Source organism: Podarcis tiliguerta (assembly GCF_965153285.1).
Source record: "Podarcis tiliguerta genome assembly, chromosome: 13".
In the NCBI taxonomy this organism is placed as follows: Eukaryota; Metazoa; Chordata; class Lepidosauria; order Squamata; family Lacertidae; genus Podarcis; species Podarcis tiliguerta.
The window spans coordinates 33,010,704-33,133,949 of record NC_139546.1 but is presented as its reverse complement, the minus strand read 5'-3'; the positions used below and the strand labels follow the sequence as shown (position 1 = coordinate 33,133,949).

Here is a 123,246-nt window from a genome sequence, read left to right as displayed (position 1 = left end):
AAAGATGGATTTCACAATTGGAGATACCCACATAACATACCTCCCCCCCCCAATCAATAATGTGTGTTTTTTTAAAAGTAATATTTATTGAACTTTTAAGAATTACATAGAAAAGAGAAAAAAGAGGGAAAGAAAGAAAAGAGAAGAGATAAGAAAAAAAGAAAGAAAGATACAAAATTACATAATAAAGAGCAGAAACAAAATCACAATACATCAAATACATCAAAACACAAAAAACACAAAAAACACCAACACAATTAAAAAAAGAAAAACTCCGATCTTTAAGCTTATCTTTCATTGACTTATTTCCTCGACCTCCTCACACCTCCCATTTTTGTATTCCAGTTAATAATTTAATCAGCAAATCCTTCAATAATGTTTAAATCAGCCTCCCAGCATTTCCTCAAGTCACCAGTGGTGTAAGACAGAATCTTACATGGTTTAGAGCAGAGCTTGCCAAACTTCTCATGTAGGTGACACACTTTTTAGACATGTATCGCTTCGCAAAATGGTAATTCAGTTTTGCATCATTTCGAAACACAGTAATTTAGTTTTACTAGGAAACTGGGAATTAAACTAACCCCTTTCCAGCCCCAGGAGAAGCGTGGGAAACATTCGCGTGACACACAGTTTGGAAAGCTCTCATTGTTAAAAATTAAAATGAGAGTTTCAGTTGCGTGACTTGATCTCAGGATGATTTATTAAATAAAGAACCTGGTGTATAAAGAACCAATTAGGTGGAATAGGCAGAACGTTTCTCTGGATGGCATCTGATAAAGGAGTTGCTCCTCTATAAAAACATTTAATGGTAAAACCCAGCTTTCCCGCTGTCAAACATTTTGCGTAACTTGTGAAACAAATGATGGTCTACCAAAGGTGTCATCGGAGACACTGGAGGAGCAGGTGTCTTGGCCCAGTATCTCCAAAGAGACATACCCTGTTTCAGGAAAGAGTTGGATAAAGAATCCCATGAAATCACACTCCTCTATATCAATCTATTGCATCATCCACCCTGCACTAGATTAATATTCTCTCATGGTGGTTTAACCACCAAGTAAAAGCTAATCCAAAGAAGAAACACAGCACTTCTGGAAAAGGGGACTTTTTACAGCCTGCTGAGAGAAGTTTGTTCCGTGACTCCCGAGAATGCTATATTGTGCACTCATTCTCTCTTAATATGGCATGCTATTAAGAGGACGTTATCGGGGCTGGTGAACGCCCACTTCTTCCATACACTACTTTTGTGAATTCAAATGGGTCCTATTTACTGAGGCCCAGGAGCTCAGGTGAGAGATGGATGAGAAGCCCATAAACATGGAGGGGAGGGGGAAACAGAGACCAAAACATGTAGCTGATGCTTGAGGATGTTTACAAAAGCAGGCTTCCCTGTACCCAGAATCAATGGCCCCTCTTTAAGACTTGTGTGGAGGTTTCCCATTCTTTTAATGAATGCACATAGAGCAAAGCCTGCCCAACATGGGTGCCACCCACTCTACATATGTTAGCTTGAGGCATGGCAGCACTGGAGTCCAAAGCATCTCTCCCCACCGGCCTTCAGGCAGCCAGCCAAGATCATTCTGCTTCTTCCTCAGCTATCCCAAGCCTCACAACAAAGACCCAAAAATTATTTGTGGTACATAACTTCCAATTCCCTTGGCAACCTTATAAATCCCTGTCTCTGTTCACACCTCTGGGCAGGAATAAAGGACAATTCTCTTGGGCTGCCAATGGCCATCAAGGGCTCTCTATACAGTAACCTCGGGAAAGTCCTGGCAGTATGCCCACCTCCAGCACTCAAGCAAACACAGCCAGGAACTTTGCTCTCTCAGAAAAAATACACACTATCAGGTTCTTGGTCTGCGCAGAAAGCAAGAGAGAGGCAGAAGGAAGAAAGGATCAAGACGGGAGTGAAACTGACAGGCTTCTTTCAGGTAGATGGCACAGGAGAGCAGGAGGCACATGGCTGCTTGCCAAGGGACATGGCTGTATAGGGGTGGGGGACACAGTGGTCCTGTATAAGAAGTGCAGGCTCATTTACCAGTGGTACCATCCATGCAGAAATAAGTAGCTGTAGATTTTAGGGAACCTCCAAGTTAGCAAGTGTGGTGTAGTGATTAAGAGCGGTAGTCACGTAATCTGGGGAACCTGGTTCGCGTCTCCGCTCCTCCACATGCAGCTGCTGGGTGACCTTGGGCCAGTCACACTTCTTTGAAGTCTCTCAGCCCCACTCACCTCACAGAGTGTTTGTTGTGGGGGAGGAAGGGAAAGGAGATTGTTAGCCGCTTTGAGACTCCTGAAGGGGAGTGAAAGGCGGGATATCAAATCCAAACTCTTCTTCTTCTTCTTCTTCTTCTTCTTCTTCAAAAGTCCTTTCAGGGTGGGAGCGATACTAAGGAGGGGAACCTAAAACAGTGCAATAAGGTCTGAGTGTGCTCAGTTACTGACTTCAAGGTGGGGAGGGATAAAAAACTGGGAGGAGGAAAACTGGAACGGTGTGTCCTGGGAAAGGGATGGAAACCTGAAGAGGGGCAGGTCACTCCACAACATTTTGTTGCATGCTTGACTTACGGTATATTATTTCTTTTCATGCTCCACCAGGTGATGGATCACAAAACGGGGTGGGAAGGTATGGAGCCCATCAAGCGCACAGAGCTGGTGGACGTTGACGGCATCCCTTTTCTCAAAAACACAGCAGATAACTGGCAGCGCCTTTGGGCCTTCAAAGCTCGGCCCGATGACCTTCTCATTTGTACCTACCCCAAAGCAGGTAAATGGGGAAACGAGATCTCAACAAGGGGCTTTGTCCTGGTGGTGAGGATGCAACAACATGGGGGGGGGGGGAAGCTGTAGAGCATGGTGGAATGGGGGCCAATGGGTGAATGATTGGATCTCCATATTTCTCCTCCAACCCTTCCTGCCAGGGACTACCTGGATACAGGAAATTGTGAGCATGATCCAGCATAGAGGAGACCCTCAGAAATGTGACCAGGTCCCCATCCATCAACGGATTCCCCTCATAGAAATGTTCCCTCCAAAACATTTCCCCCGAGGTGAGTAATGGGTGCTGCTTCAGAGAGACAATGGATGAGAAGTGAAGGGTTTCTTTTTTTCTTTTTTCTTTTGATTTTTCATAAAGTTTATACATAACAAACATATCTGTTCAAATAAAAATAAAACCTTCGGACCTCTCCCTCCATGGGTTCTGTTTCTATATTTCTGTATCTTATTCCTGCATCTTTTCCTATAATCTATCTAATATGTATCCATAGTTTCCAAAGTTCACGTGAAGGGTTTCTTATTCTTACCTCTAGGCCAGTTGTCACCCTCTGGTGTTTCAGGCTTGGAACAAGCAGAGACAATACCTTCTCCGCGCACACTCAAATCTCACCTCCCAGTCCAGCTGCTGCCTCCTTCCTTCTGGGAACAGAATTGTAAGGTCAGAGCAAGTGGGGCGGGGTCAATGAATTTAATCTAAATCAAGGTCTAGTAAAATCGTTGGCTCAATTCCCCGCAATGTGAAACACAAATGAGAGGAGAAGGGGCCTATGAGCAGGTGAAGAGGCTCAATATTATGGACCAGCCAGGTTTCATTTGGGTGTTTTCAGGCGGGTTGGAGTCCTCTATTTCCTCAAAGGGCACCAGGTGGAACAAGGTGAGTGAGTGAAAAGCTTGATGTTCAGACTCCTGGGTTTCCTCCCTCTTTCCTGCAGATCATCTACGTTGCCAGGAACGCCAAGGACAACGCAGTCTCCTACTTCCATTTCTACCACATGAACAAGGGCTTGCCAGAGCCAGGAAACTGGGACGAGTTTCTGGAGAACTTCCTTGCAGGAAAACGTGAGTACAGGTAGCTACAGAAATACAAAATAGGAGGAAAGAAAGTCTGGGTCAGTCAGAGCACTCTCTGGGTTCAGGGCCAGGGTGTCAAGTTCTCACCCCCAGCAGTTTTGGAGGGGTTTGGAGCCTACCAGAGGAATGGGGTATCTTTTGTGAATCTGCAAAGCTCTGTACCATTTTTCTTCCAAGTCTGAAATGTTATGGGATATATTTAGGGGAGAAGAGTGCAAGGCAGATTAACATGCATAGGGTAGTCATGTGGCCAATTTTACAGAAGACAGCCCTCTGTTTGAAAGCATCCTCTATCTGAAGGGCTGTCCACTCCATCACTGTCCCTCAGCCCAACCTACCTCACAAACTTGCTGTGAGTATATAATGTTCAGGGGAGAGTCATGCACACCAGCTTGCACTCCTTGAAGGAAAAGGTAGTGACAATGTAATAAATAAGAAATAAGCTTGGTTTCAGTGCTATTTTTCTAGAAAAATAGGTGCCGGAACTCACCATGAACACCTCCCTCTTTCTCTTAGAATAGCAATGGCGCCCACCTGAGAGTTTCCGGAACCTACCTAAGAGGTGCCAGAACTGAGTTCCAGCAAGTTCCCCCTGAAAAAGCCCTGTTTTGTTTAAATATTCAGAGCCATCAAAAGAGAGAGTAGGAGGGGACTTTAGGTTGCTATTCAACAGCTGGCACCTGGAGGGCAGACTTTGCAGGCACATAGCAGGTCCCCTGGTCACTGCCTTCCCAAGTACAGTGAGATACTGCTGGTCTATCACAGGAATAAACTGATTGTACTTCTGTTTAAAGGAATTAGTTCTGATGCACATTAGTCACCATATCGAAATTTCATGCAGATCAGTGCCATATTTTCTGTTCTCCCTCTCTTTTGCATTTGTGATTCAGTCCCTCGTTTTGGGCAGTGTGATCATCCTTTCCTCCTGCTCTTCTCTTTCTTTGCAGTTGCCTGGGGCTCTTGGTTTGACCATGTTTGTGGCTGGTGGGAGGCCAAGGACCGACACCCAATTCTGTACCTCTTTGATGAAGACATGAAAGAGGTAAGCAGTTTACATGCATGCATGTATGCATCGAGTGGGAACCAAGCATGAGATGGGGCAGGAAAGACACCCATTCCTGGGGCCAAAGGAGATTTGACCCCTTGGTTGAAAGGTTATTGCAGGAGGAGAGAACTGCGTGTTGTACTCTAACACTGCAAGCAAGTGGACAGTGCATTCCATGTTGTTCATTCACAGTAAACCCCAATAAGCCAGGAACAAAGGTGCCCACTTTAATAAAATAGTTGGAGGGTGGGACAGTTAAGCATTGCCCCACACAATTGATCACAAGCACAAACACTATTTGAATGATAATGCCCATCAACTTTGGTGTGTGTGTGTGACTTCAAACATTTTATTGGGGTGGCCAAAGGGACCTCGTCACCAGGAGTTTGGTCCTATGGCCAGGAGGTCCGGTTTATCATCATGTGAGAATGTGGCCAATGAGTCTGGTGTTGTAAGCTTGCGACTTCAGGGCCCGAATCAATCAAGAAGCACAATCACAGCCCAAATCTTCCCTGACAACAGTTTCATTTCTTCCTTAGGATCCGGCCCGGGAAATCTGGAAAGTAGCCCAATTTCTGGGCCTACAACTCCCTGATCCAGTTGTGAACCAGATTGTGCAGCATACAATGTTTGAGAACATGAAACTAAACCCAATGACTAACTACAGCTCCGTACCTTCTTTGATCTTTGACCAAACTGTGTCACCCTTCATGCGAAAAGGTGTGTTGGGGTGAGGGACAGGAACGGTGCTGAGTTCCAGCTCATATCAGAGGGAATTTTTTAGAAGCACTGTAGAAGTACCCCTTCAGAATGGTAAAGTTAAAGGTCAGTTCATTAATGCAGCATGTCCATTGTGAAGAAAGCACTGGCATGGTGATGAAATCCAAAACTGTCATGCAGTGTGTGCTCTAGGCAGATCATAATATCTGTTTTAGGAAGACAGTGATGATGCCTGATAAAAATGAGAGTTTACCCTAGGAAACTTCCCAGAATCCTCTGCAATTGAGTTGGGATTCTGTGGGGATATGTTGAAGGAAATGATAGACAAATGATAGGAAGAGAGGGTCCCATGTAGACAGGAATACACTAGATTAGAGTAGGAGGAAAGGCAAATACGAAACTAATTTTTTTCTGGATCATGTCTCCTATTTATAGGCACAGTAGGAGACTGGAAGGAGCACTTCACAGTGGCACAAAGTGAGCAGTTTGATGATGCCTGTGAACGGTTATTGGGGGGCAGCAACCTGATCTTCCGCACACAGTTATAAGAACATCTCCCTGCTACCAGTTGAGACTTCCTCCCTAACATTCCTGGAGCAGACATTTTACCTATGTTCAATAAAATAAGGAAGGAACAAGCTGAAACTATGGGGTTCTACCCTTTGTTATTTCTACCCTCAGTACACCCTCTGAATTTCGTGCACACAACTAAGTTACCGTAGCTCCACTGACTTCAGTAAGCCTACTCTGAGTAGAAGCTGGATATAACCCGCTAGACTGAACCTTCTTTCATTTGATTCTGTTTTCTTTGCTTCCTTTAAAGTGGGGGGTTTGGGGGGGGGGAGGCTGCTTTGCCAAGCCCTGTAAGGTGGGATCAGCTGTCTTGGCTCCTTTCTTTCTCCCTTCCATGTCAATTGACCAGGAAGGGATAAAGAAAGGTGTGTTTTTCAGTCAATCATAAGTTTATTATTCTAGCCAAGTTCATAGCAATATTATACAGAACATACATCCATGTTATAAACCAACAACCATGGTGTAAAAAGGGGGGGAAAGAAGACTGGATAAATGCTAGGCATGAAATGACTGAAATGGCCTCATAGACCGAGCAGTGATATCAAAGAAATGCTGCATAGCAAATATATGACCACCCAGCTTTTTATGAGCAATGCCCCAAATCTTGTTGATGTCTTCCAGAAAATTGCCACGGAACCTAGATCCTACCTGATACATTTCTACAATTACTAACAACACACAATAACACCTTGGCTGGTTTGAGGTTGGTCAGGAAGCTACAATCTATCTTGGGGGATTATGGGATGCAGTCCTTGGATCTTCTATTCACTGAACTGTATTGTGTAACTGTGTAAATGTATATGTATGTGTTTTATATGTTAATAAAATTAAAATTAAAAAAAAGAACTGTATTAACTCCTAAAAAAATGTGTTTCTGTAGTAAAACAGGAACGAAGGATCTCTTGCCGTAATATGAATCGCTAAAGGGCCCTGCCCCCTAGAGGAAATGCCGGAGTATATTACCAGGGGGTCACCTGGCCTCTCCTGCAGGGATATTTGCTATAGAGGGTTAAAGAACATTGGGTGAAAAATCAGGCCCTGCGGCAGTAGATGCAACACGATATCCTCACATATGAAGAGCCGCACACACATTAGATCACCACACTATTACAAAATCTAAACTGTAACCTCAGAAAAGTACTGGCAGAGTGCCCGCAACTCGCACGCCAGGAAGTTCAGTCAGGGACTTTGCTCTCTCCGAAAAACAGCTTCTCCAGCTGCGCAGAGAACAAGAGAGAGGCAGAAAGGAGGAAGAAGCTGCTCACAAGAAGCTGCTTCACAGGAGTGAAACTGTCAGGTGGGGATCTCATTCGGCTTCCTTCAGATAGATGGCACAAGAGAGCAGTAGGCAAACATGTGGCTGCCTGCCAACGGGCACGGCTGTGTTGGGGTGGAAAGCACAAGGATCCTATACGCTAAGAGCAGTTTCGTTCACCAGTTGTACTGCCTGTACCCACGAGAGAGGTATCTGTAAGCTTCGGGGAACCTCCAACAGTCCTATAAGGTCTGAGCAGGCTCAGTGGCAGCAAAGCACTGGCTGAATTCAAGGTGGGAAGGATAAAAAAGGAGGAGGGGGGGAGGGAAACTGGGATGGTGTATCCAGGGAAAGGGGGGAGACCCGGAAGATGGGGAGACCACTCTGCAACATTTTGATGCAGGTTTGACTTATCTCATATTATTTCTTTTCATGCTCCACCAGGTGATGGATCACAAAACTGGGTGGGAAGATATGGAGCCCATCAAGCGCACAGAGCTCGTGGACGTTGACGGCATCCCTTGCCTCAAAGACACGGCAGATAACTGGCAGCGCCTTTGGGCCTTCAAAGCTCGGCCTGATGACCTTCTCATTTGCACTTACCCCAAAGCAGGTAAATGGAGAGATGAGAAACAAGGGGCTTTGTCCTGGTGGTGAAGAGATAACAATGTGGGGGGAGATGTAGAACTTGGACGACTGGAGGCCAATGGGTGAATGACTGGATCTCCATATTTCTCCTCCAACCCTTCCTGCCAGGGACTACCTGGATACAGGAAATTGTGAGCATGATCCAGCATAGAGGAGACCCTCAGAAATGTGACCAGGCTCCCATCCATCAACGGATTCCCTTCATAGACCTGTTCCCTCCAAAACCTTTCCCTCGTGGTGAGTAATGGGTGCCGCTTCAGAGAGATAGTGGACATGTGTGTGGGGGGGAAGGGTTTCATCCTCACGTCTAGGCTGAATGACACCCTCTCATGTTTCAGGCTTGGACGACGCAGAGGTAATGCCCTCTCCACGAACGCTCAAATCCCACCTCCCAGTCCCTCTGTTGCCACCTTCCTTCTGGGAACAGAACTGCAAGGTCTGTTGGGGTCAATGGGTTTAATATGACAAAGTTTAGTCCTGGAACCTCTCTCAGTTTCCGTGCTCAGCCCTTGGGCTGTGTGAAACGCAAAGGAGAGGAGAGGGGGCCTATGAGCAGGTGAAGAGGTTCAATATTATGGACAGTCAGGTTTCAAAAAGGTTGGGGGCCCCTTTTTCCTTGAACGGCACAGCTCCCCAAAAATTAAAAAGGAGGGGGCAGAAAGTTCACAAGGTGGAACAAGGGATGTGAGTGGAAGGCTTCGCATTCAGACTCCTGGCCCCCCCCCCCCTTTCTGCAGATCATCTATGTTGCCAGGAATGCCAAGGACAACGCAATCTCCTACTTCCATTTCCACCGCATGAACAAGGGGATGCCAGAGCCAGGAAGCTGGGATGAGTTTCTGGAGAACTTCCTCACGGGAAAGAGTGAGTGGAGGCAGTGGCATAGCATAGGGGGTGCAGGGGGGGCCGGCCGCACCGGGCGCAACATGGGGGGGGGCGCTTGCACTCGCAGCTCTCTGCCCCTACCTGGCTCACTCACTCTCTCTCACTGCAGTGCTGGCTGTGCGAATCTGATCCGAGCTGCCGGGTCGCCGCCCACTGTGGAGGGGAGGGTGCCAGGCGTGCGGTGCGGTGCGGAGAGAGAGCGAGGGACTATCTGGGGGAGGGACAGAGCAGCGGGGGGGGGGGCGCAAATTACTTGCCTTGCCCCGGGTTAGGGGGCGGAATTAATTGCCTTGCCCCGGGTGCTGACAACCCACGCTACGCCACTGAGTGGAGGATACATAAATACAAAACAGGGGAAAATAAAGTGTGCATCAGTCTGAGCAAGCTTTCAGTCCAGGCCAAGACCTTGTTTGATCTCCTCTGCTGTACTAGAGAGGGATGAAAGCTACTGTTCCCCACACGAGATACACATGAGCAGAAGGAGGGAATTACTCTTGTTCACCTGCAAAGCTCTGCACTGTTATAAGTTATATATAGGGAAGGTTATGTGAAAACCAGATTAAGAGGCCTGTCCTATGTTTCAAATAAACCTATGATTGAAGGGCTATCCGCTCATTGTGTGGTTTAAAAACAAAGAGCCATCAAAGGGAGAATCTTAGAATTGTAGAGTTGGAAGGGACCCCAAGGCTCCCGGTACGTTTCCGAGTACAATTCAAAGTGTTGGTGCTGACCTTTAACGCCTTAAACAGCCTCGGTCCTGTATACCTGAAGGAGTGTCTCCTACCCCGTCGTCCAGCCCAAACACTGAGGTCCAGCGCTGAGGGCCTTCTGGCGGTTCCCTCCCTGTGAGAAGTGAGGTTACAGGGAAACAGGCAGAGGGCCTTCTCAGTAGTGGCGCCTGCCCTGTGGAACGCCCTCCCAGCAGATGTCAATGCAATAAGCAACTATTTTACTTTTAAAAAACAACTGAAGGTGGCCCTGTTTAGGGAAATTTTTAATGTTTGATGCTGTATTGTTTTTAATATTTGGTTGTAAGCCGCCCAGAGTGGGTGGGGAAACCCAGCCAGATGGGCAGGGTATAAATAAAATAATAATAATATCTCATTCAATCCCCTGCAATGCAGGAATATGCAGTGGTCCCATACAGGGATCAAACCAGCAACCTTGGCATTATCAGCACCATACTCTAACCAGTTGAGCTATCCAGGCTCTAGGGTGGCTATATGCAGGAGGAGATTTCAAGGTAGTTCACCAACATTTAACACCTGGACAGTGACCGAGAAGACATGGAGCAGATCATGTGGGGACAGATTCCCCCACTACATTGGGGCTCTATTGCATTTCTGTTTCAATTAATTAGTTCTGAAAAGTAGAGGGCAAAAAGTGGTGCCAGTTTGCAGAACATTTTGATGTGCTGATTTATGTGTGTGTGTCAGCATTTCTTCTCCTTTTGCGTCTCCTTGCAGTTGCCTGGGGCTCATGGTTTGATCATGTCCGTGGATGGTGGGAGGCCAAAGAACGTTACCGAATCCTGTACCTCTTTTATGAAGACATGAAAGAGGTAAGTAGTTTACACACACACACACACACACACACACACACGGTCCAGATGGAGCCTAAGCATGAAGTTGGGCAGGAAAGATGCCCTTTCCTGGGGCCCGGGAGTCAAGGGACATCTAACTCAAATTGCAAGCTTATTGAAATGTGGGGTGGGAAAATGGAGGGTAAATTATGCCACCCCCAACATGGTGTCTTCCAAATTGGTTCAAGAAAAAAAAAAAGGTATATAGAAAGGAGACTTCCGGGATACCGGGATCCAGGATTGAGGCAAGTACTCTTTGGTAAAAGAATCCCAGCAGAGATTTAAAATCACAAAATACACAGCAAACTAAAGCATGGAAATAAAGGTTGCTAGACCTTTTGAAATATGCTCTTGAGAGTTCCAAAACTTCCCTCTTCCCCTAGCATAGGAAAAGACCACATGCTTGGTAGCTTTAAAACGGTTTTCTTACAAACTCTGCAAAGGTCAGATTCATCTGCTTTACTATACAGCATTCAGAAAAAGAGACTGGTCCCCTAGAGTTAGGCGGTGTCCAGAAGGAAGCATTATCTTGCAGCCAGGTCATGCTGACCTGATTTTCCTCTGTTTGCAATTGGCACCCACCCCTTTTTCTTATTCAACATATTTACTGCTGTCCTTCTACTTGCTGTCTCCACCACTGGGCAGAGTTTGGCAGAAAATACCCTGGGTATGCTTTTTTGGCTCTCCGCTTAATCACCCCCTTCCCTTAATTAGCTGGCACAGTATTAAATTACAGTTTGCTTTGTGGGAGGCTGTTTTTGTTCTTTTCATACAACCCTGATTTAACAGAACTGCGCAGGAGCTGTAACCATAAGAACAGACTGGGACATTGGCGTGCTCTCTGTGTGTCGGGGTGGGTGCATGTGCTTTGTGTAGATCAAGAAAATTACTTTCTCCCAGCTTTCTTCAACTGATGTCTAGCTGCAACGGGAACCAGCCTAGTTGCTGAGAAAAGAGAACTGAATCAAATTAGCCCCCTGAAGCTCTTCTTGCTGATTTTTTTTCTCCAAACCTCTTCAAGAGTCTCTTCCACTGCAGTATTGGAGAGATTTGAGGCGGGAGGCAAGAGGCAGCAAGGGTTGAGTAGAATCAAAACCTTTGTACGTTCTTTTTCCAAACTAAGAGTCTAATTTGGTATTTGGGAGATTGCCTGGGATGTGAGGGGGGGGGGCAGGAAGCAAGAGGCAACAAGGGCCTTTCCTGCCCCATGCCACTTCCGGCTGTTTCTCCCCACTCCAGTATCCCTGATAGCTCTAGCTAGCAGAACTTTCTTCTTCTGCAGAACTCTGTGAGGATAAAACAAGAAGTGACCCAGGGCTGATCTGATTCACTTCCCCCTCTCAGCAATGCAACCGAGCCGAGGACCTTGAAGAAGACTGGAGGAAATTAACTATCTGAATCTGCAGCCAGCTTGGCTTAAACTCACCACACATTCCTCCCCGCCCACAGAGAATTAAGCAGCCCCAGTTTCTTATTGTCATTTCAGAACTTTACACAATTCCATGAAATAGGATCCCAAAGTGCTTTAAAACGAGGCCTCTGGTCCCCCATGTGAAAAGAACAGCTGTTACTAGATCCCAGGCTCCGTCTAAAATGTAATTTCTGAGGGCCCCAATGTCTAATTAGCATGCATGTCTGGCTATAACGCAAACCAGGCAGTCACAAAGAGCTTCAGAAATAAACACAAAGCATTTCAATAAAGGAAATGAAGAGAAACTAAAAGATAAGAATCCATCCAATCAACGTAGAATTGAGAGTTGAAGGGTAAGGCAGGTGAGGAGAAGGATTAGTCAGCTGCTGGCCTTGAAAGACAATAATAACATTTCAGTGTTAGAAGGTACTTCATCTAGATTATAGAAGGCTGCTCATCTAGTTGGATATGCTCCCTGAGCATTCTCTCAAAGTATGTAGTGTTTTCAGCCATGAAAGCACTCTGTTGCTAAACTGCTCCAAGCAATTGCTGCATTTGCACAGCACACCTCCTGATTTATTGTGGTTTGGCATGCTTGAGCAGTCTGCTGGTACACACTGTTGGCTTTGGGAAAAGAATAGATAGATATAGGGTATAATTTTAAAGAAGAAGAATTCCTGGATGCCTAGATCCAGGTTTGGGACAAGTACTCTTTGGTGAGAGATCCCCAGCAAAGATTTAAAATCACAAAATATGCAGCAAAATAAAGCATGGAGATATAGGCTGTTAGACCTTAAAATATACCCTTCTAAATTACTTCCAAAGTTCACAACTTCCCTTAGTATAGAAAGAGAGCACATGTTTTGTAAGTTAAAAATGGTTTCATGTGCTTTTCCATTCAGCAGCAAGAAAAAGACAGGAAGTATAACTCAGGTTCCCAAATGGTAAATGTTTCCAAATCATTTGTATAGAAACACAAATATGGCTTGCTTAAACCACACAGTCTAAGCTTGGAGCATCCAGCTTAGACCTCCTTACTGGTAGGGTTCACATGGTGGAATGGAACAACAAAGAGTTTGGTGACCTAGCTAAGCCTGGCAGGACTGCTTACTCTATGGTCTTAACCCTTTCATGTATTAATTAGTTAAGCATGATGGTTATATGAGGCTGGGCATCCCACACATACTGCCCAGCTATTTCTGCTTTCCTAGCACAAGTGAGAAAACCAAAGCAGGAGGCCTACTGTGATCATGGTTCGTAGCTCCCTGCCAAGCCATGATCACTGGCCAACATTGGCTTGCTGGTCATGTGCCCAGTTATCGAGCAAAAAAATCACAGTGCCTCCTTTAGCCATAATGGGAAGCCAAGGCCTACACATTTATTTATCTCTGTCAAAGAATTACGGAATGGTGTGTTATTGGGCAGTGTATCTTATGCTGCTCAATTACAGTAATCCACAAAAAACTAGGAGATCTGTTTAATTTGCCTGTGAGAATGTGGCCAATGAGTCTGATATTGTAAGCTTGCAACTGTGGGCCCCAATCAATCAAGAAGCACAATTACAGCCCAAATCTTCAGTTTCATCTCTTCCTTAGGACCCGGCCCGGGAAATCCGGAAAGTAGCCCAATTTCTGGGCCTACAACTCCCTGATCCAGTTGTGAACCAGATTGTGCAGCATACAATGTTTGAGAACATGAAAGTAAACCCAATGACTAACTACAGCTCCATTCCGTCTTTGATCTTTGACCAAACTGTGTCACCCTTCATGCGAAAAGGTATGTTGTTGGTGGTGGTGGGGATTAGATGCTGGGTTCTAGTTCACATTGGAGAGAAGAGGGGAATTGTGGTACTGGGATGATGCTGAAAGCGTTCAGGGAGCAAACACTTTCAGTTTCAGAATTGCAGCAGTGTTATAGATGTACCATATAATAATAGAATAATTAAGGGTAAGTTCAATAAACTTGCATCTCCACTGTGAGGAAGCTTCTAATTAAAGGTGCAAGAGACTTTTCTGAATTGGACTTGCTTCCCATAGTATGATATCGGTCATGTGGATGGACACTGACGGACAATATAAGCAGTGGTGTGGGAAAACTGGTTTTTGTCAGCTTCCAGAGGACTGGAGGAAAGTAATGCTTCAGCAGCACTGACATGGAGATGAAACCCAAGACTGTCATGCAGTGTGTGCTCTAGACAGATCATAATATCTGTTTTAGGAAGACAGTGATGATGCCTGATAAAAAATGAGTGTTTACCCTAGGAAACTTCCCAGAATCCTCTGCAATCCAGTTGGGATTCTGTGGGGATACGTTGAAGGAAATGATAGACAAGCGAATATGGAAGAGAGGGTTCCATGAAAATAGGAACACACTAGATTAGAGTAGGAGGAAAGGTGACTAGTAAACTGGAAGTTTTTTCTGAATTGTGTCTCCTGTCTATAGGCACCGTAGGAGACTGGAAAGAGCACTTCACAGCGGCACAAAGTAAGCGGTTTGATGATGCCTGTCTACGGTTGTTAGGGGACAGCAGCCTGGTCTTCCGCACAGAGTTGTAAGAACATCCTTCTGCTACCCATTGATATTTTCTCCACAACATTCCTGGAGTGGACATTTTGGCTGATTTCAATAAAATAAGTAATGAAACCAAATGGAAGGACTAAAGTGAATTTTGTTTGTGTACATCTTAAACTATGAGGTTAGTTCTATGCAAAGTAGAGTCATTTAAATGGATAGCCGTGGCTAAATTAGGTCCAATGCTTTCAAACAGACTTATTCTGAAATGGTTTTAATTGGCCACAACCCATGATCATTTTATTTGTCTCCTTAATAGAGGGCTGATTCAAACACACTTTTGCCAAGCCCTATAGGACAGGATCTGTTGTCAATGCTCTTTTATTTTTCTCCTTTCAATGCCACTTGACCAGGAAGGGAGAAAGAAAGCTGAATTTTGCAAGCAAATTCAACAGCGAGTTTCTCTTGTATTCTCCCACCCCTATAAAAATCAGAATAGGATGGGGACTGCAAAGGGAAGAGCCCTGCAAAAGCCTTTGTGAGTCTCCCCTCTTTTAATTCCTCAATCTCAAACCAAGAGGCCTTGATGGGGTTATGAGCAACAGCTGCTAGCCACAATGGCTCTGCTCTGCTGCCAAATCAGAGGCAGCAGTGCTTCTGACTACCAGTTCTGGAAAGCGCAGGAAGGGAGAGAGCTCATGTGCTCAGATCCTGCTGGCTGGTTTCCCACAGGCATCTGGTTGGCCACTGTGAGAACAGGATGCAGGATTAGATGGGCCATTGGCCTGATCCAGCAGGCCCTTCTTACGCTCAGTAGCTGAAGTGGTATCTGGTGTACTTCTGTGGCTAGAAGAGGCTCTGGTAATCATTGCAACTTTCCCCAGCAGAACAGGGGTTGGAATCAGTGTTCTCTGTTTGCAGATGTCGTAGGGTATCACTACTCAAGCCCACATTAACCTCCACAAAATATATGGTCATGGTGAAATCTGCACAGCAAGGCCAGGAAGCAGCAGACGAAACCCAGTCCTGGAGCACAAGAAACTGGAGGCAAGAGAAAATACCTCACCAAAAAACACAGGCATTCTAGCCAGACCTGACTAGAACAAGCAGTACAGACAAACAGTACAGTACAGTGGTAACTTGGGTTACATACGCTTCAGGTTACATACGCTTCAGGTTACAGTCTCCGCTAACCCAGAAATAGTACCTCAGGTGAAGAACTTTGCTTCAGGATGAGAACAGAAATCATGTGGCGGCAGGGGGAGGCCCCATTAGCTAAAGTGGTGCTTCAGGTTAAGATCAATTTCTGGTTAAGAACGGACCTCCGGAACGAATTAAGTACTTAACCCGAGGTACCACCATACAGACAATCAAAAAGGCGCTTTCTGGTAACAGGAAAAGAGAGGGAAGTTGGTGGGCGATTGCACCATTTTTATTTCCTTGCCAGTAAGTAGTGCCAGAGGGACAGCAGAATTGAGCTCATAATTCCTTATTTTCAGCATTTATGCCAGGCCCTTTAGCCTCAAAAGGCTTAAAGAGCAATTTACAAAAATCATTTCTAAGACCAGAGGTGCCAACTTGAACAAAATATGAGGGGTGTGTGTGTTTAAGCCCTGCTTCACATAATCATTCACAAGATGTGTCATACACACACCATTTGAATGGCAACAGCTATCCATTGGGGTGGGGCGTGGAGCTGGCCTCCTCAAATGTTTTATTGGGGGGGGGGGTGAAGGGAACTTGGCTGCCAGGAGTTGGCTCCTATGTCTAAGACCACCCCTCTGCCCTCAGGCTCACAAAGACATGGTATAAGAGGAAAAATGAATGAGAGGAGGGAGGGGGGGAGCAAGCTCAAGTTTCAACCCATTTCAATGTTGGTTTTGGCTCTCTTTACCTGGGATCATGAGCAGTTCCTCCTCTGAAGCACTGTTCCCACCCGCAGGTCAGATCCAGGAGCAGAGCTGGTGTCAACACTCAGGTCTGGAGGGCAAAGCCATACTCCTGCCACACTCGCACACAGACAGCTGGCATATTGGCAGTTGGCAGTTGGGCTCCTCACAGGAGAGGGCTTGGTGGAATTCCCTCCTCCCACATCAGTATTAGTGGCAATCCTGGACATCTTGCCCTCCCCACAAGCACCGTTCCCCTCAGATCAGAGCCAAGGGCAGAACTGGGCACAATGGCCAGGCCAGGAGGAAGGCCAGCTTCTGCTACAGAGTTCTTCCCACAGGCCACAGGAGACCAAGTATTTTCTAAGTGGCCTCAAAGTGTCTTTTATCAGCTTTTGGGCCAATATGACAGCTGTGACCATACCTGGATAGAGGCAGCTGAGCTACAGTGTTCTGTGCTCAGGTAACCTCCTGCTTAGACAACAGCAAAGTGTTGCACCTGGGGCTGCTATTAAAAATGGTCTGGAAACTGCTGTTGAATCAAAACTAGAGCTGCAAGATTATTAGCTGGGAGTGGGGATTTTTAATCACATCCTGCCAGCACTTCCCAGTCTCAAGTCCTGGCCCAATTTAAAGTGCAGATTTTAACCTACAAAGCCCTACACAGCTTATTATTTTTTTTATTACATTCATATCACACTTTTCCTTTAAGGAGCTCAAGGCAGTATATACATGGTCCTCCCCATTTTATCCTTACCACAGCCCTGTGGAGATCAGTTAGACCGTGGTTTCCCAAACTTGGGTATCCAGCTGCTTTTGGACTACAACTCCCATCATGCCTAGCTGGCAGGACCAATGGTCAAGGATGATGGGAATTGTAGTCCAAAACAAATCTCTAGAAGGGCCAAAACTTTAAGGACTTAAATGATGCCGGGTGCATGTCAGAGTTGTCTGATTGTGCTTTTCACACGGGATATGCGGGGACATTTATCCCACATGCTGGTTGCCATATAGGTAAGGTTAACTTCGTCTTGAAGAGTCTTACCAGGAATGGGCAGCCTATCAGGAGGCATGCGTATACTTCCACATACTTCAAAACATGGTACGCCAACCCAGCTGCATCTGAAGAACCTGAAGCTGAGGGGTGGGGCTCATTCTGCTCAGTGCAGTTCTGGGTGTCTGCCCCAAAGTCCTGCTTTGATTCCCCCCCCCCCCGACTTTAATCCTCAAGGACACACTGCTATATTCAACACTCTCCTAAAGTCACGGCTCTTGGCTGGATGCCTGGGCCTAGCATGAGAAAAACAGCAGTCAGAAGCACCTCCCTCCTCGCCCCTCTGGACTCTGTCATATAAGCAGACACACCTCAGGCAGGTCCTGTACAGTGCAGTTTCTTTCGGAGGCAAGAGAAGAGAGACAGGCGAAAAAAAGTAAAGAACGACTAAGGTTCGTAACTGGAGTAATGAGTGAAGCAAGTTTTGTTCTTCCAGGGTCAGCAAGTGGTGCTGAAGGAGAGCAGGTGCTGAAGGAGAGTGGGGATAAACAGTGAAGCAAGATACTGTGATAGATTTGGGGGGTGGCTAAAACCTATACAATAATAATGATAGGATTTTTGACTATTTGAAGGGAAGTTTGCAGGCTAGTGGAAAAATACAGGCTAAGCTTCCTTTCCAAGCCAGGTCCTCGCCTGGGATATTAGACATGTCAAAAGGTGTTGATGGCCCACCTGAGAGGAATTCTTGGACCTGGGCAGACAGAGGTTGCCATGGTGATGGGGTTTGTGTTTGAGGTGTCAGGAAAAGAGAGTACAGTGGTACCTCTGGTTAAGAACTTAATTTGTTCTGGAGGTCCGTTCTTAACCTGAAACTGTTCTTAACCTGAGGTACCACTTTAGCTAATAGGGCCTCCCGCTGCTGCCGCGCGATTTCTGTTCCCATCCTGAAGCAAAGTTCTTAACCCGAGGTACTATTTCTGGGTTAGTGGAGTCTGTAACCTGAAGCGTCTGTAACCTGAAGCATCTGTAACCCAAGGTACCACTGTATTAAGAGCAAGGTGTCCTAGGAAGAAGAAGGGGGCAAAAATGGCTGGGATGCATCTCGGGCAGGCTGGCTGGAGTCTGGCTAGGAGAGATGCCTTTGATTCCAGGGCTGCACAGCTGTGGGGAACAAGCCCCTCTTGAAATGACCGCACTATATTATTCCTGTTGCTCCACTAGCAGGCGATGGGTCTCGAATCTGAGCTGGAAGGTCTTGACCTGAAGTCCGAGCGTCGTCCAATGCTGGTGGAAGTTGAGGGAGTCCCTTTGCACAGAGAAATGGAAGAGAACTGGGATCAACTGAAAGGCTTCCAAGCGCGCCCTGATGATCTTCTCATCTGCACTTACCCCAAAGCAGGTAAATGGAGAGAAATCACATGGGGATGGGAAAGGGGAGACCAAGGGCTACTGGCTTCAGCTTAAGCAGATTTTCTTTGTTGCTATCCACACCTCACTGGCAGGGACTACATGGATGCAGGAAATTGTGTACATGATCCAGCAAGGAGGAGACCCCCAGAAATACGCTCAGGTGCCAATCTACCTGCGGAACCCCTTCATAGACCTGTTTCCCCCAGAGCCCCTACCCTCAGGTGAGTAACAGGCACTGATTCAGGGAAGAGGATAGGAAGGGCAAAGACTCTCTCAGCACAAGGTTGTAAGTCACCCTCTGCTTTTGCAGGCTTGGAAGTGGCAGCGGGAATGCCCTCTCCGCGCACGATCAAATCCCACCTCCCAGTCCAGCTCCTGCCGCCTTCCTTCTGGAAACAAAACTGCAAGGTCAGAACAAGTTGGGAGATGTAGATGGCTTAATAGGAGCTGAGATTCCACCCTGGGTTCGATTTCAATTTCCGGGCTCAACCTTAGAAATGTAGTAAGCTGCCTTATTCAGACCATTGGTCTACCAAGTCCAGTTGCTGTCCACACTGACTTCGACAGACAATACAAAGGGTGGTGATATAATAGCACAAGGCAAAGTCGCAGAAAAATATATCACCAAGGACAAGTGCTCTACAAGAAGGAGTACAGTATAGACAAGCAGATAAATGCTGTTCCGGTAAACCCAGCATTTCTTTCCACAAAGGGGCTTAATCATTGAGCTGTACAACAGCATCCGGGTCTTGACGTATGAGTTGATGTTACTTCTGTCAAATATACAAGTGATTGTAAAGAAAAAGCCTATGTCTATATTTGTCTGCTTGCCTATACTCCTTATTGTGGAGCACTTGTCCATGGCGATATATTTTTTCTGTGACAATCCACACTGACTAGCAGCCTATATCCAGGGTTTCAAATAGTGGTCACTCCCAGACCTACCTGGAGACTCCAGGAATTGAAACTTGCACGCAAGGAAGATGCTCCACTGCTGAGCTACACCCCTTCTGCCTTGGGACCAGTGATGCAGCCTAGGGAGCAGCCAATCTGAAGGTTGGCAAGCTGTTTTTGTCTGCTAACGTTATCAGGAAAACAGTACAGAAAATGTGAAGCATGGAATGGTAGTTGTCATGGGGAGAAATGCTCAATTGTATGCATTGCAACTGAAGTGATACACATGAGCATCTTAAGGAGCTTCGTTAGACCATTATCTCTAGGGTCTAAATTACCTACCTGCACCACTGCCTGGAAAATGTAAAGCTAAAATAAAAAGAGGATGCCTCTAAACATGTTCAGACTGCAAGCTTAATCTGATCCTGCATTAAGCCTGTTTGCAGTGCTAGTTTCTGCTTCAGAATATGCGAGATACAAGTGAAGGAGTGCCTCTGAGCATTAGCAGAGTGCCATCAGTGCAACTCCTGCTCCTCACTCATAGTGGTGTAGCCAAGCTGAGTTTGCATCTTCAATTGTTGTAGATTTAAACATACTTATCTAGGTATAATTCTCATTCAGTTCACGGGGACTTATTTCTGAGTAGTCACGCCTAGAACTGTTTTGCGAAAGAACTGAGCACTACAAAAAGCGGGAAGGCAATGTGATTCATATGGACTGGAACAGCGCAGAGTAAAAGGCTTGTGACTAGGACTCCTGGGTTCTCTCTTGACCCACAGATCATTTATGTGGCCAGGAATGCCAAGGACAATGCAGTCTCCTACTTTCACTTTCACCGCATGAACAAATTCCTTCCAGAACCTGGAACGTGGGAAGAGTTTATTGAGAAATACATTGCAGGGGGAGGTAAGTGGAGACTAGAGGACAAGAATAGAAGAACAGACACTCCTTTTCAGGAGGCCTGCCTGTTCTAGCAGAGTTATATCTGTGTAAATACTACTGTTTACTCCAGCTCCAGCATGCTCTCAGTCAGGGCTGAATCTGGGCTTTCTGTCACCCGGGTCAAAGACCCAGTTTGCCACCCCTCCCCCTGGATGCATGCAGACACCCACCCACCCACACCCCTCAACACATTTAATCATAAAGGGCATAAAATGTCGGCAATATACCAGTATCATTTGAATACAAATGAATCCTAAGAAGTATTATGACTGTACAGTATGACCAAAGGGAAAAAGAGCATCCCTTCCAATAAAAGCAAATTGTTTGTCAAAAATAGAACTTCCAGGGTCACAGGATCATTGAAAGACTGCATTTCCATAAGATTAGCCAAGAGCCTCTGGTTTTCTTAAAAAAAATTTTTTGTCTCTTTGAGGCTTTGGTTCTGTGCAAACCCTTTCAAGGAGTTTTGACGTGTAAATTTACTCCCAAGTAAGCTTCAACAACAGTCCTTTCCATTCTATTTTTGTTTGATTACTCATTTCAGGAAATGATCATTTTGTAGTCATTTTAGGTTCCCTGTAAAGTGAAGAAATGCTTTTTGTGAGACTAAAGTAGAACGTGCCCTTCCATTACAACCCTAACACAGCCGAGCTGAACAGAACTTGCCAGGGAACTGCCTCTGGCAGGAAAAATGCTCACACACCCCTTACTTTCCTGTGTGTAGATCATGTATAGCCTGTAAAATGACTCAACCTTAGCTATATAAGCACAGTCCAGGTTCTGAAGGGATCATAGATTCACAGAATTGTAGAGTTGGAAGAGACCCCCAAGGATCATCAGTTGGATTCTCATCCTCAGTTTCCCACCCCTCCCTCAGTCACTCCAGAATTTCCTTCTCACACAGTAGCAAACCCACAGGGGATCCTATCTTATGCTTCACTGGGGAGAGCCACGCAACCTCTCCAGATCTTCCAACTCTCCCTCTCCCTGCATCTTGTTGTAAATCAGCCTTTTCATCTTTCTCTCTGGCTGAAGCCCAGACATGCTGGGAGCCTCAATGGCGACCCTCTGGAGGCTTCACCCAGGGCAGAAACCCTGGCTAGACCTCCCCCCCCCCCAGCTACGGCTTTGCTCTCAGTGTCTGCGGCGTCTGAAGCTGTATACACATGACATTAGCCACAATTCATATCTATCTTGGAGATTCTTGAGGAATACTACATTTTCACCTAATTTGAAAATGTAAGCCACCTTTAAGCTGAAGTGTGACCATTCGTGACACCTATTGCACATGTACGTACGGCAGCTTCATTGAATAGGATTTGGTGGAGGGTGAAGCCAAGGAGAGCCCAGATAGGTAATGCACATTGGACAAAGACATTCCTGCCCAGTCTCTGGTCTGTATAGCAAGGTAAGAAATGCACCTTGAAATGCAGCGGGGGGTAAAAGACTTTGCTGCATTTTAAGCTGCTAAAGTGTACATAGGTTAAGTCTTCTAATACAGGAAGAGAAATGAGATTATTGGTTAGTGCAAAGGACGGAGAGTCAGAAAAATCCTCTGAAGCAAGCGGGCAAGTCATGTGAACCTGCAAAGTTATTTGCTGTTGTTTTTCCAGCCATGGGGAAAGTTACACTATGGGGAAGAGGCGGACACAGGTCTGGGCACCATGCTTCACTCTCTAACCCAGGGGTAGGCAACCTAAGGCCCGTGGGCCAGATGCGGCCCAATCGCCTTCTCAATACAGCCCGCGGATGGTCCAGGAACCTGCGTGTTTTTACATGAGTGGAATGAGTGCTTTCATATATATATAGTCCAGCCCACCACATGGTCTGAGGGATGGTGGACTGGCCCATGGCTGAAAAAGGTTGCTGACCCCTGCTCTAACGCTTCGGTCTATTTTTAGTGACCTACGGCTCATGGGCCAACCATGTTCGTGGATGGTGGGAGGCCAAAGAACGTCACCCGATTCTGTACGTTTTTTACGAAGACGTGAAAGAGGTAAGAGGCAACATACACATAAGGCTGTAGGTTCCACTAAGGAGATTATTTGTACTAGAAATGCTTTGAAGAAATATTCTGACGCCGTGGGCTTCTGGCAGCAGGGCCCCAAAAGAGCCAGAAACAAATTCAGTGAGCATAACATAACAGACTCCAAGTCACAAGGAGCCAGATTCCATCATGTGGTAAAATGTATTTCATCTCGCAGGCAATCCCTGGGGGTGAGGAGAATTCACAGAATCATAGAGAAGTAAATAATAGGATTAGGAATAGGATGTCCCTATTTTCATCAGGGAAATGTTGTGCTGGTGGTGCTGCTGCTAGAGACCGTCAAGGAAGGGGTCACTTTCCCAAGTCCTCCCTCCAAGCTTCTAATCAATCACACGCAGGGACTGAATGGGTTACCAGGCTTTATTGGCTTCTTCTCTGGTAGTACCAGCTACAGAACATCAAACAACAAGTCTAAAACACAGCGTGTTCTCTCCCTCCCCCAGCAGGTTAACTCAAAGGTTTATAGGGGCTAGGAATGCTGTCAACCAGCCATCCCCATCGCATGCTCCCACTTTGGGGACTAATTGTTACCACCTGCCTGAGGGGCCCCACCCAGCGGTCCCTACTCACAGGATCACAACTTCATAACAGAGACTGCCCGGTTGACGTTGACCCACGACAGGGTCTTTTCAGTGGTAGCTCTCTGTGGAATGCCCTCCATAGTGAGGTAGATCTGTTTCCATCATTACTGACTTTCAGGAGGAATTTAAAAACAATTCTGTTTACGCATTTGATGGCTGAAAGATACTGTTCTGGGCAATCCTGAAATCACTGCTTTGAGAATATTTTTAATTGTTTGGATAATGCTTTTTTAAATGTTTTTTAAAAAATAAATTGATGTATTTGCCACCCTGGGCTCCTTTGGGGTGAAGTGGGATATAAATTGAATTATTATTAGTAGTAGTCACTAATATTTAATAATGCTGCTGCTGTTGATGATGATTTAGGAATACTAGATTTCTAGGTGAACACAACCTGATTTGCCACACTATCCATCACAACTCTTGTCTTTCTTTCTTTCTTTCTTTCTTTCTTTCTTTCTTTCTTTCTTTCTTTTCCAACTGCTCTTGCTTCTTCTTTTTTCATGATGATGACAAAGTAATAATCATAAATATATAAGAATAAAAATGTGCACCACACCACCAAGACTATTACATTGTAACTATCCAACCTCCCAAAATTTCAACACCTCTTGCGATAGTTTTCCTGTCGCATATTCCCTGTCTTACCTTAATGACACATGCTAATTTATCATTAATAGCCATATTCCACACCTCTTTATACCATTCTCCCATTTTATATTCTGCTTGCCCCTTTCATTTCATAGCTATCATAATTTGTGCAGCTGTCAATAAATTTGTGAGCAAGTCCTTCATAGGCAGCAAACCTTCCACCCCATCGTAAATTGATAATAATGCTACCTCTGGACTTTTGGTCAGCTTTAACCCAGTGATTTGTGTTAGCTCCTTAAACACCCTTTGCCAGAAATTTTTTCATATTTCATGTGAACATAATTCCCAGTTGCCTTTCTTTTTCTATAGGATCCGGCCCGGGAAATCCAGAAGGTAGCCCAGTTCCTGGGAATAGAGCTCCCAGAATTTGTTCTCAACCAGATTGTGCAGCACACAGATTTTGAGAACATGAAAACAAACCCAATGACAAATTATACCACCTTCTCTTCTGACTTCCTGGACCAAAGCATCTCGCCCTTCATGAGAAAAGGTGGGAACCAAAGACCCATCTGACAGGAGGGGGGGGGGGGACTGATAGGGGCAACAGTGAAAGCAAGCAGTGCACAATCACTTTCAGTCAGGGGTGTGTTATAAGAATTTTAAGGTCTTATATATAAAAAATAGATGTTCGTAAATGTACCAAGCAAACACATACAAATATGTATACCACATGTCTGAAACCCACAGAAAAGCCCCGAAACCATTTTCTCTCTTCCAAATTGACATCAAATATTTCTCTGCAAGGTCAAAGGAAATGGGGAGCCTCCCCTTTGTCTCTTTGCTCACAAATCCTGTCTCAAGGGCACATTTAAGATGTGAATAGGGTGAGCCTGTGACCTGGATTCAGGAGCTGAGTAGTTATCATAACAAAAGAGTGGCCAGGATGCCCAGGTAATACAATCAAGTAACCTAGCAGACAGGAGAAAAAAAAACGCACTCAGATTTCTGTTGTAGTCCGCCCCTTCTCTGATGTATTAAGGGGTTGGTCTTGGGCTACACTCCTTCTGTGCTGTAGGTATGATATATCTGGGGGGTGGGTGGTCTTGAGCTACAGGGTGGGCAATTTCAAAGTCTATATATGGGCTTGCACACCTTTGTCTGGGGTCATCCTCCTCCCTCCTGCATGTGGGGTGAGCACCCTGTTGCAACAGCTTTAATAAAGATCAGGCTTATAGCTGCTTTGCTTTCGTATATCCTGGTCTGGTCTGGTCTTGAATTTCCTAACCGGTTTGAGCCTTAAAAGGTACGCTCTCTCCAAAGGTCCAGTCTTCCTTAAGAATTTGAACCCCTTTAAGGGACCCCTCAATATTCTTATTTCAGGTGCCAACTTGAATAAAATATTTGGGGGGTAGGTAAGTCCTGCCCCACATAATTGATCGCACGGCATAGCATGACACACACACACTATTTGAATGGGAGTACCCATCAACTTTGGGGAGGTGGCCCTTTCATTGGCTGATATCCCCGGGGGGGGGGGCCCTACTTGGCGCCCTGCATTCAGGGTAGCTCAGCAATATTATGAAATAGTTATTGGAAGTGACTACCTTCAGAGATTTTGGGAGTCATTTTGAACTCAGGAATGTTGAAAAAGGAGATGAGGATTGTGCTTCATTTGGGGGGGGGGATGCTGATCCTGTCCCTTAGCCGGTCAGCTGGTAGAAGCTAATGGTTGGGAGATAATTGTAGCCCTCCCATCACTCACCACTGTTCTGTCCCATGATGCACAATCCACCTGAAAAAGTAATACCCAGGAATTTGCTTTCAGGTATAAGTCGGTAAAAAGGACCATACACTTAAGATTGTAAAATCTTCAACATGTTTGCCTCCACATAACAACCCTGTAAGTTGGGTCTGTATTTATCACTCCTAATTTCCAGTTGGAGTATCGGAGCTGAGAGATGGTGAAAGGCTCAAGGCCAAACGGTGAATTCATAACCGAAGTAGGAATGACACACCGGCTCCAAAATGAAATGTACAGCTTGCAGGAGGGAGATTTTTACTTCAGGCAGAGATACTATTGGGCCAGTAGTCCCTCACATCAGCCAAAGGTTTGCCCTAGACTACCGTACTTCCCAGAATCCTGTGCAAGAGTTCCTGAGTAGATTTACTAAGTTGAGGCAGGGCTCCCTAAACGGAGAAAGTTTGAAATGTGCTGAGTTAAAAGAAAAAGAAAAGAAGATAGGAAAACAGATGGTTGAAGGGATGTTAAACAGCTTAATTTTTTCTGGATTGTCTTCCCCACCTGCAGGAACCGTAGGAAACTGGAAGGAACACTTCACAGTGGCTCAAAGTGAACAGCTAGATCATGTCTGCGCCCAGTTATTAAAGGGCAGCGACCTGACCTTCCGCACACAGCTGTAAGCATCTCTCCATGCCTCATAGTGAGACTTCCAGTCTTTTGACTGAAGAGGAGCCGGATAAAAGATCCATATTGATAAAGGGGAAATCTCTTTGTTATACAATGCTACTGATTGAGGTGTTGTTTCTCAGACAGCTTTTAGGTTGTTGTTGTTTTACAATCAAGCAGTGTATAAATTTAATGAAATAAATAATTAAACCAGCTCCACACCGACTGGAGTCCTGAAGCCATTCCTAATTCATGTCCAGCAAATGTGTGAACAGGGGTGGACCTTGGTAATATGCCACCCTGTGCGAGGCCATTTGACACCCTCGCCACAGCCCTCAAGGTGCCTGCTAGGACTTTGGGAAGGGGCCTTGAGGCTCTGATGGGGTCCTAGAGCCTTCCTACCCACTTCCCAACCCCCGTTAGTGTGTACACAAACAGAAACTAATCTGAAACTAACGAAACAGTGCTGATGTGGACAGCTTGGGGGTGGGGGAAGGATCTGTGAAAAGCACTGATGAAGACAAGCACTGAGTTCTAAGGCAGCAATATGAACACAGGCTTAAAAATAGCAGGGGCTTTTCCTCATCAGATCTAAACTGAATGGGTCAAACGCCAGAGGATCACAAGGAAAGGGTTTGTTGGCGCCTGTCCTCTATCATTCGCCATATCTACACGGTCCTATAAAGTCTTTTCCTCACCAGCTGATGCTGGAAGTGAGTCTGCCTGGGGGAAGGCAGTGCTGCGGCAGGAGAGATTGACCACCACCTCACCGCGTGACATTTGGGTGTTTTAAATTGCACCCCGCCTTGTTTTAGGTCTTAAATGGGGCGGTTGCAAATGGGTTGTGATAGGAATTTTATGGTATTAGATATATGGTAATGTTCATAACTGCACATACATAGATCAACACAGGAAGACCAACCTGGAACCATTTTGATTCCTAAACTGACCAAATCTTTCCTCACAAGATATGTCTTAAAGCCTCCCCATTGTCTTCTTTCCTCACAAGATATGTCTGTTTGAATAAGGTGTGAACCTGTGACCTGGCCCAGGAAATAAGTATTTTAGCACTACAAAAGAATGGTCAGGCACCCCAGACAATCCAATCAAGTAACTTGTCAGACAGGAGATAGTAGAGGTGAGAGGAGAAAAACAACATTTAAATTCCTGTGATGTATGCATTTACCTGAGGGGTGGTCTTAGGTTACACCCCTTCTGTGATGTATGCATAATGTTTCTGGGGGTGGTCCTGATCTAGAGAATGGGATTTTCAAAAGTCTTTATAAGCTCTGGCACAGCAATTTTGGGGGTCCTCTTCCTCTCCTGCGTGGGAGGGGAGTACCCTGTTGCAACAGATCAATAAAGATCAAGCTTACTAGCTGCTTTGCTTCTCAATATGCTCTGGTTGGCCTCTGTTATTTTCTCCTACCAATAGGGAACCTATGTAAGGACTCTATATGGGCTCTTGGATACCCCATAAGGGAAAAGGGCATATTTTTATTTACAACAGATGGCAACCACGAAGGGACTTTTGGTTACCCGGATTCTGGGAGCGAGGAAGGAATGGTTATCCAGCGCGCACCAGGCAGTTTGCCAGGAGGAATAACCAGTCCTCCATCAATCCCAGGGTCTGGAAATAACTGGAGGTTCAGCGGGGCTAACCAGAGGAAGCAACGCCTGATCAGGCCGGCCTTAAACAACCAGTCAAGAGATCCCAGGATCACCAGGACAGCGCTTGCGAAGTGAGTATGAGTAGGAAAAATGGGTAGTAGGGTGGGATTCTGCAAACCACAGCAAACCTATAATTCTCAAATCCTTACTTCTTTCCTCACTTTTAACTCTTGAAAAAAATTGCCTTCTCCTTTCTGTCCTCTTTCTGTTCTCAACACCAGCCCTAGCCCTTCGGAGTTTGCCCAGGCACAAGGTTGTGTGTGATTTCTTCCACTTAATTCTACATGCCAACCTATTCCTTCGGAGTTTTGCCCAGAAAGGTTGTGCAATTTATTCTGCACTGAAAAACTATAATTCCCAGCGCAGCCGCACCTCTGCCATGGCGATCTTTGTTAGAGATGACCTGTGAACAGAGAACGCAAGGGCGCTGAATTCCTTTCCATCTTTTCATATTCCAGAGTCTCAATCTGGCATTGCAAGTGTGCAAGCGTTCAGTAGGGACTCTGAGTTAGATTGTAAGAGGCAGGGAGGTTGCTGTGGGTTGTAGAATAGAGATTAAGTGAGGTATCCCCAGGTTTTTTTTTTCCTTTCGGAGATTTGTCCAGCCCCAGGTTTTTTTCCTTTCGGAGATTTGTCCAGCCCCAGGTTTTTTTTCCTTTCGGAGATTTGTCCAGCCCCAGGTTTTTTTCCTTTCGGAGATTTGTCCAGCCCCAAGTTTTTTTTCCTTTCGGAGATTTGTCCAGCCCCAGGTTTTTTTCCTTTTGGAGATTTGTCCAGCCCCAAGTTTTTTTTCCTTTCGGAGATTTGTCCAGCCCCAGGTTTTTTTCCTTTCGGAGATTTGTCCAGCCCCAGGTTTTTTTCCCCTCGGCCCCAGGTTTTTATCCCCAGGATCCCCAGGTTTTTCACCCTCGGAGCCTTGACCAGTTTTCCCCTTTTCTGGACCCTTCGGAGTTTTGCCCAGGTCCAAACCCCTTTTAATTGAAAATGGGTGCACCCTTGTCAAAAGGAAATAGTCCCCAGACCCCTGGCGTGAAAGAAGCCCAATTGGTGCTTACTTCCCGCCTGGACTCTGACAGTCCCCTTCAATTTGTGTTTAAACGTTTTTCCTGTGTTTAAATTGTACTTAAGTAACATCCAGCAGCTGCTTATCTTAAATGTGCCATCTAAAATAAAAATGCAAGCTTGCTCCAAAATTTTAAATCTAAGAAAGCCATGTTGGGCCTTATCAATCTTAAACAAGACAAAATGGAGAGTGAAGTGTGCAAATGTATGTTATTTGAGAGAGGCTCTAAAAGAGAGTTTTCCTCCAAGTGGTAAAATCCTGTATAAGTGCTACTTGTGTTCTGAAAGGAGGATTACCCCATCTCCTTCCTCTAGTTTAAGTGAGGAGGGTGATTTTAAGTCTAATGGTAAATGGTGTTTTGTTGTAACTTTTGAGTTTGTGAGTACACCTGTGTTCCAGTTTATATTGGAATGTGAAGTTAACCTAACGTTTCTGCTGCAAAAGCCTAGTTGAGCACAATTGCTCTCATGCTAAAATGCAGTATATGAAAGTATTAAGCATATGCCTATGAAAGTATGGTGTTCCTTCTAAGAAAAATATCTGAGTCCAGTTTTAACTTTGATTTGGTTGGACAGAAGAGTTATAGTAAGGCTCCTGATATCAGTCTCTATAAGGCTTCTTGGCCTCTTTTCTTAGAAAATGCCCCCCCTTGTCTCATTCTGTCTCTTTCAGGTTTTTTTTCCCCTTTCCGTCTTACTTCTTACTTCTGTGCCAGGTAAATTTACTCCCGAGTAAGCTTCCTTTAAAGGAAACTGCAGGGGGGGGGGCATAGATTAGGCTTACTATTCCTCTGCAAGTTTAGGAAAAATTGTTCACTTTTGTATTCCTTTTAAATCAAATCTATGGCTGTTTTAACTATCCTCTCCCTATCTTAGGAAAAAAATGTTCACTTCAATCTTCCTTTAAAGATAATAACAGTCTAGGAACTTGCACTCTTTAGTCTAAGGAAGTAAACTCTCACTCAAACTATCTCAAGATCTGCTAAAAGGGTTCTGTATAAAGTTGGGTACTTTTATTTTCCTCTTCCTTAGTACATGACAGGCGCATGGCTTGTGGTCTCTTCAAACAGTTGTGTCTATGTACATAAGTATGTGTGTGTCTCTTTGGTAGTACAAATCTTGCTATGAACCCTGTATTTTGGGGTTGGACTAGATGACCCCAGGGTCCCTTTCAAGTTTCCCAATTTGTGGCTGTGTGGAGGGCCATGTATTTTGGGGTTGGACTAGATGACCCCAGGGTCCCTTTCAACTTTTCCAATTTGTGGCTGTGTGGAGGGCCATGTGTCTGCAAGCATGTGATGAGTTGAAATTCAGCCCAACTTTGCTCTTTGTTTTTTTAAAAAAGGTGAGAGGTGAAAGCCGTGATGTTTTGAAGCAGAACTGGTGATATCAGGCATTTAAGTGATTACAGTGTTAATCATTTTGTCTATTATTTAAAAATCAGACTTAAAGGTTTATTCAAAGTTTAAGCACATAAAAAATTCATATAGTATAAAGTTGAGTAGCCTTCACCATCCTGTAAATAAAGGGCAGGAAAAATTTTGTCTGCAAATGGTAAGGCTGAAAATGACTGAGAATGTTAAAAATCTTATGAATTCTGACTCTCTGGCCATTTTTTCCCATATATAAGGGCGTGGCATTGTTCTGCGAATGGCCAGAGGGGTATTAGCCCTTTCCTGTACATAAAGGAAGCAGTCGTTTTGCTTGGGCTCCAATTGCTAGCTTTGGTGAATACTTGAATTGCTCAGTTTCTTTTTTTTTGTTTTAAAATCTAACCCTATTTTTAAAAATCTACTCCTTACCCTTCCCTTCCTTTGTTCAAATGATAATTTAGCCAAAAGATGCAACAATTTCAATAGTAGAAAAGGTTTGCTGAGACATGAACTCTGCACATGCACAGAGGCTAGATCAGCTTAAAAAAGAGAGAGAGAAAGGAGGGGGGAGAGGAGGTTTGGAGAGCGTGTGCTGCAAGGAGAAACCTATCCAAATTTCCTTATGTAAAACTTGGAACCATTGAGGGAAATCACCCTTAATGTGTCTTTTGCTCCAAGGGCTACTTAAGACAAAAGGGTTAAGTACTGGACCATCAAAAGTCAAGAGGTTGCCAAGTTTCAAATCTTAACATGCCAATTTCTTTTCACAGGTAAATATCAAAGCACTCCTACTGTGAGTTCCTCTCTTGAGTAGTTCGCCTCCCCAATGGAATTTAAATTTTATAACTGTTGTTGTTTTTTGGTGTGTGTGTATATACCTATACATTTTAGGAACAGCATTTCCTGACAGACCTCTCACATGGAATAATTTTCCTTTTTAACAGAGTGTCCTTCCTTTTCTCCCACAGCACAAATGATAATGAGGGGATGCAAACAGTGATTTAAATACTGTATAAAAAAGTAATTGCATTTGTATTTCTTTTGTCTTTCTTCCCTTAAAGCCAAACAGCAACTTTCTTTCTGTTGTGAAACAAGTCTGAATCCCTGCTGTATTAGTGACTTCCATCTCTTTGTGGCTTTGACACTTTTTAAAGTTACAAATAATCTGTTTTCATTTATTTAATCAGTTTCTCCATGATGTCTATGAAATTAATCGAAGCACAACCAAACATTGTTTGTGGAATGGTATTTGTTTACCTTTTTGCCTCAGTATTATTATTTTTGGTTCCTCATAGGTCAGTGTGTGTGTGTGTGTGTGTGTGCGCGCGCGCGTGCGCGTGTGTGTGTGTGTTTTACTTTGGGGACGTGTCCATCACATACTGAAAATCATTTTAAGCCTTTTTCCATTGTTTTCCCATTTTTATCAGTCCAGTAGTAATCTGTGTGGTTTTGATAATATCTTTGTATTATTTAATAATAATTCTTTTCTAAATCTGATGTTTTTGTGTCAAGTCTGTTTAGATCTGACTGGTAATCTAATTTTTTTGCTTTCTTTTTTATTTTTTAACCTTTATTGTATTTTTTACAGTTCTCTTTCTATACATGTGGAGTAATTTTTTATTTAATATGAAAAAAAACCAAAAAAAAAAAAAACCTAAGTGAAGGAAAGCAAACAAACTTAACAGATAATAACAGTAATTATATGGAAATGTGATAATAATATTAAAATGAGTAAAATGCTTAACATGCTAAGATTTTAAGATTTTATTATTTGCAGCTAATAACTCAAGGAGATTTTCTTGGGGAGGGGCTTTTGCCCCTTCTTTTTCTAACTCTGTCTTTTAAGTCCCCCAAAAAAACCCCTGCCCCCTTCCAGGATATCACTTCTACAGATGTGCAATGATGAAAAAGCAGCAACAACCCCTCAACTCAGTTCTTCACCATCACAAGACCTGCAACAACAGACACCAGAGTTTCAAAATGCCCACAGCTATCTCTTTAAAAGGATATAGACTGAGGGGGGTGGAGTTGAATTCCAAGGACATTTTCTCACTTTTGAACCTTAAGACTGTGCTCTAGGATTGAGAAGATCACAATTGTCTCAAGATATGCAACTGATATTTAATTAGTTTGTTTTGTACTATGTGTTATTATGTAGGAAAGTTGAAATGTGTCTTGACAGTGTGATTTCCACAAAGGGGGCCAAATTTTTGTCTGTAATTGTTTTTATGTTTAATGTCTTATTGCTTACACACCAATGGAGAATTCTCATGCATTTTATACTTTCTAATAGCTCACGCTATTGTGTAGTCAAATGTTTAGATCAATTTATAACCACGTTTCATAGTGCCACCTGGCACTCTGCCAACTTTCCCTACCCATTTAAAAAATGTGCTAAAACTCACTTTACCAAGGAGAAGCTTCTAAGATACATGAAGGTGGATATGCTTTGGTTTAGCAGGAATGATCCCTTATAGAGTTAAATTGACTTATTTGGACAAGTGCCCTTTTAAGAATGGTTTTCTTTTAACAGATTGGTTTGAAAAGTTGAGAACCATGGGGCAAGATAAATTATAATTGGACTCAGTTTGAATTGGGCAAGTGTATCCAGGCGGCAATTAGCCTTTTGGTCCTTTAAGTGCAAGTGAGCAACTTCCCATGAGTGCAAGACCAGAGCCTGCAATAATAAAATCCCATAGGAAGGCAAGGCAAAGACAGTCTCTCTCATGGGATGTCCAAGCTGTGCCAGCTATGATGGATGCCAGGCGACATGGTTAAATGAAAGCCCCGAGGGGATTCAACAGGATGTGTTGCTGTAGCACTATGCCAGTGTGAGACCACAGAAGAGCTAGCTTGACACCTGAGAAACACACGAAAATGGCGAAGGACAAATACCAACTGCATTTTTCAGTCAGTAGTAGACCTTCCTGCTAAATGTAAAGCATAGCCACTATTGAGAAAATGTTTCTTCCAAGAGCTAGAATGCCACAAGTAATTTAGTAACAAAATGCAGCATATGTTATTTTTATATGATATATTTACACAAAGGCATCCATTTACAATAGTATGATGTTATTATTTGTGGGGCAAAAATTTTTAAGAAAAATTCTAGCCCCAGAGGGGAGAATGTGATAGGAATTTTATGGTATTAGATATATGGTAATGTTCATAACTGCACATACATAGATCAACACAGGAAGACCAACCTGGAACCATTTTGATTCCTAAACTGACCAAATCTTTCCTCACAAGATATGTCTTAAAGCCTCCCCATTGTCTTCTTTCCTCACAAGATATGTCTGTTTGAATAAGGTGTGAACCTGTGACCTGGCCCAGGAAATAAGTATTTTAGCACTACAAAAGAATGGTCAGGCACCCCAGACAATCCAATCAAGTAACTTGTCAGACAGGAGATAGTAGAGGTGAGAGGAGAAAAACAACATTTAAATTCCTGTGATGTATGCATTTACCTGAGGGGTGGTCTTAGGTTACACCCCTTCTGTGATGTATGCATAATGTTTCTGGGGGTGGTCCTGATCTAGAGAATGGGATTTTCAAAAGTCTTTATAAGCTCTGGCACAGCAATTTTGGGGGTCCTCTTCCTCTCCTGCGTGGGAGGGGAGTACCCTGTTGCAACAGATCAATAAAGATCAAGCTTACTAGCTGCTTTGCTTCTCAATATGCTCTGGTTGGCCTCTGTTATTTTCTCCTACCAATAGGGAACCTATGTAAGGACTCTATATGGGCTCTTGGATACCCCATAAGGGAAAAGGGCATATTTTTATTTACAACAGGGTGCTACAATTTCCCGCATAGTTTGTGCTTGAAAGGGTCTTTGTTTATGAAAAACAAACACATTTCTGTTGCATGCTCCTCTCTTCTCTGAGCAACGAAACATTTCCAGGGCAGTGCTGTGGGGTTTTTGCAGCGTCAACCGACTAACAATGGGTGACCTGTCCTATTTCTCCCTCGTTGCCACCACCTGCCTATAAGTCACCCCTCCAGACAGCAATAATGTGGTATCGCCAGGAAAGCATCACAGAACAACTCACAAAGCAGAATAAAACCACCAGGAATGCACAATTGTTGTGTCAAGAACATGTTGCAGAATATGTCCACAATAAAATACCACGGTGTGGGCAGTAGCAAACAATATTTAAGTGTTGCTCTAAATTGAACAAAGAAAGGTTGAGCCTTTTCTATCGTGGCGTGTAGTGGGGCAAAGCAGTGGCATTGCATGGTTTGCTGGTGCCCAGGGTGCCTGCCACTGGGGGGGGGGCAGGTGGCAGAGGGTGAACAGAACCTGCTGCACCAGCCCAGCTCTCACCACCAGAGCCAAATGGGTCTGTGCTGCACCACTGGCCCACCCATGCAGGGGGGAGCCCAGCTAGCCGACACAACCCTTGGTGTGTGAAACCACCCCCCCGGTCACTGGCCAGGTAGCCATTCCGTGAGGGGGAAGGGTATGTGGTAGTGAGGCCAGGCCGGGCTTTGGGGTCCAGAGACCCCAGGCGGAAGGCAGGGTGGGACAGGGACCCCTGCATGGGGGTGCCTGGTTCATGCCCCCTCAAAATTGTATGCCAGGGCTACGGCCCCCCCACCCCCTCACGCTGCGCCCCTGGGGCAAAGGTCAAACTATCAGGCAGGACACCTGGATTCTCTGTTAAGAAAATATGGTTTACAGGCAGTATTAGAAACTGAGATATGAAAGCTAGGAGCTAAATGGCACCTTAAACCTAGATTATGGGCACAACAATGGAATGTCTAGGCACACTTTTTAAATAACAAGAATACAAAGCTGAAAATGAATGGACTGCAGCTAAAATATTATGTTCATTTTTCACATGGTCTAGTCCTTCCCTCTGGGAGAGACAGCAGTTGGAGGGGGATACTGAGATGAGGTCACTGGCTGACTATTACACACTCTCTATGCTTCTTCTGACCACCCCCATGCCAGGGACTACTTGATTTCAGGAAATGGTAGACTTGATAGGACAAGGAAGAGATCTACATAAATGTGCTCAGATGCCCTCACAGAGACGTGCCTTCCAAAATCCATCCCTCGGGTGAATAATAGGTATCGATTCAATGAGATGATGGGTGAGAGTGTGAGTGTGTGAAAGGCTTCTCAGCACCAGGTTGGATGTTCACCCTCTGGAGTTGCAGTTGTGGAACAAGTGGAGGCGATGTCCTTTTCCTGCATGCTCAAATATCACCTCCAGGTCCATCTCCTGCCCCATTCCTTCCAGGGAGCCACGACTTGAGTCAGGGAAGTACTAATTTGTGAACGTTTGTTATCTAGACCTGCAGGATTCCTTGCCCTGAACTGAGTACAGTAACTGCAGATCAAAGGTTGAAGGCCCTTCCCTTGGTATGAAGGAATATGGTAGGACAAAGCTTATCCTGGGCTGTTCAGGAAACACCTGGGTTTGCTACCTGTGTACACACGCTAAGGGGTTAAATTAGCTAGGGTGGAGACTGAGGTTCCATACCAGTGCCTTTGATAAAGTAGCATGGGACAGAGAGAGAGAGAGAGAGGGAGGGAGGGAGTTATCTCACACAATTTTAGCCAACGAGGCGAATTACTGCCAATTTAGGGGAAGGTCCTGGCTGGATGCCTAGCCAAAGCTTCAACTGAGGAAGGACACACCCTGCTCTCTCAATTTGCAATTCTTGGGTGAGGAACTAACTTCATGAAACAAGAGGAAGACAGAAGAAAGGAGAGAAGTGCAGCTGTCCGAAAGGAGAGGAGAGCTGGTAGGTGACCATGAAGTTTTACTCCCCTACTAGGATTTGGCCCAAAAGGAAGTAAAGGAAGCAGCACCACCTCTTGGGGGGGGGGGGGCAAGGAGTGGGTCATATTTGACTACAATGTCTTTTGCTTCCAGGTGATGGATCTTGAATCAGGGCCGGGAGATGTTGACCCCACGCACCCCAAGCGATCAACCCTGGAGGAGATTGAAGGGGTCCTTTTCCCCAATACATTACGCGAGCACTGGGGTACCATACAGGGCTTTAAAGCCCGACCTGACGATCTTCTCATCTGCACTTACCCCAAAGCAGGTAAAGGGAGAAATAAGGAAAACTGAGCACGGCAGAGGGGAGATACTAAGGGAACATAAGGGATGGTGGGACACTGGATGAATGGTGGTGGTGCTTAATTTGAGCAGCAGCATAAAAGACAGTTCAAAACAAATTTCAATCACAAGACTATCATGGGTCCTATAACATACCTACCTGCAAATATACTAGGGGCTGTGCCCCTGCTTGCTTGCTCGCCAACCCCCTGCCATCCCCCCATTAACCCCCTAGAGCTTCCTCTTCCCACTCCACTACTAACTACTAAGTTTTCCCACTTTCCTCTGGCAGGGACCACCTGGATCCAGCAAATTGTGAGCATGGTTCAGCATAGAGGTGACCTGGAGAAATGTAATCAGAAACCCATCTATGAGCGGATGCCCTTCATAGACATGCCTCCTATTAAACTTTTTGCTTCTGGTGAGTAGTGGGTACTGTTTAACTTTTGGGAAGAGAGCGGTGAGGGTAGAGTGAAGGGCTTATCATCATGAGGCTGGATTGTACCCTCTGTTCTTTCAGGTGTTGAACAGGCAGACCTAATGCCCTCTCCACGTATACTCAAAAGTCACCTCCCGGTTCAGCTCCTTCCTGCTTCTTTTTGGGAACAGAAATGCAAGGTCAGGATAATTCACCAGGGTGAGGTTGATGAAAGGGCAAGGTTTAATCTAAACCAATGTTAATCTCTCAGTTCTGTTGTTTTGATATTCTGGCACGAAGCCATGATCATGTGGAATGTTTCAAGAGCACGGGTCTCTTCTTTTTGCCCTCATCATTGTCTTGCTTTTGCTTTTATCACGGAATAATTTCAGCTTCTAGACTTCGATATTTTGAGTAGTGGGCTGGCCTTGGGTGAATTTGTCCTTCCAGACCAGCTTTGAGCCTTCATAACCTCTTTCCACTAAAAGGAATTAAACACCAGCACAATCCACATGAGGTGGTTGGTGGGTTGGTGGTATGGCTGCTTTTTGTTTCATTCCACTGAGCAATGAACGAACGAACTAACTAACACACACACACACACACACACACACACACACCAACCCAACCCAAATAATATTCTTAATAAAAATCGCATCACATGGGCTTCCATTTAAGAACCATCACTTCATTTAATGTTTAAAAGCAAGGCATAGGTAACTGCTGGCAAAATGAGAGGAGTACAGATTGGAGCTGAGAGGGTGAGCGAGAGGCCTGGCGCTCGGACTTCCCTGTCATCTTTTCTTTCGGATGTATTTCTGCAGGTCATTTATGTGGCCAGAAATGCCAAGGACAATGTGGTTTCCTATTTCTATTTCCACCACATGAGCAAGATAATGCCAGAGACTGGAACCTGGAATGAGTTTCTGGAGAATTTCGTTGCTGGGAAGGGTGAGTGGAGGAGGCGAAGAGATGGGAGGAAAGAAGACATTACCCTCAAGAACCTTCCTTAGGCCAGGGAAAGAGGCCAGAATCCCTGGGCTCAGTTTTCAGTGATGTGATGAGAACGGGCCTATTGAGATACCTGTGCAGTGGTGGTTATTGCACTCTATGCTACAATCCTTTCGGATGAAGATCAGTTTTTAAATTTAAAAATAAACAGAAACATAAATGTACTGCAGAAGGAGAAAATTACATGAATCCACAAAGCCCCTCACTATATCCTTTCCTAACTTGTGAGATGAATCTGAGATGCCTTGTTCACTTTCTATTGGTCCATTTATTTATTTTTTGCAGTTGCCTGGGGCTCTTGGTCTGACCATGTTCGTGGTTGGTGGGAGGCCAAGGACCGTCACCCAGTCCTCTACCTCTTTTATGAAGATATGAAAGAGGTAAGAAGGTCTCTCTCTCTCTCACTCACTCACACACACACACACACACACACACACACACACATCTCAAAGACGGTACTTTCTGACGGCAGTGCCGCAGTCTAGCGAGAAACAAATCTGAGGGGAGCACTTAGGCGTTTCCAAAAAACAACATGCATCACAAAAAAGTGGACATTGATTTGCATACAATGTGGGCCTGCTGGTGTATATGCATAGTTGCAAATATTTAAACAATTGCTGTAATTTAAATAGCAACACAGTTATAACTCACCATTGCGAGGAAGACTGTAATCGGGCGGCCTGTGTCTTTGCTCAGTCTCCTGTTCTGATGCTGTTGATGGGCATCTTCAAGGCCCCCGCTCTCCTTTCTTGTGCTTCTCCATCTTCCACCTGGACTTGGGCCAGACAGCCTTTCAGCTAGAGGACTGCCCTCTGTTAAGTAGGAGACACAGCCTCCCTAAAGCCAGGGAGGTGCCTTAAGGTAAACTCTCAATCACTAACAGGCCAAATCCTCCTTCCCATGATGTCTTTCTCTCCTTAGGACCCAGCCCGGGAAATCCGAAAAGTGATCCAATTTATGGGCCTAGAACTCCCAGAATCAGTTCTGAACCAGATTGTGGAGCACACAAAGTTTGAGAGCATGAAAGCAAACCCGATGGCTAATTACAGCACCCTGCCCTCCTCTCTCGTGGACCACAGTGTGTCACCCTTCATGAGAAAAGGTGAGAGAAAACAGGTCTTAGGGGACCGTTTGGAGAATCTGCAGACTGCAGGAGGGGGAGGGAGTGTTGTCACATTCTAAATGGGGCAAAAGCAAAGTCCGGAAGTTATTTCTTTTTATTGGGGTTAGGAACTGGTTTTTGGCTTCTTGTTCGACAATATCAGAAGTGTAGAAGCAATTGCCAAGCATGGAACAGGGGGCTGGGGAGATGAGAAATGTTATTTGCTAGGTGAGGTCAAACATAAAAGGCCACCCTGTAAGACAATTAAATTACCAGGATCTGAAATTACCTAGTGGTTCTGCTCTTGCTAGGGGGGTAACAGCAAGACTCAGCAGGCTGTGTTTGCTTTGGAACATTTCCCAGGTGTTCTGCAGTGAACTGCAATTGTGGCAGAAGTTCAGGGTTCCATAAAGACAGAGTATGAAACGCAAGACTGCTAGGAAAGGTGCCTGGCAAAACCAGGCTGTCAATGTTTTTCTTTTCTGACCTGGTTTCCCACCTGCAGGCACTGTTGGAAACTGGAAGAAACACTTCACAGTGGCTCAGAGTGAATGGCTAGATGACACCTGCGCTCAGTTACTGAAGGGCAGCGGCCTGAACTTTCGCACAGAGATATAAATGCCCCACATCAGGATTTTCACAACAACAGGCCTGGAGTGCTGACTTGACCTGCATTCAGTACAACACAGGACTGAAGCCACAAGCAAGGCCTACCTAAAATGAATTTTGTGGGAATGGTTCCTGTTATGTACTGAAGTTCTCACCCTGGGCCAGCAGGGGGATACTGTAGATAGTTATGCAAATAAGGGATCGAAAGTGACGTTCAGTGATTGGATAGTTTTAGAAAATTGTTACAGTTACATTGTACTGGAGCTCTATATAAGCAGGCTGACTGAACCCTTCAGTTCAGTTCTGTCCTGGCCTGTGAATAAACAAGAGCTGTTTGAAGAATCGCTGTGTCGTCTGATATGTTCACCCACAGTTGCTGTTCCATTTTAGAATTTGTGGCTGTCCTTTGTTTGCTTTTGCAAAGTAAATAAACAAACAGGTTTGCTCTGTTGCCATCCTTGCTTTTCTCCATGTTCAGAGAATAAGCCCTTACAGAACACAAATAACCCCTCCTCTGAAAGTGGTTGGAAATTGCATTGGTCGGAAATCCTCATTTCCAAAAGAGAGACCATAGGCTGGAGTTCTGGCTGTTCTGCTTGCTTTAGGGCAGGGATGGGGAACCTGTGCCCCCGCCCTGATGTTGCTGGACTACAACTCCCATCATCCTTCACCATTGGCAATGCTGTCTAGGGTTCATAGGAATTGGGAGTCCAACAACATATGGAGGCCCAGAGTCTGTTTCTCTGCACTTTAACCCTCTAAATGGCAAGACAGTCTGTTTCTGAAGGATAAGGCAATGATGGAGAAAGGTGGGCAACGATTCCTACTTCCTTGCGTTTTTTTTGACAAGGATTGCCTCCTGTTTTCTCTGGCAGTCTTCAAGCAGAAAATTCACATTTCTCAACAGGCAGAGCCCACTTGGCTCCCTTCCATGTATGTAATATGTAACCAGACTTACATAAAATTTAGAAGTACCTGTTAAGAGTTGGTGATACGACTCCACCTGTGAACTTTGGATTGCTTAGGAAATGGCCCCACTCATCTTTTTGAGCGCCTGGCAGACAACAGTCATGTTGGGGGCAAAAAAGGGTGGGGCGCGCCGGACTTGAAGGGTGCACTCAGATGGGGCAGTATTGTGTGAGTTTTCCTGATTACAGTATAATGCTAGAACTTCTGCCCCATTTTCTGACAGTCTGAACTGTGGCATTTGACCAATATATTGGCACGCTACACTAAATTTTACTCAATCCAGTAGGTGTGGCACAACAGCAAACACCCATAAAAAATATTGGAGCAGTTTACAACAATTGCACGTAAAACCATGTGCTAAAAACCATATAAAAAGTTAAAATCTGACTTGCCAACACCTGAAGATTTCCCTACAATGCCTCTCTCTATATATAAAATGACGGTTCAACAGCACACCTAGTAGTATGTTTCTACAGCAAAGGTTCCTTGTTGAGGGTTTTAGTTACATAATCCTATGTTGAGGGGAGGTAAAGGTAAAGGGACCCCAGACCGTTAGGTCCAGTTGTGGACGGCTCTGGGGTTACAGCGCTCATCTCGCTTTATTGGCCGAGGGATTCAGCGTACAGCTTCCGGGTCATGTAGCCAGCATGACTAAGCCACTTTTGGCGAACCAGAGCAGCGCATGGAAACGCCATTTACCTTCCCGCCGGAGCGGTACCTATTTATCTACTTGCACTTGACGTGCTTTCGAACTCCTAGGTTGGCTGGAATGTTGAGGGGAGGTAAACCCATGAAAATCAATGGACTTTTAGCATTGCTTAAATCTGCATAGGATTGGAATGTGAAAGGCGGTTCAACAGGTGTAGCGCTCCCTACATCTGTATGTCGGGGAGAGCTGCACCACACGAATCTATGCTATTCCTTCATCCTTTAAAAAGTAGCCCCACTACGCTAAATATGTTTTGGGGATGGAGGACATCATTTTAAGCAAGCGAAAGGAACACCTGTCCCTGCCTGGTTTGAGCTTCCCACGTTCGCGTCTATTTCCACCGCTATTGCCTCTTACACAGAGGTTCTGGCCACCCACAATCGGGAACCAGAAGTTTATGCAAACAACCATCACGACTAAACCCCCTTTGGGTTTCGCTCCTCGTTTGATTGGCGCCTCAGATCGCGTTGCCCCATGGGAACTGTAATGCCGCTGCATTACACCTGAGTCTACTTAAGAGAGCGGCAACGTCTACGCGGTTTGACTACCTGCTGGGCGCGATGCCTTATGGGAAAGACAAACCCCCTCCCTCACGCGCACGCGCGCGCAGTGCCTTTCGGGAGCTGTAGTTTCCTCGCTTCCGCCCCGCTTCCCAGGCTTCCTTGCCGTTTCCGTTGGCTCCTCGCTCTCCGGTAGCCATGCCTGGGGGCAAGGGTGGGAAGCCTCGCGAGGCCGCGAACCCGGCGGCCGCGAGTGTGTCTGAATCCGTGACCGAGCGGGTCCTGCGGGAGGCGCACTCGCTTTATGTGCATCCGGGTCATGGTGAGAGTTGGGGATGGGGCAAAAAGATGGGGGGGGTCTTCCTGGGGTGGGGGGCCTCTGAAGGGTTGCGTGGGGTGTGTGTGCAGGAGCTAACCTTTCCCCTCCCCCTCCCAGGGCTGGTGTCCATTGGGGGGCGCCTGGGCCTGACTCTGCTCCCACCACGCCGCAAAGTGACTGTCATGGTGATGGGGAACCACAGTGCTGGCAAGAGCAGCTTCATCAACTGGTGAGCTGAAGAGGGCTATACAAAGGAGGGCAAAGGGACTCATAGAAATGGTAGGGTTGGAAGGGACCCCAAGGGTCATCCAGACCAACCCCTGCAGTGCACGGATCTTTTGCCCAACGTGGGACTCGAACCCACAACCCTGACATTAAGAGACTCATTTTTGGCAAACCCAAGTGAGCTGAAAGCAGAGTATCGTGCCAAGGGGTGTGCTGGCATGGGTGCATGCAGCGCCGAATTTATGTATAAGCTAAACAAGCTATAGCTTAGGGCCCCACTCTCTTGGGCTCCCAAAAAAATTTTAAAGGAAAAAAACTACTGGATGTATATTTCCAAAATATAAGATAAAAAAACCAAATAAAATAAAACCTACATACAGCAACAGTGACAAATGGCTTTAGATACCTGTTAGGTCCATAAATTACCATATAGCATATATTCAACATGAAAAACAGTGACAATTTGTTGTTGACAAAGGACAGCTGGACATATAAATGGCCCCATTAGGTAGCTTAGGGCCTCATCAAACCTAAATCTGGCCTTGGGTGCATGGCGCTCTGGGGTAGTCCTATAGGGTTTGGTGGTGGTGCATTTCAGGTCTCTGCCAAACTTCCAGTTCACCCCCCAAGTATTTGATGACTTGAGGAAGGTGTTGCTGCTGAATAGGAGGCATTGGTGTGTCTGCAGGGCTGTTAGGGTGGTTTCTTAACACTGATACATAGTAACAAAAGAGACAGGTGTCATTTCGTGGAACTCCTTGATATTTATGCAAGATACAGTTTGCTATGAATTATTGCTAGTTGATGGGTTGGACAGGATATTCTGAGTACCAGAGGGCTCGCATTCATACTGGCTGGTTTTAGTATGCAAAGAGGGGGCTATAATCTACAAGATACCCAGGGTAGTTTTGTGGTGGGAATGGGTCAAATGACATTTCCATCATTCAAAAGCATCTTGCTCCCTTCAATGTTTTCCTGCAGGTATGTTGAGGAGCACATTCAACGAACCGGTGTAGCTATTGAGACTCAGGGTTTCACCTTCATCACTAGTGGAAGGAAGCGAGAATCTCTCACGGTGAGAATTTCTTTTCTGATTCACAATGCTCCAAGAGAAAATGACTGGCTTCCTGCAATGTTCTGGACTGAGGATGTAGAAATTACTGATATCAGTAGGCAAGGAGTTCCGAAGTATAGCTGGTGCCACACTCACAAAGATTGATTTCTTGTAAATGTGTAACACTATCAGTTCCACTTATATAAGCAGCTGAGTGGATAAGACAATCTGGAATAACTGAAGAACTTAAATAATGAATTCATGATTAACATATAGGATGGACCTATGGCCAAGATTTTGTCTGATCTTTTCAATGCCATCTGTACTGTAGTACAGTATCCTGTGTTCTAACCTCTTCTGTTTCCCCCCCTATTACAGGGTAATGCCACACTCCATCTGTACCCCCATTTCCAGGCCTTGCAGAGTTTCAAAGGTTAGTTGCAAACAATTAAGAGCAAGGAGTGGACCTCTGCATTAAACGGTGACATGAATTGGATCAGTTGTTCCTTAAGGCAGGCAACTGGCATCTACAGGATTTGTGGGTGGCTGTTGAAATCATGCCATCAAGTCATTGAGATATGTGGGGTTGTGGAACTCCACCACCTTGAGTTACATCACCACAGTGGGTAGAATGATTTGGAGTATGGTGTTTGTTTTCAGGAGAGGTAGAGAACAGACACAGTGCTTAGCATCTGTCAGTGGTAAGAGCCTACTTCAGAGTCTTAATTTTGCCTCCCCTCTTTCTTTTAGGTGTGCCAGAGTACCTGAGCACTGAGATCTGTACCTCTAAGCAGAAGCAGTTCCCCCTGGTCACTTTCCTTGACACGCCAGGCTTGGTGGACGGAGACATGAAATATCCTTTTGATGTGGAAGGGGCACTTATCTGGTTTGGTGAGTGTAGCAGTATGGATAAACGGAATGGAGTTGTCTCTTAATGAATTCCTCTTTTGGAGGCATTATGCCTCTGAATACCAATTGCTGGGAATTGTGCTCGGGTTCAGCTTGCACGCTTCCTACAGTGATCTTGATTGATCATTGTGAGGACTGAATGTTGGACTAGATGGGGCTTTGGCCTGATCCGGCAGGCTTTCTTATTCTTCTTAATCCAGAGCAGAGATGAGGAACCTGTAAGCCTCCAGGTGTCATTGAACATCAACTCCCATTATCCCTTACCATTGGCTGTGCCAGCTGGGGCTGAAGGGAATTGGAGTCCAGTGACACCTGGAGGGCCACATTTTCACCATTCTGATCTAGAAAAAGCATTGGGAAGAACTGTTATTCTGGATCAAGCTAGTATCTAAATGAAAATGGACCTGTGTGGGGACAACTGGAATGGAGGTATAAAGAAAGGAAACTCTGCGGTACAAAGATGCGGTGGTGGTTGGAATCTGAAGGGAAAATTGATGTTTTTGCTGTTTTCTTTCCTAATTAGGTTTTTGCTGCTTTTTTCATAATTAGTAATAAGTGTCTTTGGGAGAATTTGTGAAAATATCTTTGCAAGTGATGATAAAACTTTGTGGCAATAATTCATAGAGAAATGCTGCATTGCCACAGTGGCAGTAGGGAGAATATTTTAGCATGAGGCATCTTTTACTGTAGATTAACTCCCTTCTTCTGCCATTGTCTTGCTTCCAGGCCAGCTCTGCGACCTCATCCTGGTCTTTTTTGACCCCATGGGACAGGCCCTTTGCAAACGCACTCTCAACATTGTGGAGAACCTCAATGAGGGGCACGGAGACAAGCTGCATTTTTACCTCAGCAAGGCTGATGAGGCGGGTGCAGAAGGTGACAGACAGGTACTCACAGGGTGAGGTTGTCTTGAGGATAATGATCAAGAAACGGGAGACAGAATGTCTGTTTCAGTAAGGGAAGCAGCCTAGAGCAGCACAAGGTCTTTCCCTTTTTTCTTGATTCTGATCTGTTCTCTTTCCTGACAGAGGGTGTTGATGCAAATTGTCCAGGAACTCTGCAAGCGCCCAGGCCTCAATAAGTGCGGGTTTGATATGCCCACAATCTACATCCCCAACTCCAATAAGGTGAGTGGCAACCCTTTGCCATTTCAGAGGTGATGGGGAAGCCTCCATGAAGTAAAGTTAACGAAAAGGTGGGAAGCCTTGGGAAGGGGGAAGAAAATACGCAAAACAGTTGCACCTTGGTGTGTTTGAGAAAAGTGAGATTTGCTAGGAGGATGTTGATGGGCTATGAATGGTGGTGTGTGTAACCAGCCTAACACTGTCCCTCAGCCAAGCCGGTGCGTTAATCAGATTGAGGAGATCTGCCGAACCATCGAGAAGACAATCAGCCAAACTGTGCAGCACACACTCAACGCTTTGGAGCGGGACTGCCACCTCATCGAGGAGGCCACGCAGCGTTTGCTAGAAGAGGACAAGTAAGAGCGCGGCATTGTGGGAAGCGAATGATGAATGTCTTGAACGTTGCCATATTCCTCATAAGAGCTGAAGCTGCTTGTCAGTCTGTGAAGGGGTGGGCTGTGAGGAGCAGTTGGCAGGGAGCAGGATAGCACATCAAATCACAGATGGAAGAATGGAGTGTGAAGTTTTTATGGGATGAAAAGGCGGGTTAGCAAGCCCACCTGGCTGCCCTGAAGTGAAATGCATGTGGGAGGGACATTGAGCAGTTAATTAACATGTGTTTGGGGCCGGAGAGATCTTCTCTAGAAATTGTGAAAGAGATTGGAGAGGAAATCAGGAAATAGACATCTATGAGTGCATTAGGGGTAGCAGAATTTGAGTGCCTGGGACATTGTAGTGGTCTTCCTCGTTCCCAAGTGTGTGTATTTTGCTCTTTTTCTCTCCTCTCTATGTGCCCAGCGAGGCCAGAAACAGCAACTTCCGTGCTCGTTTCCGGGGAGCGCTGCTTGGGCTAGCAGGCTGCCTCCTGCCCATCTTTCTCCTCGTGACCTTGCTCTTTGGTACAGCCTTTGCTCGCCAACTCTGGACTTTGGTGTTGGGAGAAGAGCAAAGCCAGGCCTTAGAGCTGTCCATGGTGAGTGCTTTTTTTTGCTTACCTTCCCTCAATTCAGCTTCCCATTGCTCCTCATTGCCTCATAATCACTATTTCCCCCTGTGCTTTCTCAGGATGCTCCTCAGTTAAGCTCCATTACACTTTTTATGACTGGAGCCATGTATTATCCACAATTCTGTGCTAGTGTAAAAGTAATAGTGTAACAGAATCTTTGCTTTCATTTGAAGGGGCAGGGGAGAGGAGAAGCCATGTTTTAGCTTTCATGTATAAGAGTTTGAAAGCAAGCTTTTAAAAGGAGCAATTAGAAAATTGCCATTCTTTCCTCACTTGTGCATCTCTAGAGGGTGGAAGAAATAAGTCAGAAGGTTGTATCCAAGCTTTACCCAGACTAGACCCACTGAAAAGAATGAAAGAAAGAAAAAATAAAAGAATGGACCTAAGTTAATAGGGCACATTATTTTTAATGGGCATCCTCGGAGTGTGACTAACTGGATATACCCTGTGGTCACAAATGCTAGATAAATTAACTTTGATAGCGAAAACTATGGCTGTGTGCTGTCTATAATTCTTCCCCTATGCAACATGGTTGCAGAATTCAGTGCAGTAAGAATCCCAGTTTTCTTTCTTTTTTCTTAAATAAGAAAACTGTTTTTTTGGGGGAAAGCAACTGTGGTTCTTTAAAAAGCAAACAATAAATTTGGGTAGTGCCTAGATAGTACAACAGTTGATGATAAACATAATTAAAACATGCATGCTTATATTGCTTATTTTTTGCAGGACACAGAATTTCAATTTTGTCAGTAGGAAATTTGGATTGTCTTGCCATAAAATGTTTGGATTTTTAGTAAAAAAATATTTAAAGCAAATAGTATGTGAGCTCTTATGATTTCCTCTGTGAATACAAACTCTTGTGTCTTACACCCACTATCTTATTTTTCAGCGTCCAATTGCTTCCATGTGGAGCCTTATCCCTGAAGAGCAAACCTTAACAGTATTCTTTGGTCTTCTTGGCCTCTCAATTCTCCTCCTGCTCTTGGCCAGTTACACTTTCAGGTAAGAAGCTCTCTCGGCTTAACGCTAAGAGAGCCTTGTGCAGAGGAGACATGCACCACACTAACATATCCCTCCTCCTTTCTTGTTTAGGACAAAGCCCACTCTCTCAAAGAAACAGAAGCGGCAGCTGGAGGACAGGCGAGACTATGTAGTGGACGTGGTGCTAGAAAAAAAGGTTGACAGCTTTGGGAATTTGGTTTGGAATTATGACAAGGGGCTTGGCATCTGTGCCAAAGGATCATGGTTAGGAGAGGCAGGGTTCATGACTCCTGTGTGGGATTCTGGGTAATGGTAGGTTGGGGATATCCTTCCTAGGAGAAGGGGCTGGCCAGTGTATCAGCTTACAACTAATTCTGTTTTTTCTGCAGAGACAGCTCTATGAGGAATACCTTCGCCAAAGCATCGGCGAGCAGGACCTGAGCTGAAACCCCTCCCTAATGGATTCAAAGAGACTGCCAATCCCCTGCCACGTTAAAATCTCTCCCCTCTGAGTCACTCCAGAGAACAGAGATTTGTACAGCAACTGTGAACCGTCCTAAGGGGCCAGGTTTTTTTTTAAAAACGCCATTTCAAGGGCTTTAAATTGACTTGGCATCTGTTCTATATAGGTCAACTCCTTGTATTTGATTGGATAGGAGTGGGCGCCCTGTGTTCTTCTGAACTGGGATCAGTCACACCAGTGGTGCCCTGCGTCCGCACTTGTTATGAGTCCTGCTAAGGCTGCTACACTTAGCTTTTAATGGGATGGTGCCTCTGGCCTTTTCTGTGGCCTCATGAGGGAGCAACAGCAGCATTGCCCAGCTGCTTTTTGCACCTGATTGAACTATGTCACTCCTAAATAACCAAGTTTTTAATTGGCAACACTATCAAGCTGATAATGCTCTTTTACTGGCTACTAACATCATTTTCATTAAGATGGGGACCACCTGTCTTCATGACCCTAATTGGTACTCCCCTCCTTTGGCAATGCATCATCTCTGCATCACTTCCACCTGTAACTAGCCTTGGCCCATCCACTGTCCCTTAGGATGACTTTTGTCTCTGTTAAATGTCAAGTTCAGTGTCTTCTTCTTATCCTTTGGCAAGCAATACCTCAGAACATCTCTGGATGTTGCATTAGGACTGGAGATGCCCATGTCATCCTCCGTCTCACACTACGAAGTGCCTTCAACTGATACCAGCTCTTGAGGGGAAGTCAGGACATTTTTGCCGATAACCACTGCCCTCTCGTTCGTTCTGCAGTCCTACCTATGCTGATACTTAATGCTGTGAATTCTCGCCATAACTGCATTTTTAATATAAGCTATAACTGTCTCCAGCACTCATTGTAGCATACTGGGAGTCTCATCCCACACATCTAGTGGCACCTGTCTGGAAAAAAGGGCTGTCTCAGCTAATTTCCCTCATATGGGTCCCTCAGCTGCATTCATTGATTCTCAGACATCTCCGATGTAATTGCTGTATCTGTGCCTCATGAAATGGCTCTCCATGAGAGACTGATCTTTCCATCTGTTTTGAGATACTCCACATATTGAGGCAAGTGGCAGTAGCAGTAACCAATCATGTTGTGAGGATTAGAAACTTTTCAATGTAGAGGGAGCTATTTTTCTCTAATCCCTTGCTTTAAGAGACTTGGATTTAAACCGTGATCCAAGAGAAATGGCATAATTTGAGTTTCTAAATTGCCCTCACAGCTGCACAAAAATGTTACAATCGGGGTTATAACTTCTCAAGCCCTATCCCCAAATGGGATAGTGGTGGTGCTATAGTCAATGGAACAGGGGCGCAAGAGTTCAATTTCAATCGTCTTTCTCTCCCTACAAACAGAAAATAGCCCATGGTCTGTATGCCAACTACCAACTTCCAAGTTTGTCAAGTTTGTCAAGGAAAGGAGAGGAGCCAGAATTTATGGCTGTGTCACTGCTAATCGGCTCACCATTTTGGTTCTTCCCCACCATTTTCTGAAGCTTTGTGTCTTTTGTTGGTACGAACTGATATTAAGGTGGTGATGGGGAAGAGTAGGGGTGTAGCCTGAAATTCGTAAAATATACTCATTAGAAGCTTTTTAAAAAATTGCTGGTATGAACCCCTTGCCTAGGGCTTCAGTAAAACAAGTTTCTCTTTCTGCAATGTGCTCCAGCAAACATTACCACTAAGGGTGGGTGTGGGGAGGGTGGTGAATTTAATAAAGCTCACTGTAGAATTTGCCTTGGCTTCTTTTTTTCATCCAGAAGCTTTTAGTCCTCACATGTAGCTCCTTCCCCTCCTGGTTTTAATTTCTGCTTTTTCCTCATGTTTCCTGGCCCAGCTCCATTCAAATGAATGTCACAAGAAAACAGTCATGCATCTTTATTTAATCTAGAAAGTACATTGGGTTTGGGGTGTGCAATTTGAATATATTGCCTTCCCTTCTGCCCTTTCTGGTGCTCTGCGGATGCAGCTTTTCTATGAATTCATGCTGTCCGTGATGATTTTCCCAGTTTCACTACTTGTAGATCAGCAGCTACCACCCCAAAATTGGGAAAAGGGCAAAGACTTTTACATAGGCAATTAAATATAAGTAAGTAAATGGGTGAAGAGTTTCCACCCCCAGGCAAGTAATTAAAATCTGTATATTGTTTATTTGATACATTTGTATATCAACTGTATATAACCCTTTGTAAATTTACCTCAGGGCAGTTTGCAATACAATTTTAAAAACCCAAACCCAAATGGAAAGGCTTGGAAGGTTTTATTTTCTATTCTGAGCTTAAATATGCATCCTTCCATTGGCCTTTATGAGGTGTGAGGGATGGCTGCTGTGGCCGTCTCTTCCTCAGTCTCATCCTCGTTGGTTGTTGGGCTGGGCTGCGGTCATCTTGACCTTCTTCAGCGTCACTCTCACTTGCTGCGAGCAGTAGACCTTGTTCCTCCTCAAAAGAAACCACCATTGCGTGGCGTTCATCTATCTCCATATCGACGTTGCCATTGTGTCCAGAACCTGAGTGTTGTGATCAGACTCAGAGCTGTGGGGGGGGGGGGGGAGTGAGGGAAAGATTTGTAAGCAGTGCACACCACAACTTCCTGTGGCCCATGTGTGAGTATTGGCTTGACACCTGATCCACACCCAGTAGTGAAAAGTGAAGGGATTTTAAATATGTATTACCCTAAATTTGTACCGTTCCCATTGTTTTCTGATTATGTCTCTTGCCTTTAAAAAAGGGGCAGCCCCTTTTTTATATAGTGGACATCTTGTTCCTTTCATTGGCAGAAGGGCGGCCATTTTGTTGAGCAGCACAGAGGAGGCCTCTCACCTGCGTTTTTCATTTGTTGGATGCTGTCCCTTTCCGTTTTTGCTCCGTGCGTTGCAGCTTCAATACTATCTTACGTTCATGGCCCCCAGGATTTGGGCGGTTTGTATGATCCTCCGCCTCTTTCTTGGAACGACCTTTGCGGGAGGAGCCACCTAGTGGAACCAAACACAACTTAATAGTATTCTACATCACAGGCAGTTGGACTATAATTTCCCCAAACAGCTAATTATTTTGAGGGTGAGGGGTGGCCATGCACTAGCGTGCATCTGCTTCTCTAGTGTTACTAGGGGTAGGGATTCTGCAGCTTTTAGCTAATGCTAATTTCACCACACACCCCTAGCCTAAGAAGCAGAGGTGAGCTGCTGTGGCTTGTCCTTTGCATATGCAGTTTTCCTGAATGAAGCAAAGCAGCCTAGGGAGCTGTGACTTAAGCCCTTTAACCTTTTCCCCTGGGGTCATTTTTTGCTACTCAAAATCATACCCTCTAGCTGCTTTTCCACCCATGGAGGAAAAGACTTGAACAGCTAGAGGTGATTCATGCAGGACAGTAGATCTTTGCTAGTCATCTTGTGAATCGGGCACTACCAGAGTAATTCACATTTATGCATCACTCTGTTTGTGAAGAGCATTCCAATGGTAACTTGGGGCTGTTTGTTTATAAGGAAAAACGCACCACATAACTGACCCACAACATCCAGGGATGCCTTCGCTTAGTACTGATTTGTTAACCCTTTGACATCCTTTTTCCTCCTTGCTGTAGGCAAGCCACAAAATCACTACAGTATAATGCTATTACAGACCAGTAACCTGTTTTAACCAACTTTATGGCAGCACACAGCTGGATTGGTTAAAGATGCACAAAAACTTGGCTTGCAAGGCATGTATGTGGGTGAAGCTGGAATTCAAATTTTACGGTGGGAGATTTGTGAGAAGGGAATCAGGGGTGTTAGAATTTAATGCAGCAAACAGAGGTGCAATCTTGTGCACGGGATCACTCACAGCTTGCTGTTCAGCATTACGGTTTTACACTGCCCCTAGTTCCCTGCCATCCTTCTATACATTTCTTCTTTATCTATGCCAGTGTTTTTCAAACGACCCAGAGCATAGTTTCTACTGCAACCCTAAGAATCCCTTCACAATATGGGATTTTCCCGTCTTTGGGTTCTCCCCCATTTCTGCAGTGCACTTACTGCTGTATCTGTCCGTCAGGCTGTAGAAATCATACTGGTCAAAGTATTCCACCTCGAAAGGCGTTGGGTGTAGCTTCTCGACTTGGACGAAAGAAGTCGACATGCTGGGACCGATCTTTCGTTGACAGCTAGCGGAGAAAAAGGAAGGAAGGAATGACAACAACCAGGAGTTCAAAGTGCTATCTGTCTTCTCTGTGAGCCTGTTTTTCTCTCTCAGTGTGTTTGGGAGACAACATATATATATATACACCCCCAGCAACACCCACAATTGCATCATCCTCTTCCACCCCTTAAAGCTACAGGCAACAGATCTCAGAATCTGATGCAACTGGTAAAATATCTGATCGTGCCAATCCCCTTCACATGACAATACAATCTCCTTTTCCGTATACTCAAGGACTTCCCACTCCCACCCCTCACCTGATCTTATAACCAAAACTTTCCATCAGGAACATGCTGAGTAACTTGTAAATTTCTCTGCAAAGTGGTTACCCGGGAGTGCTGAGGGCTGGGCATCATTCTGCTCACAGGACGACCTGATCCACTTTGTGTATATTTGAGAGGGTCTATGTGTTGATCATGATATTGAGCATGACTGTCTGACGGAAAGCTGAAATAACCAACTTTAAACCACATTCCTTAGTTCAAGTGTAGAATCTACTGCTTACTTTTTATTAATCACATACTCAAAATTACAGTGTGAACTACTTGTTAGATTAGTGGACTAGTAACTAGGACTATTACTTCCAGATAAATTAGTCCTGTTAGTCCGTTGCAAGGGGAAATTTTTTTTTGCAGCACCATCAAGACTAGTAGATTATGGCATAAACTTTCAACTCCATTGCATCATATCTGTCTATGAATGAATATGCCACAGATCTGATGAAGTATGCTTCATAAAAGCTTATGCCAAAATAATCTGTTTTTAAAGTGCCACAAGATTTTTTATAATGTGGACTAGTAACATCTTTAAATTACCCTTTTGGGCATACAGAGTTGTAGTGTTTATTTCAGTGCAATCTTGCCTATGGAATGATGACTCTATGCTGTGTTATACTTGCTTACATATTGTAAAAGCCACTTTAAATTGTCCACACAGTGCAGTGAGTGGTTTGTATAATACCCTGTAGCACCAAGTAAGCAGTGTTTACCTCCATCACTGCACCTGAGAAACTAGGTTTGTGATGCCACGGAGCACAGGATTGTTCTTTAATGGGCTGAAGCTACAGGAGGGTAAATTTGGTAGAATATTAGGAGAAACTCATTGACAGTAAGCACTGTTTGAAAATGGAGCCCCCTGCCAAGAGCTCTCCTTCGGTGGAGATCTTCAGGCAGAGGATGGATAGGTGGACATCTTTTGTGGGTGCTCTAGCTTAGGATTTCCTGTGTGGAGCCAGGGGTGGGGTAGGCCAGAAGTCCTCATGCCCCCTCCAACTCTGTGATTGTGATGGATAGCAATCGCCACCGGAAGTGGTCTAAAGTGGCTTTCATATATTCCAGTCCCTTATCCTATGCTGAGATATGTCTTCTTGCATTTCCTGCTCCGTTCTTTTGTGTGTCTCTTGCAGCTTCTGGTGTCCACCTGCAAGGTGAGATTCCCCACATCTGCTGAACAGATAGACAGGGGATCCCTTTGTGCTGAACATGGATGCCATAGACTGGCCATCCATTGCAGAGGGCAGTCCTCTGTTGGAAGGAATCCTCTGTTTTATATGCAACTGCCAGGGATTGGGAGTCCCTGTGTGATTAAAGGACTTATAATATTTCTCTAGTGTCTGTTAAGATGCTAATCTACACATGCTCTGAGAAATTATGCATATAGAACCAAGAAATGCAATCCAGTTTATCAGCTTTTTATCCCACTGTTCCTCAAAGGAGCTGAAGCTGGCACACACCTCTCCTCCAGCTCCCCTTCATTTTATCCTCACAGCAACCCTTTGAGGTAGTTTAGGCTGAGGGTTGTGACTGGCCCAAGGTGGACTTCATTGCTGAGCGGGAATTTGAACCCAGGATCCCTGGTCCTAGTCTAACCCTATGTACTGCGCCACACCAGTTTGTGGAATCAACTCTAGACCCAAATTTTGATCTGTTATTTCTTTGCGCTGGTGTGCTGCCCTGCATTTTCTACCTGGTGTTGTGTCTCACGTTCCCCCTAGGCAGGGCCCTTTTGCTCTTTTTCTAAATGTGTGTATTTTTATCTGACTGAGTCCTTGTGGTTTGGATACTGCCCAAGACACACAAACAGATCAAGTCACAAGGAGAGGCTGAGTCAATGTTATTGTTATGTTCCAAGGTGACTCTACTGCTGTTCCTGTTTTTCCTTGAAGCAATTCTTTTTTCCCAAAACACCCATACCAAATCCCAGCTACTGCTCTTATGTTGTTAATTGGATCACAGTGGAAGCTAGAGTTGTTTTAAGAGTAAGAGATGAAGAGGCAAAGTGTCGTATGTGTGTGTGGTTCTGTGTTCAACAGAAATCTAGAGACGGGAGTCACATTAACCATTTTTGCCAAAACAGACATAATGTGAGAGATCTGTGATGGTATTGCCTGAACTTATTTTTTTTTAAAATCCTTAAATTAGCCGTGAGTGGGTGGGGGTGAAATTTTTAGCAGAGCAGCTGACCTGGAGGAGGAGATTTAACTGCTAACCCACACCTCTCACCCCATTTTATTGCTCTAAATCTAGGGCTGGACCTACCATTTAGGGGAGACCACCTCAAGCAACAGGGATGCGGGTGGTGCTGTGGTCTAAACCACAGAGCCTAGGGCTTGCCGATCAGAAGGTCGGCGGTTCGAATCCCCGCGACAGGGTGAGCTCCTGTTGTTCGGTCCTAGCTCCTACCCATCTAGCAGTTTGAAAGCACATCAAGTGCAAGTAGATAAATAGGTACCACTCTGGCAGGAAGGTAAACGGCGTTTCCATGTGCTGCTCTGGTTCACCAGAAGCGGCTTATTCATGCTGGCCACATGACCTGGAAGCTGTCTGCGGACATACGCAGGCTCCCTCGGCCTATATAGCCAGATGAGCGTGCAACCCCAGAGTTGTCCGCAACTGGACCCAACGGCCAGGGGTACCTTTACCTTTTACCTCAAGCAACAGGTGTTATGGTGGGACGTGGCCTTTCCTGTGCTCTTCTAATCTAGCCTGATGCCCTCAGCTGTGGTGGAGGATCATTTTCCATTTCTGTTAATGTACCTTTCAGACTTTCCAAGGATCAAAAATCCCCACATTTAAAAAGGGAAAGGTCCACACCAACACTGGGATAGGGAGGCCTTCATGCAAATACCCCCACATTAATGGGGACATAGGCAGGTGCAAATCCACATTTTGCTCTGGTGTGGACAAACCCTAAGAGCCAATGGGAGAGGAAAGGGGGGAGGCGTGCCATCTTGGCTTTGGCCTCCTCAGACAGTAAAATGCCTTGGGCCAGTCCTGTCTAAATCTCCACAGCTCAAATTGTTATTGCTCCTTGCTGCGGGGTGGAAGTGGAGAATGCTATCTTGATATATTTTCCTGTTTGTTCCCTCGACATGCCCTGCCAGTCTTATTAACAGTTGGGAAGGCTAAACCCGCCTCTCCAGCACTGCTGCCCCAATAAAAATGGAATATACTCACCCAAGACTCTTTTAAAGCTGAATTTAAAAACTTGGTCGATCTGATTACTGGTATTGTTAGTTGCACACACAGTAGGAATTGCATTATTTAGGGGCATGAAGGGAGATTTGTTGAAAGAATTGTTCTTAGAATGCTTGAACCTGACTATGACAGGGAGCTGGATAAACTATATGTCTCCCTGATCCAGCCTATCAGAGGGAGGGGTGTTGAGTGTACTTTTGGCCAGCTAGTGTACTCACCCTGGTTTTCATACCCCTGCATATGCATGTCTGCATAGAGTATCTGAATATAGCATAAAATCCAGTGTGTGGGAGCCAGGAAAAGAAGAGATTTTGGCTCACATGCTTTGGATTTTACTCTCATAGGCTTTTTGCCAGACATTATACTTCTACGTGGGCATGCAGGAATGTTGGGAGAAAAGTCAAGAATGCATGCTCTCCCCCACTCACTGCAATGGGCTGGACCAGAAGAGAGGTATCCTTCAATCTGGTCTAAAGTATGTGGACTTTCTAGTTCATCGTCATCTCCTCAGGAGATGGTATGGAAAGAAAAAGGTTGGTCCAAATAACTCAAATACTGAGCAAGCCAACAAAACCACGGGGCTGTTTAGCAAGAAATTAGCTGGTGTGTCCTTTTCCCAGACCAGTGGCAAGCTCCACGAAGCAGTCTTTGACCAGAGAGTATCATGACATTTTGTAATATCTTGTTTACTTACAAATGTACAAACAGAGGATGTACCCGGTGATGGAGCAACAATTTTGAAACCAGGATCACTTCTCCAAAATCAACAACATGCCATCACAACTCCCCAAAACTGCTTCTTGCCAGTCAAACTTCAAAAACCAGCCTGCAATCTTGTCCACACTTACCTGTGGACATAATTAATGAGACTTATTTCTAAAGTTGCTTGGTCCCTGCTCCTGCTAACCTAGCAGTTCGAAAGCACGTCAAAGTGCAAGTAGATAAATAGGTACCGCTCTGGCGGGAAGGTAAACGGTGTTTCCGTGCACTGCTCTGGTTTGCCAGAAGCAGCTTAGTCATGCTGGCCACATGACCCGGAAGCTGTATGCTGGCTCCCTCGGCCAGTAAAGCGAGGTGAACACTACAACCCCAGAGTCATCCGCGACTGGATCTAACGGTCAGGGGTCCCTTTACCTTTACCTTATTTCTAAAGTCACTGGACTCAATGGGACATATTTCCAAGTACATGTGCATTAGATTTGTGCTTCCAGATAGCCTACACTCCAAAATATCCCTCTCTAACCTTTCACCCAAGTGGCTGGTGTTTATCTAATGAGCATCTTCCAAACCATCAAAGCCTAGAAAAAGAGTGGCCTCGCTTGTAGCACCATAACAACATTAAGGGGATGATTGTGGGCGGGCACAAGAAACAACACCCATCTCAGAATCAGCAGACTCAGCAGTATTTTTGAGAACAGAAGTGATTTGATTCTGTTTCAGATAAACAGTGGCCTAATCAGAAAACATGTATCACCTTCCTTGATACCACACCTACCACCCTCCCCTGGCTTGCAGGGTTTTTTTCATGGGAGCTCTGGTGTGGGTATTGAGAGTTCCAGTAAGCAGTCTGTATTTTAACCGCCCCCATGCAAAATGACACAGCAATTGCTTCATTTTGTTTTTATTTCCCCTTTTTCTTCTTCCTAGCAGTAACCGTTTATTTTTCTGTGGGTGGGAAGAGAGACTCCAGAAGCTGCAGGGAGGGACCAATGTTTGTGTGTGCCATAAAACCGCATTTTTGGGACACGGCCACACGTATTTCCATATGGTTGCAGTTTTCAGTTTTCTTCATGAAGGTCTAGCCTGACAATGCTTGCAGTCAGCATAACTATGAATGCCACTTGCTGACTGCATTGCAAGAGTGGCTCACCTGTGGCTCTCCATGACATTGGACTGCCAGATCTTATTGGTCCTAGCCAGCATGGCCAATGGGCAGAGGTGATGGGAGCTGTAGTTCAGCAACATCTGGAGGGCACCAGATTCTCTATCCCTGCACTGAAGCTTCACATAGAATTTCCAGATTGTACCTATCATAGAATCATAGAATTGTGCAGTTGGAAGAATTTCAGCTAAAGCATCCATGACAGATGACCATCCAACCTCTGCTTAAAAACCTCCAAGGAGGAGAGCCCACAACCTCCTAAGGGAGTCCATTCCACTGTCAAACAGCTCATACTCTCATAAAGTTCTACCCTGTTCAGTCAGAATCTCCTTGAAATTTGAATACATCATTCGAATCCTACTTTCTAGAGTAGGAAAAAACAAGCCTGCTTCATCTTCCTTATGACAGCCCTTTAGATATTTGAAGATGGCAATTAGATCTCCTCGCAGACCCCTTTTTTCCAGGCTAAACATACCCAGCCCCCTCAACCATTCCTCATAAAGCTTGGCTTCCAGACCCTTGATCATCTTGTCTATACATGTTCCAGCTTGTCAATATCCTTCTTAAATTGTGGCACCCAGAACTGGACACAGTACTCCAGGTGTGGTACAATAGAGCAGTACGGTGGTACCTCGAGTTACAAACACCTCAGGCTACAAACGCTTCAGGTTACAAACTCTGCTAACCTGGAAGAGTTACCTCGAGTTGAGAACTTTGCCCCAGGATGAGAACAGAAATCATGTGCCGGCAGCACAGCGGCAGCATGAGGCCCCATTAGCAAAAGCACAACTCTAGTTAAGAACAGTTTCAGGTTAAGAACGGATCTCCAGAACGAATTAAGTTAATAACTAGAGGTACCACTGTACTCTTACTTCCCTTGATCGGGACACTATACTTCTATTGATGCAGAATATCACTAGCTTTCTTTGGCGCTGCATCACACTGTTGACTCAAGTTACGCATGTGGTCTGCTAAGACCCCTAGATCCTATTCACATGTACTACTGGCAGGTCAGGTGTCCCCCATCTTATATTTGTGCAGTTGGTATAAAATACCTCTTGCATTTCACGACAACGTGACCTCACTGTTTAATTTTTTACTCTAAACCCCAGTTGCTGCAGCCCCTATAACAGTATCTGTACAAAACTGATAACAATGTACTCCACAATAAAATCGTTGGTCTTCAAAGGAAACTTTATGTTGTTTTTCCTGAAACAGCTGGTCCAATGGCTACCTGTAGATATCACTGAAGCTAGGGGCATAGTTATCTTTTGAATCCCCTCCCCTGCAACGGACAGTCCTGCTTTGCCAGTGCTGTACAATCTTATCTAGGATCAGCAGTCCTGGTTCAGTTTGTTCTCATTTGCTAGAAGGAAGCAGAAGAATTATTAACTAGAGTCAGAAGACAACACAGGGATCTTTCAGGGGGGGATCCTTGGTTGTAGCTGTCCTAGAAGAAAAAAATTGATCGGTTATCGTTTTCCATTAAACCTTTTTGGGTGCCTTTTTTATGGTTTCTTGCCAGGATTTCCTTTTTCCTAAGACACTAGGCATTCTAACCATACATGCTCACCACATCTTCATAATTTGCTTGTGATTCAGATCAGGTATGGAAGTCTTTAAAACATTTCCCTACAATGTACTTCTTTCGCTTTTTATTTGATGGGCTATGCTTCCTTTTTATACTTAGTTTAGTTTTCCTTTTGTCCTGATGATCGTATGTTGATTTCCTAATTGTTCACAGCTTTTGAGAAAGCGGGGTACAACTGCTTAAAACAAACGAGATTCCCCCTCCAAAGAAAGGGGGAATTTTGCATTTAGTTTCCACCACAACCCCTTTTAAAGCAGATATCAGAAATTTTTAGATTATTGAGTAATCTTGTCCATTTAGTTGGATTTGCTGCGACACTATCCTCTAAAATTCCAACGCAGCTTCATTCTGTTTTATTAATATTGCAATCCCGTACATACTTGACAGTAAGTCCGACTGATAGCCAGCGGGGCTTACTTAGGAAGAAGCTTGCATAGGAGCAACAACTTCTCTGTCCCCAAAAAGAGCTTTCCCCCACTCCTCTTGAAAGAAAGAACAGCTTTAGTGGCTCTGCTATGCGCATGCGCTGCACCACCCTCGAAAAGCAGGATTTAAACAGCCCCAGCTCCACCATGCTTTGCATTAAATGCCGACGGTAGAGTAGACCCGGAGCCTGACGCCCCATGGTAATTACTACAACTCCCAGGAGGCCCTCGTGCAGAAGGTTTATCATTGGCCGCAGCCCTCGTTCAAGAGAATAGGCAGAGGCTGATTTTCAAAGAGCTGCAGCAGCAAATTACAAAAAAACACTATCGACAGTGCTGTGGGCGGGGGGGGGGAATAATCACATGTAAGGGCAAAATGTGATACAAGATGAAAGGTGAAGTTTGCAGAAAGGGAAGGCTGGCAGTTGTATAGATATAAAACATTTTTATTAAATTTTCTGTTTTACAATTTAGAATACTCATTTAAACAGCCTTAAAATATCAATGACTTCCATTCTTCTCTTTCTATGGTTCATTTTGCATATCATATATATGCATATTTTACAAAAGCTAAACCATTTAGTATTCCATTATTACATCCATCAAAAGGGAAGGGTGGCAGTTTGAAAGGGCAGTTCGCTTCTCGCCATCGGAAGATTAGTGGGCTAACACGGAGAGAGTTTAACCCCGCATAAGTAGGACAGTCAGCAGCAGCTCGCTCAAGCGAAATGAGCCGTGGCAGATAAAATAGGCAATATCCCAGTTCCCTCTTTTTTGCTGGAACCCATAGGGAAAGCATACGCGAACTTCCACTTAGCGCCGCAGTAATGACGGACGCACTCATGAAACGTCACTGAAGCTATTCCCTGCCACTGGCAACGGGGCAAGGCTTGCCGGGCTTTAGCATCCGGGAACTCGAGCAGGCAGTTCCCATTATGCCAGCAACAGTATGCGGGGATGTGCGGTAGAGCTTTCCTCGACGCGCAAACAGCAGAACGTATGTATGGCTTGACGCGTGTTCAGGATATGTTTAGTGCGTGTACCCGGGCCACGTGTGCACGCCGCTTATTCTGGCGCGCCTGCAGCAAATGTGATTCAAGGCTACAGTAAGATCGCGCACTGTCAGGCCGCATGGCATGTTGGGATTTTGGCCTCTGCTCAATGGTGCCTGGCCGTGGTGCATGCTGGGAGTGTGGTTCTACGCGGGATTGTTATATTTAATTCTGGTGCAGCATGAGTGTCTGAAGCCTAGATAAACGAAGCCTAGATAAACGAAAAACCAAAAGAAGCCCATTGAGGGATGTGATAGTAAATGGCCCATTAGTCTCAGACTTAACAAATGATTTATGCTGTTTCTTCAAAACAACAGATTTCTGCCAGCAAGGATACAAATAGTATTGAAAGTGGGATTGTGTATGACAGTCCACCAAAATCATCATGAATGAAGGACAGTTGAAGGGCTTCTGAGTTAACATGGAATAATTCCCAGCACATTATTCGGCATTCTACTGTAGAATGGAATCCATTCATCAATAAATGTGTTTAGGGGGAAAACCCTATTTTTTTTATCACACTGCTTTGCATAATTGCATGTATTAAGAGCTATCATTATCTTGATAGGTGCTGTTCATTGAGGTCACCCCAAGCACATTTGTTCTGTATCCTATGTGTAAGTCCCTCCCAACTCTACAATTCTATGGTTCTAGGGATAAACCTCTTCTGCAGTCTTGAAAAAACAGGTCCACATTTGTGACAGTAAACAAGCCCTCAATCCCATTCACCCCTCCTCCCAACTCTTAGGAAAATCTGTTAGCTTTGCTGTATGTTGAAGAGCAGAATTTCCACAGAATGAAATAGTACAGTCAAGATAAAGCACAACATAAGAAATCAATTTTTGAGTTAAATTTTATTTTCTTTTTTTATCCCTTTCAGTAACATGGCTCTGGTATCAGCCGATTCCCGCATTGCTGAGCTCCTGGGGGAGTTGCACCAGCTTATCAAACAGACACAGGTAACATGGTAGCTTTCCTGGAATCTGAAGCAATAGGAAGTGAGTTGGGTCAGATAAAGAGAGTCTTCTTTGCTTGTGGATGTCCAGCACAGGAGAAGAAAGGGCCTCTCCAGCAGTTTCTTGGGATGGAAGGAACATGGTAATTTGTGGCTGCCATTTTGTTTTGATGCTGTGTCAAGCGTCTGTATCCTGAGGGATGGACAGAATATTGGTTTGAGTGAGGCAGGTTGGGTGAATATGGTCTGTGTATTAAAGTAGATACTCTGTATGGCTGGTAAAGTAACCCATAAGCTCTTTCCTTCCTAGGAGGAACGATCGAGAAGTGAACACAACCTAGTCAACATCCAGAAAACGCACGAGAGAATGCAAACAGAAAACAAGAGTGAGTTGCGACTCCACTCCACTTTAAAACATCTGCTTTATACTCTCCAAGACCTCAGTTCTTTCCTGGTTTTTCTATTTTAGATACCACGAGACCAAAGGGCTAGGGGTGAGGGAAGAATTGTGGGGAGACTGAAACCTTGGCCTCCTGTTTACTGTCTCATCTCCCTGTCTGTCTCCCGCTCAGTTTCTCCATATTATCGGACCAAATTACGTGGCCTCTACACAACAGCCAAGGCTGATGCAGAAGCAGAATGCAAGTGAGTGCAGCTCAGTGTTATGTGCCAGTGGGGATACTTCGACTCCCTTAAGAAATTCCCATTGACTCTTACTTGGAGTTTATGCCTCCTTTTCTAGCATCCTGCGCAAGGACTTGGACAAGATTGCAGAAATTAAGTCTCTTCTGGAAGAACGCCGTATAGGTGAGTGCTGCAAGGTCCCAAGAAGGCAAAATCAGTTGTGTTGGGTGGATAGCTTTAGAGCTTTGGAGCAAACAGCTTCAAACCATCCCAGCATAAGCCAATAACATTTAACTAACCAAGGGAGCAGGAGAAACAGAGGGCCGGCAGTGTATGGCTTTCCAAGCTATGTCGTGGGCAATCTTTGGGTGAGTTTGATTTCCCTGAGCAGTGGTGTGGTTGAAATAAGTCAGCTGAGGATCCTCTCCTCTCTCCAGGAAGGAAATGGGGAATGGCTAAAACAGAAGCATCTTGTCAGCCATTGTGATAAAAAGATGCTGGACTAGATGGGCCATCTTATGTTCTTAAGAGCTTCCTGGACACTAACCAAGCCCTCCTTGTCGTTTCCTCTCCTCTTAACAGCTGCCAAGATTGCCGGCCTCTACAACGACTCGGAGCCGCCACGCAAAACCATGCGCCGCGGTGTGCTGATGACGCTCCTTCAGCAGTCAGCCATGACTCTTCCCTTGTGGATTGGGAAACCTGGAGAGAAGTGATTATTCAGGGGGCGCATGGCGGGTGCTGGGGACCTCTCCTGTGCGTTTATGCTTCAGGCCTGCTTACAGCCGCTTCTCTCTCCCTCTCCACCGCAGACCTCCCCCTCTCTGTGGTGCCATCCCTGCCTCTAGCGACTACGTGGCCAAGCCAGGCGACAAAGTGGCTGCTCGTGTCAAGACGGTCGACGGAGACGAGCAGTGGATCTTGGCTGAGGCCGTGAGCTACAACCACGCCACCAACAAGTGAGTGTGTCTGGTAGATCTGGGGCTACAGGACTGCACTAGAAGGCAGTCTGGGGTTCCACGTCCTTCAGTCACAGGTAGCATTCGGCTTGGGGAGCCCTGTGTTTGAACAGGTATCTGGGCCCAGGAATGGGTGTTTCAGTCACCAGAAATTTGATTTTGAAGTCAAAATGGATGCTTGGCCTTCCCTGTCTAAAGCCCTCAGGGAGAAATGTATTGTCAGAAAGGATTCTTCAAGAGGTCTGGTGGTGGTTTGGGCATGTCTGTGTGCCAATGACTGAGCCCAAATTGATGTATGAATGAATGCAATGGTCACCTGGAGCCTGTTCTCTAGGAGGTGCTGAAAAGTGAGCAGCTACATCTTCAGAGAAAGTGGCTTCGTGGTGGCCTAATGCAGGCATGGGAACCTTTGGCCCTCCAGCTGTTTCTGAGCTGCAACTCCCATCAGCACCAGCAAACGACCAGTGGCTGGAATTGATGGGAGTTGTATTTCAACATCTGGAGAGCCAAGTGGGAGAGGAATATTGCGGAAAAGCCTGGTTGGTTCCTGCTGTCCTTTTTGGAGGTCAGCGCTGGGTTTTTGTTTTCTCTGGTGTCTGCTTTGACACAGAAGTAAAAGTTCTGTAATGAGCAGCTCTGAAGTAGGGCAAGGTAATTTGCATTCCCAGAATTGTCTTCATCAGATGGTACTCTTGGAGGTCCTGAGCTGAGGTTCTGGCCTGTGTTTTGCTGGGTGACCCAGTTTCTCTTGGCTCACCCTGGCTTTGGACATGCCGTCTTCTGGCTTCATAGCCCAGAGCCTCATTTTCAGAAGCTTTGAGCTATTGTGCATCAAATGTCCTAGACAATGCCAGGCCATGCTGCAGGCCAGACCTACTTCAGGAAAGGTCCTCTACCATCTTGGTGGAAATTGCTTGTTAGCTTTGTTGTTTGAAGTATAAAGATTGGCACACCTGTTACTATTATTTTTCTTAATTTTGATTTATTGGCTGCCTTTCACCCTAGGGTCCCGGGGTGGGCCACAGTAATTTAAAATAGTGGGTCCTAAAATATACATCTCAGTAGAGGTATATCCTGACAAGTTGCTGTGACCATTTTTTTTTCTTATTGCCTCTTCGGTTCTGATGATGACTTTCTAACAGAGAAGATTCTGACCAGCAGCTAAATGATATAAAATAAATTATCTAGGCGTTCTACATAGGTGACCATACCACAAAACCTGTGTTGCATTTGTGTTAGGTGCAGAAATGTTTTCTAAAGAAGATGGATCCTAATTTTCCCATGCACACCGCTTGGTGTCCATGGAAAAGTTGGAATCCACCTTCCTTTTTCTTGTACAGTCATATGGTTTTGCTTACATTGAATTCTCACCTGCCGTGTTCTCTTCCCCAGGTATGAGGTGGATGACATTGACGAAGAAGGGAAAGAGTAAGTGAAGAAGAGACTCTTGAAGGGGATGAGGGAAAGTCAGATTTGCCCCCCGCCCTTAATCTCTGCTTCTTCTCTCCAGGCGCCACACCTTGAGCCGCCGCCGCATCATCCCCCTGCCCCAGTGGAAGGCCAACCCTGAAACAGACCCTGAGGCCTTGTTCCAGAAAGATCAGCTGGTCCTGGCCTTGTACCCACAAACTACCTGTTTCTACCGAGCACTTATCCACACTCCTCCACAGCGGGTAAGGAAGAGGCCACAGGGCAGGGCAGCTGAGACTCCGACGCTTTCTCTCCCGTTGGTCTTGCACTGTCTCCTATAGGCCACCATAAAAACCGCCTTGCCCGAACGAGACCAAAAAGTCCATTTAGCCTGGCATTCTGCTTCTGACAGAATCCTGCCAGATAACTCTGAAAAACCCCAGTCTGTCCCTTGATAGCCATCTCCAGCGGTTTGTTGTCAACATCTGGCTCTGAACATAAAAGTTTTGCTTCTTCTTGCTCTGACTAATAGCCACGGAGGCCTACTGCCCATGAATTTTGTCTAAACTATTTTGGAAGCCATCTAACCTGCTTCCCACATATAAAGCTGCCTTATATGGCGTCAGTTCATTGGTCCATCTAAGCCACCCTTTCTCAACCTGTAGGTCCCCAGATGTTGTTGAACTACAACTCCCATCACCCATAGCTAGCAAGGCCAGAGCTCAGGGATGATGGGAGTTGTAGTCCAACAACATCTGGGGACCCACAGGTTGAGAACCGCTAAGCCGAGCAACGCCTGCCCTGGCTGACGGCCACTTTCTGCCAGAGGTCTTTTCATTCTCCTTCTATCCAAGCATTTGAAATGGAGATACTGGGAGACTGAGCTTGGGTTCTTTGTGCAAACCGTGAGCACTGCTGCAGCTATAATGGTCTCGTTTGGATGCGGGGCTAAACTATGGTTTGGCATTGTGTCCTAACCTTGTTACACTGTGGTTAGTCTTACTGAAACGAGCCCTCTTCAAACCACGGTTGATTCCCACAGCCATTGCAGGAGGAGAAAAAAGGGGAGCTTGTTCGTGAAACGCTGAACTGAAGTTCTAGTTGCATCCAAATGAAGCGAATGCATGTGTTGCTGTCATCTAGCACTTCCCCAATGTGGGGCTTTATCCTGTGTCCCCCCCCCCCCCTGCTTCCCACCCTGGGTCTTTGTGCCTGTGATTCTGTGAATTGCAAGTGTTGGAAGGTAGCAGGGGTCTGGGGCAGGGACAGCCTGCTTTGACCAAGTCATCCTACAAAGTAGTTGATTAACATTGCTCTTAGGCTGAATTTCCTCTGGGGTTATCTCTTGAGGTCATGGGACCTAGGGCCTTTCCCCTCTGTGAGATAATGCATAACTTTCTCCTCTGCCCCCCCCTCTCTCTCAGCCGCAGGACGATTACTCCGTGCTGTTTGAAGACACCAGCTATGCAGACGGCTACTCTCCACCCCTCAATGTAGCTCAGCGCTATGTAGTGGCTTGCAAAGAAACCAAGAAGAAGTGACAGCACCCTCTAGTGGATGCTGGTGGCGTGGCGAGGAACCAGATCTCTCAAATGGACTGTTACAATTGCAGAGTTAATAAAACAGAAACTGATAGGTGCAGGAGACAGGTTTTTTAATAATAGATCCCATGTCCCCTAACCACAACAGCACACTGCAAAGCGATAGAAATGTTTTACATGAATTCTGTACTTGTGGGAGTTAAGGCAGAGCTTTTGACTTGTGGGCAAGCTTGGGCTTCAGACCAAATGGATTCAAGGCATTGGATATTGAGCAGCCATTAAATCTCATTTGGTGGCCTTGGGCAACTGAGCATCTCAGCCTGGCCTATAATAATTTTTATAATTATAATTATAATTTTATTATTTATACCCCACCCAACTGGCTGCGTTTCCCCAGCCACTCTGGGCGGCTATATGGGTGTTGGGAAACACAAAAAGAGAGGGTGAGGAAAGAGCCATGTGTGCTGCCCCAAATAAAAATGCCATTCACAAAATGGTGGTCTTGCAAGCCCAACAACATCAGTGTGGCTGGCTCTGGATTCAGAGTTTAGAATTGTGAGGGTTTTCTCTTCACGGGGAATGGGATATTAACATTTTCAGGCCTGGTGTCTTTACCAGCTTAAAATGCACGTTTCCAGCTTAAAATGCACCTAAGTCATTCTTGATTTGGATCAAAACTGGTTTGGTGGGAAGTTCATCAAAATTTAGCAATTAATAAAGAACAGCAGGATATTTGTGAACTGTGGTTGACGTCCTGTGTAGATGATTTCCAGACCAGCGGTGGGGGTTCACAGGATACCAGTGGTGTAGCGTGGGGGGTGCAGGGGGGGCCGGCCGCACCAGGCGCAACATCTGGGGGGGGGGGCGGCGCGCTCGCACTCGCAGCTCTCTGCCCCTACCTGGCTCACTCACTCTCTCTCACTGCAGTGCTGGCTGTGCGAATCCGATCCGAGCCGCCGGGTCGCCGCCCACTGTGGAGGGGAGGGTGCCAGGCGTGCGGTGCGGTGCGGAGAGAGAGCGAGGGACTATCTGGGGGAGGGACAGTGCAGCGGGGGGGGGGCGCAAATTACTTGCCTTGCCCCGGGTGCTGACAACCCACGCTACGCCACTGCAGGATACAGACTAAGTCTCTCTCCATCACCCGATTCCTTTCAGCCATAAAAGGCCCTTGTTCATCTCATTTTTGGCCTCTCTCCTGTGTGGCTGTGAACTTATCAGTCAGTTTTAAGCTTGTTAAAAATTCATTTAATCTTTACAGGGTTTGCAGATTAACACTATTAAACAGATCCGCCCAGCCACTGAAAGAAACGCTGCCAAGACTTGAGCAGGGTTTGATACCTTTGCCTCAAGTTTGGTTCTTTGGCATTTTGTTGAATAAACAAGGTATTGTTACGAGTTTGTGCGTGCCGGACCCCTTTGATCCCTGGAATTAGGCAAGTGTTAAAAACTAATCCAGCCAGACTAGTCTGCAAAGGAAGGGGCTGTGGGAGATGCAGTTGGGTGGAGCCCCCCCCCTCAACTTGTGAGAAGGAATAAAAGTCAGAGTTGAGAGTTAGGAGTTATGTGAGCCAGAAGTTGTATGCAAAAGCTACATCCTGGAACAGCAGAGAGCACCATCCAAGATCTCTGCTTGAATCCAAGGCTATGGCAATAGGAGAAACAAGACCCTTTTGGGATGTTGATGCTTTGAACCCCTCCATTGTAGGCTCAGGCTGTAAATGTGTGTAAATAAGTCATATAACACAAAGACACCGCAGTCTTCTCTGAGCCTGATTTCAAAAGGAAACACGAACCCGGGGTAAGTGCCTGGAATCTTGCACCACTCAAGAGATTGGGGTGGCACAAACACACTTCCGGGCTGAAGTACTTTCAAGATCCCACCACCTCCCCAGTGACCATGAGATGATCCTCTAGGCTCCACCCCTCCTCAAGTAAAAAACTCAGAAGCCCCACGGATCAAGCACTTTTAAAAATCGTGTTAGCCAATCCATTTGCTGGCGGAGGCCTCTGGCTATCCACATTCTGGATTTCTCTGTGTTCTGCTGCTGGATGATTCAAGCTTCTTTTAGAGAGAGTCTGTCGTACCCAAAGATGCGTATGTGTGACAATTCCAGAAGACAGTGGTGCAAATCCTATGTTTGCTAGTTGGGTCAGCTTTTGAGAAATGTGAATGCTTTCTTTTTTTAAAAAAAAAAAAAAGGAAAGCAAAGCAGCTTTCTTGCCCTTAAGGCTTAAAAAGTATTGTTGTGCACAGCCTCAGTCTTCAGGCTGTGCAAGATTCCAGACCAACCCTCTCCTCTCAACAAGGTTCTTCCAGGCGGCTGAAAAATCTCCCGTGAGAAATTTGGGCTCGGCTCGATTTTGCAACATCAAATTGTTTTCGAAATTGCGCACAGCCTTGGGCAGGCCTGCCAAACCAAAGCCAGCCCAGGGGAGGTTATGTTGCTATTGTCTCCCTCTGGGTTCTTGAACTGATGTGTGTGTGTCGAGATAAAAAAAAATAAATCGTCCAGTAGCACCTTAGAGACCAACTAAGTTTGTTCTGGGTTGTGTGTGTGTGTGTGTGTCTCATCCCCACCTTGATTTTCTGCCAGGATCTGCCTCAGTCTGTCAACACATAACGGGAGCCAAGAAAAGACAGCAGGCAAGAAACGCAAACAACCGCACCCCAAACTGCGAGTAGCTCTGCAGCAGGAGAGGGACAAAATAGGCTTGTGGAACCATCTTGTCTCTAGGGTGGCTGAGGGTCAGAGAACTCAGGATAGGGGAAGAAAGTCACATTATTGGTTCACATTATCGGATGAATCCACCTTATTTGCCCTTTCCAAAGCAATGGGCAAACAGAAAGGCAGCTATCCTTCACACTTCTTTGAATTTTAGTATGCAGTTCTCCAGCCAAGTCATGTGTACAAAAATGCACATATGTCAGAATAACACTAAAATCCATTTTATCTGGGAAAGTAGAAATATTGGGGGAAGTACGTGTTGCAAAAATATTGGGCAAAATTAATGTTCAAAGAGGTGAAATTCACACTAAAATACCATGCTGATTAATCTTCCTTTTTTAAAATTGTAAGCTAATCAGGAGGACCGAATTCAAGAATGAGAAAAATAAGAAACTGAGCGGAGCTGAAATTGAGGGATTTGCCCATCCCTATAGAGGATGTCCTTCTCCCTCCTTGAAGGGTGGTCTGGTCCAAGTTGGATTCAAAAGATAAATAACCTTCAGAAGGGAAAGCAGTGCAGCATCAGAAGCCTTGAAGTGTCCCATCAACATTTAGCACCTGAAGAGTAAACAAAGGAGGCCCATAGCAGGTCACCTGATCAAAAGCCACTTCCAAGCTGTTGCCATTTTTCAGGTGGGCGTCAACTGCAGATTGGTAAATTCAGGCTGTGCAATTCAAGTGGATTTGGCCCTCTTATGTAACAGCCTCCCTCAGTAAACAAATTAAGAAACTCAAGAGCAAAGTCAGCAAAGTGACAGGAAACTGCACCGGATAACAATTGCCTGATCCAATGTCCTATTAATCTCCCTGCCAACAAGTCAAAACCAATGCTCAATACTCTTTATAACCACCCTGCAAATTTGTGCAAAATAATTAGGACGGATACTCAACAGGTCACCTGGAAATGGCCACAGTGTGGTGGTGAGATGTGTTTCGTTTATATCTAAAATTACAGTGGTACCTCAGTTTACAAACTTAATCCTTTCTGGAAATCCGTTCTTAAACCGAAACCGTTCTTAAACCGAGATGCGCTTTCCCTAATGAGGCCTCCCGCCGCCGGTTCCCTTCCACTGTTCAGCTTCCGTTCTTAGACCGAGGTAAAGTTCGCAAACTGGGACACTACTTCCGGTTTTGTGGAGTTTGTAAGCGGAATCGTTCGTAAACAGGTCTGTTATTAAACCGAAGTACCACTGTATCCTTCTTAAGATTGCATCAATGCCTATAAATTAACATGTGCAAATTTTTCCCATGCCTGTGTCCTCTCCTGAAATGATGTGTTCCCTCTTTTCTGGCAATTCATAAGCAGCCACCTATTTGTTGCTCAGTTCCAATCATGGACTGTTTTGCTGAAAGGAGGTGGCTGACAGCCAGACTGAAGCGGAAATTGAGGCTTCTTTCTGAGACGTCTCAATTTATTCAATACTTTTTTTTTATAATGTCTTTTCTGGGTCTGTTTTCATGCTTCTGATATGTTTGATTGCTGTCCTGAGAAATACATTGCAGTGTTTTTTGTTAGTTTTAATTATTTGGATTGCAATCCTATAGCCAGCAACTTGGCATTAAGTTCCCACTGAACTCAATGGGATTTAAAACTTCTGAACAGAAGCAAAAGGTTGTGTTGTTAACCATTCATTATAAACTGTCCTGAGACGTGTTGAAACAGAAGGGTGGGGTGGCGTTCAGTGCTTTCCACCAAATAAATATATGATGAAATACGGTGTATTGCAAAAGCACAGTATATTTCAATGTCACCGCCTCTGTACTTGCAACAAGTTTATAACATTAAAAAACCCGTCACATGTTGAAGCACATCGCTGTAATCCTCAAAGGGGAAAATCCAGTAATCCTCTGGCGAATTCTTTGCATCATCTGAGGGGAAGGGTGAAGTATTAAGGTAGTTCCAACAAAAGGCAAATCCTCTCAGATCATGTGCTGGGAACTGCAGCTCTAAAACTTAGCAGAGGGCCAAAACAGGGTGTGAGATCAGTTGTTTCCTCACACATACACTTTAAAACAGCCTATTCCCCCCCCCCCCCCCAGTTTTGACTGAAGCTAAAGTATTATTTAAAAAACTAAAAAGTTTGGCAATGCTTAGTGCTCCAAGGCTGTTTCACTGCGAGGTGGTTGGTGCCTGGGTTTGTTTCTTGTTACAGTCCGTCCCCAAATGACAGTAGGAAGAGCAGAAGGCAGGGAAATTCAGCTCATCCGACTCCTTTGCCCCTTGGGATGCTCAGCAGTCCAATTTACAGAGCACCACCTACTTGGAGGAAACATAGGTTCTGGCTGGAAGGCTGCAGTCCTCTCAGGTTACGCCGATGATTATTTCCAGATGAAACTGCACATTCCACATGTCATGTGCTTTTCCTTGAATATAGCCATCAGCTCAAAGATATACTTACCCTTGAAACTTTGCTTACAGCAGGAAGGTACCCAAAGCTCATTCGGCCTAAGCCCCCGCTGATGCAGGAAATCATTTGCTGACACTCAATACTAATGTTGTTAAATTAATAAAGGACGAGAACGAGAAAGCTTTTCAATAAAAGTATTTATTAATGGTGGGGATACGAGATATGAGCAGAGTATAAATCTGACGATTTGGGATGTTTTTTTAAGTGCACATCATGCACTCTGCTTAAGTAATGCAAAATATATGTCTTTGCTAAAATTCTATAAAAAGTGGGCTTCTTTGAGACCAGATTGTTCTATTTTTAAAAAGCCTCTCCAGGGTCAAAGCAGGATAGAGAGAGAAGAGAGAAGAAAAATAAAAGAAAAAAGAGAGAGGCAAAAAAAGAGACGTTCCTTTTGGAATGTAACAACCAGATTTTCTTGAACTCCTTCCCGTATCTGCTGTCTAGGAAGGGAAGTCAAGGATTCACAGCTTAGTGAGCTATAAATTGAGCTGAACATTAGTTTGCGGTTGTTCTAGACACAGCCTGATAAGAAGTGACAGCTCCAAAGCTACACAGTGGCTGGAAAAACTACATAGCAGCACTTTGGGGAACTGGCTGTTTCTTGAAGGGGTCATGAAGGCATCTTGGCTTGATCTTCATCTTTACACCATCAAGGCACATGGTGGCATCTTCCAGAGACAACATGGGGTGTTCTCCTGGCGCCAAACAGTTTACAATCTAAAACAAACAATGGGGAGAGCAAGAGAGGGAATGATGTGGGCAGATGCCATCGCACTCATATCCACACCATTTAAAAGGACACTTGTTGCCCCAAAGAACTCTGGGAACTGTAGTTTAATCCTCACAGAGCACTCTTGGTAAACTACAGTTCCCAGGACTCTTGGGGCGGAGGAGTCATATGCTTTAAATGTTGGTGGGGATGTGGCTGTATTTGAAGCTTTGTTACCTTAGGGAAGGAAGATTATGAGATTATAGGCCCCAAAGGAAATATGGGTTTTGAAGGAAGGGGAAATAGTGCCAGCTCCAGATTCCACGCCCCCCCCCCCTGCTCATTTTCACTGCTGTTGCTGTTCCCCATTCACTAGTCCTCTTTCTCTGGGCGCTGCTCAAGCCACACAACTGCCCAGAGGGAGCAGGTAAGGGAGTGGAGCCTGCTGTTTCTCCTTGTTGGGGTGGCGGGTGGCGCTGTGGTCTAAACCACTGAGCCTCTTGGGCTTGCCAATTGGAAGGTCGGCAGTTCGAATCCGTGCAACCGGGTGAGTTTCCATTGCTGTGTCCCAGCTCCTGCCAACCTAGCAGTTTGAAAGCACACCAGTACAAGTAGATAAATAGGTACTGCTGTGATGGGAAGGTAAACAGCATTTCTGTGCATTCTGGCACTTGTCCCGTTGGCGCCAGAAGCAGTTTAGTCATGCTGGCCACGTGACCCAGAAAGCTGTGAACAAACGCCGGCTCCCTCGGCCGGAAGCGAGTTGAGTGCCACACCCCATAGTCACCTTTGACTGGACTTAACTGTCCAGGGGCCCTTTACCTTTTTACCTTCTCCTTGTTCCTGACACTACTCACTTGCTAAGAGGGGACAACTGAATGGGCAGCAATGGCAAGGAGAAGCAGCACCAAAGCAAGGGGCTCCAGGAGTGGCAGTGAGCCTTTTGCTGGGGTATGACTCTCAGCAAGTGCCCAACTATGTTGACCTCTGACACCAGGACTGAAATTTGGGGAATGGGTGAACTGATGAATCCTGTGTTCTCTCTCTCTCTCTCTCTCTCTCTCTCTCTCTCTCTCTCTCACACACACACACACACACAGACACAGACACACACAGAGAGAGAGAGACACACACACGCCTCTGCTAGACCACTGCTATTTTTGGGTGGGATTCAATCATATACCAACAAAGACAGGTTGCACCATTATAGTTAATTAGGCAGTCTTGAACAACAAAACCACTTATCCAAAGATCAGACTTTTGCAATGTGAAAAGTAATGCAGAAATCCACTTTTTGCAATAAGAAAAATGACGGGAAGTGCAGAATAGCACTTGGTTTGACACAGGATCGTCTAACCTCCCTGCAAACAAATCAGCACAAATGCCCAATAAACAGGTCTTTTGGAAGTGTCCACCTACACACCAGCAGGGAACGTCAAGGAAGAGTTGTCCGCTAGGGAGAAAGCTGGATAGTATTGTGCATGTTCAGGAGCATTTGTGGACATAGGAGAGAATCCAAGAATCATGACTTCCGTATTTTGTCTCTTTTCTATTAACTCACCTGAAGATCTGTTCATCAAACAAGAAACCCCGTGGGCGGAATTGATATTAAGAATCTGAAGCAAAGGTAGTAGATTCCATAGAATGGGAATAAAAGGCGACTCACCCAAAAAGAGAAGTCAGAGAGATCAAATCTCTGTCCGGAAGTGCAGGGTCGTTCCTTCCATCTGCCTCTTGTAATCGGCATCAAAGCGCTCGTTTTGAGCCACTGTGAACTTGTTCTTCCAATCGCCAGTGATTCCTGGGTTGAAATGGGAGTCAAGACACTGGTGATTAAAGAGGGACAAGATAGACATGAACATTACTACCTAAAGACCTGTCAAATATGATGGATAAAAGAGGAACGGGGAGTTCCTGCCCTTTCCACACCGTACTCCATGCAGCAATACGCGGTTGCAGATTCCACTTGTCTGGACTTTTTTTAGCAAAAAAAATTATTGGGTTTTCAATAATAAATAAATACATAAGCAGAGGAAGTGATCTGCAGGCCCTAATTGTGATGATGTGATGACGATGATGGTGGTGATGCAGATGATGGGGACATTTGCCTCCTCCAGTAAGCCGATCCCTTTTTGGTGCCCACTCCTTAAGCCCTATGATGCCTCAAGACCTCTTCTGAGCAATAATATTGTTATGTGTTTGTGGGTGCCAGACACCTATAATCCTAGCAAGTATTAAAAGTTAATCATGCCAGGCTAGCTTCCCAATGAGGTAACCGCCTGGCTGATGGATCATTAAGAGAACAAAGGCAAGGCGGTTTGTGCTAGATGACAAATGGGCGGGCCCCTTCTCCAGCTCTCGGAGAGTTAGAAGGACAAAGCCTGAGATTTGGGGGCCGGGTTTGCTATGATGTGACCCGGAGGAAAAAGCTGCAGGCTAGAAAGACAGAGCGAGAGAAAGAGTCATGGCTGATTTCTGCTTGAATCCAAGCCTGTGGCTATGGTAGAAACAAGACCCTTTTGATGTACTGATGCTGTGAGCCCCTCCATCGCAGGCTCAGGATGTATATATGTGTAAATAAACCATATATCATAAAGATACCACAGTCTCCGCTGTGCCTCATTTCCAAAAGGAAACACAGACCCTGGGGTGAACCCCTGGAATCTCAGCCCTCTTCAGCCCATCCCTCCAGTTGTCAGTGCAGCTTACCTTTCCTCATGAAAGGGGAGATACTGTGGTCCATAATCGTGGCAGGGATGCTTGTGTAATTGGCCATTTGGTTCTTCTGCATCTCTTTGAAGGAGGTGTGGTGAGCAATCTTCTCGACCAGGCGGTCATCAGGGGGCCTCTCCAGGAATTCCATTACTTTTCGGATCTCCCGCTGAGGATTCTAGAAGATAAGCAATGACCAGGGGTTGAAGCTGGGGGACTTGGGTTAATAAACTAATAATAATTATTTATTATTTATACCCCGCCCATCTGGCTGCGTTTCCCCAGCCCTGGGTTGGGAAAGGGAGGCAGGGGAGAAGGATGCAGTGTACAGAATGGGAATACCCAGGTGGACCTCCCAATTTCCCAACCTGGGAACCGTCATTTGGTCTGGTGCAGCTCTTGAATGTGGCAAATGATGCTCTGGCCCTCTAGACACCACAGTTCCTTCTGACATGCTGCATGCATGTGCAATACATTCAATATGTGCTATGTTTACACTTTGAACATTTTGGTGGCTTTGCTTGCCGCTGCCAGCAGAACTGGCATTGAAAGGGTTATACCGGGGAGTGGGAACCTTGCCTCTTTCAAGTCTTCATAGAAAAGGTAGAGCATCTTATGTTCATTCCTCTTGTCCCACCAGCCTTTGACATGGTCGTACCAGGATCCAAAAGAGACTGAGGAGAGAGAGATTATGGGCTTCCGTGAGAACCTTTCTAGAAACGAGGAAATTCTGGCCTCTGCTGGGTAAAGGCTGCAACTCAGTACTATAGCTTCTTCTTTTTTTCTTTTTTGTACTGCAACACCCATCTTCCCTGACCATTAGTCAGGACAGCTGGGGCTGATGGAAGTGGTAGTCTAAAACACGGCACATTTTCCACACACACAAGGATCAAGGTTCCATCTTCAGAACTGGGGAAAGTTTGACAGACACCTTGAAGAGCTGCTGTCAGTCAGCTCATCATGATCTGACTCAATATAAGGGAACTTCATCATTTGTTTATCTCATTCCACCGCAACCTGCCCAGAAGCAGTGGGAAGCCAGAGGAGCAATGCCCGGATATGAACCTTCACATTCACAAAGCTCCTCCAAACCAGTTAAGATCTATGTAAAACACTTGCTCATAATTCCATATGGAATTTCATAATTTCTATATGGTCTATATAGCAGGTGGGTCCAATGACATCTGGAAGATCACAAGTTTTCTGTCCTTGGCTTTCAGGGTCATTGCCCTCGCCCTCTGCCTCTATCTCATCTCCCACAGTCCTTACTGTCTCCAGCCATAAACTTCTCCAGGAATTCGTCCCACGTTCCCGCATCAGGATGCACTTTTGCCATTTGGTAGAAGTAATAATACGAGACAGCCACGTCTTTGGCGTTTCTGGCCACGTAGATCATCTGTAGTGCAGAAAGTACCATGCAGATTAAATGGATGATCAGCACAATTTATTCTGCTTCTGCCAGTCAGGCAGAAGGGCAAGGGCAATGCAAAGGTTTTGAAGTCCCTCCCCTTGGCCACTACAAAATGCTGCAAAGCCCTCCCCACCTCTCATTTTTAAATTATTACATTGCCCATAGATTTTCAAGCCTGTTTTCATATGGACTAGTAACTTAGATATTTTCTAAATAAAGTATTTAAGTATCTTTCAAATATAGACTAGAAACTTAGATTCCTTTTTTTGAAAACAGTAACCTTCTTCTGCATAGAATACACAGCCCTGCTGGCAACTTTGTGATCCTCCTTTCAGATTAACCCTCCAGCCCCTTTCTTCCACAGTGACCTCTTTCAGATCCCGCTCTTGCTAGATTCAGGTGCCCATATACACTCTCACCTTGCAATCCGTTTCCCAGAATGATTTTGGAAGCAATTGTACTGGAAGGTGTGTTTTAATTAGACACGGCCGAGATGCTTTTCTGAGCAGATCAATGCCTGGAGGGAGGAAGGAAGGGAGGGAGGGAGGGAGGGAGGGAGGGGGGAAACAGAAGTCAATAAAGAGGCTTCTCCTCTCCCCATCTTTCACGACCTGTCCCCACAGCATACCTTAGGGTGAGGGACTCCTGGATTGCTGGCCTTCTGGGGTGTTTTACCTTTGGGAACTCCTTCAACAGCAAACTCCAAGAAAGGGACTCGCTGATAGATGGGTTCATGGCTGCATTTCTCCACATTGCCTTCTTTATAGATCAGGTCGATGACTTGGCTCACCCAGGTAGTTCCTGAAAGGGCATGAAGGGGCGTTTTGCATAAATTCTCGATTGCAGTGCAGTTAGGGAAACCCAAGACTGAGGCTGCATACGCCCTACATTTAAAGCACATGCAAACTACTTTCCCCACTCCTCAAATAATTTTGGGTGCTGTAGTTTGTTAAGGGTTTCTGGGCATTATAACTTTGTAATGAGTCAATTACATTCACCAGAACTCTTTACGGGGGGCGGGGGGAGTGCTTTAAAACGTATATATGCCACCTGAGGGTACATATACAGTGGTACCTCGGTTTAAGAACAGTCCTGTTTATAAACTATTCAGTTTACCGCAAAACCAGAAGTGGTGTCCCAGTTTGCGAACTTTACCTTGGTCTAAGAACAGAATCAGAATAGTGGAAGGGAACCGGCGGTGGGAGGCCTCATTAGGGAAAGTGCAACTTGGTTTAAGAACGGTTTAAGTTTAAGAACGGACTTCTGGAACGGGTTCCGGTTCCGGAACGGAACCGAGGTACCACTGTACACCATACAGTCATGGCTGTAGCCCAGGTGGGGGCAGCTGCCCCCCAAATCAAGTAAATAAATAGAAATATTTAACTAACTGAATAATTGCATCACAGATATCTCAGTTCTGCCCCCCCCAGCATAAAGCATGCCCCCCCCTAAAATAAATCCCATGCATACAGGTAAAGTACATATCCTCCCCAAAAGAAGTCTGGAAACTGTGTGGTGGCAGAAGGGGGGGGGAGTCCTGTTTTAACTATTTATTTGACGTGGGTGGCGCTGTGGGTTAAACCACAGAGCCTAGGACTTGCCGATCAGAAGGTTGGCGGTTCGAATCCCCGCGACGGGGTGAGCTCCCGTTGCTCGGTCCCTGCTCCTGCCAACCTAGCAGTTCGAAAGCACATCAAAGTGCAAGTAGATAAATAGGTACCACTCCGGTGGGAAGGTAAACAGCATTTCCGTGTGCTGCTCTGGTTCGGCAGAAGCGGCCCAGTCCTGCTGGCCACATGACCCGGAAGCTGTACGCCGGCTCCCTCGGCCAATAAAGCGAGATGAGCGCCGCAACCCCAGAGTCAGTCACGACTGGACCTAATGGTCAGGGGTCCCATTACCTTTACCTTGTGCTTTTATCTCATGTTTTAATACACTGCCCAGAGATCTTTTGAAGAATGGGCGGTATACAAATCTAATAAATAAAGTAATTCTTAGTGTAAGGATTAGAGATATATTACAACTGTAATATGGCACTCTGCACGAGCCCAAAATTTGCCCCAGCTCTCCAATGGATCTCCTCTATTTTATTTCCCCTCAGTCCAGGGAAACCACCTGTACAGTCCTAAATCCAGAACTGACAACAACTGCACAGCTATGTCCCTGTTTTCACCAGGGAAATACTTGCTTCCCACCTGGACAACCGGCATATTTGTACAGCCACAAGTCTGCAAAGAACGTGATCCCTTTTAAGCTCTCTTGGAAGCCATTGCTATTTGGAGGCTGTGTTAGACAATGTAACATTACCTCAAGGTCCTAGCACCTTTTCACAGAAACCCAGAACTGTGGAGTTGGAAGGGATCCAATGAGCCATTTTAGTTAAGGTTACCAGATTTTTTCCAATGAATCCGGGGACACTTTTCAGCTTCAATAGATTTTGTATGGGGACTGATTTGTAAATCCAGGGACTGTCCCCAGGAAACGGGGGCGTCTGGTTACCTTAATTTTAGTCCAACACCCTGCAAATACAGGCATCGCAACTTTCCTTCCCATTGAGTGGGACGCAGCCCAGACATTCACTCACCAGACTTGGGGTACGTGGAGATCAGCAAGTCCCCCGGATGAACTTGGAAGTCCTTCACCTCTTCCAAGACATCAGCAAACGTCTTGATCATGCCAACCCCCTGGACGTAAACCAGCGGCGGGCGCTCAGGCTCTGCATCGGGCTTCATCCTGGCAGAAAAAGGGAGTTAAAGCAAAGTGCGCTTCTTGCAGCCTTGGGCAGAGTGAGTCCCCCCCGCCCCCGCCGCCATGCAAGGAAGGTGTACAATACATGAGTGGAATCTGAGCTTGAAATTCAACCAAACGTTACACAACATCTGGCATGCTCTACCTTCCCCTTTGACTGGAGTTGGCAGGGATTTCTGAGGCTGGGCTGAATAATAGGATCAGATAACTGCAAGGAACTGGGATTTCACTGCGAGGGAACTGAAATATCTGCTGAAGAAAAGGGAAAGTCTCACCCCATCCTCAACCTCATTTGCCACCTGCAAGCAAAGCAATGTGTCCTTTCTGTGTCCTTTTTCGAGGGTCAGGACGGACCAGGAATTAAAAAAAAACAGCCTCACAATCTCATCCCTTCCTACAAGTCCTCCTGAGTTCACTCGGTCTTTCTGCCTGGGAAATGGTTCGACGAGGATTGAAGCCTGCATGCAGGAAAATAAGACCCAGGCTCTCGCTCCCTCTCAGCCTTGAATACTAGTCGTCCACCAGGATATTGGACGGTCTTGTTCTGCCCTCATCATCCCAGGAGTCCTGCCTGCCTTGTGCCCTGACAGCTCCTCGCTTCCTCCACTGCCCGCAGTCCGGAGGCAGCTCAGCTTCCGCGGGTGTCGCTTACCTTGATCTTGAGGCGCTGGTGATGGTTCGGCGGCTGGCGCTGATTTGGGAGCTGAAGCGCTCCCGAATCCGGTTTGCGGGGCGTGGACCAGGAATGGGCGGAGAAGATCTCCCGGGGTGAATTATTCCTGGGTGGGACAGTGGAGAGCTGGTAGCTTTGCCGAGGTGCCGCTGAGATCAAGGCAACCCTTCTGCTTCAGCAAAGCAGAGGGAAGGGTTTTCATTGTGAAACACTAAATAAATATGGCAATCTTTGATACTGGGAATTCCTACATCCCCCCACCCTCCAAACAAAAACGAACCCAAACAATGTTGGCATTCCGACCAAGGCTTAAGGGTTGCTTTCAAGCACGGTGGCTTAACGGAGTGCTGCCTCTTTAAGAGCTTCCCAGACCCCCAAGTGCCCTCTATTCGCCTAGCCCCAGAGAGAATAGATCCCTCTTCCAGGTGTCTGTTCGGAAGGCTGCCAAGGAGCTTATGCAACAAGCCTGTTAAGTAACCTGCCCCTTCAGAGTCACCGTTCAACAGCCAACATAGTTTGGGTTGGACTTTCCTACTCATTTCTACAGGGAAAACACTCTGCACAAGCTCAGGAGGTCAACTTTGCATGTTCTCACCTATCAGTGAGGACTGAAAGTGGACTCAGTTTAAGATCTGCGGATAGACAGCAGTTTAAAACGGTTTCGAGGCCCCTCCGTGTGCACATGATGAAGATGATGCCACACTCTCTCAGCTCACCACCAGCATGTTAAGTGAGCCCACTAATGATCTCTTGATACCAGGCTTCCCAAAACAATTTGGGCAGTTTTAATTTGAGCAATGAAAGAAGCCATTATAATGTGTTGATCTGGCTAGAGAAGCAACTTGGGTGTGCTGCAGCGGTCCTGATATGTCTCTGAAGCCGCCATGCCTGCTTGACTTCCGGCTTGCTTCCCACCTGTTCAACTTGTATATTTCGAAGCATATAGATGTCGCAAGCGAGCCATAAAGTCTCCATTAGCCTCCCATTTCTGGCTCTACAAAGGTGCCATGGGCTTTGCTGGCACTTGGAGAGTTCGTACAATGTGTTATATGTTTAGTAGTGTGCACCTGTCTCACACCACGGGTGGCGCTGTGGGTTAAACCACAGAGCCTAGGACTTGCCAATCAGAAGGTCAGCGGTTCGAATCCCTGCGACGGGGTGAGCTCCTGTTGCTTGGTCCCTGCTCCTGCCAACCTAGCAGTTCAAAAGCACATCAGAATGCAAGTAGATAAATAGGTACCGCTCCGGCAGGAAGGTAAACTGCATTTCCGTGCGCTGCTCTGGTTTGCCAGAAGCGGTTTAGTCATGCTGGCCACATGACCCGGAAGCTGTATGCCGGCTTCCTCGGCCAATAAAGCGAGATGATCGCTACAACCCCAGAGTCGGTCACAACTGGACCTAATGGTCAGGGGTCCCCTTTACCCCTTTACCCTTTACCTGTCTCACACAGGTAAAAAAATATGGCATTTCAATGCATAGCTGTCAATTTTTCCCTTTTCTTGCAAAGAATCCTAATTAGAATAAGGGAATTTCCCTTTAAAAAGGGGAAATGTTGACAGCTATGTTTCAATGCACAAACGCACATCTTTAAGCATGCTTTGGATAAGTGCAAACATGGCAGACTGCACTCACATGCTTGGCTCTGGTTCTCTATGGTATACACCCATATTTGGCTTAACAATCATGGACCACCCAGTTGGGGCAAGGTTGAGTAAATATTAAAAATGCTTGTTTTATGGTGTTATAACTTATTTCATGTTTATAGTTGCATATAAATGTTTCAGATGTGTTTATGGGGATGGGAGGAAGAATAACATATTTGTTCCTTTGCTCAAGGTGGTTGGTGGAAGGGGTTGAGAAACTTCTCACTAAACAAGGATGTAGCTGAGAATTTTCCAGAAGCTTCCTACCAATCCAAATAGAGCTGGCCGGCCTACCATTAGGCAGAGTGAGATGGCCACCTCAGAAAGCTGGTTTTGCTTGTAATCAAAAGGCAGCAAATGTCAAGTGCTCAAAAGGCAAACATTTAATATTTTTTTTTCAGAAGATAGGTCTGCCAAGAGTAATCTCAGGGGCGTAGAGGGTGGTAGTTGAATGTACCTGAAACAATAGGAAAAAGTTTCATGGGCCTTTCCCTCAGAGCAGCACCATAGAAACTCTTACATGAATGATATTTTGAGGAATTGGCAAGAGTTAGGCTCTTGGCTGTTGGGTTCTGAAACCCAAGAGAGTTGGCTGTGAGCCTAAGTGGACCAAGGAGTCTAGGAGTTAAGTTGTGAAACAGCAAACAAAGACCGGAGGAACCAGAAGAAGATGCTGCTTCAAAAGTTAGGAGTAAAAATCCCTGTTTAGGGCACTGCGATTTTGTGTGAGAGCGTGATCTCGCATGTTTTGCCCCAAAACGTGTGTTTTTGACCTCCATGATATTGCGCAGGTCATGTGACTTGCTTGGGAGCATGGCTGGGAAGATGAACATCCCAGCTTCTGGCAACAACATGTAAATTAAAATTAAAGCAGTATCATACCACTTTAAACAGTCGTGGCTTCCCTCAAAGAATCCTGGGAACTGTAGTTTGTTAAAGGTACAGAAAGTTTTTAGGACACTCTTATTCCCCTCACAATTTTTAGTGTGGTTTAACAATTATTCCTCTGTGAGGGGAATAAGGGTCCCCTAACAACACTCAACACTCTACAATTTCCATGATTCTTTGGGGAGGGGGAGCCATGACTCTTTAAAGTGGTTTGATAACTGCTTTAAATGTATAGTACAGATGGGTCCAAGTCAACAATAAAAAATAGGTAGCCAGTGTGTATTCACACAAGGAATAAGTTGCTCAGAGTGAGATATTAACTCTGAGGCCTCACTCATTAGAGCACAGTGGGCCTCATGGAACACATTGTGAAATAAGCAAAGTAAATACACATTACTACACAACAATAAGACCCATGATAAGAGACCCATAAGTCCAGAGTCTATGGCTACCTATACATTAGTAGCTCAAAATGAAGCAAGATTGGTTTTCCCATACTGTGTTTCAAGTCACATTTTGTGGGAATGCCTTCACCTGATGTTCATTACCTGTTTGATTCCCTCACACCTGCAACCCCCGTCAACTCCTATTCATGAAGCTGCCATCTGCACATGCGCAATGGCTGTCTCAAATAACATACACACCTCAGTTTAACTGCTAAGTGAATACGGCTTACGTTGTTGAATTGGATGTATGCTGGTTTGAGGGGGAAATGCATCAAATGGCATTTCTCAATAAGCTGCAGGATATGTCTGGGCTGTGTCAGATGCCCTATGTACACACAGAGCCGTCTTTCCCATAGGGCTTAGTGGTGCATCGTGCCAGGGCGCCTGTCTTTCAGGGACGCCCCAATGAGTGGGGGAGCTGCGCGGCTTTGCCGGTGGCCTCCCCTTTCTCTGCACACCTACCAGCTGCGCCCCACCAACCATATGGCTGGCGGGTGCACAGCTTCCCTCCCAAGCCTCTGCAGGGATCGCTCTCCCGCAGCTCAGTGGGGGAGAGTTGCACACCCCCAATGGCTGGCAGTGCGCAGCTTCGCCCCCCCCCCTATCCATGGTAATTTGGGGCCACTGGGCAGATATTTGCACCCCGGCCCCGCATCTGCTAAAGACGGCCCTGTGTACACAGCTTCAAACACCAGGTGTGGGGGTGCGCCCGAGTCAGTGTACAGTGGTACCTCGGGTTACAGACGCTTCAGGTTACAGACTCCGCTAACCCAGAAATAGTACCTCGGGTTAAGAACTTTGCTTCAGGATGAGAACAGAAATCGCACGGCGGCAGCGGGAGGCCCCATTAGCTAAAGTGGTACCTCAGGTTAAGAACAGTTTCAGGTTAAGAACGGACCTCCGGAACGAATTAAATTCTTAACCGGAGGTACTACTGTAATGGGAACATAGAATCCGAGTAAAACCTGAGACCCTTCATCTCTCAATCTCAAGGTCGTGGGTTCCAGCTCCACATTGGGCAAAATATTCCTGCATTGCAGGGGTTGGACCACCTGACTCTCGTGGTTCCTTCCAACTCTACAATTCTATGATTCTTGTGTCTCAGGGAGAAATATATTGACTAATTTTAAGATTTATTTAACTTAATTTCTGGTTGGCAGCTAAAATAGTGTGGATTAGATATTGAGCAAGTTCTGCTGTCCATTGGGATGAAGAATGGTGGATCTGACGTCCTCAACTGTTTTCCTGAATGTGCTTGTGTTTGCTTTAACAGACAGTGTCACAGGGCTCCCACAGCTGTGCTTGTGGCTACTGCCTAGTTCTCTGTGGTAACGAGACAGACATGGCCCTAGCATGAGTGTATAGGCTACCCCTGTGTCCTTGTTGCACATTGGCCTTGTCACCAACGCAGTTCCTTGTAATGAACTTTGCTGTGAATCTCGTCCTATACTTTTGCTGACAAAAAAATATGAAATGTCATCTCTGGTCATCAGTAGACTGGGTTGGAGGGAGCCACAAACCGCCCCCTCTTTGCATGAAAAGTGATTTGATCTTCCATGATTCAGTAGCCAGCAGTTATGTGTGGTTGAGCCCTATCTTTGACTTCTCAGTCATTCACCTTAACCTGAGGCCTTCATTCCACCAGCCAAAAAACAGCACACACTGGAGTTCAGGGACTTTTAGACTGTTGAACTCTTGCCTCAAAATTCCTTCTGAATTAGTAAGTAAGTAGTAAGTAAATTTTTATTTATACCCTGCCCTCCCTGACCAAGACCGGGCTAAAGGTGGCTAACATCAAATATCAAATACATTAAAACACAATCAAATGATTAAAGTACAGTTTAAATATTAGAATCAGGATAAAATTAAATGACTGCCCACGAATTACAACCATAGGGGTCGGAAACCTCAAGTATTCATCAGGGCCAGCTATCCATGTTGGACCCACATGAGCCAATAAAAGGGCCTAGGCCTGGACCTGGACCAAAGGCCAGACAGAACAGCTCTGTCTTGCAAGCCCTGTGGAAGGATGTCAAGTCCCGCAGGGCCCTGGTCTCCTGTGACAGAGTGTTGCACCAGACTGGGGCCAAAGCCGAAAAGGCCTTTACCCTGGTTGAGGCCAGTTTAACCTCCTTGAGATCTGGGACCTCCAAGATATTATTATTTGTGGACCGTAAGGTCCTCTGCGGGGCATACCAGGAGAGGCAGTCCCGTAAGTACAAGGGTCCTAGGCTGTATAGGGCTTTAAAGGTTAAAACCAGGATCTTAAAGCTGACCCTGTATTCTACCGGGAGCCAGTGCAGCTGGCATAGCACTGGATGAATGTGGTCCTGTGGCAAGGACCCTGTAAGGACCCTCACAGCGACATTCTGTACCCACTGGAGTTTCTGGGTCAGCTTCAAGAGCAGTCCCGCATAGAGCGAGTTACAATAATTGAGCCTGGAGGTGACTGTTGCATGGATCACTGTGGCTAGATCAGGGTGAGAAAGGTAAGGAACCAGCTGCTTAGCACGGTAAAGGTGGGAAAATGCCAACTTTGCATTAGCTGCAACCTGCGCCTCCATAGAGAGGGACGTGTCAAAGGTTACACCCAAACTCCTGATGGAAGGCACTGGCACTAATTGAGCCCTCGCAAGAGATGGGAGTTGGCCCCCAGATATATCTTTGCTTGATGAAGGAATTAAAGAAAGTTCACATTCACTTCTGCAAGGACTGCTAGAATAATCTCTTTAGCAGCTTCCTCAGCTAAGGGGACATTTGATTACATAGAAAATACTTGTCATGCTTTTTTGAAACGTGTTGGGGTTTTTTTGCACTTTCCAAAACAATATGCTATCCGAAACACAGCCATCCTTCAAAATGCACTTCTCCAAAATTTGCAGCGCCGTTCTCCAGCAATGCAATTTGTTCAAAAATGCATACATGAAAGTAAACTCCACACATCATTGTGTATATTAGTGAAAATAGCATACAAAAGAAGAAGAAGAGTTTGGATTTGATATCCCGCCTTTCACTCCCTTTAAGGAGTCTCAAAGCGGCTAACAATCTCCTTTCCCTTCCTCCCCCACAACAAACACTCTGTGAGGTGAGTGAGGCTGAGAGACTTCAAAGAAGTGTGACTGGCCCAAGGTCACTCAGCAGCTGCATGTGGAGGAGCGGAGACGCGAACCCGGTTCCCCAGATTACAAGACTACCGCTCTTAACCACTACACCACACTACACCACACAAAGCACATTTTATTAGGAAAAACTGTCAAAGGTGTGCACATTGGGCAAAACTGTATTTTAGGAGAAATTCACCCGAAGATGCTGACGAATTTTACTGAAGACTCTTTTTTAAAAAATTGCAGAGTGGCATGGAAATGTGAATAATTTAAGATGAAGAAGAAGAAGAAGAGTTTGGATTTGATATCCCGGCTTTCACTCCCTTTAAGGAGTCTCAAAGCGGCTAACATTCTCCTTTCCCTTCCTCCCCCACAACAAACACTCTGTGGGGTGAGTGGGGCTGAGAGACTTCAAAGAAGTGTGACTAGCCCAAGGTCACCCAGCAGCTGCATGTGGAGGAGTGGAGATACGAACCCGGTTCCCCAGATTAGGAGTCTACCGCTCTTAACCACTACACCACACTGGCTCCCACACTGCTTATGATTTGTGGTTTCAATTGTTGTAGAACACCTTTCGCATTTTGAAAAATGCGAAACTGAGAGTAACTCAAACTGACAGATTTGCCTACCCCTAGTGGTAGGCGTGGGACTGCCCAGCTCCTGCTCAGAATTCCACCTCTGACACCTGTGCTATGTTTGTTCTTGTTTGTACTTACAAGAAAAATGTATTGGCTGGTATTATAGTTTTACATTCTCCTATTCTGACCAGGCAAGTAAAAATGTATGAGGTTGGGAAGCAGCGGGGCCTTCTCGGTTGTGACACAGCTGCTGTGGAATGCCATCCCCTGAGAAGACTGCCCAAGTCAAAGCCAGCAAATGCTAGGTCCGCATGCATAGACAAATAAAACATCCTTATTCCCAACAGACATTTTTAGGCCAAGGATTTGGGTGTAGATCTCTGAGTTCAGTTTGGCTTTTATCGTGGGGAATGTTCCTCGCAGTGAGCTTTGTGTCATTTTACCTGACGTTTGGCTGCATTTTTATGGTTGTTTTGACAGCTGCTTGGCCTTTCATTTGGAAGGAAGGGCTGGGAAGATATTTCGAAACTAAATACATTAAAACGTATTTGTTCTGGACTCAAAGGAAGTCTAAATTATTTGGAGAAAAGGGTTTTGAAGCCATTGGCTCCCCCTTGTGGCCCAGAATTTGACAACAGTGAGCAGCAGAGGCAGGCATGTGCTTCAAAAGCTAAATAAACATGTTATTGTTATAAATAATATCTATATTATTAATTTTTATTATATTTGTATTATACTATTAATATTAATAATATGTGATGTTGCATTTTGTTTTCATTTGTTAGAAGCCGCCCAGAGAGTGTCTGGGCTAACCCAGACAGATGGGTGGCATATAAATAAATTGTTGTTGTTGTTGTGGCTGTGATCCTTAGCACCTATATCCACAAGAAAATGCTACTGCAATAAACAGTTTTATTTCTAATAAAAGAATATTAGGTTAAGAATATTAGACTTGGAGGAGTCACTTCTGAATGTTGTTAATACAGAATACGTTACCAAAAGTTATTTGTAAGTCCTGTAGTTCTGGTCCCTAGTGAGGAAACACAAAAGGTCTGGAGGGTGGCAACATTAGACATGGGCCTTTTCCGCGGCTGCCCATTTATGGAATTCTCTCCCCAGGGAGGTTCGCTTGGCACCTTAATTATGCTGTACAGCTTTAGGCACCAGGCAAAAACAATCCTTGTTTCTTTGATAGATTTAGTGTTTTTAGGATTTTGTGAGCTGCTCATGATTTGTGGTTTCAATTGTTGTAGAACACCTTTTGAACACTATAGTAGGAAAGCATGTTATAAATAACACATAATAAGTAGTTTATTATTAAGATGGTTTACTGATCTTCATTTGAGGGGCGGATGGGGCTCGTTAACCTGGGAAGGTAGCCCATCTAGGAGGACAACTCAGACCATAAACCTCTGCTGCCTTGCGGGATATCCTTGGGAGATGAAAAGGCTAAGGAGTGCACCCTACACAAATCTGGAGTAGAGTCCCTCGAGGGTAGGATGGCAGCTTGTACGCCTCCTTCCGGCAACTCCTGCAGCCAAGCTGGTGCCAAACATATTGCTCTGCTTTCCTTTGGAGCACATCAGCGAGGCCGAGAGGGATCTTGTCATCTGGGCAGCCCAGGACCTCCACACACACTTCCCAGGCTTGCGCCCCAGGGGGTCACTTCAGTTCTACCACCTTGGTTTGACTTCACGCCTAGAGGTGCACTCCATTGTCTTTTGAGACAGACACATGCCAACAACTACCCAAGTGGAGGGCCAGGAGCATGGGCTAGGCCGGAGGGTCACTTGTTTGGGCCATAAGCCGATGGCCTCCAGTTCCTGGAGTTAGGAACAGTTACACCTAATATGGCCAATCACTTGAAATTTGTCACTTAGTGTTGAAGCCCAACAGGAACCTCAAGTGTTTTTGCCCTGGCTGGAAGGTTTCCTTGAACTCAGATAATGCTCCTCGCTTCCCTGGTTCGAAGATAGAGAGGGGAGTGCCAGTGCAGAAACTAGCTGACCGTACAAAGATGGTTGCTTGGTCCCTGCTCCTGCCAACCTAGCAGTTTGAAAACACATCAAAGTGCAAGTAGATAATTAGGTACCACTCCAGCGGGAAGGTAAAGGCGTTTCCGTGCGCTGCTCTGGTTCACCAGGAGCAGCTTAGTCCTGCTGGCCACATGACCCGGAAGCTGTACACCGGCTCCCTCGGCCAATAAAGCGAGAAGAGCGCCACAACCCCAGAATCGGCCAAGACTGGACTGACTGGTCAAGGGTCCCTTTACCTTTACCTTACAAAGATAGAATTCACATTTATTGCTCTTCACACTTTTAACTCTGGCCCACCCCCGCCAGCATGCAGCCCTCTAGCTGAAATATTTCCCTACCTACTGCTCAGAGTCCTGTTAGTGATTTTTATAAGAAATATTGTGCTAATTTAAGTCTGGATTCTGAGGTAGAAAAAAACCTGATGGTGCCTCCTCCTCCTCCTCTAAAAGACAGAAAACTGCACACAAGAAGCCGTTTGTAGAAACCATTTATTTTTAAGTTATTTCCAAAAATGAGTTCGTTCTTGCTCCTTTAGGATGTTCAGAGTCTCAAATGTGGATCCAAAAGAGGAAAAGAAGAAATGCAGCTAAAGTTTTTTTTTTTGGGGGGGGGGTGGGAGGGTGCGCCGGGGCAGGAATACACTTTCCTTCACCAAGGGTCAACAAAGAGAGAACCTGAAGCCTAGAATGGGACACGGGTCTTCTCCTAGATTCCAACCGTTGTGGGGTTATTTGTGAGGCAGAGCTAAGTTCAAGCTCAAAATGTCCCTCCCTGCTCACAAAAGGCAGCAGGGCTGGGCACACCCCAGTTCCTCCCTGTTCATCTCCAAAGATCTGCTTTCTTAGGCTGCAATCCTAAATGCACTTACTGAGGAGTAAAAGCCCTATTTAACATAGATCAAGATGCCTTTGTCTTCCTCTCCAGCATTTAATCCAGGCTAGTTGTACTGATTTTCTGCTGAAGCCTCTTGAAAACAGCCACTTATATAAGGCTGTAAAACAGCCCCCGTCCCCTAAGAAGGAAGCCTTGCCCCCCTTGATTTCCAAGAAGGAAAGGGAAGGAGGAAATAGAAGTGCCTAGCAAAAAGTGCTCTGGAGGGGAAAAGTTACACAGCCAGCCCTGCTGTTAGGCAGCGTGACACAACTGCCTCAGGTGGCGGATAAAGAGGGGTGGGGAGCACGGAGCGCTGTGTGCCGCACGCCCAAGCTAACCTGCTGCCCTCAGGCATGCAGGATGCTGTCCTGTTGCCAGTGCTGAAGCAAGATGCAACCTCCAGCCTAACTGGCATGGGAGGCGGCGACCTTGTCTCTTGCCTCGGGCAGCAAAGTGTCTTGGGCCAGCCCTGGAAAAGTACCACTGATGACAAGGAAGGAGCACTCCTGCTTTTAAAAATCAGATTTATTAGTTGGAATCTTTCCAAAAGGGAGGGGAAGCTGGAAGGAAAGAGAAACTGTTATTGGGAATTTGCCAGATTTCATCCAGAACCAGGCTCTGTGGGGGAATCGGGGAAGGTGCTGTTTTCCCTAGTGCTGCAACCAGAGAAGCAGAGCTTGCCCAAATTCTCTCCCTTTTGCACATGGAACGCTCAGAAAGCAAAGGCGCCTTGTACCACGCAGACACCCAGCCGTCCTTTGGCTCCACAGTATGCAAAGTCACCCTTCACGGCCCTCTCATGGTGTGGACCCACTGATTCAACTCGCTGTGTGTGGCAAAGCAGTCAGATAGGAGGACAGAACTAGCTGGAGAGGCAGGGAGGAAGGCTTCTGTCACATGATTCAGGAAATGGACAGTAGTGTTCTAGCTGCTGCAGGTAGCAAGGGAGACTCCCCCCCCCACCTCCCCACAGCTTTTAAGTGCTCCCTGTAAATGCTACATGGAGGCAAAATCTAGAGTTAGAGCAGCGGAGCCGAACCTGGCCGCACAAATGTCCCAAACAGTTGCCCCAAATTTTGGGCGACAGGAAAGTAGCACATGATCAGAGATGGGTGTGTGGGCGTCCCTGTCCCAGAATCCTTTGCAACATGATCCAACAAGGCTGGCTGTCCACTGCTGCACCACAAGGAGCTCTGAGGCACTTGTGTCTCTGACCAGGTGGGGCAGCCACACTGAGCGGCAACCTTTCTCCGTTCAGCTCTGCGTGGAAAGGACTCGGGCGGCCAGATCCTGTGACCATTGTCCCACTCACCCAATCCAAAGGTTCCTCTCCTAACCCCCTAACATCCAAATTTCAGATTGTTACATGGATGGGGCTCTGGAGGTCGTCATCAAGGTTCTCCATGTCAGGCATGTTTGGCAGGTCCGCTCCCCCGTTGGACTCTCTCAAGTGGATCCTCTGGTGGTAGATCATGCTGTGCCTTCGCCGGAACCTCACCCCACACTCCCCACACTGGTAGGGTCTCTCCCCGGTGTGGATTCTCAGGTGGCGCGTCAAGTGAGACTGCCGGCCGAACCTCTTCCCGCACTCGACGCACGGGTAGGGCCTCTCCCCGGTGTGCGTGATCCGGTGGCGGGTCAGGTGAGACTGCCGGGTGAACGTTTTCCCACACTCGGCGCAGGGGTAGACCTTGCTCCCCAGGTGGGTCTTCTGGTGCCTGGTGAGCCCGTACAGGTCGTGGAATATCTTCCCGCACTCCATGCACTGGTAGGACTCCTTCTCGGTGTGGGTTCGCTGGTGGGCGGCCAGCTCCGACGGCCAGATGAACCCTTTGCCGCACTCGGTGCAGAAATAGCGCTTCTCCCCCGTGTGGATTCTCTGGTGCGTGGCGAGTTCGGACGGCCACCGGAACGCCTTGCCGCACTCCCCGCAGACGTGGCGCTTCTCGGCCACGTGGCCTCCCAGGTAGGCGCCCAGAGGGGGCAGCTGCCCGTTGCCGTTCCTGCAGTCGGCGGCCAGCGGGGAGTTGTCACCGGTGTGCATTCTCTGGTGCGCCGCCAGCTCCGATGGCCACTGGAACCCTTTCCCGCACTCGGCGCAGAGGTAGTGTTTGTTTTTGTTGTGGGTTTTCTGGTGCGTGGCCAGCTCCGACGGCCACCGGAACCCTTTCCCGCACTCGGGGCAGAGGTGGGGTTTCTTGACGGTGTGCGGCTTGGCGCAGTCGGCAGCCGGAGGGGTCTTCTCGCCTGTGAAAAGGCTCTGGTGCATCGTGAATTCCGGCGGCCACTGGAACAGCGCCTCGGAGTCCACGGCGTAGTGCGGCTGTTCGCCCGCATGGATCCTCTGGTGGATGGCGAGCTCCGTCGACCACCGGAACCTCTTGCCGCACTCCGTGCAAAGATGGCACTCCTCACCCATGTGCGTCTTCTGGTGCCTGGTGAGGTGCGAGGAACGGCCAAACTGCTTCCCGCACTCGGCACAGTGGTAGGACTTTGGCCTGGTGTGAACTTTCTGGTGCAAGGCCAGCTCGGATTGGCACCGGAACCGCTTCCCGCACTCAATGCAGGGGTGGCGTTTCTCTCTCACTCGGATCCGCTTTGGGTTCAGGTGTTGCACCATCCCGTTGAGCCTTTCTCCAAATTCAAACTGGGGGTCTGCTCTGCTGGGAGTCCTGGCACCTGGTTTGGGTGGTGGTGGTGGGGGGGGGAAGGCAAGAGAAAATTCACAAATTTCATAGGTATGAATTCTAGAGCTGTCACTCAATTAAAGCAACGATAGTCGATCAACGCATGTGTTTTAGATAGAGGTTTAAGCCCTGCAGTTCTGTTCACTATTATCTGGCAGCAGGTCCCACTGAATACCGTCGTACCTTGGTTTGTAATCCATTCCGGAAAATTCAAAAACCAAGGCACAGCTTCCGATTGGCTGCAGGAGCTTCCTGCACCCAATTGGATTTCACGGAAGCAGCGCCGGATGTTCAGGTTCCAAAGAACGTTTGCAAACCGGAACATTTACTTCCGGGTTTGCGGTGCTCAAGAGCCAAAACATACACGTGCCAAGGCGTTCGAGAACCAAGGTATGACTGTACAGCGGGATTTACTTCAGAGCAAACATGAATAAGATTGCCCTGTAACTGGATTAAGTCGGCATACAAAAGAGAGGAAGAAAGAGGATTGATAAATAATGCTAATTGGTTCGACATGATTTGTGGGTTTTTCACAGCAAGCACCGCCTTGGAAGAGACGTTTCCCCTTCTCTCTCCAACTTTAGAAAATGCATCTTCTAAAATGCTGCTTGCCACCTGCAAGACCCACCTGAGCCTCCTTCATCGGCTGAAGAATCCCACGTTGCTTCGGTGTCAGAAGAACCTGTGCAGGGAAAGATACGAGTCAGGTCCGACTGTGACATGCCCTCCGTCACACGCATCCACACAGTATAACAGGATGTTTTGGACAGAGTATTGATATGCCTTCATCTCGATACATTTAACTCCATCCCACAAGTGCCCCAGAACTACAAACGAAATTCATTGAAACAGGTCTACAGTACAGACTGACAACTGGAGAGGATCTCTAATGCACCTGAGGCAAGGGACCTTGAGAACTGTGTTCGTCTGTATGGCTGTGAAAAGCAGAGAAGAGTCTGGATTTGATATCCCGCATTATCACTACCCGAAGGAGTCTCAAAGCGGCTCACATTCTCCTTTCCCTTCCTCCCCCACAACAAACACTCTGTGAGGTGAGTGGGGCTGAGAGACTTCAAAGAAGTGTGACTAGCCCAAGCAGCTGCATGTGGAGGAGCGGAGACGCGAACCCGGTTCCCCAGATTACGAGTCCACCGCTCTTAACCACTACACCACACTGGCTCTCACTTTCAAGTAGAAAGTGTACTACATGTGTTACTACTGTGTCATTTTTACAGAAACAAAAAGACCCAGACTTATTTGTCCCTAGGCTGCTTCCTTCCCAGAAAATACAATCTTTCTGGTTGTAGATACACAGCTTCATAGAAGTGAACCAGTTGCAAAATGTGCAAAAGCTACAGAGATCCATATGCAGCTTTCCAAGAATTGCTGTGGGGTACTGCTTTCAATGTTGATGTTTGTTTAAACATCTAGCACTGAAAAGTGTACTGTTTAGCATGCTTTCTCGTATCTTTTGTGTTTCTTTTCTACCAGTTGTATAGAATCATATATTTGTTTTTGGAATTTGAAGGTCTGTGGGCTACTAAAAAAACTTTACTGGAGTTCAATTAAGGCCCAAAGACCTAGATCAAGTAGGACGGTCTAACAACAAACCTGCTCAAACCAGAAACTCACTTCAAACTACAGTTTTCAGTTCTGGCAGGCAGCAGCCCAATGGTTTGCACAACCCGGTTTGGATGATTTGGGTGACACAGCAAAGTGGTTTGTACGTAACTAGAGAGTGAAATTAAACTCACAAAGGAAGGAGGGAGGAGACTTATTTTGGAGGATAATCTCAACCATCTGGGTGTGATGCTAGCCATCACCCTAACCTTGAAAGTATGGTGAGAATAAATGTTTAGCTCAAGGTGGGGAGTTTGTGGCTTTCAAGAAGTTGTGAACTCCCATCAGCCCCAGCCAGCAAGGTCAGCAGTCAGGTATACTGAATAGTCAAGTTTGATGGGGGCAGCAGTTCAGTAACACCCTTGGCATACATAATAGATAAAGGCATTTGTGTACCGAAGAGAAGTAGGTCAAGGAGCTAAGCCAGGCTTCCTCAATCTCGGCCCTCCAGATGTTTTTGGCCTACAACTCCCATGATCCCTAGCTAGCAGGAGCAGTGGTCAGGGATGATGGGAATTGTAGTCTCAAAACATCTGGAGGGCCAAGTTTGAGGAAGCCTGAGCTAAGCACAGGGAAGAGAGGATTCTTACCCAGCAAACAGATATCCACATCACCCCTCTGCTCGGCCTCCATGCATACATCTCCCTGCTCAGCATCTGACAAGGCTTGGTCATCATCGGGGAAATTCACAACCACCTCCTCAAATAGGTCTGAATCCTGAAATAAGCAAAGAGACACATTCGACAAAAAGATCGATCAAAGACTGTTTAATGTTAAACTAGCTAAACAAACGAACGGACAAAAAAGTAGGGCTTTTAGCATGGCTGCCTCTGTTCTGTGGAACAGCATTCCTGTCCAGGTAAGACAGGTGCTCACTAGTGGCACTTTCCAGAAACACCTGAAGACATCTTTGTTTCGACGGGCTTTCCCAGCTGGCTAAGTGGGTCTTTGCCACAAGTGTCTATTTTGTATGGTTTTTAATTCACCATTTTTAATGATCTATAGTGTATATCACCTTGAGGTGGTTGTTTAGAAAGTGATTAATAAATCAGTACCTTAGAAGTCAAATGGAATCCATTCCGGAAGTCCGTTCGACTTGCAAAACGTTCAAAAACCAAAGTGCGGCTTCCGATTAGCTTCAGGAAGCTCCAGCAAACAATCAGAAGCCGCAGAAGCCCCATCAGACGTTCGGCTTCCAAAAATAGTTTGCAAACCAGAACAGTCACTTCCTGGTTTGTAGCGTTCGGGAGCCAAAACATTCGAGGACTAAGCTGTTCGAAAACCAAGGTACGACTGTAATAGTAATTGTTTTGGAAGGGTGGGAGACGAAAGCAACTAAATCCAGCTGCTGTCCCATGTACTACAATTTGGCTTTAATAATGTCTTTAGCTCTGCCTTGATTCATTAAGAGCTGCACGAAAAGCAGAACTCTATGGTACAGTTCTTACTAGACTGTACCATTTTACCCTGCAAGCAGGGGGATATCCCAGATTATTTGTGCTTTTATCTTGTATTTTTATGCTGTGAACTGCCCTGATATCTATAGATGAAGGATGGTATACAAGTTTTAATAATAATAATAATAATAATAATAATAATAATAATAATAATAATGTACAGAGAAGAGCAGGAAATTTGGGAGTAGGCATTTCACTCAGATATGAATTCCCCTACCAGCAGTCTAAAGATTAACAACCCAGCAAATTGTAACATGTGATTCCGCTGATAGCATAGCTTGGCTGCAATTCCACCCTTATGAGCTCTTTTGGAAATGTAGATTTTATAAGTGCTCTTCTAGGATGCGCCAAGGCAGCTTCATTAGGATGGTTTTTAGAGACAATAGGACAGCCACTCCATGAACCAATATTCCTCAGCCTAGAGTTGGACGCGATACATCGCCCTCAAGGTGGCTCACAAAACAAGATTAGCACGATAAATATACATACAGAGAACACAAAGAACAAGCCAGAATTGAGATCCTGGAATTTTTGCTAGGGCTAACATATGCTATGTTAAAGTCCATATTCTGCATTTCATTGCCATGCAGATTCCAGAACTCTGGAAGGGTGGAGGAAAAGGCTGGGGCTTCTTTGCTTCATATCCTAAGAATTGGAAGGCAAAACTCTGCCTATTGTGTGCTCTCCATCTGCTTCTTGATTTCCTGCAGGAAAGCTGCACACACAAACACAGAATTATGCCAGTTGTACCCTTCTGTCAAATCACACAAATGACTGGTGCAAATCCATCATTTCTGATGCAGAGTCACAATTCCTGACTGCAAGGGGGGGGGGGAGGGCTCTCTTAGCAAATAGCTCTTTTCTTTCCCCCCAGTATGCTTCAGCCTGGGAGAGGAGACATCTTGCCCACAGTGTTGGCTTGTGAAGAATGGCAGATGGCCAGCTACTAGGAGGAAACCCTTTGTTTCTGGGCTGCAGGACTACAACTCCCAAAAGCCTTTGTGTGGATTTCGGTGAATCCGCTGCGAGCGGCAGGTGCAAAAGTCCTCTGGGGTTTGTAGGCAGCCATAACAGTGTTTGTAGGAGACCAGGAGGACTGAAGAGGGAAAGCTGGGAATAAGAGATAAGAGGCGCAGCTCTGAATTGAGAGCTGGGTTTGTAGAGGCTGCCTTCAGGTCCTGAAAATAAGAGGAGTCTTAATGGCCAGAGGAAGGAATAAAGAGACGTGAGACTTCAGAGATGATTCAATATATTTTGGTGCCTCACGCACAAAGCTCAAGCTGGAAAACTATAAAAATAAACAAAACTATTGACCATTAGTTCTCTTTAGTGTCACCCAGCAACACGCATTTTCCAGAAAATTTAAAACGGGGGGGGGGGGGGATATCTTCCTTTTAAATTAGGTCAATTTGTGTTGGATAATTTCCAGTTTGCATCAGAAAATTTCCCGATACCCTAGAGAGCAATCTAATTTAGCATGTTTATTTGACTTGTGTTTGGTAAGCAAAGCTATATATATATATTTTAAAAACCCTTCTAAACAGCCATGCTTGCAAATATTTATTTGCAACTGGCACCCATTCACTGTTTACAAATCAACTTGCAAAATGGGGAGGGGGGGAATTCCCTTGAAAAATTGCCTCTCCAAATACCTGATGGTAGCCCCAAAAGTCACCACTCCTTAAGGTAAACTGCCCTGCATAGCCAAATGAGGGAGGGACACTAAGGAGGGAGGCAGAAGACAGCCACATTTTATGTTAACAAGAGCAGGACAAACATAGTGCTGCCATTCACACCCTTTGACCTTGATTCCATACTCCTGGAATCCCAGTTATTTGCGATTACTCTGCTGTTAAGGAACACACCCGCTGGGTGCCTCAGAAAGCAGCAGTCCCTCTCCCTACAAAACATCTCCATCTTCTGCAATGCCTAATATAATGTAATGTCCACAGAAGGCTTGTGTTGTGACATCAACACTGTTTGAATTTGGCCTGTTCTGGTTCCACTTTGCTGGCTGCTACTTAGGGGCGAGTGGGAATACTTGGAACAACGTGATGTCATGTCTGCCATTTTGTATTGCTAGGCAGTATCAGGAGAAGTAGAGAGACAAGACACAAGGGCTGCTGTTATTGGAGGTAGCCATGACTCCTCTGTAACGACTAGTTCTGAGAAGGCTAAAAATTCGACAATTGCACCAGCCAAGGCCGAAAATATGGAACATATCATGTGTTATGTGAAATAATGAAAACAGAGCATTTTTTTAAAAAAAAAGAAGCATAATAATAATAATAATAATAATAATAATAATAATAATAGCAATGAAAAGCTTAGTGGAAGAGCTCCCTGGCATCCTGATTGGAAAAAAACCCAAACCTCGTAGCAGGTGATGCAGAAGAGACCTGTCACCTGAGACCCCAGAGAGCCTCTGCTAAGTCAGAGGTGACAATACTGGGCTACAGTGACAAATATTCTGGCCACGGTGCATAACAGTTTCTTATGTCCCAAACCATCTCCACATTTTAATTACACCAAAGGGCAGAAATTAAAGCAACCAAGCTATGGCTCTGTTTAAATTACCAAGCGTTTTGGCTCATTTCAAAAACTCTGCTCCACGTTTCGATGCAGCTAATGCAGAAGAAGCCACTGCCTTGGCAATTTTACTGTGCAATCCTATACAACAGGATTGGGGCAACTGTGGCAGGGGGCGTCATGAGGGCGTCAAGCGACTGATAGGCGTGTGGTCTCCCCCACCTGTCAAAGCTGACCTATGGGGTGAAGGGAGGGGTCTGCTTCACCTGTGCATTCCCTGCAGAGAATATGCTGGAGAAAACAGCAGGATAGAACCATGCCCCCTGCCTATCAGCTGACATCACCCAGGTGGGAGGAAATGGCCTCATTGGTCAGTGGCCTGGCGGTTCCCCACACCCGCTAAACGTGTCTGCTCAATCTCACTGACTTCGAATAGGGCTCCCTAAATTTATTTATAAGCATTTCTAAACTGCTTAATATTTAAAAATCTCTAGGCAGTATGCAAATACAAAACATTTAAAAAAAACAGTATCCAAAAAAGAAAGATGCAACATAAAAAGCTGTAAAACTGTAGTATTATAAGAACAGGAATTTGGACATAGGAAGATCCAATCCGATGGGTCAGAGAAAGCCTGAGCAAAAAAGGCACATCTTCTTTACAAGACACCTGAAGCAGACGACAGGTGATGCCTCACAAATGGCAGAGGGAAGGATATTCCCCAGTGCAGGGGCAATGGTTGAAAAAGCTCATTTTCAGGTCACTGCCCTGTGATCTTTCATAAGGTGAATATAGAATTACAGACTTAGAATCTGAAGGCCTGGATCCTGGGCATTATCAGGGCCTCATCCTGTATGAACCTATCCAAAGTATTACGTTCAGCTGACAAAATGCTGCCGATGGGTGCAAATTATCCAAAAACTAAACTAGTTTACGCACAAGGCAAAGGTTTTTTGGTGACTGCTCCAAAACGCCCTTCCACAGGCTAAATGTTTTACTCCTCCCTCCCTCCTGGCATTCCAGAAGTAAATAAAAGCTTTGGGGACTTTGCTGTGCTTTGAGGACTTAGCACAAAATACATACTCCCATTGTTTGATTGTTTTATTATAGGAGCTTTCAGCTCAAACACTGAGGTCCAGCTCCGAGGGCCTTCTGGTGGTTCCCTCACTGTGAGGCGTGAAGTTAAAGGAAAACAGGCAGACGGCCTTCTTGGTGGTGGCATCTGCTCTGCGGAATGCCATCCCGTCAGATGTCAAGGAAATAAATACTATACAACTTTTAGAAGACATCTGAAGGCAGCCCTTTATAAGAAAGTTTTTAATGTTTAATGTTTTATTATGTTTTTATATTTGCTGGAAGCCACACAGAGGAGCTGGGGCAACCTGTTCAGATAGGCAGGGTACAAATAATAAAATTGTTGTTGTTTTAAGTAGTTTTATACTATTTATATCTTTTTTTAAAATGTTTGCGAGGCTGACTGTACACGATTTTGAGAGCTGGAAAACAAATATGTCATCTTTAAACAGAGACTTTATATCACCTTATGCAAACTGCGGAGGTTTTTCTTATCAAGTGGTATATAAATCTTTTTGTATAAACAAAATAATCATTAGCCACAGCAATAACAACATCGTAAAGGCAGCCCATGCCCCAAGGACAAAATGTGCCCGTCACACCTGCCCCCCATCTGTTGCTAGCACCCCACTGCCATTTCCTTCCCATCTCTGCCATAGTTATGGGCCTATCTCAGCAGGTCAGCCCTCACAAAGAAACTTGTCCCATCCGCAAGCCACAAGATTGTCCTTGGGGGTGGCGTATGGGATGAGAAAGGGGGTGGGGGACGAAAAGCATCTCACCTCCTCTTCTGCTCTCTCTGCCTCTTGCTGCTTCGACAGGAACTCCTCTGCCAGGGCCACGGCCCGTGCGCATGTGTCCGGGCTGCATTCCCACACGCGGCTCCGAATCCCCGGAGGGAGGACCGCCAGGAACTGCTCCAGGATCAGGACATCCAGAATCTGCTCCTTGGTGCGGTTCTTCGGCTTCAGCCAGTGGTTGCAAAGCTCCCAGAGCTGACCACAAGCCTTCCGCGGCCCCTCCGTCTCTTGGTAGCAGAACTGCCGGAAACGCCGGCGGGCCGTCTCTAGGGTGAAGCCGCCCACTCCCGAGGTGGACGTCCGCGTCTTCCCGATGCTCCCTCGGTCTGCGTTGCCTGGGGTACTGGGCTGGGTTTCTTGCTGGCTCTCCTCTGCGTATGGAGCCGTCCATGGGGAGGAGGCAGGGTTCTCTGCTGGCTCTAATGCTGTAGTAGAGAAGGCCCCTGACTCAATGTTTATGGGTGCTGCCTCAGTCGCTGGGGAAGCATCTTGCGTTGGTGGTGGTGGCGGCGGCTGCACAGTTGCAGGAGGCGGAGCTCGTGGGGCCTGAGACACCTCCTCCCACTGGACTTCCCAGCGCTGAGGTTGTGGGGCTTCTTCTAGGGCCTCAGGCTCAGCAGCAGGTGGCACTTCCAAGCCCAGAAGTTCCTCCACAGTCCCAGTGCACACCACAAGTAGGGAGTCATCTCCTTCCTCTGCTCCCACAGCCTCTCGTACAGGCCCCGTTGGATTCTCCTCATCCTCATCTTCTTCCTCCTCCTCTCCTCCTTCTTCCTCTTCCTCATCCTCTTCTTCTTCTTCTTCCTCCTCCTCCTCTTCTTCTCCCTCTACTTCTTCCTCTTCCTCCTCCTGCTCTTCCTCTCCTTCTGCTTCCACCACGACTTCCGCCTCCGCTTCCGGCTCCTCCTCCTCTTCTTCCTCCTCCTCCTCGATCGTGATTTCCGGATAGACCCCCTGCTCAAGCAGCACTTTAAAATGGAGATCCAGCTCTCCCGATCCCTGCTCGGGCTCCATTTTGTCTTCCAAAAGGTAGACCGACTTCTCCCAGTTGTAGACGGAGGTCTGGCCACCGAGGCCCCAAGTCTCACACGCAAACATGGCGGGACACTAGGAAGTGTTTACAGGGGCGTTGTCTCCCTGAAAGTGGGTGGGGGAAGAAAAAAAGGAAGGCTATCACCCAGTTTTAAGAAACCTGAGCCATTTAATCAATTGAAAGTCATTTTCCTGAATTGGTTATATGAATAAGAGCAAGAGTTCTGAAGAAAAACAAAATACTTTTGTTTTTAGGTGATGCAATGCACGTGCCAGAGGGGGGCCATCTTAGGTAAAACGTTTCCTCCTGTGTGAGAGGGAAGAGGAAACACCTCTTCTAAGAAGGTACCAGCTGCCCAGTTTTTGTATTTATAATTATATAGTTTTGCATATAATAATAATAATAATAATAATCTGCCACTTCACTAATGCGGGCTACTTCAAAACATATAACTGATTCATGAAACTGATTCATGAATGAAACATTGCAGTCCATTAAAAAAGGGGGGGGGGACAGATGAAGGGGGGGAGTTGAGGGGGAAAACAGCCGGTGTTGAGGAACATCTTCCTTACACAGCCACCCCTAACTCCACTGCAGAAAGCCCAGGGAGAAATTGTTAGGATGGCCATCAGTAAAATCTCCTTCCAGTTTGATTCCAGAAGAGAGATAAAGAACACACAGCCACTGTCTCTCTGCTTCACTCATGGGTCTCTCACTCTGAGCCATCCTGCACATTCAGAATCTTCACCCAGCCCACATACTGCACCTCTTCAAGGGGCAGGTAGGAAATCATACTATGGAGTGATTCCCCAAGGCCAAAAACACCATGTCCCTGGATACTGGAATGTTAGACAGAAGAGTTATTATAGCCCAGCCTTCTCTGTTCTGTGCCTAGGGAATTTCTTATTACGGTGCGCATTCAAACATGCAACACCTCCACCCCCAGCATTCCACAATGGGACAGCCTTGGCAGGGTCTGTTTTTCTGAACATGTAGATCAGGTCCTGTGTCTTCTGGCCAGATGGATAAGAGAACGGCAAGTACATCTACTACAACACAACACAATGTATTTTCCCAGCTTGGAAATACAGTGCAGCACTCTAGAGGCTATAGCAAGGCCAGGAAGTGCCATTCTTTTGCCATTTAGCTACTTGCCCAACGAAAGCAGCAGACTTCATGGCTCTGCTGCTGCTGCTGCTGCTGCTGCTGCTGCTGCTCTCTCTCTCTCTCTCTCCTTTTCAGAGGCTCAAGTTCCCATTTGTTTGTACAGTGCCATACTCAGCGCTGATAAGGTGGTACAAAGAATGATAATAATTTACCATGGCCACTTATTAAGCCAATATAGCACAGTGGATGGAATGTCTGCACTCCATTAAACATTAAAATTTCAGAGTACTGGGTTTGACCTCAGGTGATTTCCCCCGATTTTCAAAATTATGCAAAATTTATTTGTAGTTCTGTTTTAAGTCCTCGGTCACATATGATCACACAGACCCCATTTGGTGTGACTTAGCATTACATCCAAACCTAGGGCTCATGGTTTGTCTTGCTCCAAAAAGCTATAGCCAAAGGTCTGTTATTGGCTTACTGGCCCATGGTTAGTCTGGAGCAGGCTTCCTCAAACTCAGCCCTCCAGATGTTTTGAGACTACAATTCCCATCATCCCTGACCACTGGTCCTGCTAGCTAGGGATCATGGGAGTTGCAGGCCAAAAACATCTGGAGGGCGAGTTTGAGAAAGCCTGGTCTGGGGGAACTGGGGTTTATTGTAACACTAAGCCAAACCATGGCTTAGCTCTGTATAGTGCAGGAGGAGGAGGACCAATGGAAGAGAGACATGGCCACTATTTCTCCTCCAAGTACCTGCACACTCATTCATTCATGTTTAGCCATGGTTTGGCTTAGTGTTACAAGCAAATGAGGCCACGGATGAACTCTCCCCCCCACCACACACACTTCTACTCCCCTTAGGATGGTGACACTTGTTGACATTTGGTAACTACCTCAAATACAAAGGCCTCCATCGTCCTTCAGCATTAAGAATATTCACAAATATTCCCTCCTATTAACTATGACACACCTCTGCATGTGGTCAGTCTCACAGCTCAATAAACTAAGCAAATGTAAGCAGCAACAATGTAAGTTGTACAGAAATGTAGGAACTTTATACTAGCAATCGATACATTGTGCTTACAGATATGTACCAAATTCTAACTTCCAAAAAAGCAACAAAAATGGAAACTTTCCACATTTACAATTAGCTAAAGGACAAGTACTAGGAAATGTTCTCACCCTCTCACCATACTTTTTCATTTTAACAAATGCAATCTTTCTTTCCCCTACCCCCACCAGTGTTGAAAAAGTATTGTTCATCCTCAGGTGTATAAGCTAGGCGCCAAATGGCTCCTTAAACCAAGGCTACAGCCATCAAAACAGAATGTCTACTTGCCATTTTGGGGCAAGATGGATCTAAAGTCTTATTTTTTTCAAATGACTGTCTGACTGTGATTATCAGTTAAACATCTGGCTAGTTCAGATGAAAACCTTGAGTTAGGTTGAGAACTCTGAGAACTTAAAGAAGAAAAGTCGTTTTATCCAGGGACAGTCCACATATATATTGCCCTTTTCCTAATTCTTTTTCTCAGTGGTGACAGGGACCATTCATAACATAAGAATATTATTCACAACCGTGAGCAGGGCAGTGGGGTAAGTGAGGACAAGATACAATTAACTATCACACTGTTCGCTGCTCTTGCACAGGCTGCACAGAAAAAGCATTTTGGTTCCTGAAATTCATTCTGATTGTGTTGCAAGTGGCCAATAGCAAAATGTGCCTGGTGCCTGGCTAATTTCAAACACTGTTCATCAACATATTTTGATCAAACCTCACACGGCCAACTTCAAGTGATTATTGATTTGATAAAACAGGTTTTTTGTACTCCAAAATTGGTACAGTGGCATATGCAGCCTTTCAATTAAAGTAACTCTATATTCAACACTGGAGATTCCCTTCCCTCAATATTTCTTCAAAAAGATTCACCTAGATCATGCATGTTCAACCGGTTGATCGAGATCTACCGGGCGACCAAGGGTTGTCTGTGGGCGACCATGGTTGACTGCGTGATCCTGAGCGATCTACCCCCCCCCCAAAAAAAACCTCAACAACTCTGGCCAATCCAATGGGTAGATCACTGCCAGTTTATTTATAGTGGGAGTAGATCGCAGTCTCTTGGAAGTTGGACGTGTCTGACCTAGATGTTTCCAAATCTGCCCGCCCTCCCCTAAAAATTTCAAAACATGAACGGGAGCAAGACCAGCACTAATAATCTTTTGGAAAACAAAGCACATCTTACAAAAGGAGCACCTTTCATATGCACATCTGGACATACAAATTTCTACATAAAGGGATTTCAATCTTAAAAACAGAAATCATCCTTCCAATGGGCATCAACTGCAAAATTCAGATCGACAAATCTTCACAGCAGACTTTAAGAAATGAGTCAAAGTATTGGAACCACTGGGAAGAATCAAAATTAGCTTCAAAGGCTTTTCACCTGGGAGTTATAATAGCAGACTTGAAGCACAAATATTTAGAGTTAACTCTATGCCCCAAAGATTCCCAAACTGCACTGCAAGTCATCCAAGCAGTCCCTGCACGTCTGGGCCACTGACTAATGAACACTAATGCCACGGAAGCCACAGATTGGCAGAAGAAGTGGGGGGGGGGCAGCGAGGGGAGGAGCCAGGGCCGCTTGGGGGAAATGAGCATGTTTACTAATGGTGAGAACATAGTTGATCTACTACCACCTCCCTGCTCACTTTAACAGAAGGACTTAGACCAGACATTCAATTATTTGTTCACTATTAGGGCGAAGCACTTGATTTATCTGTTAATTAATTAATTGGCAAAAGGATTACAGTGCTAACACCAAAAGGGGGAACGGGAGCTGAAGTGGTGATTCAGCCTCCTTGTCATTTTTGTTAGGTTGCTTCCACTAAACAGGAAGCACCCACCTCTTCCCAAAGACCAGGGTAAGGCAATAAGCCACCCACACCCCCTATACAAAGTGGGGTGCACTCCGCTCCCCACCATCAAATGCAGAGACACAGCCCCCCACCTCCATCTTTCTAACTGTAAACCTCCTTCCTTCCCAGATGGCTCAACTTTCCACCTCTCCCCCCCCCCACCCACCAGCCTCCCACATCTTAGCTTCCTGTCCTCTTTCTCCTACCAGAAACATTTCTGCCTAGCCCTCCCCTGATTAACAGCTTCCCCTCTCCCAGGGGAAGGGTCTCCCCCCCCCCCATGTGGCTGAAAAAGGCCACCTCCCTGCGACCACCACCCTTCCCAAGAACAAAAAAGACGGACCTTGACCATTCATTGCCCGGCCTTTCCCCCGCCCCCGAGCCCATCCCTTCGCCCTTACGCACGGCTCCCCCTGCCTCTCCACCCCATCGCGGCAGAGAGAGGCCCTGGTGCATTTGCCAGCCCTCCCACTAGACTCGCCCCCCCCCGCCACCCCGAAACCGAGACAAGGGGAATGCAGCCATTTTGCCTCTTTGATGTGGCTGGGGGTGGGAGGGGCAAAGCGATGGCTCATGTTGCGCTCCCCGCTCGCTCTCCCCTGCGCTCCCAGCAACCAACCCCCCCCTTCCAATCGGTGACATCTACCTAGGATTTGGGGGAGCAGGAAAAGCGCCCCCCTCCAATTCCAGCCCACCCACCCCACCCCCGCTTTGCACGTGGCTTTGCAAAATGGGGAGGCCGGCCGCTGCAACTCACCCTTCGGCGAGGAGAGCCGGTCTTCCTTCTCCCGCCCCCTTGCACCAGATGCGGCTACTTGGGGGTGTTGCAACCCCGAACCTCTCTCTCTCTTCCGTGCCCCCTCCTCCCCCCAAAAAGGCGGAGCAGGAAGGCGCCTCCTCCTCTTCCTCCCTCCCCACGTGGGCGCCGGGGCATTAACCCTTTGCGCGCTTCGGACGACCAGCTCTCGCCCCCGCCGCTCATCAACGCGCAAATCAGATGCATGCTCCTCCAGTTTATGGTCATTTTCTTCTTGTCGTGGATTTATAGGAGCCGAACCAGTGTCCAAAGTGGTTTTTTTGGGGGGGATGACCCCACTTTTCTCTAATCTAGGAAAACGTATTTCGAAATAAAACCCCTACGCATTAGAAATAATAATAATTATTATTATTATTATTATTCACGTCTGAGATTTTTCAAAGCTGCTCACAGGAAATTCGTTCAGCGTGGAGTTTTATCATCCTCCCATGGAGATCACGCTTCATTTTGTTCAGACACAAGCGTGCAGTTTCTTCCTTTGTAACCATTTCCAGAGGGACAGGCCTGTGGGTCTGCTGCAGCTCACCCTACAAAGGAATGTCTTGTGGCATAATAAGCTTTCATCACTGGACTACAGACCATTTGATTAAATGGACCCCATAAAAGCTTATGCTGTTAAAAATAATTTGGTTATCTTTTCAGGTGCCGCAAGGCACTCTGTTAATTTCTCCATTTACAACCCCCCACACCCCAACTAGCTGGAGAAACCTAACTTTTTTAAAGGTCTTGGACTCAAATAGTCTATCTAGCACAGAGTAACAGTGACTGAAGCCACTCAAACACAGCACAATAAAAAGGATTAAAACTGAAATAAAAAATTTAAGGTCCTGTCTTTTTGTTCACAAATCCTGTCTTAAGGGTATGAATAGGGTGAGCCTGTGACCTGGCTCAGTTCCTCCGTATTTATCATTACAAAAGACTGGCCAAGCTACCCAGGTAATCCAGTCAAGTGACCATTAATAGGTAACCTGCCAGACAAGAGATAAACAACGCACTCAGATTTCTGTTGTAGACCGCCTCTTCTGTGATGTAGGTATGATGTATCTGGGGGGGGGAGGGTAGTTTTGGGCTACACCCCTTCTGTGATGTATGTATGATGTTTCTGTGGGTGGTCCTGGACTCCAGTGTGGGCAACTTAAAATGTCTATATAAGGGCGGGCACACTTTTGTTCTGGGTCCTCCTCCTTTCCTGTGTGTGAGTGGAGCACCCTGTTGCAACAGTTCAATAAAGATCAGGCTTACGAGCTGCTTTGCTTCCCAATATTCTCTGGTTGGCCTCTCTTATTTTCTCCAACTGATGGAGAACCTACAAAGGACTCTATAAGGGCTCTTGTGTTCCCCATAAGGGAATAAGGGCAGATTTTTGTTTCTTACAAAATAAAATGAACAGGACCTGTACATTCAAAACAGGCAAAACTGTCAGGCTGGCATCAACTTCAAACAAGGCTTTTTTAAAGGGAAACAAATGAAAGTTAATAAAATAAATAAATGATATTAATGCTAGTTAGCACTATGCAAATATGTCATATAATCTCTTTTTTCCTTGAAAACTTGATTATTTTTTTTTGCAATTAGGAAAGTGACCGGAAAAGAACTGAAAAGTATGGGATGATGTATAAATGCCCCACATGAATTATGATGAATGCTCAATAAAGGTGTATTCTGGAGGAGCCCTCTCAACACACTTAAGCCACATTCATACTGATTTAAATGTCATGGCTCCCATATATGGATGAGTGAACCTGTCAGTTCTGGTTTCTCTGTTCCTCATTTTCCCAGTCTCAAATTCAAATCCCCACATTTCTGCAACAATTAGCAATTAAAAAAACCCAAACTCATCAAAATTTATCAGCATTTTTAGGGTGAATTTCTCCTAATTAGCATATTTTTGTATGTGGTTTTGGCACACACACACACACAGCGCAATTCCCCCCAATAACACATATTTGTCTGTTATTTTAATTAATATATGCATTTTATGTGCATTTCCCTCAACATAAGCATTTTTGCACACACAGTTTGGCTGGCGAATTGCATCACACAGTTTCAAAGGGCAGCTGTGTTTTGGTTTGCGTATTGGTTCAAGAAGTGCCAGTTAGGTAGCTTTTCATTAAAAGGCAAGCTAAATCAAATTTCTGCCCCATTCCTACAATTCTCAGGCATTCAGTACTCTCATTGAGCAACAGTTCCCAGGTTGATTTTAAGGAAGCTGTGATAGCTAAACCAGTGTTTAATCAGTTTTCATGAGGAGTCTAGATTATTATTATTACTATTACTACTACTAGGGACACATGGGTGGCGCTGTGGTCCAAACCACAGAGCCTAGGGCTTGCCGATCAGAAGGTCCCGGTTCGAATCCCCGTGACAGAGTGAGCTCCTGTTGTTCGGTCCCAGCTCCTGCCCACCTAGCATTTCGAAAGCATGTCAAGTGCAAGTAGATAAATAGGTACCGCTCCAGCGGGAAGGTAAACAGCGTTTCCGTGCACTGCTCTGGTTCGCCAGAAACGGCTTAGTCATGCTGGCCACATGACCCGGAAGCTGTCTGCGGACAAAATTCCGGCTCCCTTGGCCTATAGAGCGAGATGAGCGCCGCAACCTCAGAGTCATCCGTGACTGGACCTAACGGTCAGGGGTACCTTAACCTTTACTACTACTACACTACACAACTACTACTACTACACCATTACTACTACTGCAACTGCTACTACTAGCACTACTGTACTACTACTGCCACTACCACTGCTAGTACACTAGTACTACTACTACACTCCTACTGCCACTTCTACTATCCACTCTACAATTTCCAGAGTGGATTAACAGTCAGCCCCTCTTCCCAGGGAACAGCCATGTAATAGATCCTTCAGGAAAGAGCATTGGGATTTCAGCAGAGGGGCTGGTCCATTGGGGTGAATGGCATTTCCCCCCCTTAACCTCAGCCTGCCCTCAGCCAACCACCACCTGCCACCCTCTCACTTCCCTCTTGCCCAGAGGGTGGCACTGCCTGCCAGTTTCTTCCTCCTTAGTCCCTGCAGAACTACTCAGCAGGGAGGAGGAGGAGGAGGGTGGGAACTACACTACAATTACTGTGGTGATTTGCCAGCCATCGGCTCTACAGCCAACTACTATTGATCTTTCCTTCTTCCTCCCTCCCATTCCCGATGGGCACTAGCCACCACTGGCATTCCTCGTTATTCTGTTATAATTTAGGGCTGCTGTACGGGAATTATGGTTGCATCCGCACGGCATTCCTGGGCTCATTCTGACATTCGGCCTGGATTTAATGTGCTTGGGAGAAAATTGTGGTCTTCGGGGCATGAACACCCTAACGTAACGTGTGAACGGGCACTCCCGTGCACGCACATAAACCCATGCTACTGCGCCGAAGAGCCAGGTTATCGCGCATACAAAGGCATTGGCTTAGCCTGGGCTGGATTTTTGAACCTGCTTTCAATTCTTAAACGGCAGATCTGTCCCCCACCCCCCTCTTTTGTTTTATTGTATGGAAAGAGCGTGAAAAGTTAGATGATTTGAGCCAGCTTTGCTGCGACGCCGATCCGGTTTCTCTTTTCTATTGATAACGTGGCGACGAATGAGATTTTCCAAGGGTTAATATGATAGAGCAGGGGAGCGCGAGAGGGGCTTCGGAGAGGAACCTTCCTGCTCCGCCTCTCTGGAGATGGAGGTGGGAGGGGGGCAGTGTTTCAGCAGGAGAATCAGGAGCTTGTGGTGGAGGCGAGGCAGTCCTGGGGGTGAGTTAAAAAGAGGTCCCGGGAAGATGGAGAACGCAGCACCCATAGGGTGCTTTAGCTAGAGAGAGAAAAGGGAAATAGATGTAAATGCGTAAATATCAAGGGGTGCTTAGCATCTACCCCTGCGATTATTAATTTCCCAACCATACATGCTTTCTAATCAAGATTGTTACCCTTCACCATCCCACCCGCCCACCCCCGCAGACCAAAATCTCCTTTAGCTTCTTGAGTTTCCAACCTGTGCAGCTGAAAGGAATGTGCTTTGCTTTCAGAAAAGTTGTGCAATTCATGCATACAAATGGGCAGGAGAACAGACCTTTTATCAGCTAGATAATAAACAGACACCCCTTGGATATCTCTACCAGGGACAGAACTGAGTGCAATCCTGAGTCAATTCTGGACTCATAAATACCCCATCCCTTGCCTGAGCCATTTTTGGAAACAGTTTGAAGCCAGGTAAAATGCCCTGGATTCCCCCAAACAACTCTGAAAAGTACTGGTTATGTAAAGAGTGATGAGGACATTATTAGAAGCCTCTGATTCCTTCCAAGAACTACAATACCAAAAGATCCTTGGGCGGGAATCCTGAGATTAAACAGGTTTCATTTAAAAGCATAGTTTGAGAATGTTGAGAGAGGGCCAACCCTGGTTCACTAGCCTCTCCCTGATCTACACCAATATTTCTTTTTTTTAACCATATCTCATCATTTCAGGCACAGTTGGTTCTCATCGCTCAGAGATGTCACATTACTCTACAGATCATCATATCCTAATTAGGGACTCACTTGATTCAAGAAACGCTAGTTGATCCATTGTAGCTGTTTTAATTGATCGAATCTGCACCTTCATAAAACAACAGCCCTGGAGGAAAAAACTATTTTGCTCTTCATTTTTCAGTAATGCATCCACACAGGCGCTTTCTTAAAGAGACGTACCCTGCTACGTAAGATAGAAAAGGAAAATGTCTTTCTTGAGATGGTTGCCTGCCAGCACACATGCTGTTTGTAAGTCCTTGCCTTAAAAAAATGATTTTTTTTAAAGGAAAAAGAAGCTGCTGCGTGATTCGTTCACACTTGTTATCGTACAAAATAATTTGTAATTGGCTGATCTGATGTCTATTTAAACGATGTTGCTGTTACGATTCTTCCACGGCTGCCTCCAATCAACTCATGTAGTCACTGAAGGATGTGAGAGAGGGAGTTTCGGGGAGCAAGAATGCAGGTTTGAAGAGTGTGTGAAGGTGGTACCATGAGAGAGAAGATGGCCACAGAGGAGGGGGCCGAGGCAGACCTGGGGGCTGTGACCCAAGCGCCACTGAGCCTGCAAGGCATTAAAATGGAAGAGCAAGCACCAGCAGCCCTCAGAATGGGACAAGCCCTAGAAAAAGCAGGACAGGCTTCTTGTGTCCTTCGTGCCAGGAAGCTCTTGCAATGGAAGGTGTCTCCACTGGTCAAGGAGGAGCCAGATGCAGGAAGGATCCAGCGCTGGGAGGTCCAAGGCCCAGAGACAGAACATCCCCTTTCTTTTGGATGGGGGAAAACAAGGCCCACTGAGGCTGAACCTTGGGATGACATCCTGGCCCTTTTTGCTTCCTTTGAGCACGTGGCCTACGCCTGCCGGTGGCCGAGGGAAGAGTTGGTGGCCCGGCTTTTGCCAGCCCTGGGCGGGGAGGCCCAAGAGGCTTACCTCAGTTTGGACACTAGTGACAGAAGGGACTATGGGAAAGTGAAGGCAGCCATCTTGAAGAGGGAACCCGTGGCGTCGGAGAAGCGGAGGAGGCACTTCCGGCAGTTCCAGTACCAGGAGTCAAGGGGGCCGAGGGATGCTTGCCGGCGGCTCTGGGAGCTGTGCCGTCGTTGGCTGAGGCCGGAGAGCCGAAGCAAAGAGCAGATCCTGGAGCTGCTGATCCTGGAGCAATTCCTGACCATCTTGCCAGAGGAGGTCCGGAGCCAAGTTTGGGAGCAAGTCCCAGAAACCTGTGCCCAGGCGGTGAACCTGGCTGAGAATTTTTTGGCAAGGCAGCAGGAGGCTGAGAGGCAGGTACTCCAGGTGAGAGGCTCCTGCAGTTCCCTCTTGATCCCTGGGGTCCCAAATTGGTCTAACCATGCGGGACGTTTTCCTTAGGTGCTTATGCGAAGGGAGACAAAGCACCTCTCTCCTCCTGATCACCATCTAATAAAATCCTTCTCATGTAAAATGTCTTAATATAGGCAAAGATGGTCAAAGCTGCTTTATGAGCTGTGAAAATCTGGTGCACGAAGGCTTGGAATAATCTATTTAATTTGTATAGACTTTAGCTGTATGGAGAACGATGTAAGTGCTTTGCCCAAAGTTAGAAGCAAAGAATGTCCATGTCCAAAGACATAAAATCTAAACAGACAGGACACAAAAGGCAGGGAAGAGAATTGGGAGATCCGGAGTGGGGAACCTGCTGCCCCCCAGATCTTGATGGACTCTGGCTCCCATCATCCCTGACTACTGGCCATGCCAGCTGGAGACCCCCAAGGAAAGAAGTCTCAGAGCGAGGGGACTGGTGGTGGGATTACGATGGGAGATCAGAGGGAGAAGAGGGACAGGCTTGGAGGAAGCAGTGTCAGAAGCTGAAGAGGTCACAGGGTTTAGTGAGCTGGGAGAATCTGTGGCAGAGAGAAGTCTAGAAGCAGAAGCAGGAGAGGAGGGAGGCAGATAAAGAAGTCAGGGGGTCTCCCCTCCTACTGTGACCAGCTCCCTTCCCTCTGGTATCCCAGGACCAGAAAGGGTTATGAAGAGGGAGGAGCAGAGAGAGGCTTGCAGCGGAGTCTCAGGTTGCTTGGGAAGGACCCAGAGAGAAGGAGATTTTGGCATCTTCTGAGTAGGAGCAAAACCTACTCAGAAGAGTTGTTGTGCTCATTAGGACTGGCTTCCCTGAGTTTATAATTTGTATGATTTATTGCTGGCTGGCTGGCTTCCTGACATTCTGACATCAAATCATGCTGACTCGTGAGAGTCTCCAGTTCTGCCTCAAACCCAGTGAAGTCCTTTGCTCCTCCAAGCTGTTCCAGGGAGTTTGTGCCAGGATGTCGAATGCTCATTCCTACCAGCCCTGTTCCTGCACTGAGCGGGACCTTCCCTGCAATTTCAGGTGTCAGGGCCATTCGAGGACACCCTCGTGAGTTCCCCAAGGGCAGAGCTGGCTCCGTCAGACACCAGGCAGAGCCTCTTCTGCAGGAAGGCCAAGCAGACAGGTGGTGGAGGAGATGCCAGCTCTCTGGGTGAGTAGTTGCTGCATTTTTGAAATTCAAGTTTACATAGGCGTTGCCATCTTCACGAGTGCATAGCTTGTACTGTTGTTTTAACTGTTGAGTGTTGAGTTTAACTTAGAGTGTTGTTCTAAGTGTTAAGTAGCATGTGATTGGTGTGCCCGCCCCCAAAACCCAGAACTGCAGGTGATCAACTGGGTCACCCTACCCCTCCAGCTCTCCTCTTGAGCTCTCCCCAGTTCTGTAAAATTAGTGCGCAGCAACCCTGTTCACAACATTTTTTATGGGGCCATCCATACCAGCTGTTTCCGCCATGTCTTGGAAACAGCAGTACTATGTTCCAGTTCATGTGATGTTCCTTATTGGAGTTCCACTTCCTGGTTTTCAGGCCAGGGCTGATATCATTCCTTGTTCTCTTCAGCCAGTTTTGGCCAAACCACACTATGTCTCTTTTCTGATGCAGGTTCTTCTGACACAGAGGGGACATGGGACTCACTGGCCGACGAAGGGGGCCCTGGCGGATGTGGGAAGCGAGACCCTTCTGCAGGGCCAGGTGGGCAGGGTACTAGACTGCTCTGATATACAAGAGACAGCCAAATCCTACAGGAGAGGCTAACGGCTTGAGAATTATACAGCACAAAGTTTTACCTTTGTCATGAACTTGCTAGGCAGTCTTAGGCAAAAGCCACTCTCCATTTCAGCTCCTTTCCCCCATGCTCAACACGGGCAAAATAATGTTGAGATTCCTGCATTGCGGCGGGGGTGGGGGGTGGACTAGATGACCCTTGGAACCCTTTCCAATTCTATGATTTTTACAGAGTTGCTATAAGAAAGCCAGTATGGTTAGTGTTGGATTAGGACCTGGGAGACCCAGGTTCAGATCCAAATGCAGCCATAAAGCTTACAGGGTGACCTTGTGCCAGTCACACTAATTCTCTCTCCTCTATTCCCCTTTATAATAATAAATTTTATTTAAACCCCGCCCTCCCCAGCCAAGACCAAGCTCAGGGCGGCTAACACCAGATATAAAAACAATTGATTAAAATACAACTTAAAAACAAGGTTAAAATACAACATTAAGATGCAGCCTCATTTCAGTAGAAACTCAAATCAAAAAACCTTTTGGGGATGAAAACATCCCCAAGCTACAATTAGAGAGCTACAATTCCCCTTCAAAGGGGGATTGACTATTAAACTACTCTGGGAATTGAGAGCATTGCGAAGGGAATAGAATGGTTTCCCAACAACTCTTTGCACCCTGAATAAACTGCCCTTCCCATAATTATTTATGGAAAGGGATGACCATTTAAAAAGGAATCACTGTGCTTGAGATGTAGGGTGTGAATGTGGGAGGAAAAAAAAGAGAATTAATTGACTTGGCCGGTCATTGGCCAGACGCTACTTGCTATTGGGCTCCCTACTTTCTGCTTTGCTGGTCCAAATGGGCACCAGCTGTTCCTTACATCAAACATTTCTTTTTATTCATGAGTGCATTTACACCCCACTCAGGGTTGGCTGGCTGCAAATACTTGGCTGTATCGTTTAGAGCCTTCTTCCTGCCAGCTTCAGGCCTTCAGTCTTCTTTTCTCTCTGGCAGCTGGTAGCTGTGGAGCGGCGTCCGGATTCTCTCCCCTCCCTGCACCAACCAGAAATGAAGAGTATGGAAAGAGGCTTGTGGGAGCTGAGGGGCTCCCAGCACACCTGGGCGCCGCCAGCAGGGACAGCGCGTACCTGTGTTCCCAGTGCGGGAAAGGGTTTCGTTGGCCGTCGGCGCTGGCTGTCCACCAGAGGACCCACACGGGGGAGAAGCGGCACCGCTGCGCCGAGTGCGGGAAGCGCTTTGGCCAGCGCGGCCATTTGACGGTGCACCGGCGGATCCACTCGGGAGAGAAGCCGTACGGGTGTCCTGAGTGCGGGAAGCAGTTTGTTGACTCCTCTCACCTCACCAAGCACCAGAGGACACACTTGGGGGACAGGCCCCACCACTGCGCCGAGTGCGGGCGAAGGTGTGCCAATAAACGCTCGCTGGTGCAGCACCAGCGAATTCACAGCAGGGAGATCTCCTAGGCCTGGGGATGAGCCTAGGCCCCTCTTGAGATTCAGGGACTGAGTTATATTGCTGTAAGGCGGAGATTTGCCCCTCCAGGTCTGTAGCTGCCATCATCGCTGGCCATGCTGGCTGTGACGGAGGACCAAAGGTTTAGTTCCTCATTCCTGGTGTAACTGAAGAGAAAGGACACCCTGTTTCCACCCTTTGTCCCCCTGGGGGAAGAAACCAACAGATGCTCAGGGGTCTCTGGGGGTTTTCCTGTTGTTATTCTGTCTCTCACAGCTACAATAAACCTACCATTAAAATTATGGACTGGTCATTTCTTCGTCAGAGGGCAAATGGGCAAATTTAGCAGGGGATCAAATACTTTCCCCCCTCTCACTGTATATAGCAATGAGGAAGCATGCTTGGGTGAGCTGGGTCCTGCAGGTCTGTTGCAGCAGCCAGCTGTGCCGAGTGCCCTGAATATCAAACAGAATTCTTCCCAGCTCTCGGAGCCCTTTTGGAATGTTAAAAAAAAAAAAAAAAGTTTTCTTTTAAAATTAATGCATTGACAAATAAGTGGATAAGAAGGCGTTCATGTTTCAGGAGCCTACTTGAAATATAAAGGGAATGACAGCTGAACCGGTGTTTGATTTGGTGGTATGTATGTCATTTAGTTCTGAAGGTGGGCTGAAGAATTTGTTGTTCTATCTGCCTTCACAACATGAAAGCGTTTGTGACTGAATTTTACCCTAGGTCAGAGAGGTGTTATTGAGTATAGGAGGTGTGATCAGAATCCATATTTGTTTCTCTTAAAAACAGGCATGACCTCTAACAGAAGAGGTGATTGTAAATGAACTTAACGGAAGATAGTCAGGTCTACCAGACCAATGGGCATGTACATTTATCTCTTCCCCCTCCCCATTACACATCTTTTAGAGTGGTCTAAAATTTTGAGTTCTTCTCCAGGGCCAACACTTGGACAAAGTGACGTCCGGTGCCCCCCCCCCCAATTGATAAGTCCTGGTGGGCTATCCTGACTATGGCAAGGGCAAAAACAGCAGTGGTCTAGGCAGCTTGAGGCAGCCATTTTACGTGGGGCATTGTGGGTAATTAAAATGGCTGGTGCTGGGCTAGAAAAATAATGATGACAAGCAAGCATCAGTGATGGACTCCAAGGATGCTTGGTAGTTTACCAACAGGAAGTCACTGTTACGACAGTGTTCATGGAAGACAATCTTACTTAGCTACGAGCGACTGCCAAAGAAGAAGATGATGGCGAGGTCAGCGCTGTAGACCATGGACAGGACTCTCCTGGGAGATGGTAAACTCGCCTTTCTGGGAGGTATCTTTTTCTTAAAAAATAAATAAATACATTTTATTAAAAGATTTAGTTGGGTTACAAAAGTTCATGCATTGTTTCTGTTTTCAGTTGGTAGAGTCTTTTCTACAGATCAGTTATTCTGGGAGGTTTTTAAGCAGAGAAGTTTTAGTTGAGATTCCTGCATTGCCGGGGGTTGGAGTAGATGACTCTGGGGGTCCCTTCCCACTCTACAATTCCATGATTCCCTGCCACCCCCGGATCAGCTCAGCCCAAGGAGACTCCAGGAGAGCAGTGAGAGAGCTAAAAGCAGGATTGTTGTGGGGGGGGGCATTGGGGATTCAAGGGGGCAGCATGAAGACGGCTCCTCTGCAGTGGGCGCTGGTTGCTTCTGCGGTCTAGAGGTACTTCGAGGTCAGCACCGGACAGCGATGAGGCCGTCTGCATGCTTTGGCTCAGCATCTGTGAGAGAGTGGTGGAAGCACGGAGAGTTAGGCAGCAAAGCAGAAGCAGCAAAGGAGGGAAGGAGGTGTGGGAATGTTAAGGAAGGCAGGAGGGGATATATTGTTTTGATATCCCTTCTCACTCATGCTAGTGAATAAACAGCAGAGCACATTCCCTTTGCATCTGACTGGAAGTAAGTTGACGCTTCATTAGAATCCTTTAATTAAGCAATCCCGTCTGGCTTGGCCAGTCTGAATGGTTCTCGGTAAGTTTCCCCTTTACTTCCCTCTTAATATAATAACGACACAACACAGTCTTCTTTAAAAGTAAGATTTATTTTTTAAACTCACGTTCGGTTCACAGCAGTAATCTGAAGGCAGGCTTTATCTTGTGGTTACAGTGAAAAGAAGTCTGAACTGCATCTCAGACTTTCTGCTTGTGGGCTCCATCCTATGTGAAGGTTGAGTCATGTGCTGGCTAAGAGCCAGAAGAGCGAGAGTCTAAGACATGGGTAGGCAAACTAAGCCCCCCCCCCCCAAGGTCTGAGGGACAGTGGACCAACCCCCTGCTGAAAAAGTCTCCTGACCCCTGGTAAGAGCAAGAGTGGAGGAAAGTAAGGAGGTTTGTGCTCCCTCCCCCCAGACTCACTTGGAAGTTGACGGGGTCCACGAGCAGGTTCTGGACGGGCAAGGACGCTCAGGTCCTCGAGGGTGTTGACGATGTTGTCCACGAGGAGTCTGGCGTCCTTGCAGATAAACCAAAGTAGTTTCTTTCCCTGCAGGCTGATGTAGCCGGAGAGGTGCTAGAGTAGGAAGGGAGAAGCAGGTGTGGGCAGTGGGGTGCGTGGCTAACAGCCTGCAGGAGATGAGAGTAAAGAGGAGAAGGGTCATAACAGCGGCTTCGCCCGCGTGTGTCCATGCCCGACGGGACGGGCTTACCGGGGCACAGGTCTCCTGCAGCTGCTGGGTAATATCATCATGGTGATGGCCACCTCAGAACCCAATTCCTAGGGACCAAGGTCCATTTGGGGTCCCCAATAAGGTATTTGAGTAGGCTGGGCCTCCACAAGACCAGCATCAGGACCTCTCCCCCCAAAACATACATAGCAATGACAATCAGTCTGCACACTGTGTCCATTGAGGGTTCTCAGTTCTTGGGCCATTGGGAGAGTTCTTCCCCTTTGGGGTTTTTTCTTAATTTCCCTGTTGTTGTGCAAACCACAGGGGTGTGTGGCCTCCCCGCAAGCCTTGTGGCCCCTCCCACTTCTGTGTAGGCAGCGCTAGTTGGGCTCAGTAAGCAACTACTCTCTTGGCTGAAGAGGTGGAAAAAACAATCTGGGCAGCTTGGCAGGTCCTAAGCCCAGACCAGGAGGCTCTTGGTTCAAGGCCCCTTCCCTCAGGCCATGAGTCCGCTGCTTGAAAGGGCGCATCATTGCAAGGAAATATGCAGCTCCTCCTAACTGACTGATATTCCAAGGACAAAATGAGAGCAGCAGCACTTCACCTCTGGCGACTGAGCAACCTCTGCTATCGTTCCTTGTTGTCTTCAGCCAGTTTTGGCCAAACCACACTGTGTTTCTTTTCTGATGCAGGTTCTTCTGACACAGAGGGGACATGGGACTCCCTGGCGGACGTGGGAAGCGAGTGCCTTCTGCAGGGGCAGGTGGGCAGGGTACTAGACTGCTCTGATATACAAGAGACAGCCAAATCCTTTTGTCTCTTTTGTCCACCATTTTGTCTCCATTGCGGTGGTTCTATGAGGTAGCAAGATGGCTGCCATTGCCACCTCCTCTTTCCATAATAATGAATTTTTGTACCTCTTCCAACTGACTGGGTTGTTCCAGCTACTCTGGGTGACTTACTAAAGAATTACTGGGCGGAGGCCATGACTGTTCAAGTGTTATAATAGTGTTTTGAATGTACAGTCGTACCTTGATTTTCAAACAGCTTAGTCCTCGAACGTTTTGGCTCCCGAACGTTGCAAATCTGGAAGTGACTGTTCCGGTTTGCAAACTATTTTTGGAAGCTGAACGTCAGACGGGGCTTCCTGAAGCCAATCAGAGACCGCGCTTTGGTTTCCAAAAGTTTTGGAAGTCGAACGGATTCTGGAATGGATTCCATTCGACTTCCAAGATACGACTGTGTAGAGCCGGTGTGGTGAAGTTGGTGGTGTGTGGTTTGAAGACATTTGGAAATAATAGAGAAAATGCAGGAACACAAATATAAGACTATCTCTGGACCAGCCAGAAAATGGGAAGCCCCATTAAATTAATCAATATGAAATGTTTAATTGGATTGTTTTTTGGTCTTTTATTTATTTTGCATATGACGTGGCAAGATTTGAGATGTTATTGAGATGTTATTAGTGAAAAATTAATTTAACATTTATTTATTTATTTATTTATTTATTTATTTATTTATTTATTTATTTATTTTAAAAGAGGCCAATGAGAATTCTTGTCTCCTCTCCTGATGAGCCTCCAGCCTGGGTCCTGGGCATTGCCAGCTCAAAGGAAGCCCTTCTCAAGAAGCAAAATGGTGTTTCCTGCCATCTTGGGCCCCTCCAGGCCTGCAAGCTCCCCTGCTATAGAGATATTCTCCCGGGGAAGGGACACTCCCGAAGGTGGTGGACTCTCCTTCCTTGGAAGGTTTGAAGCAGAGGATGGATGCCGTCTGCCAGGGACGATTTGATTCTGGGGGTTGGACTAGATGACTCTGAGTGTCCTTCCCAACTCCATTATTTCCCCGCACCCCCCACCCCGTTCAGCCTAAATAGACTCCGGGAGAGCAGTGACAGATAAAAGCAGGTTTATTGGGGGTGGGGGGGGTGGGGAGGGACGTGGTCGAGGCTGCCACGTCCAGGCGGCACTTCTGCGGAGAGTGCGGCTGCTTCTCTGGCCTAGCGGTATGGGAGCACCGCCTTGACGATGAGCGCAGCCTGCCTGAAGATGCTCGATTCCTCCTGGGTGTCTTGGTTCGGCAGCTGTGGGAGCGGCGAAGGGGGGGGGGAGCGTTAAAGAGGACAGAGAGGCGCGAAGGGGCGAAGGAGGGACCCACGTCTGGAGATGCCCGCCCGACGGGGAGGGAGACAGACTCACCCTGGAGTTGACGGGGTCCGCGAGCAGGTTCTGGCCGGGCAGGGCGCTCAGGTTGCCGAGGGTGCGGCTGAATGAGCCCACCTTGATGCTGAGTAATATCTTGGAGATGCACTCCCCCAAGGAGATGATTCTACGGGAGGAGGGGGAGAAGAAGGCCAGCTTTGCGGGAAACGAGAGTAAAGAGGAGAAGGGCCGGGCCATGGCCTCGCCATCGGGAGAGGGTCCCTGCCCGACGGGGCGGACTTACCTGGGCACAGCCTGGGCGCCGATATCCGCAGAACGGGACGGGATCTCGGCCCAAACGGGCTGCACGTGGCTCTGGTTGACTCCGCTCAGCGCCATCCTGCCAGCTCAACCTCTTCGGTGCCGTCGGAGCAGGGGCAGCCCTTTTATCACCGCCCGCCCTGCCCCCCGGGTGGCGTCTCCCTCGGTCTCTGCCGGCGCGTCCTTCCCTCCCACGGCCTCGGCAAGGATCCGGGACGGGGCGCACGAGCCCTGGCAAGTGAGCATCCTCCTCGCAAGTCCCGCTGCCTGCTGCCAGACGGACACCGTCGAGCATCTTCGCTGGACGTTCCCTGGGCGATGATGACTCGGTTGTCCAGACAGTCAGTCTTCTTCCCCCATTGCTGCGCACGGCAGAGGGGCACGAGGGGAGGGGAGGGATGGGGCCTCCCAGAAAGCCGTGCGCAGAGGTTCTCTCTCAGGTCCTCGCCTGCGGGGGTGGGGGTGGAAGCTACGACCCAAATCGAACCAAATGGGTCGCTCCTTTGCCCGCCAGGCCAGTCGCCGGCAGGACTGCAGGTGCGGGAGAGAGGAAGGATCGGTCCATCCAGCTGAATGGGGGCATTTGGCCCTCGGCGTCCTCTCCCCAAGGGGCTCCCAGGAAACTTGGCTGGCAAGAAAGAAGGGGGGCGGGTTCTTGTGGGGATCAGGACTGGCGAAGCAGCAGGAAAGCAGAGACCGTTCTCCCCATTCCAAGCCACCCAAAAGGGGAACATATTGAGGGTGGGGCTGAGAATCTAGTTCAGTTTCCTTAAAAATACGCAGGACTGAAGAGTTCATGCAACGCGTAACAGGTTTATGGAAATAAATAAAGGAGCAGATTTCAAGCAACAACTTGGAACATGAAAAGAAAGAACAACGCTTACCCAATCTATAGTTCAGCCCAGTCTAATTAGTGAGGTTAAATATATGTGGGAAGCAGACTGGATTATTAGAAATGTATTTTAGGTTACTGAACTGAAGATCGGTTCCAAACTGGACCATTTCCTACCTATCCTGAAATGAGAAAGAATGATTTTGTTTAATTGCTTATTCGTTAATTAGGATTCTAGGGGAAATGGTCTATTTGGAACTGAGCCCCAGTTCAGTAGCCTAGAAATTACAGCTCAATTATGCTGGGCTGACCTATAGATTGGGTCAGTATTATTCTTTCTTTTTATGTTCCAAGTTGTTGCTTGAAACCTCTTCCTCTGTTTTCCCCCATAAACCTATTTATGGGAAAGCCTTGCACAATCACTTGGGTATTAATCAGATGCCCCTCTTTGTTCAATATTTGGTGCTGGACACAGCAAGTGGTGGAACATGATTCTTCCAGTCGATGTCAAGGAACACAAACACCACCAACACCAACAAAGAGGGCGCCTCTAATCATTCCAGACTTGAAAGAAGTAGCAAGTTTAAGGAGCGGGTGCAGATTCAGAGTCACTATGTGTTGAGAGACAAAGTTGGAGGTAGCAGGGAGCCCTCAAGACTGTCCTGGAAGGAATTCCAGGGGATCAGCAACCAGGGATGATAAGTTGACACCTTCGCCACAGATTGCAACCAAGGGTTCATTTCCTGTGGTCACCAAAGTGGGTGGTCATTATAGGTGTCCAGGGTGGATCACCGACACATACATTCCTATCCACACCAAACCAAGTGGTTATTATAGGTAATATAGGCCATCATGCAGGGAGCTGCCCATGTATTGCTATCCAAACACAGACGTACACTTTTGGTGCACGCTGATGAGTGGCAGAGTGGGTGTAGGCCACATCTATGAGAAGGTGGAAGTGTGAGTGGCAGCAGAATTCCCCGGTTCAGCTAATGCAGAAGCTAAAATAAGATGAGCGTGTGTGACTTTGCAGACCATTTCTCCCCTTGTACACGAAAGGCTGAGCATGGAAGCCAGGCAAGAAGGCACCTGCAGAAGAGTCTCTTGGGAGGGGTAATGTGGGGCTGGTGCTCTATGCAGGCTGGCCATACTGGGGGAGGGAAGGAGGAGGAGAAGGAGTGAGCACTTTGGGGCATCAAAATTTTGTATGACACCCCCCCCCAAGAAAACAGGATGTCCCAGACTGTTGACGGGTATGTGCCAGCCAGAGACCGTTTAGGTGGGTTTCGCAGACTACCAATTGGGAACCGCTGATCCACAGCATTCCAAGTGTTTTTGCACCACAGATTTGTAGAATGGCATTCTGGTAGCCAGAGTCTTGTTTTTAAATGCATTTTCAAGTGATTCCCACCCAGCATGGAATGGGCCTTTTTCACAGCTGCAGAACACAGGGTTGGCCTTTTCATCCAGCTCTCCACTACCATCTTAAGGTCTTGATCCAACTTGGCCACTGCCAGTTCAGACCCAGGAATATATATGTGTGGAGTTAAGATATGTCTTTTTTGCATCACAGAATCATAGAGTTGGAAGGGATCCCGAGGCTCACCGAGCCCAACCCCCAGCAATGAAGGAATCTCAGCTGAAGTATCCCAGACGGATGGCCAGCGAACCTCTGCTTAAAAATCTCCAAGGACGGCGAGTCCACCACCTTCAGAGGGAGTCTGTTCCACCCTCAAACAGCTCTTGCTCTCAGAAAGCTATTCCAAGTGTTCACAGTGCCCCCCCCCAAAAAAACAGCATTGCGGACAGCCTCAGCAACCTGAGAGCCCTGCTGGAGGAGGAGATGACCTTCTGAGGGAGTCTCTCTCCCTCCCTGTAGGGGGGCTCTGGAGGGGGTGTCCCTCCTTTCCTCCTTTGCACCCGCTCAATCCTCCCAGCCTAATGCTCCCCACCTCTGCTTCTCCTGCAGGTGCTGGGTAATATCATCATGGTGATGGCCACCTCAGAACCCAATTCCTAGGGACCGAGGTCCATTTGGGGTCCCCAATAAGGTATTTGAGGAGGCTGGGCCTCCACGAGACCAGCATCAGAGACCTCGCCCCCCAAAACATACCCAGCAATGACAATCAGTCTGCACTCTCTGTCCATTGAGGGTTCTCAGTTCTTGGGCCATTGGGAGAGTTCTTCCCCTTTGGGGTTTTTTCTTAATTTCCCTGTTGTTGTGCAAACCACAGGGGTGTGTGGCCTCCCCCCAAGCCTTGTGGTCCCTTCCACTTCTGTGTAGGCAGCGCTAGTTGGGCTCAGTAAGCAACTACTCTCTTGGCTGAAGAGGTAGAAAAAACAATCTGGGCAGCTTGGCAGTTCCTAAGCCCAGACCAGGAGGCTCTTGGTTCAAGGCCCCTTCCCTCAGGCCATGAGTCCGCTGCTGGAAAGGGCGCATCATAGCAAGGAAATATGCAGCTCCTCCTAACTGACTGATATTCCAAGGACGAAATGAGAGTAGCAGCACTTCACCTCTGGCGACTGAGCAACCTCTGCTATCGTTCCTTGTTGTCTTCAGCCAGTTTTGGCCAAACCACACTGTGTTTCTTTTCTGATGCAGGTTCTTCTGACACAGAGGGGACATGGGACTCCCTGGCAGACGTGGGAAGCGAGTGCCTTCTGCAGGGGCAGGTGGGCAGGGTACTAGACTGCTCTGATATACAAGAGACAGCCAAATCCTTTTGTCTCTTTTGTCCACCATTTTGTCTCCATTGCGGTGGTTCTATGAGGTAGCAAGATGGCTGCCATTGCCACCTCCTCTTTCCATAATAATGAATTTTTGTACCTCTTCCAACTGACTGGGTTGTTCCAGCTACTCTGGGTGACTTACTAAAGAATTACTGGGCGGAGGCCATGACTGTTCAAGTGTTATAATAGTGTTTTGAATGTACAGTCGTACCTTGATTTTCAAACAGCTTAGTCCTCGAACGTTTTGGCTCCCGAACGTTGCAAATCTGGAAGTGACTGTTCCGGTTTGCAAACTATTTTTGGAAGCTGAAGGTCAGACGGGGCTTCCTGAAGCCAATCAGAGGCCGCGCTTTGGTTTCCAAAAGTTTTGGAAGTCGAACGGATTCTGGAATGGATTCCATTCGACTTCCAAGATACGATAGTGTAGAGCCGGTGTGGTGGAGTTGGTGGTGTGTGGTTTGAAGACATTTGGAAATAATAGAGAAAATGCAGAAACACAAATATAAGACTATCTCTGGACCAGCCAGAAAATGGGAAGCCCCATTAAATTAATCAATATGAAATGTTTAATTGGATTGTTTTTTGGTCTTTTATTTATTTTGCATATG

At 46.4% G+C, this 123,246-nt stretch overlaps 7 protein-coding genes and 1 long non-coding RNA gene across 15 annotated transcripts; 5 read left to right on the top strand and 3 right to left on the bottom strand.

Moving 5' to 3' along the window:
- The first annotated feature begins 1,712 nt into the window (after window positions 1-1,712).
- Window positions 1,713-14,616, top strand: LOC310662211 (uncharacterized protein). The gene is made up of 16 exons (XM_083408985.1): window positions 1,713-1,931; window positions 2,599-2,767; window positions 2,922-3,050; window positions 3,312-3,436; window positions 3,711-3,837; window positions 4,797-4,891; window positions 5,434-5,614; window positions 6,050-6,159; window positions 7,396-7,484; window positions 7,757-8,055; window positions 8,199-8,327; window positions 8,429-8,526; window positions 8,828-8,954; window positions 10,442-10,536; window positions 13,564-13,744; window positions 14,411-14,616. Exons 1-16 carry the CDS (start codon window positions 1,728-1,730, stop codon window positions 14,521-14,523), a joined length of 2,271 nt encoding a protein of 756 aa, XP_083265111.1. The 5' UTR covers window positions 1,713-1,727; the 3' UTR covers window positions 14,524-14,616.
- A 3,104-nt stretch (window positions 14,617-17,720) lies between these two features.
- Window positions 17,721-39,899, top strand: LOC310662210 (uncharacterized protein). The gene is made up of 16 exons (XM_083408984.1): window positions 17,721-17,814; window positions 18,584-18,761; window positions 18,865-18,993; window positions 19,083-19,180; window positions 20,446-20,572; window positions 22,510-22,604; window positions 24,197-24,377; window positions 26,136-26,244; window positions 26,824-26,947; window positions 36,229-36,403; window positions 36,710-36,838; window positions 36,938-37,035; window positions 37,660-37,786; window positions 38,132-38,226; window positions 38,768-38,948; window positions 39,454-39,899. The coding sequence occupies exons 2-16, from the start codon at window positions 18,590-18,592 to the stop codon at window positions 39,564-39,566; spliced, it is 1,953 nt and encodes a 650-aa protein (XP_083265110.1). The 5' UTR covers window positions 17,721-17,814; window positions 18,584-18,589; the 3' UTR covers window positions 39,567-39,899.
- LOC310663504 lies at window positions 38,236-38,761 on the bottom strand. The gene is made up of 2 exons (XR_014504516.1): window positions 38,498-38,761; window positions 38,236-38,327 (listed from the first exon to the last, which is right to left on the bottom strand). It is a non-coding gene; the product is annotated as an uncharacterized lncRNA (long non-coding RNA).
- Window positions 39,900-41,718: 1,819 nt separating the features above from the next.
- Window positions 41,719-49,578, top strand: LOC310662286 (uncharacterized protein). The gene is made up of 12 exons (XM_083409066.1): window positions 41,719-42,057; window positions 42,172-42,283; window positions 43,261-43,354; window positions 43,712-43,766; window positions 44,084-44,224; window positions 44,969-45,129; window positions 45,271-45,369; window positions 45,577-45,722; window positions 46,165-46,339; window positions 47,259-47,371; window positions 47,462-47,546; window positions 47,740-49,578. The coding sequence occupies exons 1-12, from the start codon at window positions 41,934-41,936 to the stop codon at window positions 47,794-47,796; spliced, it is 1,362 nt and encodes a 453-aa protein (XP_083265192.1). The 5' UTR covers window positions 41,719-41,933; the 3' UTR covers window positions 47,797-49,578.
- A 10,694-nt stretch (window positions 49,579-60,272) lies between these two features.
- On the top strand, window positions 60,273-66,672 carry SGF29 (SAGA complex associated factor 29). 3 transcript variants are annotated; one of them, XM_083409376.1, is made up of 11 exons: window positions 60,292-60,388; window positions 61,012-61,060; window positions 61,324-61,402; window positions 61,709-61,784; window positions 61,971-62,043; window positions 62,141-62,205; window positions 62,605-62,734; window positions 62,835-62,981; window positions 64,374-64,409; window positions 64,492-64,654; window positions 65,816-66,672. In XM_083409376.1, the coding sequence occupies exons 3-11, from the start codon at window positions 61,328-61,330 to the stop codon at window positions 65,930-65,932; spliced, it is 882 nt and encodes a 293-aa protein (XP_083265502.1). In that variant the 5' UTR covers window positions 60,292-60,388; window positions 61,012-61,060; window positions 61,324-61,327; the 3' UTR covers window positions 65,933-66,672. The 3 variants fall into 3 exon arrangements, with proteins under 3 accessions (XP_083265501.1, XP_083265502.1, XP_083265503.1); XM_083409375.1 differs by lacking the exon at window positions 61,012-61,060 and having other exon boundaries at window positions 60,273-60,388; XM_083409377.1 differs by lacking the exons at window positions 60,292-60,388; window positions 61,012-61,060 and adding an exon at window positions 60,681-60,699.
- A 4,516-nt stretch (window positions 66,673-71,188) lies between these two features.
- On the bottom strand, window positions 71,189-79,781 carry LOC310662328 (sulfotransferase 1A1-like). Its single transcript, XM_083409127.1, has 9 exons — window positions 79,302-79,781; window positions 78,486-78,634; window positions 76,577-76,702; window positions 76,321-76,418; window positions 75,760-75,886; window positions 75,070-75,164; window positions 74,488-74,668; window positions 73,445-73,579; window positions 71,189-71,786 (listed from the first exon to the last, which is right to left on the bottom strand). Exons 2-8 carry the CDS (start codon window positions 78,631-78,633, stop codon window positions 73,467-73,469), a joined length of 888 nt encoding a protein of 295 aa, XP_083265253.1. The 5' UTR covers window position 78,634; window positions 79,302-79,781; the 3' UTR covers window positions 71,189-71,786; window positions 73,445-73,466.
- An 8,707-nt stretch (window positions 79,782-88,488) lies between these two features.
- On the bottom strand, window positions 88,489-105,007 carry LOC310663493 (uncharacterized protein). The gene is made up of 5 exons (XM_083411379.1): window positions 104,871-105,007; window positions 99,038-100,192; window positions 93,788-93,914; window positions 92,206-92,259; window positions 88,489-91,569 (listed from the first exon to the last, which is right to left on the bottom strand). Exons 2-5 carry the CDS (start codon window positions 100,151-100,153, stop codon window positions 90,245-90,247), a joined length of 2,622 nt encoding a protein of 873 aa, XP_083267505.1. The 5' UTR covers window positions 100,154-100,192; window positions 104,871-105,007; the 3' UTR covers window positions 88,489-90,244.
- A 3,591-nt stretch (window positions 105,008-108,598) lies between these two features.
- Window positions 108,599-114,276, top strand: LOC310663496 (zinc finger and SCAN domain-containing protein 23-like). 6 transcript variants are annotated; one of them, XM_083411388.1, is made up of 5 exons: window positions 108,599-108,679; window positions 109,393-110,728; window positions 111,801-111,930; window positions 112,382-112,471; window positions 113,408-114,276. In XM_083411388.1, the coding sequence occupies exons 2-5, from the start codon at window positions 109,928-109,930 to the stop codon at window positions 113,983-113,985; spliced, it is 1,599 nt and encodes a 532-aa protein (XP_083267514.1). In that variant the 5' UTR covers window positions 108,599-108,679; window positions 109,393-109,927; the 3' UTR covers window positions 113,986-114,276. The 6 variants fall into 6 exon arrangements, with proteins under 6 accessions (XP_083267514.1, XP_083267515.1, XP_083267516.1 ...); XM_083411390.1 differs by having other exon boundaries at window positions 108,609-108,679; window positions 113,516-114,276; XM_083411389.1 differs by lacking the exon at window positions 112,382-112,471.
- Window positions 114,277-123,246: the final 8,970 nt, after the last annotated feature.

Bases quoted from the DNA above. Each gene is read 5' to 3' on its own strand.
- LOC310662211 (XM_083408985.1), top strand. From the start codon at position 1,728: ATGGCCATCAAGGGCTCTCTATACAGTAACCTCGGGAAAGTCCTGGCA. The intron at 1,932-2,598 runs GTAGATGGCACA...ATGCTCCACCAG, and splicing joins AACTGACAGGCTTCTTTCAG to GTGATGGATCACAAAACGGG. The intron at 5,615-6,049 runs GTGTGTTGGGGT...TCCTATTTATAG, and splicing joins GTCACCCTTCATGCGAAAAG to GCACAGTAGGAGACTGGAAG.
- LOC310662210 (XM_083408984.1), top strand. From the start codon at position 18,590: ATGGGTCTCGAATCTGAGCTGGAAGGTCTTGACCTGAAGTCCGAGCGT. The intron at 19,181-20,445 runs GTCAGAACAAGT...CTTGACCCACAG, and splicing joins TCTGGAAACAAAACTGCAAG to ATCATTTATGTGGCCAGGAA. The intron at 38,949-39,453 runs GTGAGAGAAAAC...TCCCACCTGCAG, and splicing joins GTCACCCTTCATGAGAAAAG to GCACTGTTGGAAACTGGAAG.
- LOC310662286 (XM_083409066.1), top strand. From the start codon at position 41,934: ATGCCTGGGGGCAAGGGTGGGAAGCCTCGCGAGGCCGCGAACCCGGCG. The intron at 43,767-44,083 runs GTTAGTTGCAAA...TCTTTCTTTTAG, and splicing joins GGCCTTGCAGAGTTTCAAAG to GTGTGCCAGAGTACCTGAGC. The intron at 46,340-47,258 runs GTGAGTGCTTTT...CTTATTTTTCAG, and splicing joins AGGCCTTAGAGCTGTCCATG to CGTCCAATTGCTTCCATGTG.
- SGF29 (XM_083409375.1), top strand. From the start codon at position 61,328: ATGGCTCTGGTATCAGCCGATTCCCGCATTGCTGAGCTCCTGGGGGAG. The intron at 61,403-61,708 runs GTAACATGGTAG...TTTCCTTCCTAG, and splicing joins AGCTTATCAAACAGACACAG to GAGGAACGATCGAGAAGTGA. The intron at 64,655-65,815 runs GTAAGGAAGAGG...CCTCTCTCTCAG, and splicing joins TCCACACTCCTCCACAGCGG to CCGCAGGACGATTACTCCGT.
- LOC310662328 (XM_083409127.1), bottom strand. From the start codon at position 78,633: ATGAAGCCCGATGCAGAGCCTGAGCGCCCGCCGCTGGTTTACGTCCAG. The intron at 76,703-78,485 runs GTGAGTGAATGT...ATGCCCTTTCAG, and splicing joins CTCCACGTACCCCAAGTCTG to GAACTACCTGGGTGAGCCAA. The intron at 75,165-75,759 runs GTAAGGACTGTG...CTCTCTCCTCAG, and splicing joins GAAGTTTATGGCTGGAGACA to TCTCTTTTGGATCCTGGTAC.
- LOC310663493 (XM_083411379.1), bottom strand. From the start codon at position 100,153: ATGTTTGCGTGTGAGACTTGGGGCCTCGGTGGCCAGACCTCCGTCTAC. The intron at 93,915-99,037 runs GTGAGATGCTTT...TGCTTATTTCAG, and splicing joins CAGAGAGAGCAGAAGAGGAG to GATTCAGACCTATTTGAGGA. The intron at 92,260-93,787 runs GTAAGAATCCTC...TTCCCTGCACAG, and splicing joins TGTGGATATCTGTTTGCTGG to GTTCTTCTGACACCGAAGCA.
- LOC310663496 (XM_083411388.1), top strand. From the start codon at position 109,928: ATGAGAGAGAAGATGGCCACAGAGGAGGGGGCCGAGGCAGACCTGGGG. The intron at 111,931-112,381 runs GTGAGTAGTTGC...TTTCTGATGCAG, and splicing joins AGGAGATGCCAGCTCTCTGG to GTTCTTCTGACACAGAGGGG. The intron at 112,472-113,407 runs GTGGGCAGGGTA...TTTATTCATGAG, and splicing joins AGACCCTTCTGCAGGGCCAG to TGCATTTACACCCCACTCAG.